This window comes from Aythya marila (assembly GCF_965140915.1).
Source record: "Aythya marila genome assembly, chromosome: 25".
Classification (NCBI taxonomy): domain Eukaryota; kingdom Metazoa; phylum Chordata; class Aves; order Anseriformes; family Anatidae; genus Aythya; species Aythya marila.
This window is the reverse complement of record NC_139066.1, coordinates 3,412,348-3,546,000: the sequence shown is the minus strand read 5'-3', so window position 1 is coordinate 3,546,000 and position 133,653 is coordinate 3,412,348. Positions and strand designations below refer to the sequence as shown.

At 48.3% G+C, this 133,653-nt stretch overlaps 9 protein-coding genes across 22 annotated transcripts in view; 4 read left to right on the top strand and 5 right to left on the bottom strand.

Annotated features, from left to right (window-relative positions):
- KANSL1 (KAT8 regulatory NSL complex subunit 1) overlaps window positions 1-7,772 on the bottom strand; it is a 90,230-nt gene extending 82,458 nt beyond the window's left edge. Inside the window, exon 1 of the mRNA XM_082778913.1 lies at window positions 7,599-7,772. The gene's annotated coding sequence lies outside the window, so the exon portion shown is untranslated. The remainder of the gene's footprint in view (window positions 1-7,598) is intronic.
- Window positions 7,773-14,688: 6,916 nt separating this feature from the next.
- CDC27 (cell division cycle 27) lies at window positions 14,689-45,393 on the bottom strand (the record flags this gene model as incomplete). Of its 7 annotated transcripts, none has more annotated exons than XM_082779210.1 (19): window positions 45,107-45,391; window positions 39,326-39,401; window positions 35,931-36,078; window positions 34,018-34,143; window positions 32,900-32,997; window positions 32,250-32,404; window positions 31,927-32,138; window positions 31,146-31,260; window positions 27,835-27,968; window positions 27,302-27,401; window positions 26,479-26,686; window positions 25,533-25,705; window positions 24,030-24,182; window positions 22,575-22,783; window positions 21,802-21,919; window positions 20,829-20,957; window positions 19,741-19,815; window positions 17,864-18,044; window positions 14,689-15,612 (listed from the first exon to the last, which is right to left on the bottom strand). In XM_082779210.1, the coding sequence occupies exons 1-19, from the start codon at window positions 45,131-45,133 to the stop codon at window positions 15,530-15,532; spliced, it is 2,520 nt and encodes an 839-aa protein (XP_082635336.1). In that variant the 5' UTR covers window positions 45,134-45,391. The 7 variants fall into 7 exon arrangements, with proteins under 7 accessions (XP_082635336.1, XP_082635337.1, XP_082635339.1 ...); XM_082779211.1 differs by having other exon boundaries at window positions 25,533-25,702; XM_082779213.1 differs by having other exon boundaries at window positions 25,533-25,702; window positions 27,835-27,950; window positions 45,107-45,390.
- A 3,439-nt stretch (window positions 45,394-48,832) lies between these two features.
- LOC309887274 (myosin light chain, embryonic) lies at window positions 48,833-54,512 on the bottom strand (the record flags this gene model as incomplete). Its single annotated transcript, XM_082778850.1, has 7 exons — window positions 48,833-48,956; window positions 49,832-49,872; window positions 50,539-50,616; window positions 50,954-51,127; window positions 51,653-51,802; window positions 53,597-53,624; window positions 54,414-54,512. The coding sequence occupies 6 exons, from the start codon at window positions 54,510-54,512 to the stop codon at window positions 49,844-49,846; spliced, it is 558 nt and encodes a 185-aa protein (XP_082634976.1). The 3' UTR covers window positions 48,833-48,956; window positions 49,832-49,843.
- A 3,356-nt stretch (window positions 54,513-57,868) lies between these two features.
- On the top strand, window positions 57,869-62,840 carry LOC309887359 (parathyroid hormone/parathyroid hormone-related peptide receptor-like; the record flags this gene model as incomplete). The annotated part of the gene is made up of 13 exons (XM_082778981.1): window positions 57,869-57,946; window positions 58,682-58,787; window positions 59,196-59,306; window positions 59,412-59,536; window positions 59,688-59,782; window positions 60,131-60,308; window positions 60,503-60,656; window positions 60,811-60,871; window positions 61,467-61,533; window positions 61,667-61,761; window positions 61,907-62,048; window positions 62,136-62,177; window positions 62,484-62,840. The coding sequence occupies 13 exons, from the start codon at window positions 57,869-57,871 to the stop codon at window positions 62,838-62,840; spliced, it is 1,611 nt and encodes a 536-aa protein (XP_082635107.1).
- A 2,436-nt stretch (window positions 62,841-65,276) lies between these two features.
- On the bottom strand, window positions 65,277-82,520 carry DDX42 (DEAD-box helicase 42). Of its 2 annotated transcripts, none has more exons than XM_082779157.1 (18): window positions 82,456-82,520; window positions 80,671-80,907; window positions 79,839-79,989; window positions 79,164-79,225; window positions 78,377-78,413; window positions 76,712-76,861; window positions 76,345-76,449; window positions 75,587-75,706; window positions 74,944-75,120; window positions 74,334-74,462; window positions 73,406-73,505; window positions 72,660-72,707; window positions 72,015-72,112; window positions 70,773-71,049; window positions 69,925-70,151; window positions 68,507-68,617; window positions 68,004-68,105; window positions 65,277-67,327 (listed from the first exon to the last, which is right to left on the bottom strand). In XM_082779157.1, exons 2-18 carry the CDS (start codon window positions 80,889-80,891, stop codon window positions 66,614-66,616), a joined length of 2,829 nt encoding a protein of 942 aa, XP_082635283.1. In that variant the 5' UTR covers window positions 80,892-80,907; window positions 82,456-82,520; the 3' UTR covers window positions 65,277-66,613. The 2 variants fall into 2 exon arrangements, with proteins under 2 accessions (XP_082635283.1, XP_082635284.1); XM_082779158.1 differs by having other exon boundaries at window positions 82,490-82,506.
- A 151-nt stretch (window positions 82,521-82,671) lies between these two features.
- Window positions 82,672-93,353, top strand: CCDC47 (coiled-coil domain containing 47). Of its 3 annotated transcripts, none has more exons than XM_082778818.1 (13): window positions 82,672-82,774; window positions 84,846-85,111; window positions 85,241-85,348; window positions 86,814-86,988; window positions 87,305-87,426; window positions 87,751-87,816; window positions 88,781-88,882; window positions 89,748-89,858; window positions 90,421-90,506; window positions 91,466-91,524; window positions 92,201-92,310; window positions 92,481-92,648; window positions 92,967-93,353. In XM_082778818.1, exons 1-13 carry the CDS (start codon window positions 82,705-82,707, stop codon window positions 93,045-93,047), a joined length of 1,524 nt encoding a protein of 507 aa, XP_082634944.1. In that variant the 5' UTR covers window positions 82,672-82,704; the 3' UTR covers window positions 93,048-93,353. The 3 variants fall into 3 exon arrangements, with proteins under 3 accessions (XP_082634944.1, XP_082634945.1, XP_082634946.1); XM_082778819.1 differs by lacking the exon at window positions 82,672-82,774 and adding an exon at window positions 82,827-83,006; XM_082778820.1 differs by lacking the exon at window positions 82,672-82,774 and adding an exon at window positions 83,013-83,195.
- A 1,482-nt stretch (window positions 93,354-94,835) lies between these two features.
- STRADA (STE20 related adaptor alpha) lies at window positions 94,836-104,467 on the top strand. Of its 5 annotated transcripts, none has more exons than XM_082779326.1 (13): window positions 94,836-94,883; window positions 94,990-95,041; window positions 96,280-96,337; window positions 96,925-96,953; window positions 100,434-100,536; window positions 101,061-101,182; window positions 101,311-101,419; window positions 101,546-101,669; window positions 102,346-102,517; window positions 102,830-102,934; window positions 103,185-103,426; window positions 103,939-103,981; window positions 104,299-104,467. In XM_082779326.1, the coding sequence occupies exons 2-13, from the start codon at window positions 95,030-95,032 to the stop codon at window positions 104,449-104,451; spliced, it is 1,272 nt and encodes a 423-aa protein (XP_082635452.1). In that variant the 5' UTR covers window positions 94,836-94,883; window positions 94,990-95,029; the 3' UTR covers window positions 104,452-104,467. The 5 variants fall into 5 exon arrangements, with proteins under 5 accessions (XP_082635452.1, XP_082635453.1, XP_082635451.1 ...); XM_082779325.1 differs by having other exon boundaries at window positions 94,859-94,883; window positions 94,990-95,065; XM_082779327.1 differs by lacking the exon at window positions 103,939-103,981 and having other exon boundaries at window positions 94,855-94,883; window positions 94,990-95,065.
- A 144-nt stretch (window positions 104,468-104,611) lies between these two features.
- Window positions 104,612-112,351, bottom strand: LOC309887540 (E3 ubiquitin-protein ligase RNF113A-like). The gene is made up of 10 exons (XM_082779330.1): window positions 112,220-112,351; window positions 111,980-112,056; window positions 111,768-111,872; window positions 110,274-110,381; window positions 109,879-109,988; window positions 109,568-109,674; window positions 108,996-109,085; window positions 108,072-108,165; window positions 107,257-107,363; window positions 104,612-106,774 (listed from the first exon to the last, which is right to left on the bottom strand). Exons 1-10 carry the CDS (start codon window positions 112,317-112,319, stop codon window positions 106,689-106,691), a joined length of 984 nt encoding a protein of 327 aa, XP_082635456.1. The 5' UTR covers window positions 112,320-112,351; the 3' UTR covers window positions 104,612-106,688.
- Window positions 112,352-114,876: 2,525 nt separating this feature from the next.
- Window positions 114,877-127,889, top strand: LIMD2 (LIM domain containing 2). The gene is made up of 5 exons (XM_082778795.1): window positions 114,877-115,044; window positions 123,270-123,414; window positions 125,908-125,952; window positions 126,205-126,344; window positions 126,805-127,889. Exons 2-5 carry the CDS (start codon window positions 123,373-123,375, stop codon window positions 126,962-126,964), a joined length of 387 nt encoding a protein of 128 aa, XP_082634921.1. The 5' UTR covers window positions 114,877-115,044; window positions 123,270-123,372; the 3' UTR covers window positions 126,965-127,889.
- Window positions 127,890-133,653: the final 5,764 nt, after the last annotated feature.

The following is a 133,653-nucleotide window of genomic DNA, read 5'->3' as shown; positions in this document are numbered from 1 at the left end:
GGGGCACCGCAGCGCCCCCGCCGGTCGCCGTGCGTACCGCGCCCGGCCGCCCGCAGCCAGGGGGCCCCGCCGAGCTCCCGCCGCCGTCGTGCCGAGGAGCTGCAGTGCGGGAGGGGGGGGGGGGGGGGAAAAATTAAAAAATAAAATAAAACGGGGGGGGGCAAAGCGGGGAGGAGGGGGGGAGGGGAGGGGAAGGGAAGGGGCGGGGCCCGCCGCCTATTGTCCGCCCGCCGCCCCGCCGCCGCCCGCTAGGGGGCGCCCGCCCCGCCCCGCCCGCGGGGAGCGGGGCGCATGCGCTGTGGCGCGCCTGTTTGCCTTCCCCCCCCCCCCCCCCACTCTCCCTCCTCCCCTCCGCCCTTCCCGCTCAGGGCATGTGGGCGGCGAGGGGGGTGATGGGAAATGTAGTCCGCGTGAGGTGCCCCCCCCATCCCCTCACGGCTCGACACGTGCGGAGGGGAGGGGAAGGGAGGAAGGAGGGGAGGGGAGGGGGAAGGGAGGAACCATCCCGGCCCCGCCGCAGGAACTTTCAGCGTTTTAAGCGTTTTCACCCAAAACACCGCTCCTCAGCCCTCTCTGCCCACCGCACTCCCACCCCCCATGCACCCACCAGGTGTTATTTCCAAAAATTCCACCCCTGCTGCTGCTCCTCAGGGTCCCCAAAGCCTGAGGGGCACCAACTGACCCCAAAACATCAACCCACACCTCATGGGGGGCCACACCGGCCTCCCCAGGCCGTCCTGCACAGGGGGTCCCACAGCCCCCACTGGGGGTCCCGCAGCCCCTGATGCCGAGGGTCGGGGCCTGACCCCACAGCCAACCCCACAAACACTCAGCACGGACAGAAAGCCTGGCGAGCCCTTTCCGCAGCCAGCACAAAACAAATTTTCCACACATGACGATACAGATCCCTCCCCTCCCACTTCATCCCAGCACACCCAGTCCCCCCGGGACCAGCCGGCTGCCGGGACCCACCCGGCTGTGCCCAAACAGCCCGGACCGGGCGCTGCGCACACCTCACGCCTCTTTGACCTTCAGCTTTGCCACAGCACGAGGGTGACGCAGACCCATGTCCCACACAGCCAGAACTAACGAAAACTCGCTCATCTGACGCCCTCTGAGGGCCCCCAAGCTGAATATTGCTGCTGGACAAGGCCACTGTCCCCCTCCAGGCGGGTCTGCGCGCTGGGTTTGATCCCGTAGCCGTTTAGGCTAACACACGACCTTCCCCTCGCTCCTGCTATGCTGCCCCTACAGTAGGATTGCAGTTATGCCAGCAGAAAGGTGCTTTGTATCCTCGCCGTCTGCCTGCAAAGGGAACGAGCCACAGCAGGGCACGCTGCTGTACACCAGCAGAGAGGTGTCCTCACCCTAAGGAGTCATCTTAAAACAAAAAAATAAAATAAAACCTCAAAGTGACACTGTTTTGACTGCAGAATTAGGTAAGACCTGCAAATATTGTATCCACAGCCAGCGTGGGCAACTGGACCAGAGCCAGACCTGCAAGCAGCAGCTCACCCAGACAAGTTTATTGCCCCCTCTTTGCTTCAAATCCACCACCAGACAAGGGGAAATGCAGCCAGATGCTGTCTGCTGCCCAACACAAACCCGCAAAGCTTATCACGTGTCTCAGTGTTTCTCAGGAAGACCGTCCAGTGTAGGACAGCGCAGCCCAGTGCTGGTTTTGATGCCCAGACAACTCGCCCTGCTCCTGTGGGTGCTCCGTCCCTCGCTGTCCTCCCTCCCTGGCTGACCTCAATGGCCCTGTCCTAACGGAGCAGCTCTCCTATCTCAGCAATTCCACACAGAACCTTGAAAAATTACTCCAGAGATCTCGACCTGGTCTCTAAGTGAATGGTGAAACAGTGCCAAGAAGGACATGGGGACCGTGTGTTAGCAGCAGCCCCATGGCAGTGCAGAAGCAGAGCACGCAGAACGAGCTCCCTTCTGACAGGTTCCCAAAGTGCTATTTTTGAAAGGCTGCCACATGGTGAACTCAGCAGCTTCTTGCTTCCTCCTGGCCTGTTTCTCCCCACCACATTTGGGCAACTCTTTAAGAAGCCAAGATACCAGCCCCTTACAAGAGCAAAACTCTCTCTTATTTTTTAGAAGTCTGCCTAGAACTCAGTTCAGCTGAAAACCAGTAGCAACACATGCATCTATATACCAGAAAAGAGGGAGAGGAAGGCTTTAGCAATCAGTTGTAGAGGAAGTTTAAAATTTAAGAAGCCTGTGCAATGAGGTTTTTCATCTTTTACTCGTTCTGCACTGCCGAATTCTGCTAATTGAGGCAAGAACAACCACAAGCTGACCCCAGCCTGGCAGGCTGCTGCAGATCTGGGCTCTCTTGCAGCACAGCCATACCCACGGCTTTCACCAGTCACCCTGAGCAGGAGATGATGAAGCAAAAATTTCTGTGCAGTCCAAAATAACACGACTCTGGCCTTTGCCACGTACCTTTTTATAGCCTTCCCATTCAGAAGAGCACTGCAGCCTCCTCCCTGTCACCCAGCTGCTCCCGTCGGGCACGAGCCCACACCTCGAGTCACAGCTCAGCTGGCAACGTCCCCAAAGGGCTCTCAGCCAACAGCCCCATCCCTGCTCTACCAGCAGAGCCAACTGCCCTGTCCACGAGTACCCCAGACAGGCTCACTGCTCCTGCTGACACCCCACACGATCAGGAGGTGCTCTCAGTGCCGAACCCAAAGCCTTTACAGCATCAGCTTGGAAACCTTTCTTTGAAGCCCTCCTCTCCTACAAAACACACAAGCCACAGGGCTCCATACCCGGTGTACCCAATTGCTACCTTATTTCCCCCCACACACACACATCCTTTACCTATTAATCCTCGTGATTTGCTTTGACTGTTAGATTTCTAAGGCAGGTACAAGCTTGGTGTGCATATACAACTATTAATTCAACAAAACATACTAACAAATAAGCTAGGGCACATGGAGGGAGACTTCAGAGCATGCAAAGACCCCAGATCAGCTTGAGAAGCATCTTATCACAGCAGGGAAAGCAGTGACCACCAAGGGACATGGTGACACGACTCCCTACAGACACTGCTCCAGATATAACTGCATTTTTTGCACATGCTGGTTTGCAACTTTGCCATTTTTTGTTAAAACATCTAACGATCTCAGACATCAGCGGCCACTGAGGCTTCAGGAGATGCAAGACCCATCTATATTTAGCTTCAAACCTGACGAGCTGCAACAACAACAACAACAAGAGACCTTTGCAGCGATCTCTGCACTTCCAGTACCCTTCTGTAACATCAGAGAAAGTGTCCAGTCACGGCACCAAAGGCACTCAGCTGTGACACACAGCACTCCCCGGCTGGCTCTTCTGAAAACGCTCACCAGAAAGGACAGAAAGAGAGCAGAGCTCTTGAAGAGAGCCACGTGCAGATGGAGCAGAGGCTGGGGGGGCTCGGGGGGTATCTGTCCTGCTGAAATACCCCAAGGTCGAGCTACGGACCTGCACCCTCGTCAGAGGTCAGTGGCTATTCCAATTTGCTTGGTATGAACAAGAAAAGCACACACCACTCCCTTAACAAGCTGGCAGACCCACAGAAGTGACATTCCTGGTTTGAAAGCCACGTTAGTGATCCGGATCGAGTCATTTGATGCAGAAACCCCTCACTGCGAGGACAACGCGTGCTGTTTGTTCCCACAGCGGAGAGCCTGCTCTGCAAAGCACCACGACTCGAGGTCGCAGTCCTATCATCACCCAGGCCAGGGGGTTGTTTTAACCTGTTGTGAAGGTGAGGAGCACTCAGTGCCAGTGATGTGGTAAGAAACTATCTTAAATCAATTACTGTTGCAACTGCAAAATGTGTTTATATGGTTTCCATAAGGAGGAGAGGCTGGGAATGTACGGCTCCTTACTGAAGGTAACAAACTAACTTCGCCACTGTATTTCTGAGTCCCTGCCAAGGATGTTGGTTTCTCCCTGCCAAAAACTGCTCAAATACTCCACACTGTTGCATCAGACCAACGTACTGAAAAGCCTCGCTTCTTAAAGTCCTCACGGGAAGCTCTATTTTTACCAGTTTGGGGATAACAGTGGAGGATCTTCCACAGAACAGCAGGCCGAGTACTCACAGAACAGCACCCTGAATTTGTCAGTCCAGCTGGGGTCCGATAGCCAGGTTTTATCAGCTTGCAGAGGGTAAAGCAGCCAGTTCTACATTTAGTTGTAACCCTGTATCATTTATGTCCCCATAAGTTACCAACAGTATTATCAGGTTGGCTTAGATCCATTCAAAACACGCACGTGGAACTGCACAAAAGGGGCAAGAACAACCCTCAGATCTCATCGGATTTCTCAGATATTTAAGAAGCACAACGATGGCAGGAGTTCAGGTGATGCTTCATTATGGGAATCGTGATGTTTTGTGCAGCATGCAGCACACGATCCCAGGCATTTCATGATATCATTCCGCTGTTTATCTGTAAGTAAGGCAATGGCACACTTCGAACAAGTTGCATCCCTTCCATTTCAGTTTACACGTACTTTATATCACGGGAGAGAAAAAGGAGGAAATAAAAGGACAAGGAAATGCGATCCTGCTCTACCCACGGAGAAGCCCATGCCTTATCAAACCAGGAGACAAAGGCTAACAGCGTGGGGACAGCACATTGCAAATCCCAATACTCACATTTGTGTCCCCATAACTAGGGGCAACATTCTGCTCCACTGGATGATGGGCAAAGACTCGGGAGGCTTCATGTAGAAGCTCAGAAGAACCAGCGAGGTCTGGTTAGGAATTCCAGCAACTCGTAGCAAGAAGTCTGGGGCTGAGGGGAAGGCCAGACCTGTACCTGCTGTGCAGCTCAGCCCTTCTTCCTTCCACTTGCAAAGTCTCAATGTATTTCCCTTGATCCTGGGCGAGGAAATCCACAAGCCACACCTACGGCTTGCAGAAGGCCTTCACCGCCTTGTCCTGCACCAAGCCCTGCACTCACACGTCCTCCTGTGAGTCAACGACTGATCAGAGAACCAAGCCAGCCTCTAGCCACGGACACTGCTGGAAGCTGGACAGGGAAGTTTGAAGTCTCCATTTGTATTTCTCGGCCTCTTCCCCTCCACCACATCACCTTTCCCAGCCTTTTTACCAGCAGAATCAGTTTCTGTTTCTATTACTGTTTAGATTGCCAGACTCAGGGAAAAGCACACCTTGCTATTGACCCACGCCTGCTGCAGCTGTTTAACCAGACTGAAACAGAACCAAATATGCTGGTTATTGACTATTTACTGCTCTGGTCATACTCAAGTCTCACCTAGCTATGCTCTGAGCACTTCTGTTCCGGAGATAACAGTCTTCCAGTCTTCAAGCCCTAGGTTTTGGTGCTTCACACAATTTCCTCAGTCTCCGCCAAATCCACCTGCCTCCAAACCCGCAGCAATGCAGGAAAACACCAGACATCATCGGTGGGAAGAGTCAAGTCCCTACATGCTTTCCTTGTTCAGGATACCTCCTACAGCAAGGCAGGCACAGCAGAACTGCAGGGGAACAGCTGCGAGACCAAGGCAGCGAGTCGCCCAGTTCTGCCACCACCACACGAAGGCAGAACACACGGTGCTCCTGCTCCTCTGCTCCAAAACATCCTCCCTCCCCTCCGAGGAGCAGCAGGTAAAGAGCTTTGTAAGACTTAAGGGCTGTAATGGAGCTGCTTTCCTTATGACTATAAAAAAAACAAACGCAGGCTGTGACAGCAATATCAGGTGCCACGGTTTGAGCCCAAATCAGGAGCGCAGGACACAAAAGGATTCAAATACTCACTAGCCAAAGGTTTAAAGCTATTGGCACAGGAACAGAAGACATACTCAAGCGCTCAAAAAAAAATAAAGCAAGGTCCACCTAGCTCCTCCTGAATGCCTCCAAGCAAAAGCGCCGAGCGGACGTGAGAGCCCGACACAGCGGCTGGCTGCACACCCTCCTCGGGACGCCCTCCAGCAGGCTCCTACGTGACCTGCCACGGGCACACCTCCTTCCCCTCGGCTCCTGCCACAGATTGTGGAGAGCATCCAACCTTATCCTCCTGCGTGCCCGCTCCCGAGCTGCTCTGCGGGAAGAAGCGGGTGCCTCCTGCACCCCTCCGGCACCCGGAGCCGAGGTTCTCCCCGGGGCCACCGGGCACGGGTCCAGGCTGCGCGGTGCGGGCGCTACCTGCAGTGTTTGTGGCCACCAGCACGAGATGGATGCTGCCTCTTGGGCTCACCGTGGCTTAAGGACTCCTCAATTTCACTTGGCTGCCCCCCATCCGCCTTTTCCAGGCTGGAGCATGAGGGTAATGAGCTCACGTTTGGATCCTGACATTTCATTACACAAATCAGCACCACCTCCAGCTGCCACAGACCCTTGCCCACTGACAGGGACACGAAAATCCCCGGGCTGACAACATCCCAAGGCCATGCAGGCACCAAAGCCCCCACAGCCACACGATGAACCCCTGCAGAAGTGAGGACTGATTTCCAGAGAAGCCACTTCCTGGCTTCCCATCGCTCCAGCAGGAGCTGTAGGCACTGCGATTTCTGGGAAACTGAGCGATAACCTCCAGAACTTGTATCAGAGCCTTAGTTTCCTTTTTAAAGCCCACACAACGATTTGCTGTTATTATGTACACACAGAATAAGAGCCTCTGCTTGTTTCGTCAGCCAACTGGAAATCAGATACCAGAGCAGATTTGTCTAATGTCAGCGTGAAAGGACTGAGTAAAGATTTTGGGTTTTCCCATTCCAAAAGAATTTGTCTAAATTCAGCCCTTCGTAACTGGGCTAAAGTCAGGCTGTTTTGGCTTACAGACTTACGTGAGGAGGAAAACGTCCTCCCCTTCAGCATTCCACTTTAGGCTTTACCCAGATCCACATAACTCGATTGCTGCACCTAAGTGTTTACCCCGTAATAAGAGTTGCAAGATAACAGGTGACTTTTCAAAGCAAGCATCAGCAAGTCCTCACGGCCCTCCGCTCCAGACCCAGAAGCTCTTCGGTCACTTTGCAGAGGCACGGAAAGGCGATCAGACTTGTCCATGGAAAAAATAAAAGCCAAGTTAAGACCCTCAGTTTTCATGGGGGAAAGCCAAATCCCTTAGACTGCTCTGACAGGTGCACACAGAACTCTGATAAACCAGGCTATGGCAGCAAACAAGGAGGATCTGCCAGCTGTGAGCCTGGGCTTTAGGTATGCACATAGTACGAGGAGCAGAAGATTTTCCTTTTTCTAGGCAAGTCCCACCTCGGTGCCCTGGTGCTGCTGTGCACGCGGACAGGCAGTACCAGGACACACAGACAGGTTCCCAAGAGGAGGCTGCACATCTCCTCCCTACGTGTGGGGGCACAGGTCTAGGCGGCACAGACCACTTTTGAGGGAAACACCCCTCAGACACAGAACACGGCCCTGTTTTGTCCTGCCCCCGCATCTTAAACTTCAGCATTCACCAGGAAACCACTGCGGGGGGCCAGACGGGCCCCACACCACCAGAAACCAAACGGGAGCCCAAAAGCCCAGCGCAGCCCACCCAGCTCGGGTCGCTTTGCAGGCGGTGAGACCGAAATTCCTGCGGTCGGGTGGGATTGGGGGGGGGCCCTACCTGGCTGGCCATGCCGGCGAGCCCCATCCTCACCACCTGCGGCCGGGGGGTGACCAGCAGCGTTCAAGGGAGGGATCCCAAATTCCAGGGGGTCGCTGAGCAGCGTTGGCGGGGGGGGGATCCCCAATTCCTGGGGGCGAGCAGCAGCGCGGGTGGGGGGGTCCCAAACGCCCCCAGCCCCGGTGGCTCCGCAAGTTTCTGATTCCTCCGGAGGCGGCGAAGATCCGGGACCTGCGGGAAGAAGAGGCTGCGGTGAGAGACAGTGGGGGGGGGGGGGGGGGGGCAGCACCACTTCCACCCCCCCCAAACCGTGAAACCGGGGGGGGGCACCCCAGGATCCCCGCCCCCCCCCCAGCTCCTTCCACCCCACCCCACCCCGGGCCCGGGATGCGCCGGGGCTAAAATGGAGGCCCGGGATGGGCTGGGGAGGGGGGGGGAGGTTCCTGAGGGGGGGTCCCCGCCTCGCACGGAGCCCCCCCGAGGGGCTCAGCCCCCCCCCCGGTACCGCGCCCCCCCCGCCCCGCCGCGGCCCGGCCCGCTCCCCGCAGCCAAGTTGCGGGAGGCCGGTGGGGAGAAGGGGCAGGGGGAGGGGGGGCGAGGCCGGGAGCCCCCCCCCTCACAGGAGCCCGACCCCCTGAGGGGGGTGTGGGGGGGTCCCGCATCCCGGCCCCCCCCCCGCCCCGCACCACCTCGCCCCGCACCTACCTGCGCCGCTCAACCAGCCTTGAAGTGGGGACCTTCCGCCCTCCCCCGCCCCCATTGGCTGAGCGCGGGGCATGCGCCCACCCCATTGGCCGCCGCCGCGTCAATCAGCCCCCTTGGGGGCGGGGCCCGGCCGGTGATTGATGCGGGGCCGCCGCTCGCCCCCCGCCCGCGGGGGCCGGGACCCCCCCCCCTCCTTTAACGCCCCCCCCCCCTCCCCTCCACGCTCCTCCGGTGCCCCCCCCTCCCCCACTTCGCTCCGTGCGCGCCCCCGAGGCGCGCCCCCGAGGGATGGGGAGCGCGGGGGGGGGGCCGCAGAGCGGGTCCCGGCCTGGCCCCGCCGAGGGGGAGGCCCGGGGGGGTCGCCACGCGCGGCCCCCAGCCCCGTCCCGCAGCCCCCGGGGGGGGCGCCAGGCCCCTGTGCCCTGGGTGAGCGGTGACACCAGGCCCCGGGGGGACACCGCGCCGGGTGGCCTGGGTGGCAGCAGGGCCCTGTGCCACTGGTGACATGGCCCCATATCCCACAAGTGACACCAGGCCCCTGTCCTGTCGGTGACACGGCTTCCTAGGTGACTGCTGACACCAGGTCCCTGTCCCACGGGTGACACGGTTCCTGTCTGAACAGTGACTCCAGGCCCTTCTCCCACGGGTGACACCAGGCTGATGTCCCACAGGTGACAGAAGGCCCCTGTCCCACAAGTGACACCAGGCCCCTGTCCTGTTGGTGACACCGCTTCCTAGATGACCAGTGACACCAGGTCCATGTCCCACGGGTGACACAGTCAGGAAGTCTGAACAGTGACTCCAGGCCTTTGTCCTATGGGTGACACAAAGCTGACATCCCACAGGTGACACCAGGCTGATGTACCACAGGTGACAACAGGCCCCTGTCCCACAGGTGACATGGTTTCCTATCCGGCCAGTGACTCCAGGGCCTTGTCCCACAAGTGACACCAGGCCCGTGTCCTGTAGGTGACACAGCTTCCTGGCTGAGCAGTGACACCAGGTCCCTGTCCCACAGGTGACATCTTTTCCTGCCTGACCAGTGACACCAGGCCCACGTCCCACAGGTGACACCAGGCCGCTGTCCCCTCGGTGCCCGTGCCCTGCACCCAGGGGATGCAGGAGGGGTGAAGCAGGGAGGGAAGAGCCAAGAGAGGGACAGAGCAGGGACACAAAGGTGTGACAAAGCCACGTGGAGCAGACATCACTGGGGCCTCCACCCCGAGCAGCCCCCCAGGACCAGCAGCCCCTGCACCTCCTGGCCAGGACAGCCCGGCCACTGCGTGCAGGTGGCACAACTCACCTGGGTCACCTCTGCTCTTTCTTTTTGCTTTTATCCATGAGCGGGGCTGGGGTTAACCCCACCAAACGGACGCCACATCCAGCAGGCTGAGGACGAGGGGAGCTCCTCGGCTTTTATCTGACGGAGCGGGGATCCCTAGGGCAGCGAGAGGACACCTGGATCATCCACGGCTTCTCAGGGACCTGTAGGTCTCAAACCGTTTGTCAGGAGACACAAGCTGCTATACCCACATGCCAGACGCCTTTCAGGAATATCACAATGCAGATATAAAAAGGGGCAGGCAGCAGTGGGGTGCCATAGTTATATGCCTGGTGCAATAACTCTCAGATTGCTTTACGCCACACAGGGAGGCTCCAAATGATGGCAGTCACAACCCCACCGCTCTGCCGAGCCACGGGCAGAGCCTCCGGTCCCCTGCGAGGAGAATTCCTGCTTGTTTGGGGCAGCAGCAATGCAGCCACATTTTAAAGCCAGCATCCTTCCAGAAAACAGAGCAGGGGATGCGTGCCCACCCAGCTCGGGGCAGAGAAGCAGCCGTCAGACCCCAGCGGGTTCCATTTCTAAATCCGTGTAGACACACACGAGAAACCAAACGAGGCAGAAATTAGCAGGCTGAGCCTCTTGTCTCATTAAGGTTGCTTTCCAAATGTCCCAACAACAAGGAATTTCTGTTGTTCCTCATGTATGAACCACAGGATTTTTTTTAAAAAGGAGATTTTTAACCAATAAATCATCTGAACAGGAAGACTGGCAGAAGGGAACTTGGGGCTCCTTCTTGGACATGGCTTTCCGAGGTAGTATTTTATAGACCTTTGAGTATTTTTTGATTGGTTTGCTTTTTTTTTTTTTTTTTTTTTTTTATGATCTGAGAGGTGTTTCTGAGACCTCTCTTACTGGTACCGTTAGGGTTCTTGAAAACCTCCTCATCCTTTAAGGCCCAATAAGACTGTCTGGGCCAGGAGAGCGGGTCCCATATGAGAAGGGGTCAGAGCATCACGAGAGCAGGGGCCAGGACGCCCAGACCCCGATGGAGCAATAAGGATCACAGCCAGAGCCACAGGTGGGATGCCCCCATTCTGTGATTTGTGCACCAGCAGGCGTGGGGTGCTGAGCATTGTGCTTGAGAAACACAGAAAATCCCCAAACCAACCCAACCCTGCTGAACACAGCCGGCGCTGCGGGGCTGAGCTGTCCCCGAGCGGGCAGGGCTGGTGCAGGGGCTGTTGGTTCAAGCAGGGATCGCCAGTTTCCATTGGAGCTGTTTCCACTGGGGGGCCTGTCACCCCGTGTGTGTTTTGGGGGGACCCTTTGGTCTCCCCGTGAAGCAGGGGCCACGGTCGGGTTTACCTTTTTCATGGAGGGGCTCCAGCAGGGGCGATGCCGAGGCGAGGCGCAGGATCTGGTCCCACTCTGCGGCAGGGCAGCATCTGCAGGGCTGGGAGGTGCCAGCCCTCCCCGGCTGGGGGCTTGGGACTTCTCCTGGGTCCATCTGGGTGCAGCCCCAGCCTTCCCCGTGCCCAGCCGGCCACACTCTCCTCGTCCCAAGCCATCCAGGCCGGGCTCACTGGAAACTTCCACAGCCAACTGCCATGGAACCGCCACAGAACCCACCGCCCGCTCCCAGCAGCGCAGGGCCCATGGGTGCTGCACCAACAGCCCCGCGTGCCCCAACCCTGTCTGGGGCACCCCACCGGTGGCACTGCCACCCCAAACAAGGGACCGGGTCCCCCCGCTGTCCCCATTCCCCAGGCTGCCACGGCAGGCAAGGAACAGCTCCCCGAGCTCATGCAACAGCAGGAGCCAAACTGAGACATCACAGGCTGCAAAAACACAGTTTTGAGAAGCTGATAGAGAAAGCAAGCGGAGGAAGCCTGATTCTCTGCATTAATATCATTTTAAGCCCTGCTCCTCTGAGGATCAGGAACTCTTCCTGCCTTAGAAACCCAGTTCTTCACACCATGCACAGCCGAGTCTTACAACCCCTCTCAAAGCAGCTCAGCTCAGTTAGGAAATGAACAACACATTTCAAGCAATATGGAAAATACCAAATTTCAAGCAAAATGAAAAATACCAAAAATTGGGCTCCTCTATCAAGTCTCGCTCAAATCAAGTCCCTAACGCTGACCGAGGGGCAGGAAACAGGGAGATGCTGCAGCAGCAAAGAACCACAGAGCAAAGCCCAACATACCCACACGAAGCTGTACACACTGAATGCCAAAAACATTCCCAAGCTGCAAAGTCCTGAGATGTTTCCAAGCCCTAACACGCGCTGCGTTGCTACCATTCAGTATCGCAGCTGAGTCAAATCTCATTTAAAAAAGGAAAAGCTTTGCTTTTCTCCGGAGGCACCTAAAGCTCAGCCAACCATCGACAAAGCTTCGCTTTGCCGCTAGGAAGCGTGCAGCCCGACGCACCCTGACTCGCCCAGAAGAGCGGCACAGGAAGAGCGACTCGGCTCTCGCTGCTGCGCGCAACGCGGGGCGGGAGGTCGGCTGCAGGAGCCGGTGTGGCCGTGCCCGGTGCGCAGCCATGGAAGGCCGGGTGGAAAGGCACGGAAGCAAAAAGGGAGGTGTAGGAGAGGGTTAATTTCAGTGCAACTTTTACAGCCAAACCCGGCTCTCAAAAAGTCACCGGATTAGGCTGACACAAGACCCAGTGCTAAAAGCTTTAATCCAAGGGTACCGTGCTTGCAGCAGGAGGGATTCCCCTGGAGCCTGCAGCTTTCCGCACATACTGACGAGCACACCTTCCTGGCAAGCCAAGGCTGTGACCATTTCTCTGGTGTACAGCGCTGTAGTTTCCTTCACCAAAGAGGAATAAGCTCTTGTTGGAGTAATTAATACAAAATGGTGTCAGCTGTGAATCCGGATGGCAGGTTTCCAGCAAAGGGGGCTGCAGGAAGAGCCCCAGGACACACGAGGTGGCACGGGGCAGAAAAGAGCCCCGGGCACCCAGCGGCTGCATCGCTGCGCCCGCAGAGCTCTCCCCCTCACGCTCTGAAGGCTGCATCCCAACACCCAGCCAAAGCACCTGCTGCTGAGCCTGCTTTTAAAAGTAGTTTATTTGGATTTTCCACATCCTTTAATGAATCGCAAATATATTAACAGAAAAGACTTTTTTTTCCCCCTAAGACTGTACAATTTCTGAAATAAAAAGTCAGGAAAGCAAAAAAAAAAAAAAAAAAGACAAATTACATTGTTTCAATGCAAATAGTACACACCACACCCACACTTTGCATTTTTCCATATTTTTGTTGTAAGAAAATGACAGTTTCCTAATTCTTTTCAGTGAACACCCTTGCCCAAACCTGGCTGCCAGAGTGCCTTCGTGCCCACCGCCCTTCTCCTCGCCCCTCTTCAAAGAGTAGCAAAACTTTGATTCAATACTAATTTTGTGCATCTATTTAGAAGGTAAAATAGCAGCGTGGTCCAAATGTTACTTGATATTCTCGGAGAAAAAAAAAAAGCAACCATTTATGATGTACATATAAAACAACAGGACAGTTTTTAAGTATTAAATCTTCAAGGTAGAATGAGTATCCTTTTAATACCCCAGCTGAATTAGGAACTCTTGCCAGGGTGTTGGAAATCTTAGTACAGTTGTTCACAATTTTCAGAGAAGGGAAAAAGCCACCTAGTTGCCTAAACCTCTGGTCCCCAGTTAAACAAGCAGCACGTCTTTTGGAAAAGTCACAAGAGCAGCACCTGTTTTTTTTTCAGATCTGAAAAGGATGGAAAAAAAGAAGTGTGCAATTTTGGGAGCTAGAAGCACTCAATGTTTCTTTAGATCTAAAGACAAAAGGCCCCCTGGCTTCAGCCGAGAGTCTTCTAGCTCCCGGGGAGAGGGAAGAAACTCCTGCTTTTTGCTTAGAAAACATCGGGAACCAAAAGGAAGGCAATTCACACATCAAGTGGTGGCACTCACACAAGTACTGCCTCCAGACCTTCTGCTGAGGTGTGGGGTGCTCTCAGACTCCTTGAGGAAACCTCACAAGGAACGCACGCCAAAGCTGTGGGCGCAGTGCATCTGGATGGAAAAACGATGTCATGACAGAGCCGGGGAACCCAAGAGCCCCACGAGAGCTTCACCGTTGGCACAGAACAGCCCTTGGGAAATGCAAACCCTGTGTTTTCCTCAGGGAGGACACACAAGGAAGGGAATCGCACCAGAACAGTGATCACCACAGGAAGCCGTGCAGGATTCAGCACACTCAAGTCAGCCAAAACACATCGTGGCTTCAGTTCATCCCCCATCCAGACACACATCGGGCTGAAGTGCATGGCCGAGGCACAAGGCTTCTTTCATATACTACCATTCCTCATTTTTTTCAAGTTTAATTTTCACACTATTAGGGGAGTTCGGGCCTATTTCTCTCCGCTTGTCCTCCTGCTTCCAAAAAAAAAAAAAAAATCAGAGTATTTCTGCACAGCACTTGTGGATTATTTTGCATTTGATAAAGGCGTCCCGGTGGCTCACAGCCAGAGAGGAGCCGTGACAGAACACGGGCCTGCTGTCAGACAAGGCTGCAGTTTTAAAAGCTGAAGTCCTAAAGGTAACTACACAACCCCTAAAAGAGATATTTAAAAAAAATTAAGATTGATGACAAATAGGTTGCTATGAAATTTGTATCACTCCCAATTTATTATGCATAAATTGCTCTTTAAAACTGTTTGTATCATACACTTTCTCTATCGCCACTGCATAAAGGGCACCAAGTGTTGCTGCAAAACGCTACAGAGAAAGATCCTTTTGGACTGGTTACTGTGGCATAGTTTTCTTCCCACAGCAGCAGCCTCAGTGGAAGAGGAAAGGGGTCTATGTTCCGACAGTGAGAAAGTACTCTAAGAGGCTTAAAGAACAGCTTAAAAAAGAAAGAATTGCACATTTTTGCACACTGCTTGGACCACACTTTAGAAAAGTTTTTAAAAGGACACTATCATAGCAATTACTTGATGCATTTGACTGTAAGGTTCTGATTATATTAAGGCTTCCACGGTCTTCCCAGTTTATTTGTTCAGAAAGACACAGGCGCTGTTGGTTAAGGGTTTGATGTTTCCACATTGAGTTGTATCTACATTGCTCTTTGATTTCGCCCTTTATTAATTTTTATTCTCACACTGGGAAGAACAAGTCATGGGGTAGATGAAAAAAATGAAGCAATGTGTTGCCAACTTGTTTCTCTGACGTACAAAGTAAAACATTGACTTTTAGAAACTAGGTGAATAAATTAATTCTTGGTTAGAACATGAAAGCATTCTGTGAAAGCTACGATTCTGCAATGTGATTCTCCTGCTACGTTTCCACTCCTGCATGTTTGCACTCTAAGTAGGGACACTGGGCATTGTACGTAGTCTGACACGCTCCCAGTCCTGAGCACGTGCATTGTATTTGTTCACGGGAAACACTGCAGCTTTAAGGTCATATACATTCCCTGGCATTTAAGTTACACTACAATATGCGAGAAAGTCTTTAACAGCCTGCATTTGTCAACACTGTCCTTGAAGAACTTGGAAATGAAGTTCAGCACTCTGCTTACCAAGAAAGAACCAAACTAAGACACATTTCTGGAAAAAGAACAAGACACTGCTTCATTAGTACTATCCCCGCATCTACTGGCTTCGTTACAGCAAACCACAAGTCTTTCTTCCGCGATATTTTTCCAGCAAAGGGGAGTCCAAAAACAGTATTTCCTCCTCAGTCATTTTCATAAACGTGTAAGAGCCAACTAGTCAGACTCAGTAGCAGCTGAATATTGCACTGCCATTAATTCTGGGTACAGTTTAAGTCTGAGTGGTGTACTCATGGTGTCAGTGGAGAATAATGACAATGCTGGCTCAGTGATGTGAAGACCCAGGATGCGAAGGAAGGGGAGAACACAACAGTACCAGTCACACACTCAAGCCCAGATACTGGCTTTTGGAGGTTAAAATTCATCGCTTTCAACTGCATGGAGCTGTGTGTCATCTGCATCCGTCATGCTGCTCTCTTGGGATTCATCTGTGCCAACTTTGGAAGAAAAACAGAACAACAAAACACAGAGTAATCAAACAGTACTAGGCTGCTTCACTACAAAAATTCTTATACAACCAACTCCAGCATGTTAAAAACACAGCAGCAGCGTGCTTGAACTTCATTAACAATGTGGAGCTGAGTTCCTGCCTTTGTCCCCTTCCCCCAAAATGCTTTTAGGCCATATGGCTTCTTCCTTGCAATAAGTCAACCCCTGTCAACTTAATGAAGGCTAAATAAATGCATTTAGAAAGGAATTAACATAATTCACTATGAAAACATACAGCCTAATTAAATGTCTTTTTAGATACCTTCTGTTAAATATCTGGAATTCCCGATGCCTGGCTAGGTAGAGATGGGTATGGAAGGTTCCAGAACTGCTTTAGAATTTTAACCCTACCGCTTTAGAATTTTAACCCTACCAACTCTTTTGAATCACACCAACTACTTAAAACGCTTACGTTTAGTTACCCACTGCATCAGTGCATCATGCCCACTCAATTCACAATCAATTAACATTAAATTAGAAGCATTAGACAGTCTCTAGTTGCTCTCTGCTTTCGTGACAAAAGCTACTGCATAAAACATCGGGGAAAAAATTGCTTTGAGTAAATGCATACAGAAGTTTCTCACACTCAATTACTCTGCTCACTCAAGCTCAGATGATGGCTGGCCTACAGCTTCCAGGAAAACTACTCAAAAACAGCAGAAATCTAAAGACAGCATGCTATGCACAGCATAAAGGAAAAATACATATATGAGAAGCTATCCTTAAATATTTAAACTTCTATACTAGTTTAAATTAGTACCAAGGTAAATATCTAATCATGGTTGTTCTTGACACACAGGAGTGCAACTGGGGTCTTTCTATAGTACAATTCAGCATATTATCATTTCCCAAATGACTAAGAGGCTTCATGTAGAGAAACACAGATGATTTTGCTGCTTTAAGGCAAACACTTCACAGGTTTCCTGCACAATAGGCTCATCAAGTTTCATGCTACAGAATTTAATAGCACAAAATATACTAGCCAACATGTTGTAAAGCAACTCTCCATTTATCTCACGTATCCTAAAAATGTTATTTAGCCGACACTGTGAAACTCATCTACATTATCTGAAGAGCCAAGGAAACTGAACTGTCTACACACAGCTTAAACATGGACATTGTTTTATTTCAGTTATGTTTATTGGACAATTTTTATTTATTTTTTTTTTTTTTTACTGCTCTGTGACTTAAGTGTTGCTCAGAAGTTCAAGTACTCTGTCTCCATCTTCTGGTCAGAAACACACTCAGCCCCCAGTAAGCCAGCATTCTAGGTTAGTCCAACTACAACAGCAGGGAGAAGAAAAGTCTGATACTTCAGGAAACACAGCGCAGGATAGTTCCCATTATTAAAAAGCACACTGTACACAGGATCAGTAAAAATTATGATATACAGTCACCATAACAACTTTTTCAGATGAAGATTTTGGATTGTAGAACATAGTATACATGTGTTTTGCTTTTTTTTTTTGTTTTTCAGAACTGCTTTTTCTTCTTCTTTGGAGGGAAAGAACTAAATGGCTTATTAGTATTTATTCACCACCATTTCAGTTTGTATCAGAGAGTTCAATATTTATGGCTATCCACTTAACATTACTCTGGCTTCACTGGAACTTAAGCTCACAACAACAGCTTTGAAAGAAGGGAGACATCTGGGCCATCCTTTTCTGTGGATTATTCCAAAGTAGTTCATTTGGGAACATTTTATTTACTCTTGGTTCAAGTGAAACTCTTTCACTGACTTCCTTTTTCAAAAGCTACCTTTGATATTTTCCAGACGATCAAAGATGTTTACCTAACATCCAGTTTATTTAATTTCTCCCAAAGCATCTATAGATAATTTTAGTTACCATTCACTTACATCGCATGATTTGATGCTTCTATGGGGGAAGAGTGGAGGCTGTAGGAACATTTTGTTCTTTCCTAAGATGGTATTAAGCAACCATGAGTTGTGTGACTTTACAGCATTATTTTTGTCCTATTCCATCTACGTATCCTAAAGAAAAGTCAATCCTTTCTCATAGGAAATCTGAAATAAGACATACCTTCTTCTGAATCAAGAACTGAAGTTTTTACCTGCTGAGCAGCAATGCTGAGTACTGTGCTTTACTTATTAAGTCTGGAATTCTTCCTACTTACAGACACTAGATGACTTCTAAGCAGGAATACCTTATTGAATGACAAATGGTTGGAAATACAAACCTGATTCATAGGGATAACATTCATTTATTTGCTCTTCTTGAGTTATTGGTTCCTCATCATCTGGAAGGTAACGCTTATCAATAGCCTCTTTAATCTGGTTATTGGCTCCTTTGGGATCTAAGTCCATCGCCCATGAGAAATTCATTAGGGCCAAATGTGTTTGACCCAGTTTTTTATAAACCTAAAATAAAAGCATAAGATGTTACATTTACAAGAAGTTGCTACTTGAAAGTGTGGACAAACATGAAGCCAGTTAACTAAGATTTTATGAAAAGCAATGGAGAGTACACGTAAGATTTATTATACAAGCCAAAAGGTAAAGAGAAAAGATGTGCAGAAAGAGCGTGCAAGTGTTCCTACTTAAATGGCCAAAAGGATTAAAGGATTAAAAGAAATTAGCAGCTGACAGATTCAAGAACATAAGAAAGTGGCTCTTCAGATATAATTTATGCTTTGCAACTCTGGCAGCAAGGTGGTATAAGAGCTTTTAGCATGTGTTTTGTGTTGCCTCCCTCCTCTTCTCCAATTTCTACAGTCATTGTAATCCCAAATCTACTACTTGCTCAGGAAAAACCCAAAGTCTCAGCCTTCTATTGTCAGAGACAGAGAGAAGTCTGGTGAAGCAATCACCACACGCATACAGTGACCTTATATTCTTCCCTACAGGAGGTTGGGGGGGGGGGGGGGGACACCAATATTAAGCATCACCTAGCTTGTCCTGCTAAACTGAATGGGAACATTTTCACAACAGTACGTTACCAAATCCAGTATATATTTTAATATATTTTAACTTCAGAGCAAGTTTACCATGACAAAGAATCGCTCTTTACCATTAAGGATAGGCAAACACATAAATCTTAATACAGATAAATTAAGCAGCAAAAGTTCAAGTTTGTCAAGACGTGGCAACTAATACCAATTTAGAGGTCCAGCTACTCCTACACCAGTCACCAAATTTCAGCACAAATCCTTTTACTCCTCTCTAGTTCAAAAGAAGTCTTGTTGATTAAGAGTTACCCAGTACTGTGAAAGAGACCAACTTGCCTTGTTGCTTCCTAATGACCACCCACAGAAGAAAAAATTGCAAAACTTAAAGCACATTAGCCAAAGGAGATTGGTGAGGAAGAACTTGTACCAGATTATTTTTCTCTGGCATTAAACAAAAAAAGTTGGAATGTGAATACAGTTGATGGACTAGTAGCATCTTTTCCTGTGTTAGCCCTGTACTGAATAAAGGCTTCTTGCTTTCCAAGCTGATAGCTTTCTACAATTCTTTTGGGAAAGCCATCAACTGAATGAGACACTGAAACTACTGATGGAGACTTAAATACTCCAAAAATACTAATTCAACATTTCTGATATGACATACTGGAGTGTGATTCAATATTTTAATAGCTTCATGTCCAAAAAACCAACGTGTCTGGCTGATAGAAATTCTTCATTTTGAGGGATAGACCATTTCCATTGCTGCTATAATACTGGATCAACTCTTTATGGAGTTCCATTTTCAAGGAAAAATACACAACTATGCATAACCAGTACATCTTTTTTCCAGTGAATTATCTCAAAGATCTATTTCTCACTTTCTAAAACAAATTTTCAGGTTGACAGTAGTGAATCAAAGAAGGCTCAGAACAACAGGGGACAGTTATTTTTTCTTGGTTTTAAAAATACCTTGAGGCTGCTCCTGTCTTCTGCATTTAAAAGCTGATAAAGCTGTGAGTTTATATGCAGTCTTATTTAAAGCTTTGGGAATTTTTAGAATACTGCCCCAAATGGAAGCAGCTTAGTGACAGGCATCAAATTTTCTCATTAAGCATACATTTCTGCAATGAAGGAAAGCAAAGTACTTACGAACACAGTTAAGTTCCGCCTACCTTTCCTATTAAAAAGTAAACAAGAGACTCTTTGGGAACAATCTGTTTCAGTTCTTCAAGTTCTTGTAAAGCAGACTGAAAAGGAAGAGAAAAAGATTAAGTACAAGCTAGCAGTCTGCAACCAGTTACAGCATCACTAAAGTGCATTTTAATGCTGACAAGAACCCTGGCATTTACATACAGTATACTCCACCAAGAACAACAGTACAGGAATCTAAGGCTTCTTTTTACATTAGTTCCTCATGTAAATAATGTAGGATATTATAGCACAGTTATAGCAACAGAGAAAGTCTGTTGGGCTTTGGTCTCCTAGAAGAATATTGAATATTTTTCTGCTCCCGTATTTATCCTCTGCTTTTAATTTTTAAAAAATCAATTTACAAATAGCACTTCAGTAAGAAGTATTAAGGCTAAGGACTTATGTTTAACTGGTCACATTATGAATTTTCAAAACAAGTTCTAAGTAAAGTTTTCCCTTTACATATGTACACACATTTCTGAAGCAAGGTTTCAGAAGCCAGACTGCAGCTTGTATTCTGTGGCCAAGGAAAACAGGCCAGAGGACAAGAGTCACTGGAAAGACAGACTGTGGGAAGTGGGAAGATCATCTCCACTCATAAACAGGGTACAAGTCAGCAAGGGATCAGACAAATTATTTGGCTTCCTATTTTTTACTTGATAATACAGCCTTTCAAATGACTAGTTCTCATTGCTATAATCTGTTGTGGGGCTGTTTGCTGAGCCAATTTTTAGTAGTTTAATAGAGATTCATGATAGCACAGCCCCATCTTGGTGACAACTGCAATAACATCCCCTTTTTTTTTTCACAGGGAGACTAAGATATTAATTAAAACGGTACCTGTTCGCTTCAGATTTTATGACAATCAAAAAATTTAACATATTGCAAAGGTGGCACTTGCCAAAGCAGGTGCTTTACGTTAGACTCCACAGGGTAGGTCAATCTTCCTGCTCTTACTGCAAGCCTTGATGTTACCAGTGCTTACCAGTTCACATTCAGCCACCAGTGTATCCCTATTCATAGCAATTTCGAGATAATTTAAGGTTGTACACATAGTACCAAATCTTACCTTGTACTTTTCATTTGCAAATAATACAGAAGCTCTATGGAATTTGCATAGCGGGTTCTTGGGGTCAATGTTAATAGCTTTGTTTAGGGTATCCAAAGCCTTTTCAGATTTTTTCAGTGCATGCTGGACCTATTACAGAAAGGAATGAAAAACCTTAAAAAGGGAAAATGGCTAAACAGACTTGTTTGGCAGATAAGCTGCTATATTTGCTTACAATATGTTTCAAAAAAAAAAAAAAAAAAGAAAAGAAGTCCAATTCCAGACCATGTCTTAAGCAAGCAAGCTTTCTTACTGAAAGAAAGCTTCACCTCTCCCTGTCACCACTTCAGAACACCCTCCATCCACTGGCCGATAGAAGTCATCTAGCCTTCGGCTAGGAGTAAGCTCAATGCCATTCTCAGTGCTTAAGTGGTAAGAATCCTATTGTTCCTACAGACCCTGACAACTTTGCTGCTGCATAACAGGTGAGTGAATGCCAGCAGGTTACCTGTTCATGTTTGCACAGCCTTTTGTTGCCATCACTAACATCTGAGAACTGCTTTATCACATTTGCTGGAGTGAGGCTTATGGTTGAGGTACTGCTTTATGTACCACAGTGGCAGATGGACAAACAACCAGCTTTCCAGATCGCCCTGCAAATTCAATATGCTGTTCCCATGAGTAACTGCACATGGGCTTGACTTTCATACCACTAGTAACTTGGCTTATTCATATAAACAGCCTGATAGTATATTTCATTACTGGCTAAAAACAACTGGGGGTGAGGAGAGAGGAGTGTGTATTTCCCTGACACATTAATCCCATGGCTATTGATCCATATGGCACTTAAGATCCTGTAAGAGCTACTCTGAGCTTTTACTTTTGTGCTTAAAACAGGTTTAGTAGGACTAAACGTGTTAGTAGGACTACTGCAAGCAAAGTACAGAGGCAGATTAAAACCTAACAAGGAGAAAGCTGAGTACAGACTACTTACTACTCCAATGTGGCACAGTAAGACTGAGCTCTGAGGATTTATATCAAGTGCTTTCTGAAAATGCATTTCTGCTAGACTGAATTTTTCCTGTTTGTAATAAATCATTCCCAACCCATACCTGCAAACAGAAAAAATAATTTTGTTACGTAAGACTGCATTCTGAGCACACTGATACTATAATCACTGACAAAAGTTAGTTAATATAGACTTGCCACTCCACCAAGGGTAAGAAGTGACTCTTTATAGGAGAAAGCTATGACTAAAGCTACTTTTCTCGATTGCATAGGTTGAAGAATTGATATCCAATACACAAAAAAAATAGCTGAAGAGCAAAGGTAGAAAGCATACGAAATTGTTTAAAAGATTAGGTGACTTACATTAGCAAATCTGAGTTTTACTACTACTTTTTTTCCCCTCAAAAAAAGCTACAAGAAACAGATTACATCCTAAGGTATAAGAGGACAGATCTCATCTGTCCAGCTGCAAGTGAAGAACAAATAACTAGATGCACAAGGAGTGCTGCACAGAACAAAATAGTCAGCATAACACAGCCCAAAAGATCAATAGAAGCCAGAAAAGCTCTGATTTCTTGCACTCCCTGTGTAGAGTAAGTGTTTAACAAAAATGAGGTCCACATCTTCTGCAGGAACAGCTTTACTCTCTTCTTAGTGAGAATAGTGCTAAGAAAACATTGCCAGTGGCAGCACGTTTAATTTTTCTCAAAAAGGTGTTCCACATCACATGCAACACAAAAGGGTTGAAGCATGACTTACCATGCATTATAGTGTCTAGGGTTGACTCTGATTGCATTCCTAAAACAAGCTAATGCTTTGTCTAGTTCTTCTGTCAACACAAATTCATGTCCCAAAAGGGTGTAGGCATAAGCATAGTTTGGATCAACTTGAATGGCTCTCTGGAAGAACTTGATTGCAATGTCATGCTCTCGTTGCAAGCTGAAACAGTTTCCTGCAGCACACCACGCCTAGTGAAAACAGCATTCCACAGTTAGCAGTTTCTTTTTACAACCAGTTTGAGATGAACAGATTTTCCAATACTGACTTAGTTTTCACTTCCAACTAGATTATAAATAGTCCTAATAATAATAATATAAGAGTTATTTAAGCCTCTGAGAAAGAGAAGGCTAAATATCCCTTTGAGCTAGACAAGCTGAAGTACAGAAATCAAGCATCTAGACAGCCATCAAATCTGTGCCAATTAGATACTTTGATGACTAAAGCTTCTGAAGCTGTTGAAAGGCTAGAAATAAAACATCTTGGATATCCAAGAATGATGGAGTACATCCACACACTCTTCTCACATTCCAGGATTCTGGAAGCTGCAGAGTAACAATTTCAGCAGCAACCTCCTCTCCCCCTCCTGCTCAGCAGCCATCACCAAGATAGTGAAATATCATAGACAAGGTCCCTTGCTTTCCCAAACTGCTAGCTAGCATCACTGCCAAATTCCCTAACTGTTCTCCATTACTTGCATTAGAGTCATTATCTGTTATTTTTAATCTGCATTTTCTCCTTTCCAGGATATCTTACTACTACTTACTGACCTGCCACTTCATTATTTTTTTCCCCTCTGCCGTTAGACAAGCTACTAGGAAGACACAAACAAGATTCTCTCCTCCAACACTAAGAAAAAACTCTACAGCTTTCTCAACTCTGTTAAGAGCACATTTATAAACACATATGTATTACTTGCAGTGTGGCAAGTATTAAGAGGTCTGTCTTCTCTTTTTTTGCATACATATCATGCCTGTACTGCTGTACACTCTGCAGGTTCAATAGACCTTAGAATACAAGTGTGCAATATTCTGTTGGAAAATAAGCTCTAGAGCAAATATGTTTTATGTGTCAGTGAATTAGTTAGAGCAATTAAGAGGTGGTACAGGAAAAGCCATTCTTTATCTTCACATACTGGCATTAACAGGCACTACTGACTAATCCATGATCTTCCTGGATGAACGGTGCCAATGCAAATTTAAATAACCATTAACAGATAAAAGGTTTCAACCTGTTTCATGTGAGTTTATATTCTAATGCCAAGAAGCCATTTCAGGGATCATCAGTTCAAAAGCCAATCCCTGCCACGTCCCTCTCCAGTTTCCCCATGTAGTTCTCACGTGAGAATACACTCGAGCTAGATTGAATTTAGAGTTTTGTTCTAAATCACTGATTTTGCCAGTTACTCTTCTCATTTAACACCACAGCATTTTATACCTCTGGTGAGTTTTTATCCATGTCTGTTAAATCCTTTGAAAGAACAGAGAGCGCAACATCTTTCTGCAGATGCCACAGCGTAGTCGAATAGATCTCCATGCCTTCTACTCTGTAGTTTTCAATCCTCCTTACTTCTGAAAATATCCTCTCAGCCTGAGAAAAGAAATCAGAAGTCAAACTTAAAACAAGATTCCAGCCACCAAAGCAGAGCACATAGGAGGCTTCTAACCTTGACCTATGTCCAGATTGAGAATCCTCTTTGCTTTGTAAGTGTATTATGCAGAGCTACAAGTCCTGTTGTATTTTTAACATCACCTCCAAGTGAAGGAAATAACTATATCTCAACATAAGTAGACTAAGCAGAAACCCAGCTAGCCCTCCCTGCTGCTGTCTTGGATTACAGGACTGTTATATCGCGGTGCAAGAGAAGCAAACATCATCAGCAAAAGATTTGTCAGTCCTGATTATTAGCTGTTCTAACAGATGGCACGTATTGCACTCATACTGAGAACTATACCCCTCCAAACACTGTGTGTATTAATTACAGGGCAAAAGGCAACATGTGAATTCCTGCACTGAACATGGCTGATGCAGGGATGGGGTGTGAGTAAGAGTGTGACAGCACATACATGCACTTTATTTTCATTTGAAACTGGTGCACTTCTTATGAACAGTTGACTAATGAAGTCTTTCTGATGTAGACTCCTATTTCAGAAATGCAATTTTCCAAGTTGTAACACTCAAAGTAGCAATGAGGGAAGAACACTAATTCCAGGAAATTCACCAAGGTCTGTAGCCTCAGCTTTCAAAATTAACTATTAAGTAGTACAGTAACATACAGCCTGATTAGCACAATCTAGAAACTGCTTCTGAAACCTGTTTGTCTCCTGCACACAGCATATCAGAAGTGTTTGAAAAGCTTCTCCTAAGGAAATGAGCACGTCAACTATCAGGACAACAGTGATAAGCAGAGTTTTACTGCTGGATTACCCTTAGCTGCTCACTTCTGTTTCTGAAGCAGTTTGGCATCACCTCAGCTGTACAAATACAGTCATTTCTGAGGCTGCAAAGGAAACTAGGTCACTGATGTGATCTGCATTAACTAAAAAGGGGGCGAGACGTCTGGTTTTAGAACCCAAATAGTTTCAGTGATCTTATTTACAACACCGCAGTACAAACAGTTACATCGGCACAGCTGTGGGTAAAGACAGGGAGAGGCAGGGGAGACCCCAGTGACTGGATGCAAGAGAAAATAACTCAAGCATTAAAGTAAGTCTAAAGCATTCTCAGCATCTTCAGGAAGCGCACACAGCCTCTTCCAGAAGGCTGCAGGTGCTTCAAGATCTAAATCCACTTTAGATATAACTTTACCATTCATACCTTGTTTATACAGCTATATCAACTGTAAACTTCCCATAGCTTTCACAGGAAGTCTGCAGGTTTTCTGCAAAGCTTTCAAAACAGAAGTGAAAAGAGTAAGAACCGACCACACACAGTTCCTACCTGCATGTATTCCGCCAGCTCAAAGTAAGCTCTCCCAATTTGGCACAGCACCCAACCAGTGTTGTAGTGGTGAGATGGTAAATGGCTTAAAATATTTATCGCTTCTTTGCAGTTGTATGAACACAAGGCTAAATAACCTTTCCCCATGTCCCGAAGAAGGCTCATCAAACCTTCTAGGAGAAAAATACAATAAATAAAAATGGAAAAAGGATTGCTGAAACTACTAATCCCTTAAGCTCTTCAATTGTGGCAGGCACTGCTCCTGATTTTACTTATTAAAATCTCCCAAGAGTTTCTAAACAGGCCTATACACTCTTAATTCAGGCATAACATTCTGAACAGCAACTCTTGTAATGGAAGTCAGATACCAACAACTTCTTAAGTCAGCAGAGAAACTGAAGTTCAGGACAAGTGGATTTTTTTGCATTTACAGCAGCAATTCAAACATTTTTTCAGGTCTGAAGCAGAGTTTCCACGTCTGGTATCCATGGATACCTCTGCTTACTGCCCAGAAACTCTATCGAGCCAAAAGAGTAATTCAACAGTTTGTCAGAAAATCCTAGACAATCTGGATAAAGACAAGCTTTTAAACAAATGGGAAATAAGGAGGGAGAATAACTACATAAACCCAATTATGAGGGAAAATGATTTGATTACTTACAGTTCCTTTGAATAAGTTTCAAACAGCCTTGTCTGAAAATATTTTAATCCCTAGTAAGGACCAGAGCTGATGAATAGATTTGCTTACAGATAGACACTTTTTTTTTTTTTACTACTACTTTACCTGTTCTCTTTAAGTTAACTAGAATATACTGAACTCAATCAAACTTTATAATTATACAAAGGTCATAGGTGCAGGCTAAGAACAGAAAACAAAACTGGAGCATTCTTCCCCACTAAACCATAAAAAGGTAGATTTACTAAGTTGGACAGCATTCAAACAGACCTGCTGCTGCTTTTTGTAGCGTAAAAGCCTGGATCTGTGGTGCAACAGTAGAAATCTTCCCTTCTGAAATGATGGAAGAGTCTAGTTTGGTAATTTCCAAACTGTCATTTATGTTTGGTTGAGTTATTCCTCCCTTATTTGTTTTACTTTTTGTTTTTCTGTTTGGAATCTTAGGTGGAAACTTCATTTTCAATTTTTTGCTATTTTCCTGTAAGTAAGAACAAGAGTTACACGTATAAAAAACTTCTGAATTCAGATTACTAAACCTGCAAGTGAACTGTGTAAGAATGTACATATGCCCAGCCATTTTACTTTCAAACTTAAATATATAGACACCTTGTAGCTTCATTAAATGTTTAACTATCCTTTTCTTGGTAACTACAGTTCATGAGTATTTGCGTTTTGGTGTCCTGCTCCACTGTTTATAGAGTAGAAAACCAGTATGAAACATATAGCTTGCTTTTCGAAAAGCAAAGCATCCACCCAAAATGAATTTTTCAATAAATATGAACAACACAGCGCCTTATCAAATAGGCTGACAGCTAACAGGACCACTGCATTTGTCATCAAAGCACACATCTTTGGCTTTCTTCATGATATTCTTGTTCTCAGTCTTAGTTAAGCATTCTCAAGACTGACAATTTACATATTACAGCATCATGACGTGTTTCACAGTCGAGATATTTTGTAAGTTCTACTCATTACAGAACCTGTTCTTAAGCTGCTACAATTGCTATGTATACGGGGAAATTATTAGTCAGTGCAGTGGCATGTGTAAGGGAAAAACCCCACAAGTTTGAAAAAACTGCAGGAAGTTTGTTACCTTTGTTGTAGAGCTATCACTAGTAAATAGGCGAGAGCTTCTTCGAGGCAGTGCATTTGGTGGAGCAGCAATTGTTGGGCTCAATACCTGAGGTGTTGTACTGAAAACAAACACATTACAGTAAAGTTCTTAGTTCCATTCTGAGCAAGTTTTAACACAATTTTATTGTCGTGTTAAAGAAAACTGCTCAGGTACAACAGTGCAGGTATTCCATCTCAAAGGGATGGGAAAAACAGATCTACCTATCCCATGTTAAGAAAGTGAGCAGGTTTTCTTTTCAACTACCTTAACATTTATTGAAGAAACTGTTTAACTGCCCAATGAAATTTAGAACATGACTACCCACCACATGCAAGCTTCCTATCCGATGAAGTTCTTTTCCCCCTAACAAAAAATAAGCTTCTTCCTTATCTAAAGGAAACTCTGCAGGAATCACCAAACAGGCTGTGGAAAATAAGCTTTAAAATCCCCAAAACTTTCAGAAAGGAGAAGCAAAAAGATAGTTCCAAGTTGGTTTATTTTTATTTTCCTACCTTGTCTGTGGGCCAGAGCTCTGTGTTTGTGCAACAAGAATTGGAGTGACTTCTCGGCTATTTCCGCTCTGAGAGAAGACAGATTTTGTTCCAGCTTGGCTTATCCTGGTGACAGCCTGCATAACACAAAGTTTCTACAGGTTTGTTATTATGTCACTAAGAAGCCTCAATCTGTTATATCAGACCAAATCCCTTCTGCCTATTGAAAGCTGCACTACTGCACTAAGGAGGAGAAAATATAAGTAACTTCCACAAAGGCTTCCCCCAACCACATGAGGAGCACCCAAAGCATTTCTCAAGCTACCTGAAAAAATGCAAGGAGCACCGAGTTTACTAGAGTCATGCACAGTATTTGAAAGATTTGAAAACTCCATCTAGTGGCAAGAAACTGTTAAAACTTTGTGCAAGAACAAAAGGGAATTAACAGATGCCATATTTTAAGTTCCTTCTCCACATGGAGAAAGTTGTTCAAAAACTCCCAAACAACCAGGGAATGAAAAAAAATCTCGAATTCTCACACCACATTCACATCCAGAATCCACTCACCATTAACATCTCATTGTGGTGCTTACTGTACAATATCTGAGCCTGCCACTCCCCTGAAGATCCTACAATAGTTTCAGTGCCTGTTTAGCATACCTGTTCCCAGCATGAATCAGTACCTTCAATTACACCACTACTGTATGAACCTTTGGGACAGATGCAGAAGAAACCTTTTTGATCAAAAGGGGATCTGCATGATGCCACATAGAAAAAAGACTTGCAAGATATTGCATGTCAGCTCAGCGATGCTTAGTATCCACATACACATATTTGTGCTTTTTATTTGCTGCAGATTATAAGCAAGGAGCACTGCACAGCACCAAAATGTTGGTATTATGTTTTCTTACATCTTACGCAAGCCAAAATGGGCACTTTGATGCCTACCCCGGCACAGCTAACATATAGGAGCTTAGAGTTGCGATGACTTGACTGAGAATTCTAAGGAACAAGGTCAGATAGAAATTCATAGTCTGATGTATAGGGTTCCTTCTAAAGAAAGCCTAAATTGTACTTTTCTGCCCCCTTCCAAGGGGGCTAACATTCAAGTCAGTGATAGTTAGGAAAGATGCTCTTTGCAACACCAAAAATCTGCAGTAGGACTAATGACAGCACAATCAACAGCAGCTTACGGATTACCAGACTTGTAAACATTCTGCTCTTCCCTTCCTTCTCAATTTTTGTTATCAGAGGACAGTTTAGGCAGCCAGCAAGCACGCTTGCCCACTCAAATAGGAAGCCTCTGGATCCATCCTCATGTTTCATTCATTTACGTAAGCGTCTCCAAGGTAACTACCTCCGTTAAGTCATGCACATTCTAGCCACAGCTACACTAAGCGTTTTCAAACTTGGTAATTTGAAGAGCAGAAGTGAGACTGGCCAAGTAATTATTTACATTGGACAAAGCAGGCATCAGAATTCTAAAATATTTATTAAAATTTATTAAGTGTTTGTGTTTAGGCACTAGCACAGATGCTTCTGGGTAGAAAGCACATCCATGAATTAGTGATATTTACACCATGAAGCTGTTGTGCCATACCTAGCAAAACAACAAAGGAACAAGTAGGACTTGATTTCCTGAAGCTTTACATCCATCATGTAGCACACGTGTGAGATCAGTCACAGATGAGTATTGCAGTCAGTGAAGTGCAGCTCTTTGCTATTTCAGTTGTTCAGACTTGTGACAGCTTACCTTCCTACGCACACACCATCCACCACAAAGCAGTGCTTTCAGCTATACTGGGGAAAACTGGTTGCTCCTCAGCAACTAAGGGCAAGAATTGGACTCTCCATACAAAGCATGCTTCTAGCAGACTGTTTGAGCACAGCCCACCCCAACAGAAGAAAGGCAAAAAAGGGCAGGACTAAGACAACTGATGGAAAAGGTTGCAGTAAGGAGTTGTCTAAAGACAAGATATTGTAATGGCTTGTGCAAAAAGAATCTGGAGTTCCCAGTAATGGGTTTCAGAAGAACATCCAGAGAAGAAGGAAAAAACATACATACGTAGTTACCTGCTTACTGCGTTTTATTCTTATAGGGATTAGGCTTTTGAGAGAAGAGAAACGCAGCTTCTAAGAGTTTCCAAATTTCTCTCACAGAAAAGCACAGCAAGCTAGGCATCACCTGATTTGTCCAGACTATCAGATGCAGAAATTTAAGTGTTATTTCTTTTTTTTTTTTTTTTTTTTTTAAAGGAGATTAAAACTTTTGCACTGTTCTTTTAAAAGGTGACCATCTATAAAACACTAGCATCCCTCATGCAACTTCTAGATTTACTAAAAATACCGGGAAATATCCTCAGGATTTTGTTTTTAGAGAAGAACAAATGGTTCTTCAACTGTCATCAACATTCCACCTCTCATTTATCACTATAGCAACTGTGGCAATTTCTTACTGAGTAGAGAAAAGAATTTTTAGCTTCTTCTACACAAGATCTAGCCAAGTGAAACACCACTGTTCAGTCAGACCTCCACAGACCACCAGCAGCATTTTGGTTTGACCTGCCTGTAAACTAGTATTCAAGAAATGCTTGCAAGAAAGTTTTCAGCTGACTTGAAGCTTCTAGAATTATTGAAGTTACCCTTGAAAACACCTGAGTTAAACAAAATTAACGCGAAGACTCCAAGTTCTGGCTGTTCTCAGACTCTGGCTTGCACACAGAAGTTTTGAATTCTTCACAGTTTAGAGTCATTGTTTGTACATTCCTCTCTAATTGCAGGTGGACAGGAGTCATAGCATCTGCCCCAGGTTGCCTCTTAAGCCTGCCAAGCAATGCCAGTGAGGCAGCTTGCACGTGCCCGAGCATTTGGGGGGGGCAGGAGAGAAGGTTTATTTTTATTTGAAAGAAAAAAAACACTATTGCCCATCTTTATAAAACTTGGGAAAACAAAGTCTGTTTCACTGTCCAACACAAGTGACATAAGATGAGAACATTTACAACACAAACATCACTGCTTGATATTAGACAGTAAAGAAAAAAAGTTGTATTTGCTTAGCTGAAGATTTTCAGAACAAAATGCTTTTTGTTGAGGCTTTAGAAGCTGTTGTTACATTGAAACAGACTATTCCAGAGCAGATTTCATTTCAGTTGATACTTTCTAGAAGTCCAAAAGATTTTGTGCAGAGAGATAACTGACCAGTTGTAGTCAAACTGAAAATGAACTCCTCCTCCACAATGCCTTTAAAAAAACAAAGGCAATACACAGATTTCAAGTACACTGGAATGTAAAACACATACAGAACAGCAATTCCATTCTAGAATGCGAAGTACCTTCTTTGAAGGTGCTCCTGTGGATGGCACATCAATTACAGAAGAGGAGTTAGTGTAGTTCTGTAAATAGGATCCATCTCCAGGGCTGGGGGTTTCTAGTGGCAAAATTCCAAAGCTGAGAATAAAATGAAGAGAAAGTGTCTAAGTCCAAATATTAGACCACAAGTATCAGACCAATTCTGTGAATAAAGCACAGACCCAGTTTACCTGCTTTATTTCAGAAATACTTCAGATTTATGTTAACCCTAAAAAAAACACCTTACTATCCATTCTCATCTGTAAAAGATGCCTCAGAACGCATTCTTGTTCCTGAGGTTTAAGAACACAGAACTTTCTTTGCCTCCTGCAGAACTAATAGACACAGACTGCTCAAGTATTAATGGCTTGTAACATAGTGCTGGAACATTTCTTTAACCAAGATGGCACAAAGGAAGGACTATTTACACACTCTTTAGAAGAGAGATTTTTCAATGCAAGTGCTTAAGAATAGCTTTTCATAACAGTTTATTCGAGTAGAAGCATATTCCTTTAAAAACTTTTCTAGTGTGAATACAGCAATAGGCAACATGGTGAATCAAGAGCTCCTCTCTTCTAAACAAGAACACCAGCTGCTTGTTTAAAAAACAGAAGAGATGAACACTAGGACCAAGAGCAGTTACTGAAGTTGTTTAGTTTGTTTCTGTATGCATCATAATCCACTATCAGCAAGGCTTGTGCTGCACAACACACAAATTATCAGCAGAACAGTTAACTACAGAAGCGGTCCATCTCAAAGACTTACCTTGGAGTTAGTGGGCTCAAAGCCGCAGGTCCCCCTAGTAAACTCCGCCCAGTTTTTGGTTTATTTTGAGCCTGTTTAGACAATATGGCAGATCCCGACCCAAGAGGGACAGCATCTGGTGAAATTACAGCCGAGTCAATGTAAGACATAGATGAATCCGTGTTCAAGGAATATTTTGAATTGGAGGATTCTAGGTTGAGCCTGTTCAACTCCTGAAAAACAGAAGGCTGCTTTTAGTAATCCATGCAGTGTAGTTTCTAGTTAGTATTTTTCAGTCAAGCTGGAAAGACTGCTTCAAATACAACACTTTTAGCAAAACTTACAATTGTGTCTTGCGGAGTTTCCATCAGGACAGAGTCAGGCTGTCTATGGGATATGTTGTGATTAGATACCAATGTTGTGCAAGTGTTAGGCAGACAGCTGCTGAAGTTCTGTAAAGATGTTAATTTAAATGTTTGGTCAGGGTCTGGTTTTTCACCTGTAAGATTGGAAAGAGATTTAAACAGTTATTCTTGAGTCTGTATGCTGAAGATTCATGTTGAAACAAGAAGGACAAGGGGCAGTATTTTAGAGGGGTGCATTATTATTTTAAAACCTCTTACACTAGATTGGAAGTGTTCTTCCACTGCAAAACCCTGGACAATCAGTTTTATTGTTTTATGTAACTTGCTTAAGTTATTCTCAGAAGCATGGTTTTCTAAGGGTCTCCTCAGAAAACACATGGTATTGCTAAATCCAAAATGTAGGAGTAGTGAAAAATAAGAAAATGAGAAAAGCTCTGAACACTGGTAAAGTATTTTAAATCCATTATTACTCACAAAAACACTTGCGAAGAATCCTGCTGGCATTTTACTCACAATGTTTTGGACACAACGTAAAAAAGTTACCACATGGGGATGGCAAATGGGAAAACTTGACATAACCAAAAAATGTAGAAAATATCTTCACTGGGAAGACAGTTCTGCAGACCTACCTATTTCACAGAGTGATTCAAAAGGGGACCAGAGGAAAGGATTTAAACTAAGGCTCTTTTGGTAACATTCTGATCCTTTGGCAAGCCGATCTGTCTTGCTGCAAAAAGAATGCAACAGTTTAGAGGGAAACTTAAGAACAGTGCTTTTGTTCAAGATAGCTTTCCAGGAGAGGAGTTGAAAAACAAAAACATGTTGAGAACCACAGCAACATTCCTCAGTTTTCAATGAGGAACAGAAACATAGCAATATGGAGTTATTTGGCATATTTATACACAGAAGAAAGTTACTTAAAGTTCTTAAAGAAAAAAGCCCCAAGCACTAAAGCTTTCATGTTTAGAGAGATGCTGTTCTCAGCAACACCTCATTTCATTTTCTGAGCTGATTGCTCGCCTTTCCGCTATTTTAAATATCTACGGATAATATTTTTGCATATAAATTAGAGGTAAGCAGAATACTTAAATGGACACAAAAACAATCTGCTTCTGTTTTTTTTTTTTTTTTTTTTTTGAGAACAGGTATATTAGGGAAAAATCCAAGAACTCCACTATTCCCATTTGTTCATTTCTTCACATTTACTAAAGTGTTTCTTTTATCTCAGCAAAAGCTAAACACTTAAGTTTGCAGTTATTCTGAAAGGTATTCCTTACCACTTTCATTTGAAGATTACAGCTATACCTCTATAAACCAGACAAAAAAATGACATGGTAACACTGAGAACAGGTTTCATCTGTATTCAAAAAGATATCAGATGAAACCCTAAGTTACAAGAATATGACTCCTAGGTACATGCTTAACCTGGAAGAGGAATTAAGGTGTTTTCAGGCAGTCAAAAGCTCTGGGTAAAAGAAATCACGCTCACGTTCTTAAGCTTGATGGTTTCCACAACTATCTATCTGGATCTAGCATATTCTTTTGCACAGACCACATGGCCTGGCCATAGAATCCAGAGACAGGTAAATAAAAAAAAAAATCACCAAAAGATTAATTTTTTCTTTTTGGCTAAAATTTGGTTTGGTCAAAAAATAAAACATGCACATGAAAAACTCACCTGCCAAAAACCAAAATCCAACAACAACCCCCCCAAGCTTTAAAAGGTAAAATCAAAAAACAACATTACCAGTAGACATGTCCTAGTAAGGAGAGTGTAAAGCATGCAGAGTCACCAAACTCCGTAACAATGTCATCATGGCTTTTCTGTTTATTCAACACTCCACCAGATAAGATCTGCTCTCCTTCTGCAAGCCTTTTTAAAAAACAAGAGGTTTAAAGGGGTTACAAGGCTCACAGTATTGGTAGTCCAGTGTTCTCACCCTGCTGCAAACAAAAACAGAAATGCACTGTCACTGTCAAGTTTCAAGTCCCATACGTACTAGCTCCTGCAAATGAATGTTAAATAAATGATTCCTTTAGCAACATAGAGGTACAAAATACTTTGAACATCTCTACTGTGAAAAGAAGGTATTAACGAAAAAAACAAAAACAAACCCATGCCACTCCAAAACCAGAAATAGATACTACAGCATGATTTTTCCAGAAAGGGCCTGATCTTGGGTAGAATACAAAGGGGAGAGCAGTCTTTCAAGCACTTTGTTTTGAAGGTGTTCAAAACACGTCTTCTAAAATACCACTTCAGTTTGGCTTCGTTTCCCAGCTATGAGAAACAACCTGTAAGGCTCCACGCACTGAGTTCGAGATCCAGTACTGGGATGTGGTAGACTCTGCATTTTAATGCCTTTGCTTCTTTCATAATCTCCTCTTGCTTCCACATGACGTTACGCTTCTATGTAGATGCTCCTATCAGTACAGACCATTCCCACAAGCAAACAAGGTACATCTCTATAAAAGAGCTCATGTAAATGTAACAGTGCCAATGACAGTTAAATTTAACAACTTCTGAAGAACGTTTAAGGAATCCCACCTACCTAACCGAAATCAGCTCAGAAGCCAATGTATCACACATACACCAGACTTTGTAAAAGCACAGGAGAAAACAATCAGCTTCAAATTTATTCTACTGGGTCCTTTCCAAGTAGAGCATTAACATGATTTCCCTTTCAGAGGACGTGGTAAAGAAACTGGTATCCTAATAGCTCCCAAAGCGCTAAAATAATGTCAAAAGAAATGCAACAAGTCAAGACTTCGCTAGTACTCTGAAGATGTCAGAAGATTTGCCTACTGAAAAGAGCATCAAAGAAAGAGCTTCTCCAAGAGACCTACATTCTGGTTCCATGTCGTGGGCAGGATCATGAATACTGCAACACAATCGCATCACACCACATCAAACTACAAACTTCACTTCCTATTGTCTATTTTATTCTTTCCATTCAGCATCTCCACCAGATATTGTTTCCTACGTTTGAGTTCTAACAATCTGAAAGATCTACACAAAAGCAAAATACCCTCATTAACATCTCTGGGCACTGGTCAGGCTACAGTCCCTGGTCTCATTCAGGTGCTCTTGCAATGAAACTCCAGCAAACTACCACGATAGCTTGATATTACTATGTCCCTGTTAAGGTTAATTTTGATGTCAAAGCCAGCATTTGTCGGTGTGGACTCAAGGTAGGTTGTTTTCTAAACAGATGTGTGTCTGACATCTTTTTCCCTCATCCACCCATAGCACTAACTGGGTGAGTGGAGCAAGCTTACTGTTTGAGGGAAGGGGCCTGTCCATGAAATCCATACTGGAAACACTTAATGAAATAAGCAAGAGTATCAGAGAAATGCAAGAGCGAAACAAACACTTCCCAGCCTGGTCTCCTTGAGTCATCTCAGCAGTCAATGCTTTCTCTCCCTATGCAGTTTGACAACTCCTTTGCAAGTTATTCAATACCTTTTAGAGGTTTCTGCAATATGGGCTAATGTTCATTAGGTCCATATCTGAAAGCAACATGAATTGAACTTACAGTAATCTTTAGAGTTGAAGGGCCAATGAATCATTAGTTTACGCAATATGACAGCTTTCAAGGAAAAATTCCAACAAAAAAACGCATTTGTAACCCTGGAACAGAACATAGAGGGTTCACTTACTTGCTGAGGTCAACACAACATTTTGCAAGCAGGTATTTACATTGTGGGGTAGTACAGCTGTGTCCCTTTAGGAGCCTGTATGCTTTATATGCCTTTCCTGAGCGGTAGTAACACGTTGCCAGTAAAAACAGTGCTTCTTCTGAATGTACTACGAGAAATCAAACAAAAACCATCAGTTGGTTGCTTACCATTTTGATGCAAGAAACTGGTGGGAGAAGACAGTTAAAAACAAGATACGAGAAAACAAGTACTGATATTAGAGACAGTCATCACCCATTGAGGTGTATTTCTTCATTCATTGTCACACAACTAGCTTTAATGTGCTGCTTTCTTGTACAGTCAGAGCAATTCTTAACATCTACTGTTAGAAGAGATCTTTGATCCTTCTGGCTACCCAACATATATAGGCAATTAGCCAGCTTCTTGTTAAAATACCAGCAACTCAAGCAATGCAGTCATTCCTAGCAGAACTGAACCACTTGAACAACTTGCTGGCAATACCATCGGCTCAGGGTGTTAATGGGGAACACCTGCAAGTAACACTCCACATAGGTTTCAGCTGTGCATAAGCACAACAGCTTATGTAAAAGAACTTCTAGTAGGAAAAACCAATTTCAGCCTAATTAACACTTTTAATGCTAACTTCAAATGTTTTTTTCCCCATTTGCAATTTTATTTGTTATTTTTCTAAAGCACTTGATTCTGTATCTTCACATGACTTAGCAAAGCAGGTTTTCTGATTTTAGTGGCTGTTAAAGAAGACCAGTTACCAGTTACCTTTACCCCAACATTAATTCTTGTCCTTTTTGCTGCCTACGGTTATTTACTTCATCAGGAACATGGCTTAAAACTATTATTCAGATGCTTTATTTATTTTATGGTAGGAAGTAATAACAGGGACAAGCTTTCCTGCAAGTCTTCTCAAGCAGAGTTGTCACAGGTTTCCAAATTCTGAATTAATTAGCCAAGCTTCAGGAAAAATAACCCATCTGAACAGAAAGCTAAATTAATTGAGACAAAAAAATCCAACACTTTCTTTGACAAAAACTAGATGTTTTTAGCCTGAATCATGTCTGCTTCACCACTTTCACCGCCAAGCTGTATTATGGACTGCGCTGAGAACTCTATTCAAACAACTGGAGTTGGCATCCAGATTTGAGACTGAGGTCAGACTTGCTGATTTTACTTGTGATTACAGTGTAATGGACAGGGCACCTAATCCCTAAAGTAACTTTAGAACCTTACTGTGTAATTGTCAGCTGAAACTTGAAACGCCAGAGAACACACATTTGAAAGGCAACAGTGAGCATTACCATGCTGTGATGTTAATTCCGGTGTTAAGCTATGATTGTGTCTTCATTTTTCACTCCTTTTACCGGTTTCTAAGCCAGAGCAGAGATCTCAGATACACTTCTGAATTATTTAGCCTTATTCTTTGTACTTCCCCCAAAGTTTCACTCAAGCCACCATTACGTAAAGCATTTTACCTCAAAGAAGGCTGGCTGTAACGGCAAGCCTCTCAAACCTCCGAACAATTAGAAAAACAGTATTACTTTAGACTTTTCAGAACACACTAGCAAGCAGATGGAAGTCAGCACTAAAAGAAAAAACAGTTATGATGTTTCTTTGTCTGCCTACATGGAACTCTTCAGAAAAATCAATACAGGCATCGTACAAAAACCTCTTTGGGCAACTTACTCAAATCCTTTGCTGCACTGAACACTATTTTAAGCTTGTGTCATCACTCAGATGATGGCAGTGGGGACTGAAGACCCAAAGAGAGGACATTTTATTATCCTTTTGCTAAAAACTCCAGAAGATCTTTTTGAAAGTTAAAGTTACATCAATTATTTTATCCACTAATTTAACACATTTCAAGCATCCTGGGAAACTGTCACATCACAGATGTCCCCACAAAGACAGTAACTGCAGGTGGACTTAGAATGCTTCTTGGGGTAAGATTCTTACTGTCATTATGAAATCTGAGTATTTGAGCTCAGCAGCTTCTACCCTGCAATATAACTGCTTATTTTAACCAGAAGTGAGATGTTTTATCAACAGTTAACTGTTTAAACCAAGGGACAGCATGCTGTTCTCTCAACACTGTTAGTCACTGAAAAAAAACCTGTCTGAAATATTCTTGTAGAGTGTTATTCTGCAGAGATAGCATCATTACATTATCGTACATTTTCTCCTGGCTGCTGCAAAGGTTGGATTCTCCCCATTTCTACAATATCCTTGCAAATTACTTTCAATCTAGCATGTTCCTGCATCTCAGAATGTGCTGTGTTCAGGGGAGATGAGCCATCCCTAAGAACTTTCCTTCACGTACACCTTTATTATAATCTGCAGGTTCCCACAATATTCTGTACAATGCTTGTCATTTCAACACTAGATGGGAGACTCCAGATTTCATGGGTAACCCCAACAAAAGGAAAAACCCTCTAAAGTTCAGTTTGTGCTTCCAGTGATAAGTACATGGTAGGCACATCAAGCAGAACATCAAAAGCAAAAACATTTCATTACAAAACCTGGATCATGAAATAGATTACCCAGTTTAATTCGTGTCAGAAACTTGCATTTTGCTTAGCCTGAAATTAAAACTTTTTTTTTTGCTTAATGGTGGTGGTTTTATTTTCGTTTTCATGTTAGCAATTAAGGGACAATATATTTCAAAACAGAGAAAAAGTGAACACCAGTGTCAAGGAGAAAGAAACAGAGGAGAACAAAAAGCTCGTCTGGCATCATATAGTTAAAGATAAGGAAGAAAAGGGACTACAGTACAAGGAAATGGTCTTTGAAGGACCCAGTTGTACAGATCTGTGTTACTGCTGCCTGTTGAGTGCACAAAGCAGGCTAGAATTAATGGCACTGCAATGAATTAACAGCTAACAAGGAGATACATGTTCCGTATGTTCTGATGCTCACTGCCTCAATTTCTCTCTGTTCTTCTCTTTATTACAAAATTACTTCTTTCAGCTAAGACACCAATCAATGTATCTGACCAGGATTCTTAGCAAAGACAGCTTTCAATAGAGACAATTTGTAGAATGCATCTCTCCAAGTCAACCTGAAGAACTGCATGTCTTCCGAGGGATTAAAAACCTCCCTCCCATTTGACACCATGCAAGACACCACTGGAAACATCACACTTAAAGACCCAACTATGAATTTAATTTTAAGGAGGTTTTACTGTACAACAACAACAAAAAAAAACATTGCTGTTACATTATTTGATTTCCCAACTTAACTGCAAAGTATTCTCCTGCTTTCCCCAAGCAGAAAGTTAAGCTTTATTATCACAACGACTACAGAAAGACAAAACAGGACCAGAGGCTCAAAATCCTACATCAGAATTGAGAAGACCATCAATTTTATGTTTGCAAAGTACGTACCTTCTGCATATAACCTTTCTGCGAGGAACACTGCATCACGGTAAGCGTAGTGGTTAAGTGCTTGCCATATAGCAGCCTACAAGACAGGAAAATAGTCTGGGTTTAGAGAGAAGCTTTAAAAATCCAGAACTCGTTAGGCTCTTGCTATCAAAAAGCAAAGCTCTGCTTTGTTGTCCTGGAGTGACAAGAAGAAAGCACATGAATAAATATGAAGTTTCAGTTGTTTCTACTATTAGTAAGAAGATTAGAAGCAAAACTATCTTTGCACTGATACCACAAACCAATCTCAGACTACAACTGCTTCTCATGAGTTACCATACACAGACGTCCATAAACCTCAGCCTGCACACGCTTCCACTCCTTACAGTGTTTTAGCCTTGTGCCCGAGCATGGATTATCACCAACTACCAAATAATTAGGCATTTTATTACCTACTATCAAATAATAATGCATTAAGAATATAAACATCCCCAACTGTTTAGCGGAGTGGCATTTTGCTCTTGGCTCTTTGCAGTGCTTAAGGAAGAAAAGAAAAAAAATCAAGCATGCCCAATGCATTTTAATTCATTTCCCATTTAAAGCATTTAACCTCGAGACAGGACAAACTGAAAACCAACAAGACCAGGAATCACATCTGGGTCTGAGGTTGTCAGTGCTGCTTATTAAGCATATGAAATACCCAGCATTTTCCTTGATGAGGCATCAGCATCCCTTTAAGAACCAAGATTAAAGGAATCCACTGCTTTTTGTCATGGTTTTGTTCATTCAGGTCTTTGCTCACCAGCCACTGCTTTACCATGGTGGATTAGGGCTGGGAGGTCTCACAAGAATATATGCGATGCAATAGGATGGACAAACAGATCCCTGCACACATACCAAGGTTACCTTTTGCTCGTACACCCACATTCGGCCAAAAACAGCTACCTGCTTGAGGGCACCAATCTTCCTTTTTCAAAGTTCAGTGTTTGGGGCTGTCAGTATTCAAGCAACCTCTCAGGATGGCATTACTCCAGGGAAATGCAAATCCAACACACATCTAGGTGTATAAACCTCATGCACATTGGAGTAGCTGTCGTAATTACCTGCCCGGTGTCCTTATTAGCGGAGTTAAAAGCAAGAGCTGTCCAGCAAAAGGAAGAACAGGGCTGGGGGGTGCAAGTTTCGTTACACTACGCAGCTGATTTTCTTTGGATCCAATTAAAATATCTCTAAGTCAAGGAGTGGGAAGGAAAAAAAGAATCCCTTTTAACATCTGCTTGGTCCTTCCTTCCCATCCATTCGAAGTTGTGGTATGCATGCTTATCAGGGGTTGTTTTCTGAGGTTTGATGGGCTGGGGTGAGGACGGCAGTTCCTTCCCATCTGGCAGCCTCACTCCAGTTCCAGAGCTGTTTCCCACAGGCCAGCACACAGCCATTTTGCAGGAGCTGTGCTATAACTGATCCAAACAGGGTCTGAACTCATGAACTCAAGGCTCTGTGCTCTAATACTTCTCCAATATTTACAAGCAAAGGAAAACACGAACAGAACCTAGCTTCTGATTCCCCATCAGACGCTGCAAAAACTAAACCGAGACTTCCAGAACTGAAGCAGCGAGCACCCTGCAATGCCATCTCCAGCAGGAAAAGCAAGTGCCAATTCCAATTAAAAACCCCAAACGTCACAGGCAGTTACACGGACCATATGCTACTTCTTCCAACACAAACTTGACAAAGTCAGGGTGTGAAAAATGTGCGAGTTCTCTTCACGGGAAGCCTACACAGCCCTTATGAACAGTACACACCAGAGCTTTCAGTTACTACATGGAATATTTTATGCACCATCTCTCCAGAGATGCTGTTTTCCTCTACCAGTAGGCCCCAGCAGTAGATTTTAAAAAAATCAACAGGTACTTTTAAACCTGTGTGAGAAGTATTTAACCATGGATTCTCTCGGTTTGATTATAATAATGTAAACACATTATTTCTCCCTGGTTGTATTCCACACTTCAGATAACTTCAGCCACAGCATGTGCCTGCGGCGATTACTTTGCTTTTACCTTGAAAAGCTCCAAGGCTGTTTATTGTTCTGTACCACACTGTCCGAGGGGCACAAGAAGAACAAAACAGAAGGAGGGTGTTAAAATCTTTCGGGCTAAATCCAGGTTAGAGCAGCCTAACATCTCCTTTTTCTCCTGCTCTCAGAAACAGCTCTTCCTTTACCAAGCCACAAGTGCCATTCAGATGAATATATTCGAGTTGTGCTGTCTTAAGGTTAAAAACATTGTCTTCACTGGGACATAACTCGCCATGCTTACAAAACAGAAGGGTATGGGGGTGGTGGTGGTGAAACCAATGCCATTTGACTTCTCAAACAAGAGCAAATTGCCAGAAACAGCCTTGCCAAAGGCCAAGAGGGGACACAAGTCGTTTTTGGCTACATCACAGCCACACGATAAAAGACACACTACAGACTGGCTCAAGTGACGATCCTTGCTGAGCTGAGTCCTGGAGCAAGCAAAAAGCCAGCTGGTAATATGTAATAATTACCATTTTGCAACTGAAATGGTGCAAGTTGGAACCCTGCCTTCAACTGATGAAGTCTGAAGGCTGGATCCTTGCACGTGCTGTCCTGCAAGAGCAGGATGAGGGGAAGAAGCAGAGCAGCAGCTCGGTTTGCTGCATCTCCCCAGCGTTAGCAGCACACGACAACTGCTGACCCCCACCAGGGTGGTTTGGAGCAGGAAACTTCAGAGGCATTTATCCAGTAAAAGCTATTTAATCCCAAAGGACTTCGGAGGAGGACAATCCAGTACAGCCACACACACAATCCAAACGCAGTCTTAGTTTCTTCCCCATGGTTGTGATTGAGGTTTAGATGGAACCTGCCAGCTTAGATCCAAAAAGCCACCTCCTCGGGGGTGTGCAAGGCAGTTAAGACACTTCGGTTGTCATATCTGTTCTCAGGGCTACAAGCAAATATGGACAGCAGGGAAGCATTTCAGAGTTTTATCATGCTTTCATGATACAAATATCCAGGTCCTGGTCAGATGTCCTACCAATTCTATGCATTAATTCGCAAAGAAAGTGAACAGAGAATTCCCAAACTACCACACCAACTACAGCTGCATGGCAAAGTATCCTCAAAAATGAGAGCAGGAAAACAAAAGCTGGCTCACACACATTCCTCTTTGATCCAGAAAATCCTGTAGGGTGATATTTGGACAACACACATCTAATCCTCAAATCTCTTAAAGGGTAAGGGGACACCTCTGACAGTTACGTGGCCCTGGAAATTATTTTCAAAGCTTTACAGCCTATTGTCACATTAATCAATCAGTTTCTATCATGTTTTAAGATTTGTTCAGGGTGAGCAGAAATTTTTCAGAGACAAACTTTGCTACATTTACTAGCTACGAAAACTTTCTCCATTAACTAATCAGACACGTATTGGTGCTGCGTGCTTTCAGACATGACAGCAGCCTTGGAGTTCAAGCATTATCCGAGTGGGTCACAGCAGACGATCACCTTGAAAAGCCGAATTCCAAGGAAAGCATTCATCTGTTTCCAAGATGTTTTTCAGAAATATTTGGAAGGCATCCAAACGTGCATGGGATACAAGGCTTTATGTCTGAGCTGAACAGTTTTAAGTTGACCACATCAGGAAGTACAATAACGGTCTGTTGTCTATGTAAAATGAGTAAAAGTAACAGAGTTTGAAGAATTAAAAGAAGACCTAACCATCAAAGTGGATGCCTTTAGCGACATTAATTTTATATAATCAAGGTGTTACACTTATAGGAAAACATACACATTATTTATCTGTCATACTTTATGCATTATGACCGTAAAGACGACAGTTTTTCTCTAGAATACCAAGCCCTGTAAATGTCTGAAAGGAGAAAACAGACAGATAGAAGAAATTCCTGCAATGACAAAAAACGAGAAGCAGTGTCAACTTTTTCAGACATACTGCCAATAAATAAATAAATAGAAAGGCAGAGACAAATACGTGGACTCCAGCTAAAGTCAACTTCATCCAAACGTGTGCTGCAAGATGGAGACTGATTGTTGGACCAGACACTAGTGAGAAAACAAGCGTGAGCTGCTTTGGAAAGCCTCCACAGTACAGATCCAAGCCCTACATCACTACTCACAGCCATGGCACAAAGAGGACTCCAGCTTGCAACAGCAGATCCAGGCAAAACTCAAATGTCAGCCTTGTTTTGGATGGTGCACTGGCAACTTTGTCTTTAAAATCAAGGGTATGACCAAGATCACACAAATAACAAATCCTAAACTTACCAGCATTGCTGTCAGCAAGGAACAGCAGCGAACAGCAGTTGAAGCACTGACTAGAAGTGATGTGGCATTTGAAGCAGACAGAATCTAAATAGATATACTCAATGTAGCGAAGCCCCATTAAAACTTTCAAGCTCATAAGAGCTTGAGAATTGCGCTAGATAGGTCATTATCTCTCTGAAAAATTAAAATCATACTCTGCATTTCTATCGGGGAACTCTCAGAATAGCAAGTATTTTCCACTTGGTTAATCTAATTAGCACAGTACTGGAAACATTAAATATTGTTTCCTGTCATTCACTCTGAAATGCGTTCTTGCTTCCTTTTCAACTGTAACCCCATGTTTTCCTAGAATACCCAAGTGCTGCAAGACACCAGCCCAGCTCCAAGGGTAACAGCAGAGGCTTTAGTACAGCCCCTGCAGAAGATGGAAGCCAAAAGCATTTCCAGGAGCACATTGACCCTTGCTCTCCAGGTGGACCAGCAGAACAGTGGCACCGAGAACACAAACCCCTGGTCTATGAGGATGCCATCGTTGCCACCATCTTGCACAAGCGGGGTCAAGTCAGCAGGGTGGTCTTCCAGGCAAGAAGTCCCTCTTTCCTCTCCCCATCCTCTTCTCCTTAAAAGGAGAGCGGAGAGCCAAACCCGAGGATTTTCACAATGCTCATTATAGAGCACAATTCCTGTACAACCAAGATATGTTTAGTAAGATGTTTCCAACAGAACTAGAAAAAAAAATCTGTTAAGATGTAAAAATAATTAAAAAAGGAACGTGAATGAGATTACGGTATCATCAACAGAAAATTACAGAATAGTTAGAGTACAGAGGAAAGGTGGAAAGAAGCAGCCAACTTATCCCATGAATCATGTCTTTTGGAGGGGAAGACCGAGAAAAAGAGCAGGAAGCCCATCAGGGCAACTGCAGCAAGACTGAAATACGGCAGAAATGCACAATTTACGTTATTTTCTCCCCTAGCTCTCCTGCGGCTCTGGAAATAGGAACTTGGAAATAGGAACTCCTCGGGAATAAGGCACGTCCTCCGCCGGCACGGCTCGCGGAGCTGCGAGCTCCCCAAAGGCAGGAAGGTGAGCACGGAGAGGCATCAACAGGTCTCCCGAGGGGCAGCACGAGCGGCCTGCTCCACACGCAGCCCGCCACCTCCCGAGGGGAGGCCGCCCGCCCGGGGCCGGGGCAGCCGAAAAAGAGGCGGAGAGGCCGGAGGAAGCTCGTCCCGGCCGCTCGGGGCACGGCGAAGGGACGCCCGGAGGCCAGCCGCAGCCCGGCAGCCCCCCGGGACGGCCGGAGGAGCCGGCGAGGAGCTGCCGGAGCGCCCCGAGGCCCGGCCGAGGCCCTCGAGGCCCGAGCGGCTCCCCCCGGGGCCTCGGGACAGGCCCCGGCTCCCCCCCCGCTAGGCCCGGCCGGGCCTCGGGGCCTGGAGCGCGGCGGCGAAGCCCGAGCCGGAGCTCGGCCCTCAGGGGGAGGGGGAGGGGGGTCGGTACCTGGACGGGTTCCTGCAGCACCGTCATCCTGCTCCCCCGGCCTCCTCCGCCACCGCCTCCTCGTCGTCGCCGAGCCCGGAGCGGGGCGGCCCCGGCCCCGCCTCAGTGCGCGGCCCGGCGCGGCGCGGCCCGGCCCCTGCTCATTTAAACTCCCAGCGACCGTTACCGGGAACGAGGTGGGCCGAGGCCGCCCGAAGCTGGTGGCGGAAACAGCCGAAGCTGCTGGCGGAAATAGCCGAAGCTGCTGGAGGAGCACCCGAAGCGCCTCGGCGGAAAGAGCCGAAGCGCCCCCGCGGAAAGAGCCGAAGCTGCTGGCGGAACACACGAAGTCGCGCCGCGGAAAGAGCCGAAGCGCCTCGGCGGAAACAGCCGAAGCGCTCCGCGGAAAGAGCCGAGCGGTGACGGAAAAGAACACAGCTGGGAAAGCCCCCTCGGCGCCGTGGCGGAACGGCCGCGCTCGGCGGAGCCGCCCGAGTGGTTCCGGAGATAGCCGAACGCTGTGGGGGGCGCTGAGGGCGGGGATCCCCTCAGGGCCGGGCGGCTTTTGCCCCTCACAGCCAGTAAGGCGGCGGCTGCCTCGGGCCCTCGTCCCTCGAAACGCCCCCACAGGAGATTAAAACTTGCGTTTTGTACCAAAAGATGGGGTTCTTGGGGTGTCTTGTTTGTCAGGAAGCCTTGGTAGCCCTCACCAGCAGCTTGGGGTCTCCCTCACACCGTGTCCACAGGGGCAAGGGGGGTAACTTGGCAATGGCCATTTCAATTTGTGAAGGTGCTGGTTTGCCTCCCATTGGCAGGTACAGAGAGGGCTCTCTTCCTTTCCCAAAATAACAGAATAAAGATGCACAACTACACTTCAGTTTATTAAAAACATTCACCTATCTGTAGCCACCTGCAGCTGACAGAGACCGTTCTCCAACCCCCCTCACAGGCTTCCTGTAATAAAACAGCCACACACCACCGACGTACACACCCCACTGCTCACAGGCTCTCTGCTCCTTCCTTCCTCTTACACTCCTTCTCCACTCCTTGAAGGACGGATCCTGGCACCCGCCGATGTGCTGCCGAGCACGGCGGAGCAGCCGTGGGAGCAGGAGGTTGCACCCTTACATGAGAATAAAGCTCTGAGCATGTTGCTTATGTTGAAAAGTTGTGTGGAGAGCAGGGAGCCTTGGCCCGCTGGCTTCCCCAGTCCCTTTGCAGATCTCTGCGCTTCTGAAAAGTGTATTTACAGGCTTGCTATCGCTCCAGCAGATCTGCAGGTGTTTGCTTTCAGGGTGTGGGCAGGCTGGCACGGAAAGGCAAAGCTTGCTTCAGTCCCTGACCTAGAACAAATACAACGAAGCAGTGCTCTCCCCAAGGACAGATACCTGGCTCCCAGCTGGGTTGATTTGAGCCATTTTGCCCCAAACACGGTGAAGTGTTTGCCTCCCCGAAGGGCCTTTGGCACCTCACCCACCGTGATGATGGTGATGGTGCTGTGTGCATACGTGGGTGTGCGTGTGCGAGGCTGCGTTTTGAGGCACGCAGTCCATCCTCATCGCCCTTATCGCAATCTCTGCCCTGCCATGTGCAGCTGATAACTCCCCAGGATGAAAGCTGGCTCCCTCTGTCTCTCCCGTTTCACGTAGGCAGCGCTGACTTTCCTGACATCCAGACCATCTTTGGTATGAGTCTGCCTTATCACAGGCTGAGGAGATAGAGCCACAGTCTCCCCTTTGAGTGGGGGAGTATTTTTACTTCTTGGAGTCTCCTGGACTCCAAGTAAAGCATCTGAAATATGAAAGAGCACAGCACGTGACCATTGTCTTGGGACATCTCAATTTATAGGGATGCCTCTAGCCCTGAAGTGCAGTTCTGCATATGGGGTCACTCGCTGGTGTCAGCAGATGCTTTGTGTAAATGTCCATGGGACTAAAACCGCACATTCCTCGGCATCCTCAGCTTTTCCAAAGGAGGCAGGGCACAAAGGCACATGTCAAGATACACAGCTATACAGATAAAGAGCTAGATGCTGCGCCTGTTCAAGTGCATCGTTCCAACCTGCTTCAGTACAAATCAGCTTTGTTTCACCCTAGAGAGACAGAACAGGTCCGCAGAGGGAATGGGGCTGACTTACCCCGGGAGTGCTTCAAAGGCTGGATTTCTCAGCCCTTGCATTTTTATCTAGTTCTTCCCATCATTTTCCACTGCTCTCTTTCTGCCTGTCTGTCTGCCAGAGTCTCTGCTTTTCATTTACAGCGTCATCCCTGTCTGCACAGACACTGGGGGCTCGAATGCAAGGCATGCACTCTGCATACGGGAACAAGAGCACGGCCTCCTGCCTTGCCAGGGCAGGCACATCGCAGCCAGCGGGGCCCCCGGCCTCTGTTGTGCATTTCCCCTGCAGGTTGGGGCAGGTCCCTCGCCTCTGCTCCATTCCCGTCTGTAACAGCACGTTCCTCTGCAGGAGCCAACGCCACGGTGGTGGCAAGGGCCCATATGACCCCGGAGTAAGTGCAGCAACCAGTGTCCCCTCTCGCCCTGTCACCATGTCCTTTACCAGGTTAGAACACAGGTGTGATTTCTAAAGGCATGAAATGCCCCAATTCTCCCTAGTGGGAGCTGTAGAAATACCACAGGCAGAAGCTAAAAATCTAATCTCGCATCCATAAACAGCTTATGTTGCTTTTTATGAGCATTTCTATCAAAAGTGGGAATTGAAAGCGGCTGTTACTCAGTCACTGCACAGAAATGAGCAAGTGGCAGCTGCAGGCAGCCACGGCGAAGCAAAACGCCTTCAGTTTCTAGTCCAAGCCATGGCATGGATCCATGGAGGATAGGGGAATATGGAGCAAATCAAAGGAAAGCATTATCTGCTCCCAGGTGCTCTGCTGATGGGGGGCTGAGTTATCTGTCATGAATTATTCACCACTTCTAAGGATGCTAGGATGGTTTTCTGCAGGTAGGAAAGGAGCTGGCAGCTCACGTCACACAGCCCCCAGAGAGCTTCTGGCTGCGGACATGCTGTCCGCCTGTACAGGACCATACAGAAAAGAAATAATGTTGTTAATGCTTTCTCTGTTTTTTAAAAATAAATAAAGAAATAAATTAAAAATAGTCTCTGGGCTCCTCTTTCCCTTTTCTGGCTGGGACAGGCAGATCAAGGAGAAGGTGCCCATTGCTCTCTTCTTTGGTGAGGACAGCAGCAGGACCAAGCAGGTCCCTCCTCTCTTCATGGCATGGTTCAGCCTGGACCTGGACAGAGTGCTCATGGAGCACCGTGCTATAGGGTGGATGGGCTACAGGTCCAAAAAAAGGCCTGGTTTTAACACAGAGAGACGTGTCCTAAGAACAGAGGGTCATTGCACGCAACCTGCCCCTTACTCTCACTTTGCTCCCAGCCTTCCAACCCCTACCAGCAAGCCATGGCCAGCTCCTGGCCCCACATTGAGGGTGGGTGATGAGCAAAGACCCTTACACCCGGTCTGAATTCCTCCCTCACATCTAGAGGTCATGAAGCCCTCCCATGCGGCGAGAACATCCCACCAGCTCCCATCACGGGTAGCCCCGGTCTCCCCATCCACCGCTTGCTCCACTGACCACGCCAAAGCCACAGGTAAGGAAGGATGGAATGAGATTTAATGAGATAAATGTCACAGGAAAAACCTGACAAGAATAATTTAGAGTTTAAAACCAAGTCGTGGGTTTATCCCATTGTATACCGAGGCTTGGGCAGGTGCACGGAGGGTAAATCTGCGCCAGGGCTCGCATGGAATGTTCTGCTGATTGGGGACATCTGGGGAAGAGGGGACAGGGATGCAGGAATCTCACAGTTCGTGGTGCTCAGGTGGGGTCCAACATTTCCAAGAACCTGGGAGACAACCATGAGAGGGCTTAATGCAATGAATCCATGCTTCCCAGATAAACCCCAAATGTCAATAACCATAATTCCAGGCCATAAAACAAACAAACAAACAAACAAAAAAAGTATTTAATGCAAATAGTTTTGGGTAGAACTGCATCTCCCTGGCAGCATTTGCCACACAACCGCCCGTATTGCTGAGCTGATGAACACGAGCCAGAGAGAAAGGGATTGAAAACAAGATAAAATGGGCACCGAACATTCAAAGTTCAGACTTCTGTCTGCCTTGGCTTTAACCTTCTGATGCTTAAAGAGATTAGCAGAGGGAAGAAATGAAAGAGATTTCTAAATGTTTAATTTGTGTATTTAGCAGTATCTGAAGTTTTTTTTTTTTTTTTTTTCCCTGCTGCCCTCTGCACAGCTGAGGAGAGGAAAAATGCTTAAGAAAAAAAAAAAAAAAAAAAAGCGAGATAAAAAAAGCAAGATAACAAAAGCATAAGAAACTGGCAGGGGTGAGTGGGGCCAGCTCTCAGTAATCTGGATTTTCTTTTAAACTGAATACATTTCAGAGGAAAAGTTCAACCTAAAAGTCACTTGTTTATCTGTTTTCCTCAGGCCTTAGAGGGATGCAAAAACTTAACGAGCAGCAAGGGTACGTTTTCCATATTCTTTCTAATGTTAATGGGAACGTTGGTATTTTTTTTAAGCATTAACAAGGAAACTTCTGAACTACTGTGCTAAGTAGTTAATATTTTAATGTTTTCTTGGCATCTAGTCAGTCACGGTTTTTAAAATATTTATGTCCACCAGCAGGAGTTACACGTGCAGGTTTTTTAGGCAGGGCTTCCAATCTGAGCAAAGAGGGGAGACGCTGATGGACTCACCTGAAGTTGGACTCAGCCAGACATGATGTGCTTGACAAAAGCTGAGGAGGAAAGGAGAAGTGAGAGCACAACCATGCTGGGAGCTGAGGGCAGAGGTCCCCAGGGCACCCAGGGACAAAGGGGACTTGCCTTGGCAGAGATGCTCTGCCAAGACCACGATATCTCCTTCTATTCCCACTTCCCACCCCAAACCCATTTGGAGAGATACCAAACCCTCTCAGAGACATCCAGTCCCACTATTCCCAGATTTCTGAGGCCATGGGGAATGGGTGCCCTCTTTTCCTCAATTCTCTCCCATTTTAGGGGTTCCCAGACTTCATGCCAGATTTTCACCCTCTTGGAGCCACGAGCAACCTGCATCTCCAAATGTTCCCAATTAGCTTCTGCTGTGAAAGATGCTGGCTTTGTTGTTTTTTTTTTTTTTTTTTCTTTTTGATGGCTTGCAGCAAAACAGTGCCAGCACTGGGGATAAATCTGTCCCGAAACCCTTGGAAACACGCTGTCTTCAGCAGCCTTTGCTGGAAATCACTGGCACAGCTGCTGTGTTCCCATCCCAGCTGGGATCCCATCTCACATCTCTCCTCGGAGGGGCTTTCGAGGATGGTCCACACCTTCCTCTCAGTGCTCCCCAATGATCTACACATTGTGTGCCCTAGGACAAGACCGCTGTGTCTGGGACAACCCCAACAGGAACCTCTTGCTCCTACCTTCGTAGTTGATGCAGCCGTTGGCATCCTCTTGCCCTGCCATGAGCTGCTCCACCTCGCTTTCTGTCATCTTCTCCCCTGGAGGAGGAGGATGGAGAGGTGAGGGGACGGCTGTGGCCCTGCTGTGACCCTCCAGACCTTCTTCCAGAGAGCCAAAGCCACCAGGAAAGGAAAAGGGGGTTAAATAGGTGGGGATTGTGAGGAGAAGACCAAGGTGTGGCCGTTGTCTGATGGCTCACTTAGCTCACGCATGAAGCTACAGCTTCAGATGGAAAAGCCACAACTTTGGGAGCCATCAACTCCTAGAGAAGCCTACAAGCAGCGGGGTCTCTCCAGCCAACAAACCCAAGCTATTTGCCCCAAAAGAGCTCCCGGGTGGCCCGTGGCCTGCTCCCCTTCCCCGGGCAGCCCGTACCCAGCGTGACCAGCACGTGGCGCAGCTCTGCCCCCATCACCATCCCGTTGCCCTCCTTGTCGAAGACGCGCAGCCCTTCCACAAAGTCCTCGAAGGTGCCCTGCTCCCTGTTGCGGGTGAAGTGCTGCAGGATGGGGAGGAAGGTCTCGAAGTCCAGCACCTTTGTGTTCATTTCTGAAAGGGGAGGAGGAGAAAGGGTCAGAGGTGAACCCTGTTAGGCTGAACTCACCCTCTGAGGACCTCCTGCTTACCCTTCCTGGGTCTCATTTCCATCTGAGAAGACCCACAAGGTGATGGGACTGTTAGGACGTTATACTCAAGGCAGAAAGATCCATACAGGGACTAACTATCAGCTGGGGACTGCGCACAGGTTGCTGGTATTAGCCCAAAATTCAAACCAGCAGTAGGTCTTGTGCCACCGAAGCAGCGTGGCTGCAGTGGCAGTGGCTGGGTTGCACTGCTCTGCAGTTCTCCAGCTCAGGATCCAGTCTGCTGGCATCAGCTGCCACCGTCCCCACTGGGGACGACCTTAGGTCAGTCGTGGGACGGGGCTGGGTGGGAAGAAATTACGCAGGAATAAAGCCTCTCCGTGTCATTTTCTTTCTAATTTCTTCGTCTTGCAGGGCTCCAGGGGCTATGTCCCTCCACTGACTGGCTTTGCATATCCCGCCCTGTCCCACGGCCCCGCTGTGCTGTTACCTTCTGGTCTGGGCTTGCCCAGCACCTTCAGCACCTCCGCGTTGGTGGGGTTGTGGCCGAGCGCCCGCAGGACGTCCCCGCACTGCGCGTAGCTGATCTGCATGGCTCCCGTGGGCGTGCGGTCGAACAGGCTGAAGGCTTCCTTGAACTCTGCGGGGAGGAAGAGCTCGGCTGCCCCCTGCCCGTGCCAGCCCCGTGTCCCACCCCACCTCCCAGGGCAGCCAGGAGAAGGTGGGACACGCGGCAGTCCCCATACGGAGCTGGCTGGATGAATCCCACCGGGGTTCCTGCACCACCTTGTGCTGGCAGCACCAGCTGCAGGCTGCTGTCCCTACTGCTGTCCCCTTTGCTCTTCCCCTTCTCGACTCAGGCCTCCTGGGGACCCCACAACCCTCCCTCCACACCCCCACCATGCCCGCAGTGCCCCATCTCCTCCAGACCCAGCCAGGCGGGCACCACGCAGCTCTGCTCGTGTTCAGGTAGGGTCACCACATCCACCCAGCCCTGCTTGGGAAGACCCAGGAGATCCATTTCCAAGCTCAAATCATCACCCCTTTGAGCGTTACCTTTTACCTGCAGGAAGGAAGCCTAAATTAGGAAGAATTCGGGTCTCTCTCCTTCTTTATATGATGCTTTTTAGCTTCCTAACCTACTGCTGGATTCTCTCTTTGGTCCCCACGTTGCCTAGATGGCCACCAGATGCTGACTGCATGGCCAACCACGCTCCTCTGCTGCTCATGGCCTCGTTGCTGCCTCCTCCAGGAGGCTTCTCCCCTCCAGCAGGCTCCTTGCTGGCGTTGAGGTGCAAAATGTGGAGAACCCAACTCTCCAGCAACCCCCCAGCTCCTTACCCTCCTGGGGCAAGCCAAGGGTCCCGAGCCTGGCGGCTGGTTCCTGCCTCTCCTCGTGGGCAGCGAGATGCTGGTTCTCCTGCACCAGATGCTCCACCAGCTCCTGGCTCTCATCCTGCTGCTTCCAGACCCGTGAGCCCACCTGAGCAGCTGACTCGCCCATGTGGGCAATCAGCCTTTCCAGCCGGTCCACGTGGATGCTCAGAGCTGTGAGTTTAACGTCCATGGCTCTGAGGAGCTGCAGGTTCTGGTCCATCTTCCTCATGATGCCCAGCATGAGCTCGCTGGAAGCGGAGCAGCCGCTCCTCATGCCAGTGCATGGGACGAGACGGTCGTGGTCTCCATGTGGGGCTGGAGATGTGATGTTTTGGGATATATTGCTTTGGGTTTGGTGGGAATCCTTGCCTGGGGCTTTGAGTTTGCTGCTTGGCATCTTTGTATCTTCTGCTGAACTTCACCGTCCCCTGGCGGTGTCCATGGCATGGATCTGTGTCCCCGCAGGGCTGCCCGGCACCTCGGGGTGCTGCTGTTTGCCCATTTGACCTCACAATGGCTCTGCCTCTGCGGGTGGCATCTGGGGGGACCCGGGGAGGGGCAACACCACCTGCAAGCCCCTGGGCCAAGAGGACGCTCGGTGATGTCCCCCCTTGCCCCAACACCAAGGCCTGATAACCTCGAGCACATCACACGCTTGGGGACAAGGCTGCAGCTTAAATCCAAATATCTTCCAAATTTTTCTCTTTTCTCTTTACAAAACCCGGCCTGGGGGCTGAGCCTGCACAGCACTCATCTGCTCCTCCCAGTGATCCCAGCAGGACGTGCCCTCAAATCTCATCCCTCCCTGCCCTGCACCTTTTTCCTTGCCGGGCTGTGAAGCGGGGATTATCCCCTTCATCTGGGGCACCCCCAGTGCTGAGCAAAGAGCCCGGGGCTGCTCACTGCTCCCTGCTGTCTCCACCCCAGCCACATCCCTGTGCCGGCTCCTGGTCACCTCCTCTCCTGCCTCCTTTCCCATCTCCTGCTGCCGAAAAATCTGGAGGAGGAGCTCCCCGTGTCTAATGCCATCTGAGGGTGAGGTGGTGCCCGCTCTTACCTTCAATCTGCTCAGCCGTGAATTCGATCTGCCGGGAGAAGAGAACAAGCAGGGCATGAGGATGGTGCTGGGGACAGTGAAGGGGCTCAGCCCTGCCTTTGGGCATCTCCCTGAGTTCTGCAGCCTGCTCAGGGCGGTGGCCATGCCCGTGCCGTGCCTGTGCCGTGCCCGTGCCATGCCCAGAAATGCTCCCACCTTCATCACAGAACCAAAATCCCCATGGAAAGCACAGCCAGCAGCGGTGCAGCGGGCACAGGGAGGAGGCTCAGACCACGGCAGGGTAGGATGGATGTCATTTTGAGGCTTGACCCCGAGTTCAAGTGATTAAGCAGCCTCTGTGCTGAGCCTGCTCTTAACAACCCCCCTGCCGCAGCTGGGGCTCAGAAATGTAACCGTAACCTGGGGAATCGCGGCAAAAATGAGCTCCCGTTGCGGGGACTTGGATGAAAGGTGCCATCCCACGGAGGAGGCGACGAGGGGGCAAAGTGCTTTCGGATGCAGGCAGCGGGTGGCAGAAATGCTTTTAGAGCTGCGGGGGCCCCGGAGCTGCCATGGGGCGTTTGGCTCCGCAGCCCGAGCCAGCGTGATTTCCTCGGCTCCGCGGCACGCGGGGCTGGATGGGGGAGGATTAAACCCCCCCACAGCAAGGAGAGCATCGCTGCCAGCTCTCTGCATCAACGCAGCGGGATCGTTTTCCCCTCCCAACCCCTGCTCCTAGATGGCAGGGCTGATGCCAAGTCGCGTGCTGCCTCGCATCGCCCGCGCCGGGCGGGCGACAGCAGGATGGAGGCACGCGATGCCTTCATCCCTCGCTCACCTTCACGCTCCTGGGATCGAAGGCGAGCTCCCTGGGCACCTCCGGGGCTGCAGCCGCTTTGGCTGCCTCCTTTTTGGGGTCGGGTTTTTTGAGCGGCATCTCGCTGGGAGCTTTGCAGAGGTTCAAGGCTGAATCCTCCGGGCCGGCGAAGCGACGGAGCGGAGGGCTGAGAGGCAGGGGCTGCTCCTTCCCTTATAAACCCAGCCCTGTCCTCACCCCGCAGGGGCAGGCCAGCTGCTGGAGCAACTGCTACTTACTATAAAAGGAAGAAAACTCAAACGAGAGGGGCCCCAACTCGACAATTGCCCATTGTCATCGGCTCCCGCGCGGCGAAGCCACCAGCCGCGAGAGGGGGGATGTCCCCCCCAGCACCTGCGCCGGGTGGGCTGCATGGGGGCTGCCTGCTAAAACAGCTCCAGAAACCTAAATACTGATGGCCCTAGGTGCCTGGCGAGGAAAAAGCAACGTGGAGAAGGCGCTGGAGGGGCTGCGTGGCCATGCTGTGGGTAGAGGACACGCTCGCCTGCAGCGGGGTGGCTAACGAGGGCGATGCAAACTGTGTGAGCCTTAATTCATCAGCTCGGGGTCTTTCCACCTGCACGCCTCCTGCACATCCTGTGGTGCTGGATGTGCTGCTTTGGGCACTACCTGGACAGGGGAGGTTTCCAAAAGTGGCCTTGTTTTTTTGGGGAGCAGAATAAAAATAAAAAGTTCCACCCCCCCACAGTGAGGGATAATTCTGGCAGCTGGGAAATTCCTGAAAAAAAAAAGCCAGAAGAAACCATCGAGGTTCAGGATCTTTTGGTTTGCCTGGAGGGGCAAACCAACAGATCCTAAACCATCACCTCAAACGCAGCCAGGCTGCAGCAGAGAGCGGGGTTGCACCGAGAGCCAACCAAGCCCTGGTGTTTGGGTAACAGAAATGGGGAAAAGCCATTTACAAGAGATGCTCGGGAGATGCTGCACGGCCTCGTGGCTCCTGCGCCCGCCTGGGCTGGGCTGCAGGGACGGCTGCGAGCCGCTGGGTGGAACAGGATCCTGCGGGATGGGTCCTGAGGGATGCGTGCAGGGTGCGAGCCATGGCACTGATACACAAACCCCCGAGTTGTGCGTGTACGTGGGTATGCAGAAGGCAGATTTGTGCGGGCTCTTGTTGTTTTTTTCCAGGATCGAGGATCTGTCTCACTGCCAGGCTGTGCCGGAGCCGGGCAGCTCCTCCGCTTTGTGCCATCCCCCTGCTCCCTGCGGAAACTGAAGGGCTCAGGGAAGATGCACACATGAGCAGGGAGGTCTCCGGCTGTAAATACTGAACCCCTTTGTCCCATAAGGCAGAAAATTACCCTAGAAATTAAATTTTGAGCATGGCAGCTTTCCAAGCCGCTTTAATTCCTAGGGTAATTTTCCATCTTCTGAAAAGGGGAGGGGAGGGTGTCCTCCCCCTGCACCCAGAGCCCTCACTTTGGCCTCTTTTTTGCCAAAATGCTGCTCAATGCTGAGCTGCCGCCAGCCGGGTCACGGGGGTCTTTTGGCAGGAGGGAGCAGCTGAAAACTGCTGGGCAATTTGCTGTCTGCCCTCGTCTCACGGCTGCTGGAACGGAGCTGGGGTCTGGCGGGGCTGCGTGCTGGGGCTGGGTGGGTGTCATTTGCCATGATTGCTTTCCCCATCTCTGCATAATAGAGCAGGCAATTTAGCAGAAAACAACATGTTTTGCTCGCTGCAAACTCGGAGTCTGGGTCAGGTTTCGACTGGGGGGGGGAATCAAATCGCCCCGGAGCTTTGCTGCCTCCCCTTCAGGCAGCACCCGTTCCCAAATAACCCCACCCGAACCCCATCTGCACCCCTTGGGAGCTCCTCATCCAGAAATCGGCACCCAGAAGAGCCTCCAGAAAATATCAATCCTGCAATTTAACTACTTAGCCCTTATCTTGCCCTAAAAGTCCAGGTGACGTCCTGATTTAGCCCAGGCTGGGGTCAGCACCCACACAGCGCTCGGGCTGGGGGCTAAATAGGGCTGGGGTGATGGGCAGCTGCCAAACCTGCCCCAATCCCTCATTTACAGCTTGACGAGGCAGGGGAAGTGACCCAGAGGCTCGCTTTCCTCTCTGATTTAATCCGAGCCAGCAGCACCTCCTGGGCACTCTCTCCAGGATTTGCTTTGCTCTCACAACTCTCGGCTCTGTTTCTGCTCGCTGCAGGAGCTGGCGAGGCCTGACCTCCTCCCTGCAGCGGGGAGGCTCCCGGTTAGGACCAGAGCGAGCCCCCCCTGCCTGGAAAACCCAAAGGGAGGCCCCAGGGGGCTCTGCCCCGTGCGGGATTTTGCCATTTACGGAGGCAGCGAAAGCTGCACCCAGCCACGGATTGCATGGGTGCAGCACCCGGCTGGGATCTTGAAATTCCCAGGGTTTTCAGTGGGGGTTTTGAATTTCAGCCTCATCCCAGAGCGGGCAACCTGCTCAGGGAGGGAGGACGCCCTGCTTTGTGCCCCCATTTCCCCAGGGGGATGGTCGGGATGCTGGGGGGACACGAGGTGCCCAAACCAGTGGGGTGGTGGGAACAAGCCGGGTGTATGCACGATCCCAAAACGCAGGGGCCACCCTGGGGGATGCAGGTGATGAGGGAGCTGCAGCTCCTCCACCCCACATCCCCTCTGGGCATGGCCCCACAGCGAGGTCCTGCACAAGCACCGTGGGTGCGTGTCCTTTGGGGTGCGGGGCCGACCCCACTGCACCTCCCCAGCGTACGCCCCAGCACCAGGAGAAGGAAAAGGGTTAAAACGGCGTCTGCCTCAAAGACATCCCAGCTCCAGCAGCGAAGCAGTGAGGATGCTCACGTGTGGCACCCTCTGCCTGCCCACCTCCAGCCACTCTTACTGGGATTTCTCCCAGTCTGCCGACTCCTCGGGACCAGTCTGCAGCTGGGGGCGGTAGGGGGATGCCGTGACAGCTGACAAATGAAGCCACCGGGCAGTGAGAGGAGTTCTGAGAGGAGGAATCTGCCTTGACTGAGGAGGATTTTAGCACCTAGGGCTAAGCCAATAAAGCTCTGCCGTCCCCATCCCCACGGGAATTGTTTGCTCTCGCTCCGGGAGCTGCTTAAAGCAGACGTGGGGAGCGAAGAGGAGCACGCGAGGCGGGGGGAGACCCTCACGTGTGGCAAGCCCACGAGCATCCCATAGCCCTGCCGGGACTGGGGCTCACCCTGAGCCCCCAGGGACACGCTGTGCCCCTGCTACCACCTCACCTGCCTACGGCCATACCACCCTGGCAACGCCCGATCTCACCTTGATGGAGACCGTGGCCGGGAAGGCGCTCGTAGAAGATGCTCGGCCTCGCCGAACGTGCCAGCTCGCTTTGTAGCCCGTGGGCTGGAGGAGATTCCCAGTGCCCGGACGGCTGCGCCCAGGCAAAGGCTTTGCTCTCTGCATCCCTCCGTCCCTGAGGATCCCGGCGGGACCATGGTGGCATCGGGCTCCGGGGGAGGCGTTGTGGTGGCCCTGCTCTGCTGCTGCCTCCTGAGCTCTGCCTGGGCTCTGGTAAGTCTGCGTGGCCCCGGGCTCCTCCGGGCCCTCCGCTCTGCTGCCTTCAGGTATTGCTGATCACCTCTGGGCAGCCCACACCTCCTGCCTCTGCATTCCCCTAAAAGCTTCTCAGCAGAAGGACACCGTGATGGGATTTGATTTGATTTGATTTGATTTTTTCCATTTCTTGCACGTGCCCCGGGCAGGGCTCGCAAGGGGCTGGAGGGACCCAGGTGAGTTCTGGCTGTGGGGCTGGCAGTAAGGACAGAGCTGGGGGCACCCACGGCAGCGCCTCTCCCAAAGCACCCCCCCTTACTGATCCATGCCTCCACAGCCCCACTGTGTGAGCACCCAGCATCCTGTCTCCTTTTCCTTTCCACAGCTGCTGGTTTGCCCATCCCGGCTCTGAATCGCTTCCCTTATCTCTCTCTCTTCCCATATCACTTAACTCTACCCCCAGCTGCCCACACCTGGCTCACCGGGGACAGCGCAGTGCTGTGAGGCTGCGGGGCCTTCATTTCGAGCCTGGCTGCCCTGTTGTCTCTGCCCACCTCCTCCAGACGCACTCCGGGCCTCTCTGCTTGTTTCTTGCTCCAGCTTTGGCTCATTTCTTACCCAAGGATGCTCCTGTTCCATGCAGGAGGGTGCAAAGAGCGCACGGAGCAGACCTGAGCCAAGTTGCTGTTAGGCACCACTGGCCAAAGCCCCCCTGTGATGGGGGAGGTCCTCACCCCACTTTTGTCTGGGCAGGTGGACCCCGATGACGTGCTCACGAAAGAAGAGCAGATTTACCTCCTGGTGGAAGCCAAGGAGAAATGCCAGAGGGACATAAAAGCCCAGCTGGAGAAGATCAAAGGTAGCATCCTGACCCTGCGCATCGGGGGGCAATCCCGGGTCTACGTCATGGAGAAAGCTGTCCCCTCCGATGGCAGCAGGACGGGGCCAGGGGTACACAAAGCTCCTGGGGACCACAGGGTCCTGGAATGGGTTTCTGCAGCTCCTGGGTGTAATTAGGGGCTAATCAAATCCTTGCACTGATGAGCCAGCGCTGGCTGCACTGGGCAGCCCCATTTGCAGCACAAACGAGCTCTGGGATGGGATGGGATGGGATGGGATGGGATGGGGATGGGATTGATCCCCCTGCTCTGCAGGGTGATGGCAAGGTTGTGCAATTCCTTGCCTTGGACTGGGGCCCAGGGAGGCCAGAGGCAGGACGAGGCGCTGCTTGGACACGGGGTGCGATGTGCCTTTGCTCCCTGGCCAGATACCAGCTGCCTTCCAGAGTGGGACGGGATTATCTGCTGGCCGGAGGGCTCCCCCAGCGAGGAGGTGGCTGTGCCCTGCCCCGACTACATCTACGACTTCAACCACAAAGGTGAGCGCTCGCAGCCGCACCTCGGGGAGCCGCCTGCACCCAGCGGGGGTGCAGATGGGGCTCCCCTGGGTTCTGCCGCTGTCACAGCACCCGCCGCGTTCCCAGGTCATGCCTACAGGTACTGCAGCGCCTACGGGACGTGGGAGATGGCTCTCAGCCTCAACAAGACCTGGGCCAATTACACCGAATGCGCTGTGCTCTTCTCCTCCGAGAGCCGGAGCCGCGAGAAGGTGACCTTGCTGGGGGTGGGCTGTGGAACAGGGGAATGGCCGGGGCTGGGGGCTCCCCAGAACAAGTTCTGCTCCTCCTGTGCTCTCAGCCTGGAGGCTGAAAGGGTCCTGGGCCGTGGGGTAGGCATGGAGCAGAGCCCTTCTCTTCCAGGAGGTGTTTGACCGCCTGCACCTGATGTACACCATCGGCTACTCCATCTCCCTGGCCTCCCTCATCGTGGCCGTCTGCATCCTCTCCTACTTCAAGTAAGGAGGAGCTGAACCCCATCCCTGCGGGGGGGATGACCATGTCCCCATCTCCTGCACACAGCCCCAGTGGGAGCAGCCCCATGGGGCACCGGCACCACCCCTACCCCAGCACAAACCTCAGGGCATTTCCCAGAGCCTCCCAACACGTACTGGTGACCAGTACAACCAGCTCCTCGCTCCTGGAGGGGGAGGAAACCCCACTCGCCCCCAGAGCTGCCCTATGTGCCCACGAGGGGCTGACACCTTGGGGCTGACGTTCTCCAGGTCCTCCCTTGCCTGGTAGCCCCCACGTGCTGAGCTTTTTGGGCAGCCAGGGCTGGGCTCGTGTCGCACCCCTCTCCGTAGGCGCCTGCACTGCACACGCAACTACATCCACGTGCACCTCTTCACCTCCTTCATCTGCCGGGCGGTGAGCATCTTCGTGAAGGACATGGTGCTCTACTCGGCCAGCGAGACGGAGAAGCTGCGGGAGGACGACTTCAAGGCAGAAATGGGCTCCTCGCTGGGCCAACGGAGCCACCTGGCAAGTGCTGCACGGAGACCGGGGGCAGGAGCAGAGGGAAGGGGGATTTAGGAGCCCTGGTGCAAGGAGATGTAGGGCTGAGACACTCGGGGTGATGCTACCAGGGAGGGGAAGGAAAAACCTCAAGGAGATGCAGCTCTGGTGGCCCGCAGCTTTCAGGGGAGGGTCTGATGTGGGCACCTCTCTGCCCGCAGGTCGGCTGCAAGGTGGTGGTGACTCTCTTCCTCTATTTTCTGGCCACCAACCACTACTGGATCCTGGTGGAAGGTCTCTACCTGCACAGCTTGATCTTCATGGCCTTCCTCTCCAACAAGAGCTACCTGTGGGTCCTCATCATCATCGGCTGGGGTAAGCTTGGACCCCAACCCAACCCCGCGAGGTGCTGGGGCACTGAACAGCACCGATTGCCAAGATGAGGGCAATGGGACATAGCTAGGAACCAATTCTGGCTGCAAACCTGGTGTCTCAGCTCTGCTCCTCACCCCGGATCCTGTCCCTCCAGGTCTCCCTGCTGTCTTTGTGTCTGTCTGGGCCAGCGTCAGGGCCTCCCTGGCGGATACGCAGTACGTAGCTCCTCCTGCACCAGCAGTCCTCTGGGGAGGGAAAGGTTGGTTGCAAATGCTAGCAAGAAATCTGTGGGCACCTGAGCTTCTGGAAATGCAAAAATTCTGAAAAGAACAAGAGGAGTCAACACGCATACAAGGCTTAATCATAAAATTGTCGGTCATCTAGACCAGTAATATCTTTGTTCTGCACGTGGAAGGAAGCTGGATGCAGCTTTACATCAAAAATTGGTCAATAAGTGGTGCCAAGATGAATACTAAAGGGTATGTCCTAAAGTTAAGATTTTAAAAAAAGAAAGACCACAGGACTTAGAGCAGGAGGTTTAGACAAGGAGCTCTCAGGAGGGTTCAAGTTAATTTAAAACTGGTTTGCCACACCATGAGGGTTGGGGGTGCTTGTAACAGGGCTGCTGCTGGGTCAGGATTTACCCAAACTCCGGATTTCTCCCAGCCAGGCTCACTCAGAGGTGACAAAGAGGTGAAGGGTGGGAGGACAGGAGATGGGGACGGTGGCTGGGGGGGACAGGGACCATCAGCCAGCAGTTCTCACCAGTGACTGCAGGCATCTCCAAAGGTTCTTCACCGCTCTCTTCAGGTGCTGGGACCTCAGCGCGGGGAACATGAAGTGGATTTATCAGGTCCCCATCTTGGCTGCTGTCGTGGTGAGAACCCCATGGCTCCACTTCCCCACCCTTTCCAGGGAAAAGGGACTGGGAGCCACCCAGGGCTGCTTGCTTGCGGTTGCTGGGTCGGGTTCTTGCAGGCGACAAACCCACGGTGGGCATCTGTTGGCAGGTGAACTTCTTCCTCTTCCTCAACATCGTCCGCGTGCTGGCCTCCAAGCTCTGGGAGACCAACACGGGGAAGCTGGACCCCCGGCAGCAGTACAGGTGAGTGCTGGCAGCAGCAAGACCATGCCCCAGCCCCAGGAGCTGAAGCTGGAGCTTCTGCAGCAGCTCCAGCACCTGCCCTTCGCTGGGGCACTCGGGGCTGGCTGGCAGGTCCCAGCTCCCCGCCCCGTGTTTCTCCTCTCAGGAAGCTGCTCAAGTCCACGCTGGTGCTGATGCCGCTTTTCGGAGTCCACTACGTGGTGTTCATGGCCATGCCCTACACCGACGTCTCCGGGGTGCTGTGGCAGATCCAGATGCATTACGAGATGCTCTTCAACTCCTCTCAGGTGCGTTGCCCTGGGGCTGCCTGCCCTGCTCCGAGCGATGCCCATCCCGGCTCAGGACTCAAAGCCCACCTCCGTCTCTTTTGGCAGGGTTTCTTTGTGGCTTTCATCTACTGCTTTTGCAACGGGGAGGTAAGTGAGAAATGGGAGCAGCTGAGCTCTGGGTCAAGCCCCTTTAGGGTCAGTGACTTTAAGCCACAGCCCCCAGCTTGGGAAGGGAACTGGAGGGAAACTGATTCATCACTGTGGGAAAGGAAGGAGAAGGGAAGGAGAAGGGAAGGAGAAGGGAAGGAGAAGGGAAGGAGAAGGGAAGGAGAAGGGAAGGAGAAGGGAAGGAGAAGGGAAGGAGAAGGGAAGGAGAAGGGAAGGAGAAGGGAAGGAGAAGGGAAGGAGAAGGGAAGGAGAAGGGAGTTTTGCTGTCTCCAACCCCTCCCTTAGGTGCAGGCAGAGATTAAGAAAGCCCATTTTCGGAGAAGCCTGGCGCTGGACTTCAAGCAGAAGGCACGTGCCACCAGCGCCGGGGGGAGCTGCTACTACGGTGGGCTGGCCTCCCACGCCACCACCAGCTTCAGCATGAGCCTCGCGGGGCGAGCGGCGGGGAGCACGCAGCAGCGCGGGCTGCTGCTCCCAGCCCGTACCAGCCTGCCAGGCTCCATCCCCGGCTCCTTTCCCTCGGACTTTTTGCCCTGTCCGACCCAGGAGATGAGCCAGAAAGCCTGCGGGGAAACCACCGGGGACTTAGACGTGGATCGGAGTCACCCCAGCCTGAACAAAGAGCTGGAGACGATGCTGTGAAGTTAGCAGCGCGTCTCCCAGCTGGACTGGTCCTTGTGCTCTGGGCTCCCTTTGTGCTCGTGTGTGGAGCTGGGGCAGGGGTCAGCAGCTGAATCAACACGATTCCCTCTGCCTCACAGCCAGCACGCAAAGGGCCCGCAGGCTCCTGTTCCTTCTTGTACCTACCTGGCCTAAAAACGAGCTGGTTCGAAACCTCCTCTCCTTCCACGCGCAGATGAGTGGTGTAAGCGATGCCTGTGCATGCACAGCCTTGAATCACCACCAGGACACAGCCCTCCAGGCCCAATCTGACAGCCTGGAAGATTACTTCAGCTCCAGCGTGTACAAAGCTGAGCCAAGGACAGCGCAGCCCTGAAGTCTGCCTCCCCTCCTTGGCATTAATTCCTGCATTGCGCAGCCCGGGGCTGGCTGCTCACCCTGCCCTCACCTGCACCCCTGCGTAGCTCAGCAGTGCTGTGACTGCTCCCAGGCGCTGCTCAGACACAAAAAGGGGGCATGGAGGCACCGGGACACCACGGGCTGAGGGAGGCAGACCGCATGTTACAGCCTGGGGAGGGCGCAGCAAAATGCCTCGGTCCCCTGTGATTGTGTGGAAATGCAGAGACCACAGCACGCCCGAGCCTTGGCCCTGGGGTCTTTTTGCAAGCTAGTTAATAAAGAGACGTTCTGCAAGGCTTGCTTCCATCCTCAAACTTCTTTACGGTCTCAAATGGTTACGGGAGGAAGCAGAGGGGGTGAAGGGCTGGAAACCCAGCCAGGTTCACGGCCAGCCAGCTCTACCCTCACTGCTCATCCCTCCCAGCTCCCTCCTGCCCCTTCTGTGGCACACACAGTGCCTGGAAAACCTCAGCACCCAGCTGGGAAAAGGCATTCCCAGGGATATTGCAATGCCCTGCGCAGATAATTCACTCAGGTGGTGAGGGAGTGGGGTGGGGGTGGCGATTACAGTGTTGTTGGGAGAGGGGGTACATACACCAGGTGAAGTTACAGGGCATGTCGGTGGTTTTTTCCTGCTTGAGACACCTTCCAAGGCAACAATTTTATAATAAAGCTAGTGACAGAGAACTCGTAACTAATCCTGTGCATGTGCAGGGCTTTCTGGTGAAAGTCTCAGGTGCAAACTGAGCCACAAGGATTAGAAATCACTACAGGAACCTGCAGCCAGAGGGCCAGGAGACATCAGGGCAGGGACGAGGTTTCCTGCTCTGGAAGATGGCACATCTGATCACCCCCAGACAAGGCAGCAAGTGCCCCACTCTGGGGGACAGGAGGCAGAGGGGGCGAGCAATGCTCGAGCAGAGGAAGGAGCAGGGTTGTACTTCCCAAACCTGAGCTTCCTGTAACTGATTTGCTCAGCGGGGTTGTGCTCCTGCCTGTTCAGAAGAAAGCACAGCCAGCCCCTGCAAGGAGAGGTTCCCAGTCAGGGTAGTTGGCATGCAGCTCACACTGCTACCTTGTTCTGCGGAAAAGGAACCAACCTCCTCCTGTATCTAACGGGGACCTGTGAACTGACATTTATGGCTCTCTGTCACCGATCAATATTTACTCACTCCATTCTCCGGGGGCTCCTGGTAGCTGAGAGAGGGGTGAGGAATTTCAATCATCCTATCAGAACAGCAGAGGGATGCATTAAAAAGAAGGGGAGAAACCCCCGTACAGGACAGTTCCTGGTGGCAGCGACCTGAGACCAAGAAAGGGAGGGAGCAGAGGGCAGTTTTAGACCACCAAGCTATTTTTTGGTTTTAAAACTCAAATCTTTAATTGTGCTGAGTGGTAGACACTATGTGTGATAAGGAAAAAGGAACCCAGCAGTGGCTCCTAACCCCCTGCCGCATCTGCCCTGGAACAAGACATCATCCTTATCTTAACACTAAATATGCTGAAGTCTCCAGTTTTACAGAGCTCAAATCAGTGCAAAGAGGTTTCTGCCTAGACTGTGATTAGATAATTCAAGTGGAAGCCATTCTAAAACCTGTGTTACAATTAGACAGTGAGGGGGCCCAAATAATCAAATTATTATTTATTAAATTATCAATTTATTCAATTATCAAATTATTATTTTTTAAAAAAGTTTATGTCTTAACTGAAACCAGCACACGTGCAAGTCAGCTGACAGGACTGGGGCTGAGCCCTCTTTCCAGCTCTACAGTGACTCCAGGAAAGGCTGGGAGAAGCAACGTGTCCTGGACTGCACACCTCCACGCTGGTAAAATGGAGAGAAATCTATTCCCCAGCAGGCTTTGAAGCTAAAATACGGTTTTCAAAAGTATGGAGTGAATGACGCTGAGAAAAACCACAGGAATTATTTTCTAAACTACAGTCCAAAACTTCTGTTCAAAGAAAGGGAGGCAGTCAGATCTCCGGCCAGACAAATCGCTATCCAAATGCCAGACCAGCCAAAGGAAGAAGTAGAGAACAAAAAGCACATGCTAGGTATTTTGTCCCAGTAATAAAACATTTACTAGAGCAAGCAGAAAGTAAATGCACAGCTGATAAAGAAAACATCACAATGTCACAAAAAACTGACAGTTTCTGATACTTCTCTCAGTAGAAACAAGACAGAGGTGGGTGCTGACATGTTTCAACAAAAGAGTTCTTCCTTACCTTTATGGTGCAAAAAAAAAAAAAAAGTTAAAAAACAGGTAATACACACAATGAGTTAAAAACAGTCAAGCAAGATTTTACAGTTTTAACTACATGTGTCCAATATGGGGCGAGATATTTGAGCTGTTCCACTCCATCAATTGCTTTTCAGGTTCTCCCTAAAGGCTTCTGAGCAGCAGGTCCCTGAATTTCTGAATGAAGCCTCTTCATTTAGCTTCACTTCATGGGGGGGAGGTGCCAGCCTTTGATTGCTGTGGCATATCTACATTTTTTTTTCCCTTTTCTGTTTTTACTTTGAAGAAAGCAATCAGCCCTCTCATAACAGAGGGTGCATAGGCACAGCAGAGAGACAAGTTTGCTATGCAGGCTTCCACCAAAATGAAGGTTATTAGGAAAGAAGTTTTTTTTTTCTTTTTACAAGGAAATAAAATACTTGGGGCAATGGGATTGGTGTACTGACCACAAAAAAAACAGGGAGTTCATCCTTCACTATGTGTGACGTCGTGGTTAACTGGGCTGGAGAAGGATCCCTTGAACAGCTTCATAAGAAATTAAAGAAAAATCAACTTGCTCCATCCCCCCTTCAGCAACGTCAATTAATACATTCTTAATTGATGGGGAGAGACAGATGGGCCAATCTGGAGGCCAAATTATTTGGGGACAGAAGAATATGGGAAAAGAAGAGACTGGAGAAGAACTCACCACACTGAACAAACTGCTGAAAGATTAAAGTTAAACAGGTGGGTCCTGAGCATCTCCAGATGAACTTTTTTTTTGTTTGCTTTTTTTTTTTTTTTTTTTAAATGTGAATGCTGGTTAAGAAAAGACTACCTTCAACAGTTTCTTAATGTTCCAAGGACATGAAACAGCTTCTTTCTTGTCAAGAAGATCTGTTTAAATCCAGCAGAGTCACTTGAGCACTGAATGTTTAAAAGCAGAACCCAGGGAGCTTTATCAAAATGATTTCTCTTTGACTAAGCATCGCATGTACACATCATTAGATTGAATCTGTCCGCAGATGTACCGGCGCAGACTTCCATGGGGAGTTCTCACGGTTTCCTTCTCCTCCCCCAGCTGCTCAACAACCAGTTACCAAAAAACCCAAGAAATCCTCTGGAAAAAGACAACACTACCTGCACTGATTCCACCAGGCTGCGAAGCACCAGCCTTTAACTGTCCCATCGACTCTTCTTACGTTTTGGGGGCTCCGGGACAGCAAAACCATCTGTCTTGTTGTCCCGGCTGTTGGCATCCTTCCTGTTCTCACCATTCCTGTTCTCGTTGTTCCTACCCTCGCTGATATTCCTGCTCTCACCATTATTGCGATTGCCACCGCTCCCGTCAGTGAAATGCCGGCTTTCAGCGTGGCGATGGTTGTCGCCGTGCCGGCCCTCCCCGTGCCGGTAAGCGTCACTGTGGCGGCCCCCTCCTTCCCCGTGGCGCTGCACGTCGTTGTAGCGACCGCCACCGCCCTCTCCCCGGCGTGGGACCTCGTTGTGCCGACTGTTCCTGCTGTCGTTGTATCGTTCTCTGACAACGCCGCCGCCGCCGCCACCACCGCCACCAGGAGCGACGCCGGTGCTGCTGATGCCTTCTCGATTATTGGTGCTGGCATTCGTGGTGGTGTTGTTGTAGCCCTGTACTCCGACGCTTGGGAAGGTGGGAACGCTACTCAGATTCCCGGTGCTGGTGAAACCTGGAACACCCTTGGCTGCTGCGGCAGCTGCAATCGGGCTGTCGGGATTTGCAGAATTTTGCTGTGCTGAACTTGTTGGTACTGAGTTCAAGCTCCCAGCACTAGTCCAGCCACTAGCACCAGCAGCAGAGCTTCCAGTCTTTTGATTATTTAAGCTTGCAGCAACAAAGTGGCTCTTATACTGAGACTGCCAGAAAGAGATGGAAAGAAAAAAAAGAGCATGTTTGCCTCTACACTGCACCACAAAACACACAGTCATCATGCATATACAAGCCTGTCTTGAACTCTGGGGAACCCCTAGTAAAAAGAGTTCCTATAAAAAGTCAGTCTTGGAGCAATTACATTCCTGCCGTGCTTATGAACACAGAATTAGTAACGGACATCTGCTACCAGACCACAGAAACAACGGAACTCCTATACTGCGGGGTTAATTTTCACACTCAAGAGAAAGGGTTTCTCTGTTCCCTGCTTCTTTTGTCTGCAGTTACACTATTGCTGCTAAGCAACTTAAGTAGGATCAAGCCTAGGAGCAGAATCCAAAAGGGAAAAAGAGCAAACAGGCAGCAGAAAACAAAATAAGTTTGGCACATTCATGTAGTGCAGATCTGTTCGGTGCAGCCTGCGTGCTATTCTTCCACTTTGAACTGCAACGCTGAGTGCTCCAGTTGGATGAGACATGGCTGCAACTACCAAACTTAACTTCCCTGAAGTCAGCAGGGTTTCTGCACTCTTAAGGGAGGAAATAAAAAACATTTTGAACCATCAGTAGTAAAATTTTTCCACGTTATTTCCTTTTCTCTTGAGGTAGAATTTGGGATACAAGTGCCTGAGTTAGAACTTGGGATACAAGTGACTGAACCGACCTGAAAAGCTGCTTTCATTGCTGTAAGTCTGTCGCCCATTGCCCCAGAGGATGGCTTATATGCTTCGTAGTTGCTCATCACACTGTTGTTGTTTCCACGGTCCTAAGCAGAAAGACAAAGGACAACTGGAGAGATTTATCCAACCCAGACACTTTCAATTCAACACTTCTCCAAACTTATCTCTACTCTGCACTCAGGGAATATGCCCACTAAGGATCACAAACCTCCAGGAGCACTGAGCACTAGCACAGCTTTGCTCATGATCTTGAGGATGACAGAAAGGTAAAGGTGCAGGAGGTCTAAGCAACGCACTATTCAGCAGTATTACCCCATTTCCCAGCTCCCTGCAGTACAAGCAAAACTGAAGTGCAGTCAGGTGATAAAACCAAGGTAAAATCAGATAGTTCACAAAAAAAAAAAAAAAAAAAAAGCCACAAGCTGGTCAATCCTGAGTTTAAAAGTTCCAAGAACCTGTAAAGAACTTCTTCAGCACCTCTACTTACAGAGCTTTCTGATCCCAGACCAGGACGCTCGCGATATCCTAAGCCACCACCACCAATATTCAGCTTCTTGCCTTTTCCTCCTTTGAAACGGGATTTCCGGAACCATGGATTCTGTGCAAAAGAAAACCAAATGCTTCTCAACACAGGGAATGAAAAGATTGGTAAACGCTGGTAATGAGGCTCAGAAAAGAAGGACTTTGAGCATTTCAAAAAAAACCCCACCCCAAAACAATACAGTTTCCCAATCCACAACACAGCCGTTGCAAGAGGATGGGACACGGCAGACTACACTGCTTTATAGTTAAGTTGTAGACAGTCCTGTCATGTGGGTCTGAAGCTTTTCCTACAAATGTGCCTTATAACAACTAGTTTTATGTCCTGAGTTCACATACATATTAAAGTTTTGGGGGTTTGCATTCTGATAAACCCGGGAATAAATGCAATCTCTAATGCCGTTCACTTGAGAGCTCTGAATTTGTTCATGTTTGGGTTTTATTGATTTAGTCCATTGCCTGGCTAAGAAGAAATGAAGTTCTGTCAGCAAAACTTACTGCAACAAGCAGTGGCTAGGAAAGGGCAGTCCAACCAGACCTCCTGTTACCAGGATTTTCAATAATAGCTAGCTGCACCTCTCTTTATATCCTGTAGTTTGTTCAAACCTGAAGAAGCCTTTAAGCCAAGCCATTCAGCTTCTGTTCTCTCATACACAGCCTTGGAGCTGTGCCTCACAAACTTTGTCACTTCTGAAACTGCTGCCTCTGTGCATCAGAAAAAATATTTACTTCTAGCAGCTCGCGTCTAAGCTGCTGGGTGAAGTCACAAGCTTGCTAATCCATACTTGAAATGGAAAATTACCAAAAAGCCTTTGCTCCTTTGCAGCTACATGGGCAGCAAAAGACAAGAACTTAATGAGCTGACAAGTACAGAGGCATAAACACAATTGTTTGAGCAATCCATCAGACCTATATATAGTAAGCCTGCCAGACAGCACTGCCAAGCAGGTAAAATGATCAAGCCACAACCAGTTCACAAAGTGAAAGTTCCCTGTAATCAGCTTCTAGTTCAGCTTACAACTAAGCTGCATCTTCTAGGTACCTGCTCTTAATGCGTATCAAAAATCTGACTGTAATGAGATAGCAGAGTTGGAGTGGTTTGCTGACACCAGACAGTTCTTAATTTCCTAGTCAATGTTTTACCCCTGAATAGATTACATGTTGCAGTCCAAAATCATCTTGTCTTCTGCATTCTTTTAGAGGCCATAAAAAGACCACTAGAAAGCCTACTTAAAAACAATACAGATTCCCAAAAGTTCACTGAGAATGTATGATGGAGCCAGAAACAAGCTCCGAACTCCTTATTTTCTCACTCTGCTACTCATGGAAGTAACCTTCCTCTACTCAAAAAGTTTTGCTTTGTACCTGCATTGCTAGATCCAACAGCTCTTTGGAAACATGTTGATTAGCACCTTCCAGATTTCGGACGAGATCACCAGCGAAGTTACTGTCCTTGGGAGTCAACAGAGTGTAGGCAACTCCCTTCTCGCCTGCTCTGCCAGTACGACCAATTCTGTGGGTGTGCGTGTCTATGTCCCGAGCCACATCGTAATTGATCACAGTCTTAATGGAAGGAATATCTAACCCACGAGCTGTAATCAAGAGCAATACAGTGGTAAGTGTGATTGGCCTGGAGGAACTCAAAGCAACCCCATCCCTACCAGCACATCATTCTGTTCCAGCACAGGAAAGGAGTTCTCACAGGAACAGATCCCTGTTAAGACACCCTTCATACACCACAACTCTTTGCTACCTTAAGTACAGCAACATCACTCATCTCCAAGCTCATAGCATTGGAGATGGAAGATCTCTCTTCAAATGACTTTTATTTCAAGTGAGAAAGATACAATGAAATCCATTCTTTGTTCAGCTAAACATCTGGGTACAAAAGGTTTTCTAGAGGAGGCTTCAAGTGCATCCATCTCCTCATACAAGCATGCATAATTTGGCAGCTGACTGATGAATAGCAACTACTTCCTTAAGAAGCAGTTTATTTTCTTTTTGTATATTAAATAATATACCTGTCACCATAACTCGAATATCTCTAGAAGACTTTAAAAATGTAACCCTTTGCTAACACTACTTCTGAAAAACATCTGGAAAACTGTGTCCAGCAGGTGTAGAAGCCAACCTTGCTGCCTTCCAAAGTGTATTAACCTTTCTGCTAACATCTACAATTTGTGGCTTTCTAAGAAATAACAGCTCATACATACCTGCTACATCAGTAGCTACCAGTATCGGGATCCCTTTTTTCTTAAATTCTGAAATGACTTTATTCCTCTCACTCTGGTCCATGTCGCCATGAAGCAGCCCTAGATTATGATCCTCCTGCTTGAGGTTATTAGCCAGCTCTTCTGCATTCGCCTTCTTGGTGACAAACAGGAGAACGCTCCCAGAAGACGTGAACTCCACGAGGTGTCGAGTCAGCCAGTTCCATTTGCTAGGGCCAGAAGGGAAAATCTCCACAATTTGAGTAACATCTTCATTTGCCTGAGGAGGGAAATAAGACAAGCCACAATGCAGTACACAAAAGACAGTACTGCAAACAAACACAGACAGCAGAATTAAATCAGGAATTTAAACTAAGTGTGAGAATAAAATATACAGAAGAGCAGGGGACCGACATCCTCCTTTGAATGAGGTTTCAGTTATCCCCTGCTTGACTAATTGCTGACTGCTTTATCTTCACTACACAGAAAAGGCAGGGGTTAAGTGAGCTACTCTTTGATAAATCTGAGAGGCAAACTGCAGTCTTTGACACAAACAGAAACTGACTGAGCAAGGACAGCTGCTTTTTTCCTTAAGCAAAGTTTAGAAGAAAAGGCCTCCTAGAAAGGCAAGGCCTCAGATAGCCATTCATTTTTTTGTTATGGGATACCTCACAACCCTGATCGAAAAAAAATAAATGCAGAGAACTGGTTGAAAGAAGAATGTTCTGAAGTCATTTTGTGAAACTTCTCAACAGTTTGCATATATTCTGTGCAAAGTTTCTTCACAGCAAGCATACATCTGCCCGCTTCATTGACTTACTACCAAAGCATGCTGATAGTTCACCTGCTACTGTCAAGCAAGTAGAGATCAACATTCCCACAGAAGCCAGCTGAGAGACATTACAGTCTAAGTTGCAAATCCTCCATTGCAAAAGCTGTAATTGCCCTATTTATATTTTTGAGACAAAGCAAAAGGATACACCTATTGATTCAGCCTAATAAACAAATCAATCACTGCCTTAATGTTGTTTCACTCCTAGGTGAAACCCTCCCATCACTACAAGATTATTTCCTGGCAGAAAGCTCAATAAAATAAAATGAAATCAAAACAAAGCCCCCAAACTATTTTTTTAAACACCAAGTATTTACTCTTAAATATATGTGATGAATACTGCAGCTTAACATAAATTTCAGACAACAGAATGATTCATTTCTGTGATTGTGTCAGAAGTAAGGTGGAATTACCTCTCCAATGTCTCCCTGCACAACTCGAATTGGGTCAATCAGAATATCTCGGGCCAATTTCTCAATCTTCTTACGGAAAGTGGCACTGAACAAGAGGGCTGAGAGAAAAAGAAAGTGTCTGAGCTCCATGAAAAATAAATCTTTTTCAGAATTATGAGAACACTGTACAGATATTGTGAACCTGTATGACTGTGCTGTATGTCAGGGATCTAAAGCTGTTTTAACGGTTCTAATGAAAATTATCAATCACAGTGACTATTAGAATATCTCAAAGTAGAAATACGTTTTATGGTATTTGAAATAGGGTATGAATAATAGGTGGCACTGCTGTGAGCCTTCTTTTCTGCCAGTTTAGAACACAGGATCTCAGAGCATATGAATATTAATTGAGCTAATCATCTTTTCTCCGAGTAAAGTCTGTGGAGGGATTACAGAGTGATGAACAGCCTGGTTAAATGCTCACACTTCACAAGCAATCCCTCCCACCAGCCCACAGAGAATACCACCACTGGAGTCCTGAGGAAGTCAGGCACAGCTGTGTCAAGAACAAGAAATCCAAGCTCTGCTTCAGATTCTTAACTGGCAGCCCACCATATAGCCTCCTTCATCTCCCAGTACTGTATTTTGAAACTTGCTTATACTCACTCTGTCTGTCAGGACGTACGTGGCTTGCAATTGATCTGACCTGATATTCTGGAAAAGAGAGAAAATGCTCTAATCAACACTGTTTGCTCATTAGTTAGTGCACTAACTCAGAAATGCAACTACACTGCTTTATTTAACAAATAGCCACAGAATGAATGAGTGTCTCTCACTTGATACTTAATTTTACTGGGACTTCCTGGTGCTCTTTGCTGCACAATGAAAGTTCATTGAAATTTCCTTAAGGAACTTTCTTAAGGTTCCTTGAACTTCAGCAAAAGTTCCTTTAAGCAAAGATCCTAGCTGACTCTGTGCACACTCTGTACATCTCACAAGTGTCTCTCACTTTGGGGTATTACAGCACTGCCAAATTTTTACTGTGTCCCATGATTCCTGGACACATATTCAAAGTCATATAGATCCGAATGACTAAACCTGATCCAAGAAAGCAGAAAGTTCTTCTAACACCGCTAGTTTGTACACACGGAATTAAAGCACAGAAGTGACTTACCCAAAAGCTGTTCACCAATTCTAAGACAAAAATCAGGCTTTTGGGAATTTGTTCATCAACAGGGCTTTGCTAATCTCTTTATACCAACAGATAATAGACCTTTAAATATGAGCTTTGTATAGAAAGAATTTCCATGATGTACTAAGTAGAGGAAGCTACTGGAGCTATAAGCCGTCGTATTAAGCTGGGAATCACACACTGCCGCTTTCCAAAGCTTTGACCTTTGGTCAGTACATACCAAAACCCATATCAAACATTCTGTCTGCTTCATCAAACACAAGGTAAGTGACTCTTTGAAGGTTTGTAGCTTTCTTTTTCACATGATCAATCAAACGACCCTGTGGAGAAAAAAATAAATAAAGAAATCACCTAACTGCTTTTTATCCTCACTTACCAGAGACAGAACAAAAAACATGTCAGGGCTTCGGTCTAGAAGTGTTAATATTCAAGTCATAGAAATAGATTCCTAAACCTCTCATGAAGTATACATGACTAGATTAATTTTATGACTAGTTTTTGAAGGATATCGGTGCTGAGACCCTAAAATTGCCGATTTCTCATTTTGACTTAACTTTAATTGTGAATTATTTAATTCCAAAATTGTTGGTGCAGGAGTTCTTCACGTTTTGCTTTTTTTGCCCAATACCCCAATAAATACCCACAATAAAAATTCCTCCAACCATTAATCGCTCAGTTTTGCCTAAATTTGTAACTAGTTTTTGCAGTAAGCAAAAAATGAGTTGAGAATAACGCTCATTTAAATCACTGGCTCAGCATCAACACCCAGTCAGTGCCTCAGCTCTTCAATATAACTGTTACAGGCTCTACATTGATTCAGGAAGATGTCACTCAAGTTCAAAACATTCTGGGAATTTTCCTCATAAATTTCAGACTCAGCAATCAGAAGCTGGTGTTGCACACAACTGACACTGATTAAAGCAGGTCTTGCTTGCTACTCTGTTTCCTCTTGTAAGATCATACCTAATCTCTTTCAATTTCTCTTGGGACAGAAATCATCCCAGTTTATTTAACATCTGGTAACCTGTGAAGAACCTGGATTTTCACGATCAGAGAACAAATTCTGCATCACCAATGATATTGAGAGATCTGTCTCAGCTCCAGTTACACAACAACAAAGCATGTATTATGAGCAGACAGGTACTTACCGGTGTGCAAACAACTATCTCTGCCCCCTCCTGGAGGGCTTTGGCTTGTTCCCACATGCTTCCTCCTCCATACACAGCTACTGAGCGCAGATTATACGCCTTACCAAAGCGCTTACATTCAGAATGGATCTGAGAATTTTAAAAAGGACACAGTTCAGGTTAGAAGGATCTGAGAAGATACACCTACCATGGTAATGGAGCCCAGCTCATGCAATCCACTTTTCAGCTATCAGCTTCATTAAATTATTCAGAAATCCTCAAGACTGAACGCTCTAATACTTGTGGATAACTTCCATTCACTTACCTGGGAAAGCTATTTAGGCATTCAACTGCAATTTAAGCTATTCTTTTATACATACGATTTGTGGTAATGGATCCACAGTACTCTCAATACTTAAGAGTAACATGGGAGAACTGTATAAAAGTGATGATTTAAAGTTTGTCATGATCCTTAGACTAAAATTAGCGTGAGGATTGTGAGCTTACAATGAAGGCAGGTGCAGAGTAATTTTTTCAAACAGGTTACTGAGGTTCTCTGGTAACTTCTGCACAGAATTCTGCCTTCTTCTGTAGAAACACTGTATGGTACACATATCTTCTAGACACTCACCTGTTGGCAAAGCTCTCTGGTTGGGCATACAATCACTGCAATGGGACCGTCCCCTGGTTCAAGCTCTTTTTGATCCATGATGTGAATCAACATAGGCCAGATGAAGGCTGCTGTTTTTCCACTTCCAGTCTTAGCTATCCCAATCATATCTCTGCCACTCAGTGCAACTGGAACACCCTAAAAATAAGGAGATTCTAAACCCATATTATGCCCAACTTAGCATATTACTGTCCTAGATAGTAAATGAAAACCCAGATAAAAAAGGAATGCATGTTGCAGGGGACTCAGAGCAGCATACGTAGATTCATACACATCTTTATCGCCAAGTCAGATCTGAATTAGTTTGGTTTAAGGGCTGGAAGTAATTGCTGTATTATGTTAGTGTTCTATACAAAGTCAGTGTTTGGGCACAGTACAACATTCCCAGGATATATTTACATGGCCATAAATGCATCCTGTCCAGCTGTAAGAATGCTAAAACTGAGAAAAATAACAAAGCTATTTACCTAGAAAAATCCAAATTATTCTTCTCTGTGACAGGTCTATATAGGAAACTAGAATTGTATACACCCTCATGCGCACCAGGGACCTTTGCATGCATTCTGTTAGCTTCGTTTAGATGTAAGAGAGTGACAACACTCACCTGGCACTGTATAGGAGTGGGCTGGGTATACTCAGATTTCCTAATTTGATGCATAAGTTGCTCATCAAATCCAAAATGAGCAAAGCTACTGCCAGGTCTTGGAGGAGCAGCACCGGAGACCTTAGAAATAAAAACATATCTTTGTTCATGGAAAGCAGTAAGAGAAAACTGAAGAGATCTATAAAAAAATGAACAAAGCTCTCTCTACCTCAAAAAACTGCTTTTTATTTTTTTAACAGACCTAAGTATAACTTAGTGCAAACTCCATATGTGCCGTGTAACTAGGTCTTTCAGATATAAAAAAAATTACATAAGTTGTCAATCAACACAAGCTACTAAAAATTATACCTACTTCCTTGTAAAATTTATCTCCTTCCTCCCCCAAATAGTTCCCTTCACAGGAAGTCACCACACTAACATGTCTCAAATGGCAAAAAAAAAAAAAAAAAAAAAAAATCTTGAATATAGTATTTCCAGTTTCAGTTCTTAGCTCTGTGGTTCTTTAGTACAATTGCAACTATACAACTGGCAATTTTGGGTGCCCAATTTGAAAAGCCCAGAGATGACTTTCAAAAACTGTTGAGGAAAATCAACCTCCTTTAAATCAAAGTCACTAAAAGTGTCCAAGAGGCTTGGTATTCAAAACTTGCAATTCCCTGTCAAAATCTTCATTAAAACTGCTAAGACAATTAGAAAGAATGGGAGTAATAAATAAATAAATAAATAATACCACAAAGATAGTTCTGTGACCTGCTTACCCGGAGATTTAGCTTATGACGTAACTCCACCACTTGCTGCGGGGTGAGACTGGTGATCTCCTCATGCTCATCATAGAAATTTTTTTCAAAAGGTGGATATTCAATCTGCAAGGTAATTGCTCAGTTAGTCCAAGACTCAAGATTCTCTCTGTACATCTAATTTTGGAAGGAAAGTTTTCAGAAAAAAAGTTCTTAGCTGTCTGCGATAACATTAACTTAATAGGGAGCAATTTTAAGGATCTTCAGTATGACCCAAGTGGCACAGCAGTAAAATATTACAACACTGCTTCATAGGGAAGGAAGCATATTTCAATCCACTTCCTAGCTACAGTCCCTCAGAAGGAATAGAATAGAGTAAGCTTCCTACCTCTGAATGGTCAATAGGTGGAAGGGGATCAATGATTTTTTTGGACGGTGCAATTGGGTTCCCATCACTGTCATACTCGAGGTTATCCTCTTCCTCTTCTTGTACCACACCAGCAGTAGGGTTTTCAGCCATGTAGCGAAAATAAGCTTCCTGCAGCAAAACATATCAGTAAAATTGCATACAATAGGATGCAAGAATAGTGCCACATTCGTTTAAATGATGTACGAAGCTAGACGGTTTTTGCTTTCACACACATCATTGAGAAACAGAACATTCACTAGAACTAGTTCTTCTAACAAATACCAACAGTTATGCCCAGAGAAAGGACAGTAAGAAGACATGAAGAAAACAACTACAATGTTCAGGTAGACCACAAATGCTTTTTTTTTAAAAAACAAAAAACAACGAACACAAACTTTTCCTCTTACAGATTTGCTTAAGAAATCCTTCCCTCAAGACTTGTAATGCTTTAACAATATAAAATTCTATTCTTATTTCCACACAAACACAATACAAACACTGCAGGTTTTTAAACACAGAACACAATGTTACTCAGCATATGCTGTTCTTTTTTTGTTAAACAAACTATGCCAAAGATAGTTTCTCCACTTCTAACTACACTCGAGAAATGAAAAGTCAACAGCAAATGGGAAAGAAACTATTTCAAGAGTCCTTCAACACAACCCCAAGTTAGCAATCACTGTCACATGCTATCCTTACAGCTCACAAGGAAGTATGCATCTCACAGAATCCCATTTAGGTCTCACTGGCACATCACGACATTCTCATGCAGAAACACCAGTCTCAATTGATTTTTAAGCAAAGATTTAAGACCAGATTTTTAAAGCAAGGTTCAATTACAAAGAAGTGTGTATACCCATCTGTTTGGTTTTTTTTTTGTTTTTTGTTTTTTTTTTCATTCACATGGCCAATCATTGCTCAGTCATTTAGATATGCATGCAACATACTTTCTGAACAACCGTCTGCAAGCATAAGTTAACTGTGCTCAGACTTCAGCATGGCTACACTCACCAAACTGGAAGCAAAGACCTACAAGCCAGAGAACCCTTCCATGCTCTGCTTAACTACAAGTATCATGATAATTGTTAATTAGAGAGACATTTTGAAATTAAGCCTTTCCTCTTTGCTTAATATTTCATTATGGTGATGCCTACAATCCTCAGTCAAAACTGGAGCTCCTCTGAATACTAAGAGCAAAAAGTCAGACTCTTGCCCTAAGCAGACAAACTGTGGAGGCTATTTGCAGTGAAAATTCAACAGCCTCTCAGTGGTGTTCCATATTAGTTGATTCAGTTAATCTCAAATTTGATGAGACCCTCAGATACTGAAAAACCTGTAGTACAGGAAGTTGAAATTCAAATTGACAAAAAAATCTTCTCAAATGGTAAAAAAAAAAAAAAAATATAAAAAAAAATAAAGAAATTGTCTCCTAATATTCTTTTCTTTTCTTTTTTTTTTTTTTTTTTTGGTGAAACACCTAGAGCGGTGGAGACAGGAGGGTAACCACTAGAGCTTCCTGCTGAATTGTCCGGGTACTGTGCATGACACTGGAGTTTTGTTTGTACCTAGTAGTTACACATTTGGGGAGGGAAGATTAAAAAAACAAACAAAAAAAGAAGATAGAAAGACTGCATAAGAACTCACTTGGTCATCTTCCTCTTCAATGTCATCTCGAATACCCCTGGAAAAACAAGCGGAGAAAAAAAAAACTTCCCTGCAAGTGTTCCACATACTCAGCTCCACACTTTGATTTGATTAGTGCTGATACTTTGTGGAAGATACAACGCTAACAACTCAGTAACATTCATAATCCCAACCCATGGATTTTTCACATTTGGTGCCAACCATAACAGCGACCCTGCAAAGACTTCATTTTACTTCTATTAATGAGACTGAAAGATTAGGATTCCGTCTTCCCAGTAGAAGCCACATCAAAGATCATCCTGGTCTAAGCTCTCGATGCTACCAGATGTCCCATAAGTGAGGAGCAATATGAGCCAGGAAGTGCAAATCCAGTTCAGGACTTCCCCAGGTGGTCATTTGGATCCGGTGTTCTGTTTCAGGACCATGTATAATCTGATCAACCCCATGCAATGCAATGCAAGTTCTATCAATGTTTCTGACACTTATTTCAAGAATCACAATTACTTCCCTTGGTCAAAACAGATAGACAAGTTGCAAAAGCATAAATTGCTTGAATTCTGAATTTAGTAATCCCAATTGTCACCCACTACCTAATGTGTCAGCTTTACAGGGAATGTCTTAAAACTTAGTTCAAGTTTGAAAAATTCTCCAGCATCTCTACTACTACAGGTGCAGCAGCACTGTTTCATATTATCTACAGAGCAATGAACATGAACAAAATACATCGGAATTTTCTTAGCACCATACAAGACACAGGTAGGAATGGGAATTACAAGAAAGAACTTACTTAGCATTCTTTTTTTCCTTGTCTTTATCTTCAAGTCTCTTCATGTCTCGAGCAGCTTGATCCTAGCAGGTCATAAAATTGTGGCACGTTAAAAAACATAACAAGGCGATAAAATGTGGAAAGGAAAAATTGTTCCTATGTAACTAGACCATCATGCTACAGTGATGGTACTTTCTGGACTAAACTTTTCCTTGTTCCATACACTAGTAACATTAAACAAATTCTAATTCCTTTGAAATTTATATATTGTAACTTTGTGGCAGTGCTGTTGAAAAAATATATTCTCTGCATTCTTCTATCAAATGCTGTGATAGAATCCAGCTAACTACAGAACTGCAGCTAAGGAACTGCTCCTGATAAACCTAAAAGATTTCCATTCAGGTCGTGAAAAACACACAAAATGTTAGCTTTGTATTCAGAGACACACAAAGCTCTTTGTGGCATTGCCTTGGCAAACCGAAAACACTTCAATAGTTAAGCTACTGTAAAGTGTATCCGCTACATCCCCATTTAATTCACATTTAAGTTCTAATTAAAATATCGTCTTAAATAAAAATCAAAAGCTAAGGGACATTCTGAATGTGACTGCCAAAGCCACGAGGAGCATTTGCTGCTCCCAGCAGGAGAGGAGCACTGCCACAGAACTTAACAAACATTTCACAAGCCGGGTCTTGCCTCCACTTCAGCCATGAATGCCTCCAGAGGATCATCATCGCTGTCAGAGTCTGCCGATTTGGAATGAAACTGCTGGCGAGTGGGGGAATTCTCCGCTGGAATGTATGGCAAGTCGACATTGCTGTTATCTTCCTCTTCGTCCTCAAAGTACCTGAAAAGAAACAAACATTGGCCCAGTCAGGACGGAGCCTACAACAGCACACTCTCCTTCACTGTTTTTGAGTTGAGTCAAGCTTCCCATGCAGAGATGGATAATAAAAGTCAGTGCGTGTACAGGACCTGCCACGAAAACGCTTCCCTTGTGAAAGGCACACAGATTTACCCTAATTGGCCCCAATTCCAAACACAACACCTCATGCAAAGTCTCGGTTGTACCAGAACATGAGATTTGAGCGGTCTGAGGCTCAGCTGAAGGATGCTCTTAGGGAGAAGGAAAGCTAGAGGAGGAAGGGAGCTCTCCAAGAGCTTCTGTAGCATCTCACTGTCTTTTACATGTATTTAAAGGCAATGAAGTATTGCTGTTCTTATTTTATAGGTGATAGGCTGAGACAGAGAAAGTGTAAATAAGTCCAGGGACACACCAAACATCTACCCAGGGACGGGTAGCAGGGACGGGCATTCTCGCAGGCGACCAGCTCAATATTTTTGATACTATTTCAGTAAAGCCACCGGGGTTCTGTTACACCACCATGCAGCATTAAGGTATTTACTCCTGAGCACGCTGTTCTAAATAACTGAACCGCACAAACATCACGGGTACTTTCCCTGACCTTGGGAAGTATAAAACACCACAATCTAGAACTAGAGAGACACAAGAAATAACCCTACTTACGCGTTCTCTTCATCAAAATTTGCTCGCTTTGACCCAATTTTGTAGAACGAAGGCAGCTGTGGAGGTCCCGATTTCGCAAATGCAGCAGAGGAACCGGCTGTTCCAAAAGCACTATGAGACTGTTGAGAAAGCTTGGGCTCCTCTTTCTTTCCAGGCGTTATGGCAAATCCACCAAAACCAAAGCCTCTCTTTGTACCAGGTCCACCTTTATTCCAATTCATGGTGCCCTCAATATACCTGTTAAAACCAGAACAGAGACATTAATGCCCTTCCTGCTTCAGGCAGGAATAAACAATCGTGACCGTTCTTGAAAGTGGGTTGTTTTACTCATGATAAAGAGACTTGGGAAACGTAACCACAAAATTTTGATCTATTTCCCGAAAAGGATTTGCAAGTACAAGCAAACCCACAACTTGGAAAAAGAATAAATCAAAGAAGTTGTCTTCTAAAATAGATCCCATCCCTCAAACCCTACTTATGCATAGGTTGACAGGCTTGTTTGTTTTACATTTTACATTTTTACAATGTAAGACAAACAAACCCAAAGTCAGAACCTGGCACAGCAGGAGGAACAAGAGATGAAAAGTCAGCTCAGTAAATATTTCTGCATGCCCATGCAGTGTTTCCCATCCCCAAGTGTTTCACGGCTCTGTAAATACCACACTACAATCCAGACATTTCTAGAAAAACAGGCCCAAAGAGCACACAGCTCACCACTTTGTTGTGAGACAAGACACACTTCTGCCAAAAAGTTAGCTCCCTCTTCTTCTCAAGCAAGTGTCTCTAGCCATCTATTCGTGTTCTCCACTCCAGTCTTCTGTTAGTTGAAGACCCAACTGATATACTAAGATTTACGCTTTTCATTCCAAGTAATTTAATTATTTCATCTTCATGGTCAAGTCAAGCCTTTAAGGCTGCCAAAAAGAACACAACCCACACCGCTTCCAAATGTTTTGTAATTTGACAGCCCAATGGCTACAAGACTTATTGAAGGAATCCTCGCATTCAGCGAGAGCCCTCCAACGGGATCAGAACTCACTGGCAAGAGGAACAACTTCAAAACAACCTCACAGCCAGCGCTGCTGCTGTGCCCTGGGCAGGACGTTTACCAGCCTGGGGCTTGCTCTGTAGGGCTCAAGGCTGGAGCTCATGAGGAGGCTCTGGGGAAGTGTTTTTTGGTTCTCCGTGGCAGAGGCTGGCTGCGACACACTGTTCCTGCACAGGCACCCGGTGCAGCTTTCACACCTGACACGGATACGAGGCCAAAACGCATGAGGAATGGATAAAAAAGGGGGAACTTCGCAGCCCTGGTGCTGACAGCACAGCGGGCACCCCTCCGAGTGACAACACCCGCGTCTAAGGATCCATCCCCACACACTCAGCGCCTTCCTTTCCCCCAGGACCAAAAAAGAAACATTTCCTTATTCCGTTTTGTGCCTAAACCCCCCCAAAACCGCGTCAACTCGCCCACGGAGCGGTGACGGGCGGCGGAGCGAGGCTCTGAGGCCGCTGGGGGGGAGGCAGCGACGGGGCTCGGAGCCCCCTCACAGCTCCCCGGGCTCGGGGCCCCCCCTCAGGGCGCTTCGGGGCCCCCCTCACGGCGCTTCCCGCCCGCCGCGGGCCCTTTGTGCGGGCCGGGCCGGGCCGAGGCCTCCCTCAGCGGCGCTGGGCGGCGGCCCCGCGGCTCCCTCGGCTCCCTCAGCGCCTTCCCGTGAGGGGAGGCCTGGCGGGAGCCGCCCCCATCCCCGCCGGCCCCACTCCCCCCCCTCCCCGCCCCCCGCTCACCGCCCGGCCCCGCGGCCGCCGCTCCCCCGGTTACCGGGCTGGGGGCGTGGAGACGGGACGCGACGTGCCCACGTACGTGCGTGGCGCGCTGACGTCAGCGCGCCCTGCCGGGCATGCGCGATGGTGGAGGTGAAGCCGCTGAGGGGAGGAGGGAAGGGTTTGGGCACAGGGGGACCTGTGGGGCTTGAGCCGGCAGCAGCGGGGCTGTATGAGGAGGAGACGGGCTCCGGCTGCTGGGCTGGGCTCTGGATGCTTGCTCGGGCTCTGGCTGCAGTCCCCGGCTCGAGGCGGGGGCTGTCGGGCCCGCTGCCCCCCTCAGGTCCGTGTGTGGGCAGCCCGCAGTGAGCATGCTCCCCTCGCGCTACGCAAAGTACGCAGGCAACGCCGAGCACGCGAGCTGCGCCAAACACGTAGGCTCCGCAAAGCGCGCAGGTTCCGCAAATCGCGCAGGCTCCGCTGAGCGCTCGGGCTACGTAAAGTGCGCAGCGTGCGCCGTTTGCGGCCGCTGGGTGCGGGCCGGGCCGAAGCGGTGGCGGCGCCGCGTGCCTCAGGTAACGCGGCCGGGCCGGGCCCCGCGGCCACCGCGCTGCTCCCCACGGGCTGCCGGGGCCGGGCTTCGGCCCTCTCCTTGCCCCCGACCCCGTTACCGGCAGCCCTCGGCCCCGCGGTGCCCCCCGGGAGGGGCGGCTCGGCTCTGAGGGCTGCGGGGCCGGGAGCTGCGGGCTCCCCGGGGGGCTGAGGTGAGGGGCCGGGGGCTGAGGGGCAGGCGATAAGGGTGAGGGGGGCATGGGGGGGCAGAGCAGGGGGATAGGGGTGAGGGGAGGCACGGTCTGCAGCCAGTTTTAGCCTGGCTCACCTTGACTCGTGTCCCTGCCAGCAGCCCCCGGGCGCTGTCAGGGGTCTGTTGGTTTCTACACGTTTCATTTTGTATAAGGCTGGATGGAGTGTGTAGGGGTTTTTTTTGTTGTTGTTGTTTCTTTTTTGGAACTGGATGTGCTCAGGGTTTCAAAATTCATCCTGTGAAAGCCTTGTGGGTTTGTAGAGCAGGTGGCTCCGTTGTCCAGGTGTTTCATGCAAATCCTGTGGCATGTAAATGCTGTTTTCGTGTTTGAATTCACCTAAAGCTGTGATATAAGCCAGCAAGCAGCATGCTGAAATCCTGGGGTCTGCCTTGCTGTACTTCCCGTCTGGATTCATGCTCACGTGAATGTGATCTGTTCGGGTTTTTGCTAGAACGAGAAGTCTTGAACATAAGCGTTTATTTTAGCTGTCCTTGTCACTCATAGCAGTGAGTTCCCTGCATGCATTACTCAGAGGAGTGCTGGTCGAATTTAGAAACAAATTGCTTCTATTTCAAGTTCTTAAGAGAACGGTCTCATTAACATTGAAGTTCCCACTCAGATCTGGGTGTGAGAGGGAGTAAAGGGAGTACTGCCAAGTCTTCTGCAGCTGATCATCCCCAGACGTTTGTGAAATGCACAAATGCATTTTATATTATTACTGCTGTCTGAAACCATGGTTTGGACCTCAGTAATCTGCAGTTGTCGGTGATGGACAGTCTGAGTGACAGACCGTGACTGCGGCAATATTAAAAAAAAAGTCATAAGGAGCCGAGGGGGAAAAAAAAGTGAAGTATCAGATCATCTCTGCAGGTTCCTGGCAGATCTGGGGAGGGAACTCCAGGCTCATGAGCCAGCTTACTCTGTTATTTTGAGGACTAGTGCAATATCCATCCTCTTCGTGTTTTTTTTGTTGTTTTTTTTTTTTGTAGACCTTTAGTTATAAGGTCGCCATCTCTGAACAGAAATAGTGGAGGGATGCTGTAGGACCTGATTGTGAGAATTGATCTAGAAAGATCAAATATGATCAGTTTTAAAGAAGCGGAGGCTATCAGAGCATTTCTGTTTAAAGTAAATGAATTAAGCACATTATAAGATTTACTGCTTTTGTAACGCATTCCTGGATCTGACTGTGTCTAATTACTAATTAATGAGAACTGTAGGCACCATGTGTGCTGAAATGAGTTGGCAACTCTGACTGAGAGTTGCTGCTGAAGAGTCATTTTTAGAGCAGGACATCACTGTTTCTAGAAATTGGTCACCTGAACAGTTTGGCCAGATGTGAACTTGCTGCTGCCTCAGCTGCTCCTGCTACCAGCAGAAAATCTACTATCTTGCTATTCAAGTTAGTTTTTTTCTTGTTAGAGTGTTCACTTTATACAGAAGATGGCAAGATGAGGCAGAACTTTTTCTCTCGTGCTGACCTGACTCCAATAATGTTTTGAAATTGTTCATGGAAGTTGGGCAGAACTGGAGGTGTGATGGAACAGGCTTTGTATCTCCTAACGTAAGGATTTGTTGCAATATTTTGGATTTATTTTATTTTTCCAGTGAAAATGAAGAATTTATATATTTTCGTTGCTGTCCTGTTCATCCCGTGGAATTTGTCTTTGGCAAAGTACGATGAATTTGAGGACGGAGATGACATTATGGAATATGATGATAATGACTTTGCTGAATTTGAAGATGTCAGTGAAGATGCAGTCACAGAGTCTCCTCAGAGGATCATCACGACAGAAGATGATGAAGAAGAAGCCACTGTAGAGCTTGAAGGTCAGGATGAGAATCAGGAAGACTTTGATGACACAGACACACAGGTAATGCCTCATCTCCTCCCCCTGTGTGTTTCCTAATGGTGTCTCTGAACCTTACCTTCTCACCCTGTCTTTTTGGATTTTGATTGCCCAGCTTTGGATTTTTATGCTCTGTGTGATTTTGTCCTTTAGGAAGGTGATACTGAGAGTGAGCCGTACGATGATGAGGAGTTTGAAGGCTATGAAGAGAAACCAGATGCGTCTCCTAGCAAAAATAAAGACCCCATAACAATAGTTAACGTAGGTATAAATTTTGATCCTTTTATTATTTGGTACTTCATCAGTTATTTATGGCACTATTTTGTTGTACAAAGAGAGAATCTGTCCTAAAGAATTTGCTATTTGAATTAACAAGATTCAGAGAAGAAATAGGAAGAAGCTCGGAGACGAGAAACACCTAAAATAATACAATAGGATAGCAGCAGGATCCATCAGCTCTCAATTCCATGCTCTTGGAATTCTTCATGCATTGTTTTATGTTACTTCAGATATCAACTCACGAAGTAAAACTTCCAGGGCAGGTATGTTTGGTCTGTCAATGTCTTTTAAGATGGTAGAACTGCTGTCCTTGGGTCTGTGCTGGATTCAAGCTGAGAAATGCAATTGGAATATAGATGAGTAAATTCTTCATTAAAACACATGGTTTGATGCATAGGTTTGGCCAACGCATTTTATGACTTAGGTTCTGTTACCTATATGAAAAATGTGGAGAGATGGCAGAGCTATAGAGATAAACTTCATTTAATCCAGAGAAAAAAAATACATCCCAGAAATGTCTGAGTGCTCTCTTAACACAAAGAGGAAGTTACAGTGATGATAGGCTTGCGGTAAATGTAGTGTACTTTTAGCTTGTCTGTGGCTAAAGGTTCAGGTTGGATGGGGTTTGGAGCAACCTAATCTAGTGGAAGATATCCCTGCACGTGGCAGTGGGGTTGGAACCTAGATCATCTTTAAAAATCCCTTCTAATCCAAACCACTCTGTGATTCTGACACTTGACTTCTCAGATGGTTTTTGAAACCGATGTCTGTCCACACTGCTTCACCTGCTTGTTGCCTCCCAGAAGGGTCTTTTACAGAATGATCAGGTGCTTAAGGCCTATGCTTTTATTATCTTTAAGATCTCTTTTCAAATATGGTGGCTGACCTTGGCAGTGAAAATGAAGGTTTGGATTGTTTTATGACTGAAGGGTGACATGATGATAAGCAGAACTGCTGATTCTTCTCTGAAATGGAAAGGCAGGCAGGCTTCCATGCTTCCTCCGCAGTCCATGGCTCTTGGTGCCATCCTGAAAATGTTCCTGGACATTTAGATTTCAGCAAAAGGTAAATGATGATCGAATAATGCTGTGAGGGGCAGGGCATCAAGCCCAGATAATCATTGGGTTGAAATGCTTGGGCTGTTGACTACTCTGGAGGATAAATGTTAGCATCAGCTCACTTGGAAGAGATATTTTTTTGTGTGTGTGTGTGGTAGCCAGGTATTTTGGCAATGCTGTTTTCAGTTGTTTCCCGTAGGACTTCTGTGTCCCAGGAGAGCTAAATGCGTTATGTGTAGGCTTAGTTGTGTCCTGTTGCCATTGTGACGCTTGCTGTTGGATTTGGGAGGAAAACTCTCCAGTACTCTTCATTTTTTTCAAATTGCATATACCTAATCCACTCGGTAAGGGAAAAAAAAAACAAAACGATTTCCATTCACTTTCCATAGGTCCCTGCTCACCTTCAAAACAGCTGGGAGAGTTATTACATGGAGATCCTGATGGTAACAGGTCTTCTTGCTTACATCATGAATTACATCATTGGGAAGAACAAAAACAACCGTCTGGCTCATGCGTGGTTCAATACCCACAGGGAACTGCTAGAAAGCAACTTTGCTCTTGTTGGTAAGTCCTGTGATGATTAGGATGCGTTTTCAGTTTGAGTAGAGATTGTTTTAGACCTGCCTGTAGGCTCTAGAGAAGGGAAACCTTTTCTATGCGTATGTGTGACAGCACTGAGGGCAGCTCTGGGGGTAGATAAATAGTGCGCTAGTCTTTAAGTGTTGAAATTAGATTATGGTGTGGTATAAATTATTCAGAAACATCAAGGTGAGTCTGAAGTAATCCAGGGACAACAGATTTATAAACCTACTGATGCTACTCTGGCGTATAAATTGGTGCTTTCTAGACTGCAGTTCTTCTTCATTGTCATTTTCTCCAGGGGACGATGGCACCAGTAAAGAAGCCACAAGCACTGGGAAACTAAATCAAGAAAATGAGCACATATATAACTTGTGGTGCTCTGGAAGGGTGTGCTGTGAAGGAATGCTTATCCAGCTAAAGGTAAGGATGAGTGAGTTTGTAGCACTGCTCACCTACTGCCAGTGTTCAGGAAGTCCTGCACCTGGGATGGACAGTCTCACGTGTTAGTTCAGCTCATAACTTGAGGGAACAAGTTATGAAAAACTCGATCAAACACAGAAAGTCAACCTGCTTTTGAGCGGTGTAGGTGACTTTTAAAGGGCTCTTCAAAGTTAAACTATTCAATGAAAAACATCTACTTACATCTGCCGTGTTTTTCCTTAAGTTCCACAGCTATCTGCCTATGAAGCCCAGCATTCTAGGTATATTTATCAACGTTCTGTGTTTACAATCTTGTGTTTTTAGTTTCTCAAGAGACAAGACCTACTGAATGTTCTTGCGCGCATGATGAGGCCAGCTTGTGACCAAGTGGTATGTCCTCAACCCTTTAGATTGGCTGTGATAAGTTGTTGCATTCCTTTTGCGCTGCTCTGCTGCTTTGGGCTGTATTTATAACCCACACATGAAGTGCTGGTTATCTTTTTTTGGTGTTTAGTATCTGTTGAAATAATCTGCAAGAATCATTCATATTTCTTTTCTGTGTGTGAAATGCAAACTGATGACTAGGAAATGTTTTATCTCTAGGGGTTTTATTATTTGAGTGGTTTTGTGAACAGTTCGTTGTGCTTCAAGACCTCATCTTGATTAAAACGTATTTTTACAGTCTAAATTTAATCTTTATTATTAAAGAACATATAAAGAACATATAAAGAATAATCTTTAATTATTGTTCTTTTATCTATACAGTCAGACTGAACAGAGCTGCTTAATGCATATGCTGGCCTGCATGTTCTTTCTTGTAATGTCACTATTTGCCCAGCCACTTTCTCGTAGAGGTGAGGGGAATCTTTAATCACATAAATGTCAAGAGAGGTTATATTTTGGAAGAATGGTGGCTTAGAAAATGTATTCACAATACACAATGTGACTATAATTGAATTTATAATATTAATTAAAATAATTAAATTAGATGTGGACAGATAATCTTATCAATAGATATCTGCACAGCAAAGGCTTATAGCTCTTCTGTTGAGGAGTCACTGTCATTACACGGTAGCCTTATACCAGAATGCTGAATTGAGTGCTCCAGGAAAGGCGCTTTTTAATTTTAAGACACACTGAGAAGCTTTAATTTAACAACCTTTATCTCAGCTGTGTACAGCCTTGCTTAGGCTTTGTTCTTTGAGGTAATGAAGGATGAATCAAAATGTCAGATAAGCACTGAGGCAGCAGAAACTGTTCTTCACAGAAGATGCAGGTCTCAATTTGGCTGGTAGTCTGAAGATGGAGTGCATCGTAGAAATCTGATCAATGCTAATAACTTTCTGTCCCACAGCAAATAAAAGTAACAATGAATGATGAAGATATGGACACCTATGTGTTTGCTGTCGGAACGAGAAAAGCATTGGTGCGACTTCAGAAAGAGATGCAGGACCTGGTATGTGTGCTCACAAGGGAATAATAACAAGATAAAGCCAGTGGGATGTAAGAACCTCTGATCAATAGATCGCTTATTTTCTTGGGAACAGCTGAACACTCATGACCGACCTGTTGGAATTACTGTGGGGGAAAAGATATTTTCACCTAATAGATGGACATTTAATGCCATCAGCAATCTGCAGCACTATCCTGCTGCTGTCAGAACTGTAAGAGAAGAGGCAACTGAAAGCAGCCTGCCTCCTTTTTTTGATATATAGTTAGCTTAGGAGGAGGTTGAAGTAGTACATTTGGGATACACGCGAGTCTCATTTTCTCCTAATCTAATTTGCACAAATGACTTTGTAAAGGATTGAAAAACGAACTTAAGCGATGTGGAAAATTTGCAGTCATGTTTTTACCTAGTGTGAAATAAAGAAAATTTCCCATACATTCAAGCCCTGAATTTTGCAAAGAATCCAGTGATAATGAGCAGTGGTTTGCAGATCTTTTCTCTCACAACATTTCAAACAGCACTCAAACATGGTTGGCAGGATGCCAGTTGGTTTTGTTGATTTAGCAAACAAAATAAGCAAAATATATTAAACTTTATCAGGTGTGCTGGCATGGATGTATTATATCTTTTTCTTTAAAGTACTCACTATTGAGGGGAAATACTGACTTAAAGGCTACAGGCATTTATATTACATGCTTTACTTTATGCTTGAACTGTCCCCAGCCAGACTGAGTGACTGAGTTAATGCATTTTTATTGTTTCTTATCTGGTACTTTTAGGGGTGCCATTGTACTGAAACAGTTCAGTTGATAAGCTATTTGCATACTTGTGCTATTTTTAATTTTTTTTCCCCTTCCTCTCTTTGTAACAGAGTGAGTTCTGCAGCGATAAACCTAAGTCTGGTGCAAAATATGGGCTTCCAGATTCGCTGGCTATCTTGTCGGAGATGGGGGAGGTCACAGAGGGAATGATGGACGCAAAGGTGATCTTGAGTGAATGAGTACAAATACTCCTTGGTGTCCCTGGTACTTGCAGCCTGTGCAAATGTTCTAATCTTTGTTTCCTGTAAAAATCACAAGAGAGCAAAATGGCCCTCGTGAGATCTGGGAGAATCAAGAAAAATATAAGGGCTAGCAGAAGGGAGTAATTGCCACTTCTTTATTTCTTTTATGTGGCAACTGTTAGTCTAACATATGATCTGAGGACTTAGAACTGCCTTTCAAAGCCTCAAAGTTAGCTCCAGCACCTGGCTTGAAGGAAGGTGTTGGTCTCTCTGCAGATCCTCAATGCTGATGTTTGTTATTAAATGAAATAGCAAATCCCAAATGAGAGCAACTCGAGTTATTAGATGCGTTAATTCCATGCATTGAGGCCCCTTCTAGCAAAAGCTAAAAATTTCAGCAGTTTAAATTGTGGTGTTACTGTGGCAAGCTGAGCACAAAATTTTTCTGAGTGATGTGTGGCCGAGCTGCAAACTAATACGGAGTGTGTAGGCTGATGTCGCTCTTGGTGGTAGGAGAAACTAACCCCTGTTTCTCTTTTAGATGATACATTTCCTCACGCACTACGCTGACAAGATCGAGTCCGTCCAATTCTCGGACCAGTTCTCCGGTCCAAAACTTATGCAAGAGTACGTACATATAGAGCTAGATCTCTCCTTGCAGTAGCAGCTCTAACAGTATGCAAAGTAAAGGCTGACAAACCTGTTTGCAGTGTGGAGCTGGCTGGAATGCACATAAAGAGAAATTGGGAGCAAAGGTGAAACAGCTGAATAAATACGCTCCCAACGCTTACAAATGCTGCATCAGTGTAGATGATCAAGGTGCTGTATTGCCTTAATGTTTATTTTTGAGTGCTGGTTACTCTCTAGTTTGGGCAACTCCAAATCTCAGATAGCACCTGGCTGCTACAGTGTACACAGCTCGTGAAAAACAAGTGAGTAATCCCACTAAGAGGATACAACAGGGTAGAGTTAAAGAGCCAAGAAATAACGCTGCAAGAGTGGTTGAAAAAGCACGTTAATACGTTCCAGTAGCATCTGAATTAAGAACTAGGTTTGAGCGAAGTCTGAAGTGTTTAAAAGAAGTGCTTTTAGCTGCTGCCTCAGAATTGCCAAGTAGTGGGTGCTTTATCTTATCATCTGAGCTACTATGTAGGCTTTTGCAAGGGTGTATTATGCTTGCAGGCATATAAAAAAATGATCTGTATCAAAACTTGAAACTGCCCTCCAAAAGGATCGTGCTTTCTTATAATTAAAAAACAGCAGCATGTGAGCTTTGTACTGAAATTGCAAGGCTTTGGAGGCTCAGTGGAATGTAGGTCTGACTTTGTTGCATGAGCCTGTGTTTTTTTTGAGTAGTCAAGTCTTGAATTCTTAAGAATTTTTTTTTTCTTTCTTACTGATGCTTATATAAGCTTTATGTCTCAAGTAGTAGTATAAACTTCAGGGTATATGTAAAAGTGAATGCCTTTAAAAATATACAAGCTTATCTAGGGGTCAGATGACTTCTGACAATCAGCTTGGATGATGTTATTTGTATGCCCACATTTTTTTTCACCGATTCCAGCCCCTTTTTTTCTTTCTTACAGGGAGGGTCAGCTTACAAAACTGCCCGAAACTAAAAAGACACTTTTGTTTACATTTAATGGTAAGAGAACTGGTGTATGTGTGTAAATGTATCTGGGGGGTGTTGTGTTTTACCTGTGCAAGGTATGCTCAAGTTATGTCACCTATGGAAGATAACATTATTAGGAATGACTGGTGCATGTAAACAGGATTGCTGACTGATGAACCTGTAAGCAGAAGGCAGTAATAACAAGGAGGACTCAGCAGCATATTGTGATTATAAAAGGAAACTGAACCTTGCTATTGCGGGTCTTAATTCACAATCATATCTCTGCTGGTGGTTGTATTAGGTTTCAGTTGGAAGATGACTTGTTTTAAGCCACACTGTTTGCAGTGTGAGCTTGCACAGAGTTCCTTGGTTATCCCTGTTTTGGAAGAAAAGCAGTCTATTCCAGAAAAAGACCACAGTTCTCTTAAGAATTCACAGCTATAGCTCCAAGTAAAGTTAATGTCAGAGCCAGAACTCTGTTTACTTTTTGTTAGTACAGAATGAAAAAAAAAAAAAAAGAAGGATCATGTGGAGGAAATGTGACTGAAGAATCTATGTGCAATCTCCAAAGCAAAATCCGTCTGTTAGTAAAGTCATTTCCAAAGAGGATGATAATATCTTTCTTGAATGGTGTGAGCAATAAGGAAGGAGCGTTGCAGCTAATAGGAAAATCTTGCCAACCTAATTAACAAGGAGCTCTCTGTTTCAGTGCCTGGTTCAGGCAATACTTCCCCAAAGGATATGGAGTCTTTGCTGCCTCTGATGAGCATGGTTATCTACTCTATAGACAAAGCAAAGAAGTTCCGTCTGAACAGAGAAGTAAGTTGTCTGTGTTTAGTGCCTTCTGAATATTGTATGAAATCGCAAACGTTAACCTTTGATCCTTAATCCTAAGGCTGGGAGCCTTTCGTTTCCAGTATAACTACTACAGATACTCCATCCTGCTCATAGGGAATCTGTATTAACTGCCTTTGCTTTTATCTCAAAAGGGCAAACAAAAAGCTGATAAGAACAGGGCTCGTGTGGAAGAGAACTTCCTTAAGCTGACTCATGTGCAAAGACAGGAGGCTGCCCAGTCCCGTCGAGAGGAGAAAAAACGGGCAGAGAAGGAGCGAATCATGAATGAGGAGGATCCAGAAAAACAGCGACGGCTGGAGGTGAGATGGATTTTCATCTTGTTACAAGCTACAGGCGAATTTCTGCGACGTATCTCCAGGGCTGCTTGTAGGCATACAAGCAGCAGCAGCCAGCTTTGATTTCTTACTTTGCCAGAAGGCAGCACACGCTTCCTGTGTATACTCTCTTGCTCTCCCAAACACGTAAGGGCTCTCAGTGGGGAGCCAGCTCACGTGGTTAGGGATGCGAACCCAAGTACAGTACTGGGGGTTGCCGCCTTTGTTCTTTTTTGAAACGATCAGCTTGTTCTTTGAAGGGATTGCTGATGTTCATTTAGCTCTCTGTATTCTTTCCTACAGGAAGCTGCTTTGCGGCGTGAGCAGAAGAAACTTGAGAAGAAGCAGATGAAGATGAAGCAAATCAAAGTGAAAGCTATGTGACTCCATTGTGAGACGCCTGTCTCAGTGCCACCTGCAGAATTTTAATTCACAGGGTACAAAGACGTACTGAACTCCATAATCCTACACTTTTTTGAACACTACTAGCCATTAAGGGAAATGCTCCTTGCATCGGTGTTACTTATTTAAGTATTACAGCAACATTGCAGGTGTATGTAGAGAGCTTTGTCTCAGCAGTTTTATTCCAGGTGGTATAAATTTTTGCTACTTGTCTGTTTAAAAAAAAAATGCAATATTCTTGAATGCTCATTGTCATTTGTTCTTCAAAAACATATGATTGTAAACCTGTCCACGTGTGCTGGTAACATATTAATGCTTTGGTTTTAAACTTTGGTTTTAGTTTTTGGGAGGGAAGGGGGAAATTCTTAATTTAAGGGGAGGAAAACTGCACAATAAGCATTTACCATGCATTTATTTGCATCAAGCTTTTAAAGGCACAAAACTTAGCCTTCCATACACAGTATGGATACTTCAGGGATTTTAAGTCCAGTAGAACAGAAGTGTTTGTTTTTTTTTTTTATAACAGACAAGGGTATGAAACAGTATTAGGTTACCTGTAGGCATGATTGGCATACGTGTAAAACATGTAGATGGGTTAGATACCAGGGAATGGAATACATGAGCATTACTTCTTACCTGTGGTTTTGAGTGCTGCAAGCTTAATATGATGTCAAGTCTGTCACGTCAGCGTGGTGTTTCTTCAGGAGTTGAGTGCATGGTGAGTTAGCAGCTTCAGCTAGTTTTTCCTTGAATATTTTAACTGTACAAATTTGCCTCATAAACATTTCTCCTAGTCTTAGCAGCTGCTGCCTAATTCACTCCAGCAAGAAGCTAGATTCAGTGAAGTATCTGCTATTGCCAATTTCCCCAAGAAAGTAAAACTGCTTCAGAGGCTGTGTATCCTCTTCCACTGATAAGTGGTCACTTCAGGTTTTTGAGTATAACGGGGAAGGAAGTGAGCGTCCTTGTGCAAACACTTGGCTAACTGAGAGCTCTGCATTTTATAAATGCTTCCTGTCTCGCAGGTGTTATATTGTTGCTGTAACAGACTTTTTACAGATTTGTGGGGAAACAATGTCTTGCATTTTTCTTGTTCAATAATATGTGCAAATTTTGTTCTGAGGCAATAAGGGCGAGCTGCTGTTGAAACAGCAATTGCTTAAAATTCTTGTTCCAGCATGGGGTACTTCAAGCTGATTTAAATGCAGAAGTCTGTAACCTGATACATGCAAATACATTAATTTTATAATGGTTGGTAAAATTAATTTAAAACCAAAACTAATGTAGATCATGTGAAATTTTAGCACTATTTAGCTTTAAAGATTAACGTGGTCTTGTTTCACGAAGTTCTTGGAAAGGAAATAGTAGTTTGTGCTCTTTTTTTGAATAAGTCGACAGTGTTCCTGAAGTCCTATGGCAGCTAATTTTGTAATATGAACATTCAAATGAACTACCTAATGAAGAGTAAAATATGATTGAAACACTCCACCTGCCTAGTTTACTGGACTCTGTGTTCCTTTCAGCTACTCCCCTTGCCTACTGTAACATTCCTCTCAGCACCTCAACACCTTATTTGTCCCACTTCGGGTATAAAAGTGTATTTTTTTGTGAGGGAGGCGGATGCTGTACCCAGAGGAGGGCCGTTTTGGGGCACCCTGACAGGAGCCAATATGGCGCCCGCCTCCCTCCCCCTCAGGTGCGCGGGGGCCGCGAGCCGCCATTAGGCGCGGCGGTAGCGGCGCGCTGACGTCACGCGCAGCGCCGTGCTGGCGTCACACGCGGCGTCTCCAGCCGGTGCGCGGTGGCCGCGGCGCTGAGGTGAGGCCGGGCCGGGGCCGGGGCTGAGGGGACCGAGGGGGGGGGGGGGGGGCGCGGAGGGGCCGGGAGGGACCGGGGCCGGGGCTGAGCCGCTCTCGTCCCCCAGGTTGCCTTCCGCAGCGTGTGGCGACGCACCCGCGGCCTCCATGTCTTTCCTTGTAAGTAAACCCGAGCGCCTGAGGGTGAGTGTTACCCCCCGCCGGGAGCGCCACGGCCCCTTCGGGAACCGCGCTTGGGCGCTGCCTGCTTGTAGTCCTTGCACACCTTGCACACTTGCTCCTTTGTACGCTTGCTGCTTGTACCTTTGCTCCTTGCACGCTTGCTGCTTGCACACTCGCTCCCCGCACGCGTGCACCCCCTCCGCGTGCAGCACCCGGCATTTACAGTAAATATTATATTTAAGGGAAAGCCGAGTCTCTCCGGCCTCTCCTCACGAAGCGCCTGCCCTCATTGCACCGCGTACAGCTCTGCTTTTCCTGAACCTGGCTGAGTTTGGGAAGTTAAACATCAGTGTTGCTTAATTCTGCATTTTTGAGTGTCAAAGTATTTGGTTTTACACAACAGAAGCACTTCTAGTGACTCAAACCGACAGGGTTGTGCTGCACTGTGTGTTTTGAGTCCCTGACACCAAAGACAGGCGCTTTCCAAGACTGGCCTCGCTCACACCAAGCGACGTAACCCCTTTCCTCACTGCTTTCACTGAGCTGACAGGCTCTAACGTGCTGCTGTTCCTGACTGTTTAATTTAATGCTAACTTAATCAACACTCTGCAAGCCTAAAACTGCATATTTTATTCCCTATTATATATGCAGGCCTGTTTTTTTCAAATCACAAAGCCAATTGGAATGGTAGAAACTTTTGTCTGCACAAGCTAATGCTTAATGCTTGCTCTGAATTTTAAGCATGAATTCTGGAAGGGAACTACAGCTTTACAATACTTGGGTTTTAATTTTACTTGTAGTTAATGGATATATTGCCAAAATAATTCTCAGAGCTCTAAGACATCATCTTGTTATAAAAAGCTGAATCTTTTTCACACCTGTTACACCCAAAGGAACTTTTATTTGCCTGTATAAGGGTGCATAGCATGCTTACTATTTTTATGTGCACATATGAAGATTTTTGTCTTAATAATCAAAAATGAACTTTACTGTGAGTGCATGCTATCCAGGAGGGGCGGCAGCACCGAGGTGCTTGCTCGGTGCATGCACAGGTAACGTTCTCATCCAGAGTAAGGATGTAGCTCTGATGTCACAGCTTTTAGATCACAGTAAAATCGTAGAAGTGTTAGCATTGTGGTTTAGTTTTTGATTTGGGGGGTGAGGAGGGAAGAGGGAGTAGATTGTCTCTGAAGGAAATAACTAATTTCTTTTTCTTTTTTTTTTTTTTCTTTTAGCGGTGGGTGTCGGAAAAGTTCATTGTTGAGGGCTTAAGAGAGTTTGAACTGTTTGGAGGTAAGTTTTCCTCTCGTTGGATGACATTGGGAAGGTTAATTATAATTCACGAGTGAAAATGGGTTTTGAAACTCTGCTGATAGCTCCCCAGTGTGCCCGTAGGAGAGCTGGTTGGTTTCTGGTCTGCTTTGCGTGGAACAAGCAAAATCTTCCACCACGATGCAGAAATCTTGGTCAGTGACTTAGAAAGCAATCAGAACATAGGAAATCAAGGTCTCGTCTAGATTTTGCTTCTAGAGGGCGTGGAGAAACTTTCACTACTTTAAATAAATAACCCTTAGACAGCTTCTTCTGTATTTAGGCTAAGTATGTATGTCACTTGTCAATGTCAGTTTACATTTATGTGCAATATCTGAGCAGTAGCACTGTTTGAATCTTTTTAATTCCCATTCTTGTACTACGTTTGATTATTTTTAATGTAATTATCTGTAAATTAAATCTTTGTCTACAATATATTTGTATGTATGTGCTATCAGTAAGTATCACGCAGGGTTATTTACTTAGTTTTCCTCAGTAAGTTCCAACTATATTTTTTAATGGGTGTCTGTTGAACACAATTTGGTGAACAATTAATTTCTTTACTCCAGAGCAGCCTCCGGGTGACTCTCGGAGAAAAGTAAGTGGCTTTTGCAGGCTGTGGTGCTGTGGTTCATTGCATGGAGATTATCCTTGTGAAAGTTTGATTTTTCTTTTTACCTTAGTTTTATATTTCATCTCTATATTTAGCTCTACGAGTGTGGAGACAGGTTTCACCCTGGAGTGGAGGTTTTGGTGTGTGGTATTAAAACTGGACGTGACTAGCCAAAACTAAACTTAATCCCTCAGATTTGAGGGTCTCCCTTTTAAGGTGATTTAGGTCCGATTCTTCAGAGATGCTGATCTCTTTGAATTCTTTTGGAATTGAGGGAAGAGGTTCGCCTACGAGACTTCTGAAAACGGCCCCCAAATTTTTATTTTGACCGTTCTAAGCCAGCATTCCCTTCTGGACACGCTGATTCTGGCTTCCTTACTTTTCCCTGCAGAGCAGTCACATCAGAGGCTCCAGCATCAGAACCAAACATCGTGTAATTCGCAGTTTGAGTGACTTTACGTCCTGTTGGCTGCTCTTCCTCTGAGCCAATTCTGAGAGCTCTGCCTCTTAAGAACTAAAGTCACTTACGAATGAGGAGTGTCTGTTCAAAAACATACAGCCAAAATGAGGCAGTTGAGAACTTCACCTTTGCTTTTTGTTCTGCAGGCCCTGATTCCGTGCTGTGTGGTGCATTATGCACGATTTATAGCAGAATATATTGGTCTAAATGGTTTCCTACCTGCCCACACCATACTGAAACGTTTCTGTGTGCAGGTGTTGCTTTAGTTTAAGGCAATTACAAACAGGAATTAAGTGTGATTTGTTTATAAGTGTGTCAGCTTAAGCTGTTATAATTGATTTTGTGTCAGTGTCTGTAATTTGCTGGCACAAACAAAGCTGAAAACATGAGATCTATACAGAACGTTTTGTATAAAGTCAAGTGAATTCACACCTTGTTTAATTGTTGAGCGTCCAGCATATGCCGTGCTGGAAGCAAATGGAGATCAGCATCTGCATCATTTTTGTTCAAATATTCCCTTGGTTTTTTGGACATCACAGTGATATTGGTGACTATTTTTATTTTTACAGATAAATAAAAGCTTACTTTTTCTATCATGGCTATACAAAAAGGCAAATAATTGGGGAAAGGGGCAGGAGGAAAATTTCTGTAGCTCATGCTGAAAGGGAGTGAAGGAGCGAGGAGGTGGTGAGGAAGGCAGCAGAACAAAAACAACTTTCCCTCTTCCTAATTCAGACGGATGTGATTTGGCAGAGGCAGATTCTTGCGAGCATCATATAACTGATTTTCTTATGGCATTTGTAACAGCAGTTACCTTTCAAAGATTAATTTCCTTAAACCTATTTCCAATTAAAATCTGATCAACAAGCCCTACAGCTAGCTCCTAATGAATGTCAGGCCATAAGGCCAGTTGTACGTGACTTCATTTCGCAGCTGCTTTTGCTTTTGACCATACACCAAAAGTTGTCCCGTGTGAAACCACAGAGGAGCTTTTTTGCAGTATTTCATGAGTGACATTTCAGTTTAACTTTTTTTTTTTTTTTTAAACTCTCGTATGATGTTGATAAATTTCTGGTAGAGCTCCTTGTGCATTAACTTAGTTATTGGTCACTGCTAACACGAAGACAGGTGAGTGAAGACCTCTGATGTTCTGGAAAACTTTTAAATAGGGATTTTACAGCCTTTTTCCATTCCTGTTGAAACAGCCTGCACCATTCATAAGATTAAATTTATTTATTTTTTCGCATCTGTTTTGTTGGCTTACGCTGTATTTGGAGTGGAGTTTATTAAAGCAAACCACTTAACGTGCTGCTCCGCGTTTCACCAGCTGTCACTGCTGCACACCGCTGCTTATCAGAGCCTTCTGCTTTCCTTTCCTTGGTGGTGCCTTTCTGCTTCAGAGGTTTCCATCTGCCTGTGTGTCTCTGTGTGAAATTGATGGCAGAAGTAACGAGTGACACAATCCAAGTCAGAATTGACAAGGATCTTTAGCAGAAGTTTGAAAGAGGGAGTGGAAGGTTGCTGCCTGTTTCAGCCAAGCCACAGCACGGTGTAGTGCTAGGACTGGAAGTAAAGGTTTCGAGATCTGAGGGGTGGGTTACCCTGAAAGAGGCGCCAGCTGAGTTGCTGTACTAGAGTTGTTTGAGCTGGAGTTGTGTCCTAGCACTGTTCTCAAAGCAAAGTTTCACCTTTTCCTATAACTGAAAACCAAACCTATTTTTAAGGTAGACAGAGAGAAGTAAAACGTATGCTGGTCAGAGGCAGTCAAAAAGCTGAACTTAGGAAGCCTGAATAGCAACTTACTCCCCAGTACACTTAGAGATGAAAGCTTCTCAGGAGCTGAACCCTCAAACAGAACCAAAGGTAATTAATTTACGGTGAATTCATGTCTGCTCTTGTTGCACTACATTTACCCTTGGCTGAGCGTAGAACAGTGCCTTGTTTTTCAGCTGCCACTGTGTCATTTCCATCTTTCAGCAATGGAAAAGAGAGTATTCGCTGTCACTGCAGGAAAAGGGACAAGCTTCTTCTACTTCATGAATCATGAGGAAAGGTCTGATAAAGGGCACTTGCAGTTGATGAGGAATGAGTTGGCAAAAATGAGCTGGGGTTCCAAATGTCAGGAGTTAATGTGCTAGAAATTTGACATTACTACGTCTGGACTTAAACACCAAATAAATTTGGATCCCCATTAGGATGCGCTCCTTGTGACTTCGGAAACTTAAGTGAGTTGCAAGGTATAAAGGAACTTACAAGAAGTTCCTGCTCGAAAAGATTTTGTGATTGTAAATCGTTTAGCTTTGTGTCAGATGTGTTAGGGTGGTGTCGTTGGTAGGCTTAGGAGCGCTGCTTCCCTGCGTGGTGTGAGTTTTTTTTCTATCCTTTTTCTTTTTTCCCTGTAAGCACAAATGCATTGCAGCTAAATTTTTGCTTTCATTTGGAGCTTTTCTTTTCACGTGTGTCTGACCTTCATACTTTTGCTGAGGTGGGTTCATCACTTTGATGTTTGGCTGAGCAGCTTCAGCTGTGCTGCTCTTCTCACTGATGAGCAGCTGAAAACCAGAAGCCCCAACTTCAGGCAGGAATGCTGACTGCCACGGTGCAGGGAGGTGCTGTGAACAAGCTTTCCTTTGGCCTTTGCTCAGGCAAGAGGGTGACACACAAGTCTGTAAATAATAGGAGGAAGACAGTTACTGTAAAGCAATGCTCAGGCTGTCCTGGGGAATAGTAATTGGCTTTATCCAAGTATTTCTAAGTAAATTTTAGCTTAACCTAAGTGAGAATATTGCCTTTTATGGTTACCTGATTAAAACACAGATGTCTGGATCTTCTGAAATGAGGCATCTCCTGGATTTTGATTGATATTTAACTATTAATTGTTTTAACAGCAGTTAAATTGTCTCTTCTATAGTTTTGTCATATTGAGTGTGTATGATAAGGAACAGATGACTTTTCTACCACGTGTAATCTTTATCTCTTTTGACCTGACTTTATTTTTTCCCTAGACAAATGAGGCGAGCTCCGAGTCGATAGCTTCTTCCCCTAAAAGGGACACCATGAGCAACTTCCTCCCAGACAGCAGCTGCTACGAGTTGCTCACTATCATAGGTAAGATTACTCGTGGGCTGGAGGATCGGAAGTCTGCTCTGCAAAGAGAGTAATTTCTGCAGACTTGTTGGCCTTTTCTTGATTATTTATTTATTTTTTGACAGCGGATGCCCTTCTTCTTTGATTAAAAAATCACTTTAATAAAAACTGAGATGCTTATCCTAAGGTCTTGCAACTCAAAGAGGCATGTGGCACGTTAACAATACTGAGTATAAAGTACAAAGTCAGCAGAAGGACCCTGAAACCCTGTCCTTGGAGGGGCTGTGGCCAAATCATTTTACTTCTGGCTCAATTTTGAACTTGAAAGACTGGATAATACTAACTGGCTGGCTAGGATAATTTCTCTCCATGGGATACATGCTAGGGGAAATGGTATCTGATGGAACAATTACTTTCTTTCACAAGGCCATAAATAGTTTGAGTAAATGAGTATAAAGATTATTTAAGGGTCAGGGACTGGAGGAGTTCTTTAGAAGTGTGTGCTTCAGAAATAATTGCTGAAGCTTTATTGCCTTTTCTTTCAGGCAGAGGCTTTGAAGACTTGATGGTTGTGAACCTGGCCAGGTATAAACCCTCAGGGGAGTATGTCACTGTCAGAAGAGTTAACTTGGAAGCCTGCACCAATGAAATGGTCACGTTCTTGCAGGTAACAGGAATCCACTAATACAATAGTGCAAGTTTAGGAGTGAATAGATGGCAAGAACAGTGCTTATCAATCCTGTATTCATATTTCTGCATTTACTCGAATCAAAATATCTTTTTTTGTTTTTTTAGGGGGAACTTCACGTTTCCAAGCTCTTCAACCACCCTAACATTGTGCCATACAAAGCAACTTTCATAGCTGACAATGAGCTGTGGGTGGTAACATCATTCATGGCCTATGGTAGGTGGAGGGGGAATACCTTGACTGGCCGTCATATCCTGTTAAATCAGGTTTAAGAGGTGTTGCATCTTTGTTGGAACATCCTTGTTTTTCTGACCACTGAAGAGGTGTTTTGTTTCTTTTTAGGTTCTGCAAAAGATTTGATCTGTACCCATTTTATGGATGGGATGAGTGAATTGGCGATTGCATATATCCTCCAAGGAGTACTGAAAGCACTTGACTACATCCACCATATGGGCTATGTACATAGGTAAAATAATAATAATTTTTAAAAAAATGTCACTATGCAATAAACTTACCTCTGTACCCTGAAGACCAGTGTCTGAAGTCACAACAAACCACATTGGCAGGCAGACATAAGGCTCTGTTCAGGTGCTGTGTAGAGTCTCTGAATTGAGACTGACAGCGAGGGGAAATTTGTCCTGTTGCTGCAGAAGGTCCTGAGTCCATAACCTCTAGTCCCACACTTCTCTTTGCCACAGAAAGTTTCTTTTGGGAAAATGCAGAGTGAATCAAGTCCTCTTAGTGCTTGTATACGTAGTTTTGCACAGCATTCAGGATGGCCATCAGGACTCTCAGCCTCCTGGCGTGCTTTTATCCTTTCCACAGGTGCTTGCCAGGGTTGATTTTCTCTTCAGTGCTGCAGTGTTTTTTAATCTCTTCCTAAATCACCATGTCCATCCTTTAGCATGTTTTTCCTTTCCTCTGATATATCCTGTTGTGAAAGTAAATTTCAAACACAGAATGTCCTAGGTTATTAATGGTCACTACATTTATTGTATGTACTGTGAAAGTTGTTCAGCTCAAGTGTTCCTGCCTTAAATCCTCTGTAGTGCACTTCCGCACTAGCAGGGTTCCCAGGGATGCTGTAAGGAACATAAATCATCCGAGAGCAGAAAACCTGACTTCTTTTGTTGTTGTTCAAGGAGTGTGAAAGCCAGCCATATCCTGATTTCCGTAGATGGGAAGGTGTACCTCTCCGGCCTGCGAAGTAATCTGAGTATGATTAACCACGGGCAGCGACTCAAAGTTGTTCATGACTTCCCCAAATACAGCATCAAAGTCCTACCTTGGCTCAGTCCTGAAGTCTTGCAGCAGGTATGTTATAAAAACAAAACAAAACAAAAAAACTATGGCTTGTGCTCAGTGATACATAGCATCTCTGTGTAATTTTCTGAGGTTTTAGGGCCTGTTGTGGGAGAAGAAAAACAGCCACAGTGTTGCTTTTTCTCATTATGAGCATCTTTATACTTTTTAGCTTAAAACTACTACCACCACCACCAAACCATCCTATATGCGGGTTGTGCCATTTCTGCTGTAATCATTTGGGTTTGTTCTTCTGCATGGCGAGTTGTGAGCACTGCCTGTCCACATTGCAAGTCCACAATTTTTATTTTCCTTTTCTTTTAGAATCTCCAGGGTTACGATGCAAAGTCTGACATTTACAGCATAGGGATAACAGCCTGCGAGCTGGCAAATGGACACGTACCATTTAAAGACATGCCTTCCACTCAGGTAAGATTTAAAGGTTCTTCCTTTCTCTGTTTCATCTGAGCATGTGGAATTGCCTTGCAGCATGGGGTTGTGAAAACAGGAGGGTGCTGTGCCTCCCTGAATTCCCTTCTCATTGCTGCTTTTCCTGTAGAACTGCTGTGCTACTATATTAAACCTTTGGTGTCCAAACGCTGAGGATGTTAGAAATCTACTGAGAAATTTTAACTGTCGAGATGGCATGCATGGGATGTTGATGTCCCTTCATTTCCAGATGCTGTTGGAAAAGCTGAATGGAACTGTTCCCTGCCTGCTAGACACCACCACTATTCCTGCTGACGAGCTGACCATGAAAACCTCGCGTTCAAGCGCTAACTATGGGCTGGGCGAGAGCATGGCCGTCAGCAACGTGAGAGCAGCCAACGGCGAGTCAGCCCTGCACCCTTACCTGCGGACCTTCTCCGCCTGCTTCCACAACTTCGTAGGGCAGTGCCTCCAGCGGAACCCGGACTTCAGGTAAAGCCAGGCCAAAGCTGCTCTTTGCAGCCATGCCACGAGCACCGTTCTAGGGGCTGACTGAACCAGGAGAGCCAGCAAAGGTTGTTTGAAGTTTTTTTCCAAAACTATAGCTGGGCGAGGATGTGATCTGCATTGAGAGGAGTATGTAAAGTATGCAGAACAAAAGCAGTGTTAAAAGCAGGTTAAGATATTCTTTAAGAGAGCCTGAAGACTTTCGGAGTTCATAGCTCTGCTTTGCAACCTTCTTTGGGGAGCTGAGAGGTCCTGCCCTGTCTTTCTGGTGCTCATCAGACCACTCTACGAGGTGTGAAGAGCAGGGGTAGCTTTCTGCTGCGTTAGTGGGTTCAGTCTTCAGAAAGTTTGAGTGCCAGAGCTGGTGTGAGGGAGGGGTTGGGATGAGGCTGTGACAGTGAACTGCCCACAGAACTACACTTGAGCATCTTGAAAGGACAAAATATCACTGACTAATTTTTCTTGTGTGCTTGCTTTATTCTAACTCCCTTCTACAGGCCCAGTGCAGGCGCTCTCCTTAATCATCCCTTTTTCAAACAGGTAAGGAACTCATTTAATATGCAGAGAACAGTGGCTTTTTTGCAGTCATTAGCTTGCTGTGTCACTGAAGCTGAGGGTGGGAGTGTTGAGTTGCTTAATCCTTTCAGATCACAGAAAAATTAAGTTAGTTTGGTGCCACTTCGTGATCGTCAGCTTCTCCAGGAAGGAGAATGAGGTGCTTGTTCTCTGGGAGTGAGGTAGCTCTGGAAGCAGCTGCCTGTTCTGTGGGGCTGCAACTTTTCTCGATGCAGGCAGGAGGATAGCACTGTCTGTGTGGGGAGGCACTTCAGCAGCTGACCTCTCTCCTTTTTGTGCAGATCAAGCGCCGTGCTTCTGAAGCACTCCCTGAACTTCTGCGCCCCGTCACCCCAATCACCAATTTTGAAGGAACGCGGCCCCAGGATCCCAGTGGCATTTTTGGGCTGGTGTCAAACCTGGAGCAGCTAGACGTGGATGACTGGGAGTTCTAGAACAAACAGGGACTATACGTGGTTCTGGAGGAGCTTCCTGGACATTGTAATTTATTGGTCCTGTTCATAAAAGGTGATGAATGTTACATGTAGAAGAGTTTACAGGTCCTTGGGAAGGAACTTCAGCTGCCTGTTTACTTGGAAAGTAGCCTGGAAACAAATGGACAGACCTGAGCTGGAAAAGGCTCAACCCCAAGGAGCTGCGGAGTATTCCAGTTGGTGCAGGGCCCCAAGCCCCAGTCCTTGCCGCTGAGAACACCAGAGTGGGTTGAGCGGATCTGTTTAGTTATGGTCTCTATTTCTGTTTCTGAAAATCATTGGCTTCCTTGTATCACAGTCAGAGGCTGCATGTCCCCATCCTCTTTTGTTCTTTCTTTTTAAGGGTGCCTTAGAGTTAAGAAGGGGAAGGAGGCAGCTCTTAGCTTTGGGCGTTTTCTTAGAGCTGGTCAGCTTAGTTACTGCGTTGTCACCAGGTAACTTTTGAGTGGGGGAAAAAAAAAAAAAAAAGTGTGTGCTCTTAGTCACTGTTTTGGGATGACCTGATTCTGTTTTGGGCACATTCAGTGTGTTGAATGTTCCTCTGCAGCACTTTTCCAGTTTGGGAGAGCCCTTGGAGAGACTCCTCACTTGATGCTGAGTACTCTGAACTCCAGGTCAGACAGGGCAGGGCATTCCAGCCTCTCCTCCCGTGGCTGCCTGGGTCAATGACTGCCATGTGTAATTCTGTGCAACGTACCAGCATTTTTACTCCCTACAGCATATCTAGTTCAGCCTTCTGTTAGCTGGGCTGGTTTCACAGCATGAAACATTCACACCAGCTTGTTCTCACTGACTTAACTTGGCATAGAGGGGAAGTAATTTGATTTTCATGCAGAATCCTTATTCACAACTCCTCTTTGAACATCACGTACAGAATTAGCTCAAGCCTTCTCTTACCATTGCTGTTCCACCTTCCCTGACTGAATGCCAGGTTAAAAAAAGGCCTCTGCTTGCTTTTCACATGGCTTCCCTCGCTTCATGGCCGTGGCAGCTCTCCCCATTCCATGGTATTTGTTTTTGGAGGTGTGTTTAAGGCTTTTAGTTTGACCTTTCCAAGGACCGCGAGTGCTGGAGGTCTTTCTACTCTTCACTGAAGCACTGAGAATCCAGTCCTGTAGGGGTGGTTGATGGGAGTAGTGGTGCTGGCAACAGGTCCTTCTTGTGTTTATAAACTGTACTTGAACCCAGATAAAGTTTGTTACTCTAGTTTTTTGCCAAAAGAAATAAAATATTTCTGAAGTTTTTAAGCCTGCTGTTTCTGCAAGGTGATGGAGTAGATCCCAGCAGTGATGACAAGCTCGTGCTGCAACCATACGGTCTTCCCAGCTCCTTAAGAGGCTGGATCTTGTACCTCAGCTCATGAAGTCTGCGTCTTGCCAAAATCTATCCCTCTCACCCAACCTTGCACAGGGAGTGGGTTAGTGATACCTTGCAGCAAGAAAAAAATCAAAGCAAAGTGCCACTGGCAGCATAAAACCTTTGGGGTGGCATTAGTGACATGCTTCCTCACAGAGGTATTGCCCACCCAAGTCCTAAAGCCTGTGTGACTTACCTCTTGAATTCCCCCAGGAACCAGGAGGCAAGCAGAAAAGCCAGGAGGAATGCACTCCTGTGAGCTGTAATAAACCACACCTACCTGCAGAAGTGCAGCTTAATTCCTAATGTGTGAGCATTTCTAGGGTGCTGGATGAACCTAGCACAAGCTAATTCTTCTCATTTCTCTCCCTGCTTTCAGCTTACTACACGATTAAAGGTTATGGACCTAAAGCTCAGGGTAGCGATTGCTCCCTGTAACTTAGGGATATTTTTATGCTTCCACAGCTGGCAGCGGGACACAAGCAGGATCAGTGCAAAGTTAGGCGTGAACCAGCAGTACCTTGTCAAAAAATAGTTGTTAAGAACTAACTGAACGGTCTTCAATCCTTCCCCAAGCCCGCTGCTGCACTCAGCCAGGCTGTCATGCGGTCCTGCTAGCAGCATGGTGGCAGCAGGCAGAACTCAGCCACACCTCAGCTTACCTCTTGTGCCTTCACAGAGCAGTGAGCAAAGCCCCTGGCACCAGTCATGCCAGCATTTTAGTAACAGTGGGTTGGACAAACACGCACAGGCTACAGCTGCTGGTCCCAAGGCAACTGCTGCGATCAGTGTTTGTTTCCCCCATAAAAACTTTATTCTGCTAAATACAAAACAGCGCTTTGCTACTGTGGATCCTCTCCGTGGTCTGAATGCTCTGATTCCTCCTCCTCCTCCTCCGCCTTGTGTTTTTCCAATTTTGCCATGAGCTCTGAAACACAGGAAGAGGCAGGCTGAGACTCCAGGTATGTGGAGTGCCCAGGACCTGTAAACATCCCTCACCCCAGGAACCAGGGGAGCTGCCAGAAGTCACTGGCCTACACAGAGGCTGAGCTAGGAGCTGCCACCCTTCGCTGGGCCCAGGGCATGCGATGCTGCAGTCAGGGCAGCACTGACCTGCCAGCGAGAGCCTCAGCCCAGCCTCTGCTCCCCAGCACCCTCCCCCTGCCCTCACCAGGGTCATCTCCCCAAGCTCCTCATCTGGGCAAGCACAAGATGCTGTTTTTACACCCAGAGCCACCCAGGCCATGCCTCGGTGTCTCCAGGCACTAAAGGAAGTTCTGCCTGCAGCCAAAAGCTGCGAGCCCCAGCTTAGGGCCGGGGCAAACACCACGAACGTGCATCGGGAACTGGTGCCGTGCAGACGCTCCAGCTGAAAGCCCTTCTCCCAGGCTGAAGCCTTTTTCCCCTCACCTTTTGCTGGGTTGAAGACGCCGTTGGTTTGCTTGTCACACACGTAACAGCGCTGGGATTTCCGGTAGTGCTGGAGGGCACAGCTCTCACAGAAGTAGTGCCTACACCTGTAAGGGGAGACAGATGCCACTGCCAGTCCCCAGCCACAGCTGCTGTGTCCAGGAGTTAAAAACAATTAACTACTGAGCCCCGAGGGATGCAGAAGCATGCTACATGCAGAGCTTCCTCTGGAGCACTGGCCCATTCCTCCCTTCTACTCAGGAAACGTGTTTCAGCACTGCTTTACTGACACAGAAGTGACTGCAGAGAGCCATCAGCGAGCTCTTCCAGGGTCACCACGGGTTCAAGCGCTGAATTTAGGTTGTGGTGTTGCCTGTGGGGAAGTGTGGAGGTATCAGGCAGCACTGTGGGCAAGGGCTGGCAGTGTGTGATGTCCCCTCTGCACCCCATCCTTGGCCTCTTGCCTTCCCCAGGCTTCTGTTTCTCTGCTCACACAGTGCGGTGTCAGCATTCAGGAGGAAAGAAACAACGAAACCTCAAGGGAAAGATGATGCAAGCAGGCAGCATCTTTTGGGAATCTAAAAGGTGCTTGGACAACAGAGGCTTGGGATCCCTACCAAGGAGACGCTTCTGATGTAGTTACAAGGCTCCCTGAATACCTGAGGCTTTCCACAGCCACCAGAAGAGCCATAGCAGACAAGAAGCAGGTTCCACCTCCCAGCCTGCAGGCAGTGACTGGATTTGCCTGCAGTGAATGACTACTGGACTGGATCTGCAACAGACGTTTGGCTCCCCCTGCTAAAATAACCACTTACTTGGTGACCACGGGGTTCTTGAAGGAACTTCTGCAGATGAAGCACTTGAAAGGCATGTCCTCCTCGTCGCTGCTCACCTCGTAGTTTTCTTCGTCTGCACAAGAGAAAGGTAACCAGACTGGAGCAAGAGCAGAGGCAGCCAGGCCAGCTGATGCGTGGGACACGAAATATTAAACACGGAGAGAGCTCAGCAGGTGGGATTGAATCCCTGCTGGAAACAATGGGGTTCTGGCATCTGGGTGTCACTGATGTCAGTAACATGTGTGGGATTGAGATATAATTAGTCTAATGAGCCAGCGTGCCTGCTGCTCATCTCACAAGAGCAAATTTTTATAGCAGCAAGTGGGCGACGCAGAAGGGACGTATCCTCCAGCCCCCAACTTTTCAGATTTTTTTTTCCCCAAAGCAGCTGCTATCAAACTCAACAGCTCCTACTGAGCAGGGACTGCACCCATCCCCACAACTGCACAGGGGTTCATGAGCAACACTCAGCTGCAGTTTTGGGCCACAGGTATGGACGCTGAGTGAGAAATAATGATGTAGCATGAAAGCATTCCAGCTTCAGGGCATCCGTGGGGCAGGAAATGGTTGCACCTCCCCAGCTCCACAGGGCTGGGACTCATACAATAGCGTGCTATCCTCTGTACAGACAGAGCAGAAACCCACTGACACCAGGGAGAGTTATCTGAAAGCAGCAGATTAGCTCAGCGCTGTCAGCGATTCCTGGCACTAAGATTATCCCACAGCAGGGAGTTCCACAGCTAGGTGGAACAGTCCTTTCTATCCGGTATTAATTCAAGCCATGGCCTACGCAATTTGAGACAACGCAGTCCCTGAGTCATGTTCACTCCAGAGTGAACCAGGACCATGTGGCCCCACCACAACCAGCCTCAGGAGAGGCAGAGCAGCGGGGCGGTGCCGTACCATTGACTCCGTACCGGCCCTCATCCAGCTCCCGTTCGATCTGCCAGCCGTGTTTGTAGTCCGAGCGGTCATGGAGGAATTTGCAGCTGTCTGAGGAACACAAAGAAAGACGGATTCACATCTTCATCCCACTGCCCAGCTGCCCACAGGACACCTCATTCGGGGGCAGCCTGAGCTGTGCCCAGGACAAAGTGAAACCGGATTGTTTCCCCACCCACCCCCGCTCTTCCTCCCTGTGCAGTGCCAAGCAGGCCTGATCTCTCCTCCTCAGGACTGACAGGCCATGAGCACTGTGCCCCGTATGCCACAGTGACAGATCCAGCACTGACCCACGTGGGAAGTGGGATATGGGTCAGGAAATCCCATCCGTCCCACAGCCTCAAGTGAGGTGAACATTACACGAAACAATTCTGCAACAGCACCACATGCTAGCTCTGCAAACAAGTGCCTGTAAGGTACTTAGTGCACATCTGCATGCCACAAACATGGGACCACCAGCTGGACTAGATCCCTTTGGATCCCCCTGCAGATCTGGTGCAGCACACGTTCAGCTGCAGGCAGGACCCACTCACCTCCGAAGCCGCAGAAGCCCGTTTCTTTGTAATCCTTACAGATGTCAGGCTGGTAGTCCCATCGCACCGTGGCCCGCAAGTGCTCTGGAGCACGGATGGGTCCTTTTCTGAAAGGGTGGGAGAAGGCTCAGGCCAGCTGCGCCGCTGCGGTGGAGAAGGCCCCTGGGGGCCTGGTCAGAACCAGACACCGGACTCATTAGACAGGAACAAGTCGGCAGGATCAGCAAAGTTCAAGCCCCAAACAAGTGCCTTTGGGGACAGCACCTGAACTCCTCTCTGATCCCACTCCTCCAAGGCTCATCCCGACCTACCTGACCATTCCTGAAGAGGCATTTCCCATGGACGTGTCCTTGGGCTTCACATACTTCTGATAGTTGTTAATACCACGGTAGATTTTATCATCTTCCTTTCCTCTCAGTTCCTAGGAAAGGGGAAAAAAAAAAAAAAGTTATTAAGGGTCAGAAGAGCTTCAGGTCCTGGATTAGTTTTTACATCTGTGACAACAGTCTCCCAGCCCAGCCCTGCCTTCCTTAATACCAAGATATCAATAAATCCAGAAAGTTCCTCTATTTATAAGGGCAACACTTTTGTCCTCCTTAAGAGAGGAAAAGACTCCCAACTCTTCTTGGCATGCAGGAGGGGATGAGTAAAACACACGTACTCCTGTAGTATAGCACCTGCTCCTACAGAGCAAGGTTCAACTGACCTCCTGGATCTTCTGGCTGCGCTCAAAGATGGCCTGGGCATCTTTCTCCTTCTCTGTGTCCAGCTCATACACTGCTGTAGCCCCCATGTCTTCTGGGCCGACAGGTTTCTGAAAAGCAAGAACAATTTGTGACCACGGCGAAGTGAAAACCCGCATAAGACAAAGCTCCTTGGCTACCTGGAGGGTGGGTCACAGAGCTAGTACTGAGCACGGCCTGCTTCACCTTCCAGCTGTTTGCATCTTCCTCTACCACTTGCCTGAGTGAATCCCCCCCAGGCTGGATGCAGTGCTTGCAGAGGCCAGGATGCTAATTACTGATCACTCCCAAGTTTTAGCCTGCACAGTCAGGACACGCTTGTCCTCTCTTTACCACTCAAGCTCAGCCTTGGCTTAGCTGGAAATTGAGCTCAGGTCTCCTGTGTTCAACACTCCAATCATGAGACCATCCTGCCTACACGCAGGATGTTACATCCAAACTTTTAACCCAGCTGTGGGTGGCTTGCACCCAGTTTTAATACAGAGATCTGGTTTAGATTCCTCTTGAATGCACCAAACAGACACCTATTCCAGCTCTCCAGGAACAGCTGCGTAGAAACTGAAGAATAATTATAACCAGCCTGAACTGAAAACAAATCCAACTTATATGCCAAAAGCTTCTGGAGCCCGAAGGCTGTCACCTCCTCCTTTCCCATTTTCCTGCAGCAAGTAGGGCTAACAATATGCAGCCCCCCCCTCTGCAGCAGCCAAAGTGTTGAATAATTACAGCACGAGTTTTCATATTGGTCTCTAATGTGATAAGGAGACCCAAGTCTGATCCTGCATCTGTGACTGGGGACAGTTGGACATTATTCCCATTTTATACAGAAGAAATGGAGGCACGGAGACTGAGGAAATAAGACTGAAAAGGAATAAAAAGAATCAATACACCAAACATTGGTACTTGCTTTTAATACTACTTATATCCTGGCCGGACTTTTACTAATGAGCACAATTTCTCTGCATAAAGAGGAGAGAGAGAGAAAAATCCAGTGGAAAGAGCTCCAAACCTTCACAACTGACTTCTTTCCACTCCAGCTGTTAAGAGGACCCTCAGGTGCCTCCTGTCAATCCCAAACTGACCTCTCTCCATAGCTTTTACCCCATCACTAGTCACAAGAATAAAGATGGATGCACTTCCTAAGTTACTTGAATTCCTTGGCGAGGAAGCTGTTCTAAAGCTGTAAACATGAACCTAACAATTAGGTAAACCTGATTCAAGTGCTCCATCTCCTGAAAACTTTGTGTGACATGGGGCAAGTTTAACTCACACCTCTAAGAGAGGACAACCAACCTTAGATAGCCTGCCAGTAACGCAGGGGGCAGCAGGAGAATAAACCTAGCACGAGGTGTATGAAGAGAGAAGGGACAGAGCAATGCATCTATTGCTAAAAAGCAGGAATAACTGATCCCACATCCGCAGAGCCTCTCTGGACCATCGCCGCGCTCCGTCCTTACCGCCGACCTGGTGGATTTGTAGGTGACGCCGATCTCCTTGGAGGGATCCTCGTCCTCGCTGCTGCTGGCTGCATACGCTGGCCTCTCCTTCACGCACCGCCTGGTCTGGGGGGCGAGGAGACACCGGGGTGAGGGCGGGCAGGACCCAGGGACCCTCAGGGACCCCCGGGGACCCCCCCTGCCCAGAGCAATGCCCCCCCAGCCCCCCTTACCTTCTGTATCATGGGGTTGGGGACCTCCCGCCGCCTCTCCTTGCGCACCACGGTGCTGCCCTCCTCGCCGCTGCTCTCTGGGGAAGGAACCCGGGGGCTGAGGGGGGAGCCAAGGACCGAGCCCCCCTCACCCGCCCTCAGGACGCAACCGCAGGGCGGGCACCGCGCCCCCCTCCCCTCACCCCCCTGAGCTCCCCCCGTGCATTGAGAGCCCGGAGCCGCCCCCCCCGGTGCCCTCACCCCCCTCCTGGTCGCTGCTGGGCCGCTTGCGCCGCCCCCGGCCCGCCGCCGGGCCCCGCTTCTTGAAGACGAAGCCGCAAACCGGGGCCGCGTCCGCCATCTTGCGGCCTCACGGGGAGGGGGGGGTGCGCGCCATGGCGCCCCCTGCGGGACGGGAGGGGGATGGAAGGGGGCGGGGCTTGTAAATAGGCCACGCCCCCTCCGGGTTGCTGCGGGCCCCGCGCGTCGCCATGGCAACCCGCAGCGCCGCGGGGATGGGGCCCGGCTCGCGCCCCCCCCCCCCCCCCCCAGGCACCGGGTGTGCAACGGGAGGGGGGGGGAGTGTGCAAAGGGGGGCACGGGGGGGCAAGGGGGTGCAAGGGGGTGTGGGGGGGTGTATGGGGTGTGGGGGGGTGTGCACATGGGGTGTGGGTGTGGGTGTACAAGGGGGTGTGTGTGTGCATGGGGGTTGTGTGCAAGGGGTGTGGGTGTGCAAGGGGTGTGTGTGCATAGCTGTGTGTGTGTGCATGTGTGTGTGTGCACACGGGGTATGTGTGCACAGGTGTGGGTGTGCAAGGGATGTGGGTGTGCATAGCTGTGTGTGTGTGCATGTGTGTGTGTGCACACGGGGTGTGTGTGCACAGGTGTGGGTGTGCAAGGGATGTGGGTGTGCATAGCTGTGTGTGTGCATAGCTGTGTGTGCATAGCTGTGTGTGTGTGCACACGGGGTTTGTGTGCACAGGTGTGGGTGTGCAAGGGATGTGGGTGTGCATAGCTGTGTGCATGTGTATGTGTGCACATGGGGTGTGTGTGCATGGGTGTGGGTGTGCAAGGGGTGTGTGTGCATAGCTATGTGTGTGCACATAGTGTGTGTGTGCATGGGTGTGGGTGTGTAAGGGGTGCGGGTGTGCATAGCTGTGTGTGTGTGCACATGGGGGGGGGTGTGCATGGGTGTGGGTGTACGAGGGGTGTGGGTGTGATGAGTGTGTGTGTGTGCACATGGGGTGTGTTTGTGGGTGTGCAAGGGGAGTGGGTGTGTGCATGTGTGTGTGTGTGCACAGGTGTGTGTGTGCATGGGTGTGTGTGCACATGGTGTGTGAGTGCACATGTGTGGGTGTGCAAGGGGCATGGGTGTGCACCAGTGTGTGTGTGCATAGCTCTGTGTGTGTGTGTGTGCACAAGGTGTGCGTGTGCATGTGTGTGTATGCATGGGGGTGTGTGCACACAGGGATTTGCACAGGGGGTTGTGCACAGCAATGTGCACACAATGGGTGTGTGCACAGGTGGGGGTGTGTAGGTGCACGGGGGTGTGTGTGCACGGCTGTGTGTGTGCAACCATGCATGTGCAGGAGCACGCTAGCATGCATTTGCTTCCATGGGTGTGCACGCGTGGCTGTGTGCAACAGCTGGGGTGCACGCAGCCATGTGCACATGCATGTGTGGGCTCATATGTGTGTGTGTGGGGGAGCATGCACATGTGCTTGTGCATGTGTCCGTGCATGCATGTGTGTGCACAAACATGCCAGCATGCGTGTGCTTTTGTGTGAGTACCTGTGTGCACGTGAGTGTGTCTGTGTGTGTGAGTGTGTGTGCGCATACGTGCACGCTGCCCCTGCCACCAGGCCTGGCAGCTGTGGATTTTCTCTGGTTCCTCTTCCCTTTGCCCCGGGTGGCAGCAGGCCGCTCACCGCAGAGGCTGCTCGGGGGCCAGAGGTGACGAACGGCACCGCTGCCTCAGCCGGTAAACACCGCCGTAAATCCTGTAAATGTTTTTGTTTTTTTTGCACGGATTTTTTTTTTTTTTCCAAAGCGATCGCTCGCCCGCCTCTGAAGCTGTTAGCAGGCACCATGCTCAGACCCAGCGCTGTCCCCAGCCCCACGCTGCACCGAGGAGCCCGAACGCACACCAAAGCTCTTCCCAGCAGCACTTTGCATGTTTGGCCTCCATTTCCCCCACACCAGAGGGGTTTGGGAGGGGAAGGGGAAGCCCCTGTATGCACCACGGGGTACCCAAACCCCAGCCCACCTTCCCATCCCCAATTCCCTGCTCCCAGCTTGCCTCCGAGTTCCCTGCAGATTTAACTGTTAGTGCTTACCTGGTCCTTCCTGCCCCTCTGCCCTATTTCTGGGGACCCCCCGGCCCCCAAACCTCATCCCCTCGGCCCCACAGCCAGCAGCAGCAGGGGGGACGCTCGGTGGTGATCCTGCTCATCCCAAATACCCACCCTGGCCATGAAATGCACCTCACACGCCACCACCCCACGCACGCTCCTAAACCCACCTGGGGGTAAAAACCCCAGGTTTCCAAAACCCTCAGGAGGCTGGAGGGGGACTGTGGAGTGTCAGATCCTGCGGGATCCTCGAGGGTCGGATCCTGTAGGGTCCCCATGGGATGCTTTGCGTGGCCTCGTGCCAGGCACAGCGAGCCCACAGCCCCGAGCGAAGCCCACCCGCGCCTCGTGGCGGGGAGCTGGGGGGCGAGGGGCGATTTCGGCAGGAACCTTTGGTGGGCCGGGGGCTTCGGCATCGCCCTGCTGGCCTGGGGAGAGGGCTGGGGGAGGCCGGAGTGAGAGGTTGGCTCCACACAAAGGAGCCAGCGGCTCGAAGCCGGCACGAAGCTGGGAACCAATCACCGCGGCGGCCGAGCGATAAAAAGGGCTCGCGAGGCGGCCGTGGGAGCTCGCAGGAAACGCTCCCGCGCCCACAGCCCCGGCCTCTGCAGCGAAGAGAAAAGGCACGGCCAAAAGGCACGGCCAAAAGACAGACGGACGGCCGGACAGACGGCCGGACCCCGCTGGGGCCAAGCCCTCCTGCTCGGCACCTCCACCGCGGAGCCCAGGCGTATGGTGGGTGCCTCGCTGCGCCGGGAAGAACGGGGCCGCTGGGTGGGAGACAAAGCTTGGGTGGGCACCACGAAATTTGGGGGAGCATCAGGGGTCGCCCAGCGTGGGGCTGGCGGCTGGGGTGGGGAGGTGGTGAGAGGGGAAAATGGGGGGGGAGAGGGGAAATGTGAGGGGAGGGAGAGAGGCAGGCACCCAGGGAGAAAGGGATGGGGGGAACGGAGGGATGCGAAGATTGGGGAGCCCCAAAAGCAGTGCCGCTGGCCAGGGCCACCCAGCAGGTGGGGGTTTCCATCCCCCTGTGCTCGCCCCCGCCCCAGAGGTCGGCCCCCCAGGCAGGAGATGTGCTGGGAACTTTTGCTTTGGGAGGAGGCTCGGCCAGGGGGGGCACGGGAAGCAGATTTGGGGTGGGGGGAGCACAAGGGGGGCTCTGCTCCCCGAGGGCAGGGGGGGAAAAGAGGATGCTGCCAGAGCTCCAGGCACCTTTTGGGGGGGCGATGCTGCTGGGGAGGGGCAGGGGGCAAGCACCCCGGACCCCGCGTGGGCTGGGGGGGTGCAGGACCCGCACCCGGTGCTTTGTGGGGTGAGGGGGGAGCTTGGGGGCACCGGCACGGCTGCAGCGGGGTCTGGAGGCACAGCATTTCGGGGCTCACATCCCCGCGCTGGGCTGAGCTCCCTCTTTGTTGTGCGCTGCAGTGCGTGCTGGAGGGGGGCTGGACAGATCCATTTTATTAAGCCGATCAGAAGGAGCAGATATGGAAGGGAACCTGTTAGATCCCGAGCCCCTTATCCCTCTCGGCTGATGCCCGCTAATTCCCGGTGATGTCTCCCAGCGCCCCATCCTGCCCGGCCCTGAACCTTTGCAGCGCCAGGTCTTTCATCACTTCCCCGGGGAGGCTGTTGCACGGCTGTGAGATTTAATTACAACACAAATACCCCGAGCTCTGACACAGCCCCGAACAGCCAGGGATCTCCCAGGGCTTCACAAAGGAGATCAGCTCTGTTTTCAGCCTGGGGGGGGGATGGAAAGGGAACAGAAAAAAAATAATGCAATGGTGTGCCCAGCATCACCCCAAAATGAGCAGCAGAGCTGGGAGCAACCCCAGGTCTCCCAGGTCGCAGTCCTGCACCGTTAACCACTGGCTTTATCTCTGCAATCCCCTTGGGTCACTTGAGACCAGCCGAGCTACCTCACAGGTCACATTTTTGATCAATTTTTCCCCCGGTTTCTGTCCATGGGGTGGGCAGTAGTTCTGGAAAAGCCGGCTAATTCGGCAGCCCGGATCATGCCTTGGAAGCTGGGCTTTGTCCACCGAAGACGTCGTGTGAGGGCTCTCCCAGGGAAGACATCTGGTGCCCCAGCTGAGCTGCCACGTATTTAAGGCCAGGAAGAGCTCGTCTGCGGCGTTATTAATGCAGATTAAAAAAATAATAATTGCAGGGTAACTGATCGAGTGTAGTCTGAAACTGCCCCCGTGCTAACGTCCTTCCTCAGTGGGAGCCCCGAGGGAACCAAATCCCCGTTAGGAAGCGAGGGTCTGCAGGGCCCCCAGTGGGCCAGCACAGCACAGGGTGCGAAGTGACGGGATGCATCTTCGCTGTCACCAGGCTCAAAACAAAGCTGCTGACGTTTTTTTGGTCAACACAAGTCCCACGAGACTTCTCGTTAGGGAAGGGAGTTTCACTTCTGGTTTCCTTTGGCGTGTCAGCTCCGCGAGCCTACAGATACCCCCTTCAGGCCCAGCGGTGGGGTTTTTCCTCTCCTTTTTGCCCATCCCCAGCTTTCCAAGTGTTGCCCATGGTCAGGCCATGTTTCCTGAGGTGTCTGCCTTTCACTTTCCAGATAAGCCATTTCTATCTGCCGTCTGGGGGTGTTGCAGAGCTTACCTAGCTGCTAGCACAGCGCTGGGATGGAGGACATTAAAGCTGGGTGAAGGGATTATTGCAAACACTACTAAGCACAATTTAGGCGTATTTTTCACTCCTCTGGTGTGCCCATAACTCTCTCCACGTGGCCGGCTCAAGGGTTTTCAGACACAAGAGCCTGCACACGCCAGGCTGTATGGCAGCCTGAATCCTACCAGAGAGCACAGAGGTGAAGGCTGAACTGAGAACAGATGGGTCAGCTCAAAAATAAGGAGCTTTTTTGAAACTTGACATGCGAATGCCATTTCTGGTGGCTTGACTTTTTGGATGCAATCCGTATGTTGGGCAGCAAAGGCAGGAGCCCACAGCAGTGCTCACAGGGCTGGTGTGGAAGGCCCATGGGGAGAGGTTGTGCTGGGGTTTGGGTTTTGGAAGCAGAACTCCCCCCTGCTCTTGCTGCAGGTGGTGAAGCAGCACCAGCTCCCAGGCTGATGGGGCTCTCTGGGCTTTGTTCAAGGTATGGGCTAAACCACGTAGGAAGTGCAAGGCCAAAGCCTGGTGTTTTACCAGTGATATTCCAAGGGAGGAGATCAGCCAACATAACACCTACAGGTGATGTTTGGGGGAAGGGGAACTTACAGGTAGTTACAAGTCCACTGGTTGGAGTACAATAAAAATGAGTTTCTAGGAGAGGTTTTGGAAGAGGAATTAAATGTTGGGAAGCAGAATAAAATGCAGCGTGGTTTCAACACAGATCATGTCAAGTTATCTTGGTATCTTCCTTCGATGTGATAACCAGCTTCCAAAACAATGTGGCCTAACGAGTCCACATTTAAGGAAAGCCCTTGGTACACTGCCCCAGGGAAATGACTTCAGATAGAGCTAGGAAAGAGGATGAAGAAGTGGGGAAAGAGGACAAAGAAGATACAGCAAAATGGAAAGAGGACACTTGGATCCTGCTGCAAGGGGAGGTCTAGAGATTGAACGTGTTAGCAGCCCCTTTAGTGCCCAGGTGAGATGGAGCAATGCTGGCAGGATGCAGGACATCTGCCTATGGTGAGAAAAAGCAGATCAGCAAACAGGACGGGGAGCCAGATTCCTAGAAATGGCTCAAGTGGAGCTGAGCCAAGCCAGGTGCTTGGCAAGCTGCAACAAGAAGCTGCTGTAGGCGGGGGGACCTCAGCAAGTGGAGGGCACTGAAGAAGAATGAGCATCTAGGATTACTGGCAGAGGTGAGAGAAGAAAACATAGGGCCAAGTGTTTTCTGTGGTGCCAGGGAAGTATTCATACCAAGAGACAAAAGTTTCCTCCAGTGTGGGGCATCCACCTGCCTGCGGTGAGCCACCAAAGGAGCTGGAGGACTGGAGAGCAGAGTAAAAGGGTTGGATTCTCCTGGGGAAAGAGGAGGCCGACAGGCACAGCCTTTACAAAGACTTTGGAGAGGCAAACATTAGGGTGGGCAAACTGTGGGCATCATGCCAGTAAACAGATAAAGGCAGGAAACCAGAAGGTGAGGTTTCCAGGTGGAACATGACGAGGTTGTAGAAGGGATTATGGAAAAATGAGAAGGGGAGGGAGGGTGCACGGCCTGCCCTTTGCCTCTCGTGCCTCTTTGCACCACGTTTATATGGCACTTGATCAGTACCGTGCTGCAGAGCTTCCAGGCCTTTCTCCCTGTTAAGTGTTTTTACCTAATGTCCAACCCGAACCTTCAAACCTGCAATTTTGGCCATTGCTGCTTGCTCAATCATTAATGAGAAAGGTTCGTCTCTGCCTGGAAAAGAGGCTCATCCCAACCTCCCAGTGGGCTTTCTGCTGCATTTGTCCACTCAATCTTGACTCCTAGCAAGAGAAGAGATCCCAGGGCGCAGAGACTCCCTTCAGACCTTAACCTTTCAGGGATGCCATAAAACATGGCCGTGGGCCAAGGAACGGGCTGCTCCGTGCTTCAGTTTCCACTCCTGGAAATCAGATGGATCCCAGCAGCATCCTCCTGCCCCAGCCGCCTCCTCTGAGCTAGGCAGGGGCTGGCCCAGCCCAGATCCCCTCGCCCCGGTCCTTCCAAGGGCTGTGACCTCCTCCAGGAGGCAGAGCCGGGCAGGGCTGAAGGTGGGAGAGCAGAAGGGGTGGGCAGGGGCTCCCCTTGGGCTCACTCCTAGCGTGTGCGGGTCCCCCCGTCGGTGCCCTGACAAAGGCAGCCCTGTTCGTCCCCACAAGTATTCCTTGTCAGCATCCCTCAGCACTTCGGCTGCAGATTTCCTGCCCACTGGCAGCCTTTCAGGAGGCAGCCTGGGCACGGGACGTGGATGGAAAGGGGATTAGTGGGGCAGGCTGGTGGAAGGTAGTGCGGGGCCGTGGGGTGCGGGCAGGAGCAGCTTGGGGTGGTGGGGCTGCACCGGTGGCCCTGGTGGTCCTCCCCAGGGTGCTTTGTCCTGAGCCAAAGCATCCCAAAGCTGCTACTGGTGAGGTCAAGTGGTTGGCTTGAAGCCACGCAAGGAGCCAAGATCTGAAGTTGACGAATTCTTCCATGGCCAAGGTTGGAGTCAAGACCACTGGGCTCACTCTGCCATCCCCCCACAAATGCAGCTCACTCTCTCTTTCCATGCTTGAGAGGCTGAAGCAACATCAGGCGTGCTGAGCCCCTGGTCAGTTGCTGGCCCATTTAATGCTGACTCTTCATGGTGTAGTTTGGCCGTGATGCCCCATGGCTGCAGATACAGGGCCTGGCTGTGCAGTGAGTTGGAGACCCCCAGGCTTGGGGCTGGCCTCATCCAGCTCCTTCCCTGCAGCCCTGCCACAAAGCCAGGCACTGAGCTGCTCAGGGGCTGGCCTGCATGTGTAAGCTGTGCTGATCCTGCACACGATCATGGGGACATCGATGGTGCTCAGTTTCATGGGGGAGAGGCTTGACAGCCTCTCTGAGGTGTTGAGCCCCTGCCCGTGCCTTGCCGTGCTGCCGGGAACCCTCAGCATCCCCCTGGGACCCGGGGAAGGAAGGGGCCCGGATCCCCCGTGCTGCGTTTGGTCTTTGGGAAAGCCTCTTGCCGTGGCCCAGCGATCCCAGCAGTAAACATTCACTTCACAGGGCCCTTAATGGGAACCATATGGTGGAGAGGGGCCTCTCGCCCTCTGCAGTCACGTTGCTTTCCTGTAGCGGAAACCCTTCGGCTTTCGGCGAGGCGTGCAGCCAGCAGCGGGCTGCTCCGCGCCGGGGGCCCCGTGGGACCGGGCTGGAGAGGCACCGAGGGCAGCCTGGGCGGCCCTGCTGGTTTAGGAGAAGGGTGGAAAAACCCCACGCCTGGCCTGGCTGCTCTGGGGGCAGGTTGTGGCCGGGGGGATGCCGCCATCCTCCAGTCGGTTGGGAATTTCCCGGAGGGGCCCCCTCCAAACGCTTCTCTGTCCTTAATGCCTGTCCCCGGGGGCCAGGCAGGAAGGTGAGCGGGGACAGGAGAGGCTGCAGGACAAACGCTGCTGTGAGCAGGGAGCTTCTGGGCTGAGCGCTGCCTTCCTCAACCCAAAGAGCTCCTTGGTCAGTGCCAAAAGGCAGAGCTGCGGCGCTTCCCTGGCTGTTTTCACACGGCGGCAGGCACACGTCCCCTGCAGGTGCCAGAAGAGCTCCAACCCCGAGGTCCTGAGCTAAAAAACAGCTTGTTGAGAGCACCAGGAAAGTCCCTGGCTGGCAGCTTGGGCGCTGAGCACATCGTGCTGGCTCCAGTGCCACCAAGAGCCAAACCCCTGTAAGATCCAGACCCCTGTGAGATCCAAACCTCTCTGTGCTCCCCACCCTGCAGCCACCAGCGCTGCCACCAGGCTGCTCCATCCCCGTGGGCAGAGGGCACAAGCCCAATCTGGAGGCTCATCGGACGCAGGAAGAGCAGCACGTGCAGGGTGAAGAAGGTGCTCTCATCCCATCCTGAGCCGAAATCACTGGCTGCATGATCAGGAGACATCAGTACTGTGTCCTGCTCTTCCTGGGCTGGGTAGGTGGCAAATTGGCTTGGGGCACAGAGGTTTGGGGAAGTCAGAGCTAGCAGTTATGGCCAGCCTTCAGCACAGACCTGATCGTGGCTTCCTTGCCTTGCCACAGATGCTGTCCTGTGGTCCTCAGAAAATCGGTGAGCCCCTCCAGTGTGCTGGGAGATTGCCCTGGCAATGTGAAGACGTCCCAACACCTATGTGGCAATGTGTCCTTAAGCAAAGCCTGTGCCATGGGGGTTCCTCTGCGTGTGTTTACTGCCTGGGGCTCAAATCCCCCCCCCCCCCCGTACAGCCCAGCACCTCCCTGAAAAAGCGATGACAGCAGCTGGGAGCCTCTGAGAATCCCTCCCGCGGTCTCCAACTCGTTGTGTTTCCCTTATCGCTTCAGCACACCCTTCCCCTGCAAGATTTCTACTCCTGCCCCACAGCAGGAAGGACGTTTAGCAACTTCTGCTCGTGTCTGTGGGGCTGATCGGGAGAGCGTGGGTACGGGGCTGTGAGCAGGGCGTGCGGGGAGGGATGGGGGCAGCGGGATGGAGAGCATGGTCTGGGGGGAGAGCATCAAAATGTGGGTCAGGTTAACTGCGACGGTGTGGAAAGGAACAGGGTTTGGGGTCTGGGGTTTGAGGGGAAGGCTGCGTGTGGGAGAAGAGGCAAAGGGAGGAAAAAAAAGGAGGTGGAAGGAGCCAGGGAGTGTGTGTGTGGGGAGGGGAGAGGTGCAGAGGGGTGGAAAATGGAGAGGAGGGAACCGGGTAGGGGAGGAAGATGAGCTGAGAGAGGAAGGGGAAGGGAAGCTGGGGTGGAGGTGTGTTTGTAGGGGAGAGGGTGAAAGGCAGGTGAGAAGGGCAAGGGTCATGCATCTGCGCTCGAGGCACGTGGTGGGTGCAAACCAGCGGGGTTTGCTGGGTTCCTCAGGCTCCCCTTGGGGTCTGTGCTGTGTTTTAGGCACCGTGCACACCCCTGAGATGTCAGAGGGAAGGTGCTGCGCCAGGACGTGGGGGGCAGAGAGGGGCCGTGGGCTCGGGCTGCACCCCCAGCCCCGTTTGCCCAGCCCAGGGTGCGCGTGGGGCCACAGCAGCCGCCTGCGTGCACCATCACCCGCCCTGCTCGCGAGCAGGAAATAACAAGCGAACCGCAGAGGAGACGGGAAATGATTTAGGTAAAATCGAAGCCGTGTTCTCAGCCGGAGCTCTGAAACGTTTGCAGCAGGGGCTGCCCAGCCCCTTGGCCTGCAAGGGTGAGCCCGGCTCCTCTGCTGCTGCTCATGGACGCGGAGCAAAGCTGAACCCTGAAAGCAGGCATTAATTTTGGGTGCTCAGCTGGGCGCTGCTCATGCCTGAAGCCAGCTGCTGAGTGTTGGGACTTTTTGGGGACCAAAGTGCCCTCCAAAACCCAAGGCACGTTTACAAACGTCACCACGAGATCAGCAGGAGCAGGGAGTGCTGGCTTGCCAGCCCCCAGCACCTCCCTGTCCCTGCAGAGCCACCCCTTTCCCCCCTTTTGCACCCAGGACAACGTGGGGGGGCTGGGGATTAAGGCCACGGGTTCATTGTCTGCTGCTCTGCTCCTCCCTCTGCGCCTCATGGTGCTCAGCTCTGCATGTGCAGAACAGGGCTCATCAACCCTGGCCTTTTTTGGGTGTTTTCAAGTTAAGGTGCAACGGGGAAACCCCCGCGAGGATGTCAGGGCCTTTTTATCTTGTACCAAAGGAACTGGTTTGCAATGCTGGTGGTTTTGTTTTGTTTTGTTCCATGCTGCATTAAAAGTGGTCAGAGACGCCTTGAACTCAGCCTCCTGGGCGCTCAGCACATCACCTGGAGGCCGCAGCCTCTCAGGGAACCACGCTCAGCCTCAACCTCAGCGAGGCTTTTCTGGGTTACAATTAGACTAAAATCACCATATTTGTGATTTTAGCATTGCCAATCCTTTGGTGGCTGCATCGGTGAAACCCTGGGCTCTAGTTCCACTGCCTGGGCAGGACAGCAGCTCTGCCTGGAAGCTGCATCCCTTATCCTCGCTGCCAACAGCTTGGCCATTGCCTGGTAATTGCTTTCCATGCGCGGTTTGGAGGCTCTTTGCAGGAGCTGTCGCATTTCCATGTCTCCCTCTCCCATCCCAGCCCATATTTTTGCATAGGAAAGGGGACAGGAGGTACCGAGCTGTGCGCTAGGCTCAGCTCAGCGCCCAAGATCGCCTGCCAGCTCCCTAACCCCGCCGTGCCCCAGACCTGCACCTCCTGCCGGGGGTGCCCCAGGAATCCCGGACCCCAGAGGCTGCCCCGACCCCACAGAGCAAGCTTTGAGCAGACACCGGCTCCTGCAGAGACGAGCAGCTGCTGGGTTTGGGGTGACGAAACCGGCCTCATCCTGCTGACATTTCCTCTCCAGGTGTTGCAAGAGGCCACCTTGCACCACTCAGCCACCTCCCCAGGGACCGTCGGGCCACAAGCTTCAAGCTCAGGATCAAGCACACAGAGGAGGGCGAGGGACCATGTTCCAGGCCACGGAAGCCGCCAGCACCCCCCCGGCTCATGTACGTCGCTCCCCCCGTGGTTTGTATGCGAATTTCCAGACCAGCTGGGTTTGTTCTCGGGGTGGAAGGTTGGGCAGGGAAGCTGTGGGCATTTTAGAGCCACCAAAGGTGCGGTTGCTGCTACTGAGATGTGAGGACAAGGGGCAGGGATGTTCCAGCAGAAGGTGCTGTTCGCTGAGCATGGTGCTCAGCCAGCATCCCGGCGCCCAGCCCGTCCCTCACCCTGCTCCTGCCTGGAGCTGCCGGCTGTTTGTTTGTGTTTCCATGGCTTTCGGCGATCACAATGGAGAGCATGCGAGCTGCTTAGGGTCGGAGCGCTCGGAGATGGAAAAACATCAAAGCTGAAGCACAGCCCCTGCTGGGACAGGATGGGAGGATGGGTCAGATATGAAATAGCGATAGCTGGTGAGCCTGAGCCGAGCCAGGAGGCTGCCGAGAAGTGACGAGAGGCGGTGGGTTGCCTGTAGCCTTGGGAACGGATGTGATCCAGCTCCAAGGCAGCAGCGTTTGCCTTCGCTCTGCTCAGCTGAGCCTAGAAAGAGCACCTCAGACCCTACCCTAACCTCCGGAGAGCACCGGGGGATGCTTTAGCAGGGCCGAGGGACGCAACTGGTTTTACGCAGCCCGAGTCTCCCCACCGCCCATGTTCCTCTGTTGATTTTGGCTTCCTCCTCCAGCCTTGTGCAAGCAGGAGGGAGAAAAAAATCACATCGCAGACCTCAGTCAGCACGAGCAGCTGGGAAACGTCTGAAGAGGCAGCTTAGCGAAGTGAGAGCTTCCTGTGTGTCTCTGAGACAAACTGCTTCCAAAAATACAAAGGAGAAATGGGGGAAGGGCAAAGCAGGGGGAGGGGGGTGGGAGAGCACCCTGGGGGCAGAGAGCTGGGGCGCGTTGCCCAAGCAGGGCTACGGCAGCGACAAGGGGAAGGACGAGGAGGTGGCGGGGTGATGCTCCCAGGTCACTGCCCTGGGAACGAGGAGCACAGAGCAGCCCTGGCTGAAAAATGCACTAAAAAATGCTCCCTTTGTTCCCAGCTGGAAGGAGAAAGGGGGCATTTTCATCAGTGCAAAGGGAGGCTAAAAAATAATAAAGGCTTGCAGGTGACTAAGTGAGGAGGAGGAGGAGGAGGTGATGGGCTGTTGCAGCTGCAGACCAGAGGGACTTCACGATGGGACCCCTGTGAATCTGCAGAGACCTCGCTTGGAGATGCTGAGGGCAGAGGTTGGGGCACCTCAGTGCCTGCATCTGCCCCGCTGCTCCCCCCACAGCTGCAGGGGCTGAGCAATATCCCCCCTGCCAAGCAGCTGAAGGCAGCAGGGCTCATCTTTAGCCCTGCCTGTGCCCCGTTCCCCCTCCTGCCCCACACATGTGCAGTCTGTGGGGAGGTTTTGAAAGCTTTTCGGTCTCAGCCACGGCGCGGGCGTTTCCTGCTCAGCGCAGCAGCGCCTGGCAGGGGAGCTCAGACACAAAACATCCGGCGAGGGGCACCCAGCACAACGCACCTCGTGAGGGCGAGGGGCACCCCGGGTGGGCACACGGCCAGCCTGGCACCCTCCCACTGCAGGAAAAAACCTGGCTGAGCCCGGTGTGCCTCCAGCACAAGAAGCATTAATTATCGCTCTGCAGCCCTGTGGGGTAAATAGTTGGTGGGCAGCAGGGACACGAGCAGCATCTCACACCCAAACAGCGCTGTTGTTACCTAAGGGACTTACCAGGCAGCACGTGAGGCTTCCTAATTTTGGTCAGAGAGGGGCTGTGCTATGGGGGCTGCTGCAGCCCCTCTCCAAAGCCCTTTCCCCCTCTCTGTCCCAAGGGATCTTGAAGCAGGGATGTTTCAGCTGCACTCCCTCTGCTTCGCTGAGGGTTAGTGCCAGCCCTGCTTGGCCTGAGACATGCATGGTAGGAAGCCAAGGACAGCGATCACCGGCAGATGGGGAGAGCTGCACGACCCCGGGGCTGTGCTCTGCAGTGCTGACAGCGTGACACCCCTGTGTCTGTGCTCGTGTGCTGCCTCTAAAAAAAAAAGCAGCCGGTGTGTTTGCTACATCTTGGTCCCAGACGAAACAAAGCCGTGGCACGTGCTGGACCCAAGCCTCAGTGAGCAGTGCTGGGTGGCAGAGCTGGCTGCTCTGTGCCCACGGCCCCAGGGAAGTCCCACGGCCTCCTGGCGCGAGTTCCCTCTGCAATATATAAATAACTTTCCCTCTTTTCCTATTTTTCTTTCCTCCTCCTCGTCACTTCAGGAGAAGCAGCACAGTGCAAGCAGCAACATGCACACCGGGGTCTGATTGAGGTCACGGCCTCTGGGCAAATGAGTTCAGAGACTCACCGGGTGCTGTGATGGCCAGGCTGAGGCTGCTGGCGTGCCCCAAGGTCCTGCTGCTCAGCTGCCTGTACAAATCCTCTGCTGCTCCTCCTTTAGCACAGCTCAGCACCGAGCCCCTTTAGTCTCTCAGGCTCTCATTTTGATTTCTCTGCTCCATCTCTCCTTAGGAGGCAAAGAACAACTCAGGAGGCAGCACGGTGCAGCGCTCCAAGGTACCTACAGCTTTATGGCACTCTACAGCTTCATGGTGAGGGGGAGAGGACGGAAACCTAAAGCCTGAGCACCAATCCAGCCCAGCATCAGTGGACTGGTACTGGGAGGGTGATGGGAGGCTGCTTCAGGCTTACTGGTGCTCCAGCAAATGGCAGCATGGATGATGGGGAAGGCGGCTGCATGGTGAGATGGGCACCAGATCTCCAAACCCCCTTCCTCACCCTCTTTCCCTGTGCTGTCCCCTTGCCCAGTCCTTCAGCCTGAAGGCGCAGGTGAAGGAGATGTGCACGGCCTGCCAGAAGACCGTCTACCCCATGGAGCGGCTGGTGGCGGATAAATTTGTCTTCCACAACGCCTGCTTCTGCTGCAAGCACTGCCATGCCAAGCTCAGGTGAGCTGTGCCGGGTATCTCCAAGCTGGGGCCGGGGAGGCTCTTCCAAAATGTGCACCCCCTGCCCACCGCAGCCCACCCTCCTGTAGGGCAGGGGAAGGCCCTCGGTCTCCCAATCACAGCATGAAGGGCAGTGGTCCCATCTGGTCCCAAGACTCAGTTTAATCCCACCTGGAACGGAAGAAGAGTTTTTCCCCTCAAGAGCAGGGACAGAGCCCCATGGGGATGCCAGAGCTGCCCTGTGTCACCTAGGGAGGAAAAGGCTGAGCTGCCCTGCAGGACCCCTCTTTACAGCCCCTTAAAGCTGCTCACAGCAGCCCCAAGACCCCTGGAGTGAGCAGCTGGCCCTTTCTGCTAAGGGGCAGCACGTTCCCTCCTCCTTCTTCCCCTCTCTGAGCCTCCCAGCCCCCCCGGCACCCCCAGCTGCCCCCTGCCCACCCAATCCCTTCTCCTTCCCCAGCCTGGGCAGCTACGCGGCGCTCCACGGGGAATTCTACTGCAAGCCCCACTTCCAGCAGCTCTTCAAGAGCAAAGGCAACTACGACGAGGGCTTCGGGCGCAAGCAGCACAAAGAGCTGTGGGTGCACAAGGAAGTGGAGAGCGGGACCAAGACGGCGTGAGTGGGACCCAGCCCAGCCTTCCCTGGATGGAGCCGAGCAGAGACGGCGCGGAGCACTGCTGAGCCGGCAGCTAACTGAGCTGATGTAAAGCAAAGGGGACCCCAAGAGCCCGTGGGCGGTAAGGGAAGGGAGGCAGCCTGATTTTGAGGCCTCTGGAGGATGTCTAGAGGGGTCCTGCACACCCTAAGGACAGGGCAGAGGTGAGCGGGGTGTAGCCCCCAAACCTGAAGCCCTCTCTCCCTGATGAGATCAGACCAGAAGCACTTGCCCCCATGGGAATGCCCCAGCCCTGTTCACACATATCAGGCCTGCTACCATGGAAAAGGAGATCTGGGGGCTCTGAGAGCCAGCCCCAACCTAGCCTGTAAGTCAGAGCAGAACTCCCTGCTCCTGCCACACCGATTCTGCCTTGTTGGGGCTCTGAATAAGGAGGGTCTTTGGTTTGCATCAGCTCCGTTCAGCTGGGATTGTTCAGCCTTAAGGATGTTGCCCTGCGACTGTTTAACAGTGTCTGTCTTTTTTATATTTGCCTTTCTTTGGTACGTTCTGCATTGGAGCCCGGCAGGGCCTCACGTGTGACACTGCGCCATGCGCTCTTTTATTTTTGTAATAGAAGGTTTCCAAGCCTTCCCTGTCTTGTCCTGTGTTCCTAGGGACACGGGGAGGTGGGAGCAGCGGTCAGGTCTGGGCAGCTGCCGTGGAAAGAGCTTCTGCCCATAAAGTCCCAAGAAATTATTCCTGGGTGTGGAAATCCTGAGCGATGTGAAGCCCTGAGCAGCATCAGCACCCTGCGCGCTACAAGCCCCGACCCGAAGCTGCAGTTGTAACCACGTCAGCTTCCACCTGGAGCCCAGACCACCCTCAGAGAGAACTCACTGCCATATCAATTAGATCTTTTTGCCCTTCATACACTTAATGGCTTGCTTGCTTCCCCATCCCCCCCGTACCAATAAACACCGTGCCTTGCCTCTGCAGCCCGATGTGGGCTTGCTTCACACTGCAGCTGGGGCAATGCGAGGCCTGGCCTGGCCCATCCCCATCTGCTGTGATGCCTGCACAGGGGAGTCCATACAAATTAATACAAATTAACGTGCCCAGCAAGGCCTGCCAGGCTGGAGACCTAGTGAAATGGGATTAAAGAAAGCAGGTGGGTCTGCTTTTAATTATTATTTACCTGCTGCCTCCACACACACGGATTTGCAAGGCTAGCTTGAAAGAGAAAGCAGTGAGGAACCTCCTGGCTTTAAGTACTGTGGGAGCTGGGCCGCTCAGAGCCCAACAGCAGCTCCTGCTGAGGTCCTGTCCACCACCAAACGCTGCTGGGAGAACCCAGACCCAGCCAAGAAACCACCAAAGAGGGGAAGAGATGGGCATGGGCCATCCACGGGAAACCAACGGTGCCTCTTCAGATGTGTCTCAGCCCAGGTAACTGTGGTGCTCCTCCCGGGGGAGCAGGAGGCCTCAATACTTCACCCTTGGTCCTTTTGGGCTTGGGATACACCCTGATGGCCAGGCTCCTCCACGGCTCTCCTTCACTGATGAAGCAGGCTGCAGTTATAGAATCACTAGGGTTGGTAAAGACCTCCAAGATTATCTGGTACAACAGCCCCCTACCACCAGTATCACCCACTAAACCATGTCCCTAAGCACCACGTCCAACCTTTCCTTGAAAGCCCCCAGGGACGGTGACTCCACCACCTCCATGGGCAACCCGTCCCAATGCCTGACCACTCTTTCTGAGAAGAAATGTCTCCTCATTTCCAACCTGAACCTCCCCCGGCGCAACATGAGGCCATTCCCTCAGTCCCACCTGATTTTGGAGATGTGTGCTGGACGACCCCAGGAGCTCGGAGGAGTCATTTCTGCTCGTTAGTTCCAAGGTTTTGCAGGCAGGTCTGTGGGGTGGGCACTGCCTGGGGATTTCCAGTGCCAGCACAGCCAGGACTACACACAGAGAGCCTGGAGCCCGAGCCTCACAAAGTGCTTCCAACCACCACAACCACCCGAAGCTGCTGACTCCTCTTTACACCAAAAGCCGTGCAGCACACACCACGCTTACACCATAACAAAAGCCACATCCTGACCAACCCTGTAGGATTCACTGTAATACAAACAAAAGCACCAAGTGCCTGTGGAGGGGGCCCCGTGACCCCATCAGCTTCTGGTCCCTTCCTTCAGCAACGCCGGCTTAGAAAATGAAAGCAGGCTCCTCAATTTCGTTTCCTGTTTCGTGCTGGCTTCACTTCCCCATTCTCTCACATTGGCAGGCTGCTGCTCTTTTCCACACAGCAGGGAAATTATATACAAAGAATTTTAAACTATACTAAACGATTTTGGGGTAGGGGAGGGAGAAAAAAAAACTTTCAAGTGTTAGGCTTTCAGTTAAAAGAAAAAAAAAAAAAAAAAGAACATCAAATGAGAAGAACAATGTTCTGTTTTTCTCCCTCCCTTCACTCTAAAAACTGAAATTTGGGATTTTGGCTAAAGACAGTAGCAATCCCCATTTTTTTTTTACCATCTCACCTTCCTATACCCCTTTCTCACACGGGCACAGCAAAGTCTTGGCAATACAGCAGAAACGGAGGGAACAGATAAAAGACCACGAGGTGCGAGGTCTTTTGAATACAGATAAAAAAGATACAGTATCTCCTGTATCACTGCTTTCTGCACAGCCCCCTTTTCTCATCTGGAGAACACAAACCAACATCCTATGTATCACCAAACTGGGCTGCAGCAAGCTGACCCAGGCACAGTTGAGGGGACGGAAGGAAATCTGATTAATATCAAATCCACACATGGGTACAGCCGAAATCGACCCAGCTACTTTCACAGAACGGCTGCTGCACATTGAGCAGCTAAAGGCAAACTCCTGCCTCCCTGACGAACGTGCCCAGCTCTGTACACAGGGAAATCCTAGCGGTAATGCACATGGGAAGATGTTTTAAACAACGCTTTGTGCTCATCTGATCTGCCTGATAAGTCTGAAGGCGGGGGCAGTGCACGGATGACAATGCACACTTCACATTCACAGGGAGTGCCAAGAAGCAGCAGTACAGAAACCCCGGCTTGAAATTTCTCATCAGAGAGGTTTTTATGAGACAAAGATTAAAGATTCACTTCTTACTGCGACGCCCTTGTTTCAGATCTCTGTCTTTAGGCACAAAAGCCATCTTCCCTCATCCCAGCTGCCACCAGCCTCCCCTGAGCAGCAGTCCAGCCCGATGATCTGCTGGTGCTGTGCGCCTGCAGTTTGTAGGATCCAGGGTGCTCAGACCCCACATAAATATAAGATTTAACAGCTTAAGTACCACAAAGAAGATAAAGACCACAGGTTCCCAGTGCCCATAGCTGCCAAACACCACGACAGATTTTTAGTTGGAGTGGCCAGAAGCCAGCCATCAACTTGGAGAAGCTGAGCGAGGGCGAAAGCACCCTGTGCTCCCCCTGGAGCGGCTCAGCAGCACCGCACAGCGGCACCCCGCGCCTGCCTGGGACAAAGATGCTCCAGAGTGATAAGGAGCATCAGCTGGGTTCAGAAAGCAGCCAGCACTATTTGGTAAGTGAAGCAAGAGTTAGGGGGACGATGCTGCACACAGACCTGCTCGAGGAAGCTGCACAGGACCTGCACCCACTTGTGCTGAGATGAACTACCTGGAATTAATTTCAAGTCGTGTCCTTGTCCCTGTCGGGGCTGCTTTTTTTTGCTCCGGCACAGTGAAACTGGCACAGGAGCCTGAGAGGCAGCGAGAGCTGCAGCCAAAGCACAACATGCTGGAGCTCTCTTAGGCTGCAAGGCAACAGAGAGCTCGAGAACAGCGCCTTTAATAGCAGCAAAAAGCTATTCCAGGCTGTATCGATGACTCCTGCAACACTCAAACTGGCTTCATCTGAAGCACAGACAATGGCAGACTGCCACCTGCATTTCCTTCCCCCCGCAGCACAGATCTGGTCTTTCCACTGACAGTACAAAACTGACAGGCGCCCAAAAGCCTTGATTTGTACTGCACACACCAAAGCTTTCTTTTTGCTTTTCCATACAAGCTCAAGGCTTCCCTGTTAGCCAGCTTGCCTTTCAGCTCAAGAAGGGACCTTTTACAGAGCCTAAGAATTCAAGCCAATAAATTCACGTAATAAAAAAAATAATAATAAAAAGAAAAAAATTGTAGGGATAAAAAAAAATAAATCAGTAAAAATCCTTTTTATATCTATACCATCCAGATGTCCAGTTTTGGATAAGACACAGAGCACTAGGCAGAGATCAACACCAGAAGAACAAGTGACATGACAGCTAACCGTGCCAGCATTTCCTGGATATAATGCAATACACCCACACCCAAGTGATATTAAATCCAGAAGACGTTGTTCCTAGTTGAGACTTTACTATCCTAACAGAAATAGCCGCAGCAGAGCAGTATAACCAATCTCTTCAGAGATTTAAAATTACATTTGCTTCAGAACTGTTTAGTGCTGGCTTTAAAGAGGAAACTTACCTTAAGTCACCTTCCCTCGAGCCACGCTGTACATGTAACACAAATTACCACAAAAACATAAAGGCAGTGGAGGTTTTTAGCTTTATTTCTTTTGTGCATTGATCAGTGTTTTGGGGCTGATTGTATCCACCTTCAACCCAAGCTTGGAGTCATTTTCCTCTCCCAGCTCTGGCTCCAACACCAGCCAAGGACAGGCACAGTGAAGATTCAGGTCAGGAGCAGATGCTGTATTTATGGAAATAAACTAGCTGCCTCTAGAGGGGGGAGTGGAGTCCAGGGGAAAACATGCCATCCTACAGGCCTGAGATGTGCATCTCCTGTTCATAAAGCAAATGTTAGAATCATAGAATATCCTGAGTTGGAAGGGACCCATAAGGACCATTGAGGTCTACCCAAAAATTCAGACCATATGACTAAGTGCACAGTCCAAACGCTTCTTAAACTCTAACAGGCTTGGTGCCGTGACTGTGTCCCTAGGGAGCCTGTTCCAGTGTGTGACAACCCTTGCGGTGAAGAACTTCTTCCTGATGTCCAGCCTGAATCCCCCTGCCTCAGCTTAACACCATTCCTGCAGGTCCTATCACTGGTGTTTACAGAGAATAGGTCACCTGCCCCTCCACTCCCCCTTGTAGGAAGCTGTAGGCCGCCATGAGGTCCCCCCTCAGCCTCCTCTTCTCCAGGCTGAACAGGCCCAGTGCCCTCAGCCGCTCCTCGTATGTCTTCCCCTCTAGGCCCTTCACCATCTTCATCACCCTCCTCTGGACACTCTCTGATAGTTTCACGTCCTTTTTGTACTGAGGTGCCCAGAACTGCACACAGTGCTTGAGGTGAGGCTGCACAGCACAAAGTAGAGTGGGAAAATGTTACCGCTCAACGTACCGAGTGGGGAGGAGAACGAAGGCACTGTCTCTGGGAAGGGGCTCTTCCACTAACAGTGATTTTCAGGGCCTGCAGGTTTCTAAATTTCTCCTTCAGTCCAGGTTCTAACACACAGAGGGTGTCAGGAAGCAGCGGCAGATGGTTATTTCTAATTCCACATGACATCTTTATTCTGGGACAGCTTCAATTGTCTGGTTCTCAGCTGTTCTGGAAGAGCACACAAATGCCACGCATGTACTTGTTTCATGTACCAGGGCTTTTATTGCATCAGCTTGTTAACCCATTTGTTCTTATCTGTTCATAATTTACATTAAGAAATATTGCAGTATTTAATTGGCATAGCAACTAGCTACAGCCTGGCCTGGGAAAAGGCTGTGGATACAGGGAAGGCTGTGGTTAGGGCCTGGGGAAATCAGCATCCCAGGGGACCCTGGTGGCATTCAAACCACTGTGCTCAAGTGGTAGCAACAATGAAGACCAGGAGACACATAAACAGAGAGAACAGTACCAGGAAAAAATGAGAATCTGAGCAAGTAGTGTAGACGAATTTTATAGGAGCACTATTTCCGTCCTTTCCTAAGATAGTATGCTGGAAAAAAAATAAAGCCTGAAAATAGTTGGAAATGTGGTCACCCAATCCCTTGCCCTACTCCAGGACAGCTAAACTTACTGGGTCCCAAATCCCTAGCACACCAAATGCAAGGCTACCCAGATTCCCCCACTTTTGCTGGGAGGCTTCAGTTCTGGCAGAGGACCTCGTGGAATCTCCCATTTGCCTGAAGCCCAGAGGCCACACTCCTCTAAATTTTTGCTGTCTAAAATGGCAACACATGCAAAGGCAGAACAATTCAGGAACTGTTTCCAGGTACGTAGAATAAACACATTTCCAAGCAGGCTGAGCTTCATCAGCTAGAACTGGAGTTACCCACTTAACCTTACCTCCTCAGGGGTACTCCCAAGTAAAACACACACAGCAGACACTGCCACACAAACCATCTCCTCAGTCTTGTTGTCAACTGCCCAGGTCCCTCTCCCACACATGATGACAATCTGCCCTTGTAGGAACCAATGATTTAGGGCCATTTACAGACCCAGGCCTGGACTGAAGAACTCACCACCACAGCACAATCCAAACATAAGCCTCAGCTTCTGCTCTCCATCAGAAGCATCTCCAAATGAAGAGCTAACGAACCAGCTACTCTCCTGCAAGGTGAAATGAAGACAGCTATTTTTACACTACAACAGGGGCAGTGGAAATACCTAGACAGAGCCGTTCTACCTCTTTGAAGAGAGGGAATGGATGAATGTGACCTTCATCAG

Coding starts and splice junctions, on each gene's coding strand:
- STRADA (XM_082779325.1), top strand. CDS start 95,030: ATGTCTTTCCTTGTAAGTAAACCCGAGCGCCTGAGG. Junction 101,183..101,310: donor AAATGGTCACGTTCTTGCAG/GTAACAGGAATC, acceptor TTGTTTTTTTAG/GGGGAACTTCACGTTTCCAA. Junction 102,935..103,184: donor AAGACATGCCTTCCACTCAG/GTAAGATTTAAA, acceptor CTTCATTTCCAG/ATGCTGTTGGAAAAGCTGAA.
- CCDC47 (XM_082778818.1), top strand. CDS start 82,705: ATGCTTGCTCGGGCTCTGGCTGCAGTCCCCGGCTCGAGGCGGGGGCTG. Junction 92,311..92,480: donor AGTTCCGTCTGAACAGAGAA/GTAAGTTGTCTG, acceptor TTATCTCAAAAG/GGCAAACAAAAAGCTGATAA. Junction 92,649..92,966: donor AAAAACAGCGACGGCTGGAG/GTGAGATGGATT, acceptor TCTTTCCTACAG/GAAGCTGCTTTGCGGCGTGA.
- LIMD2 (XM_082778795.1), top strand. CDS start 123,373: ATGTTCCAGGCCACGGAAGCCGCCAGCACCCCCCCGGCTCAT. Junction 123,415..125,907: donor CCAGCACCCCCCCGGCTCAT/GTACGTCGCTCC, acceptor ATCTCTCCTTAG/GAGGCAAAGAACAACTCAGG. Junction 126,345..126,804: donor CACTGCCATGCCAAGCTCAG/GTGAGCTGTGCC, acceptor CTCCTTCCCCAG/CCTGGGCAGCTACGCGGCGC.
- LOC309887540 (XM_082779330.1), bottom strand. CDS start 112,319: ATGGCGGACGCGGCCCCGGTTTGCGGCTTCGTCTTCAAGAAGCGGGGC. Junction 112,057..112,219: donor CAGCAGCGACCAGGAGGGGG/GTGAGGGCACCG, acceptor TTCCTTCCCCAG/AGAGCAGCGGCGAGGAGGGC. Junction 109,675..109,878: donor GCCTCTTCAGGAATGGTCAG/GTAGGTCGGGAT, acceptor CCACCCTTTCAG/AAAAGGACCCATCCGTGCTC.
- DDX42 (XM_082779157.1), bottom strand. CDS start 80,891: ATGAATTGGAATAAAGGTGGACCTGGTACAAAGAGAGGCTTTGGTTTT. Junction 78,414..79,163: donor AAGGAAAAAAAGAATGCTAA/GTAAGTTCTTTC, acceptor TTGTTTTTCCAG/GGGTATTCGAGATGACATTG. Junction 75,121..75,586: donor CCACTCCTATACAGTGCCAG/GTGAGTGTTGTC, acceptor CCTTATTTTTAG/GGTGTTCCAGTTGCACTGAG.